Raw genomic sequence first — 116070 nt, 5'->3', positions numbered from 1 at the left:
TTTTCGATTTAAAATTTTTTATTATTTTTTTTTAAATTTGTATGCAATATCATTGGCCAAAAATATCACGTGACCTAATTAAACCCAAAATAAAAGTTACCTCAAACTTTTGTTTTACTAAAAATTTTTGCGAAATGTTTTATCTTGAATGTTAGTTAGGCCAATGTGCGTCTAATAAAAACAAAATTTTAGGTTTTGAGATTTCATAAATTTTTAATAAAAGTATCATAACTTTTATGAATATTAATATTTTTGAAAAATATTATGTAAACACGGTAATTGGACCTGTGCGGTTCTAACACAACAATTATTTTTCGATTTAAAATTTTTAATTTTTTTTCAAAAAATTTGTATGCAATATCATTGGCCAAAAATATCACGTGACCTAATTAAACGCAAAATAAAAATTATCTCAAACTTTTGTTCTACTCAAAATTTTTCCAAAATGTTTTATCTTGAATGTTAGTTAGGCCAATGCGCATCTAATAAAATATAAAATTTCAGATTTTGAGATTTCATAAATTTTTAATAAAAGTTTCATAACTTTTATGAATATTAATATTTTCGAAAAATATTTTGTAAACACGGTAATTGAACCTGTGCGGTTCTAACACAACAATTATTTTTCGATTTAAAATTATTTATTATTTTTTTTTAAATTTGTATGCAATATCATTGGCCAAAAATATCACGTGACCTAATTAAACCCAAAATAAAAATTATCTCAAACTTTTGTTTTACTAAAAATTTACGCAAAATATCTTGAATGTTAGTTAGGCCAATGCGCGTCTAATAAAATACAAAATTTTAGGTTTTGAGATTTCATAAATTTTTAATAAAAGTATCATAACTTTTATGAATATTAATATTTTTGAAAAATATTATGTAAACACGGTAATTGGACCTGTGCGGTTCTAACACAACAATTATATTTCGATTTAAAATTTTTAATTTTTTTTCAAAAAATTTGTATGCAATATCATTGGCCAAAAATATCACGTGACCTAATTAAACCCAAAATAAAAATTATCTCAAACTTTTGTTCTACTCAAAATTTTTGCAAAATGTTTTATCCTGAATGTTAGTTAGGCCAATGCGCGCCTAATTAAATATAAAATTTCAGATTTTGAGATTTCATAAATTTTTAATAAAAGTTTCATAACTTTTATGAATATTAATATTTTCGAAAAATATTTTGTAAACACGGTAATTGAACCTGTGCGGTTTTAACACAACAATTATTTTTCGATTTAAAATTTTTTATTATTTTTTTTAAAATTTGTATGCAATATCATTGGCCAAAAATATCACGTGACCTAATTAAACCCAAAATAAAAGTTACCTCAAACTTTTGTTTTACTAAAAATTTTTGCGAAATGTTTTATCTTAAATGTTAGTTAGGCCAATGTGCGTCTAATAAAAACAAAATTTTAGGTTTTAAGATTTCATAAATTTTTAATAAAAGTATCATAACTTTTATGAATATTAATATTTTTGAAAAATATTATGTAAACACGGTAATTGGACCTGTGCGGTTCTAACACAACAATTATATTTCGATTTAAAAGTTTTAATTTTTTTTCAAAAAATTTGTATGCAATATCATTGGCCAAAAATATCACGTGACCTAATTAAACCCAAAATAAAAATTACCTCAAACTTTTGTTTTACTGAAAATTTTCGCGAAATGTTTTATCTTGAATGTTAGTTAGGCCAATGCGCATCTAATAAAATACAAAATTTTAGGTTTTGAGATTTCATAAATTTTTAATAAAAGTGTCATAACTTTTATGAATATTAATATTTTCGAAAAATATTATGTAAACACGGTAATTGGACCTGTGCGGTTCTAACACAACAATTATTTTTCGATTTAAAATTTTTTATTATTTTTTTAAAATTTGTATGCAATATCATTGGCCAAAAATATCACGTGACCTAATTAAACCCAAAATAAAAATTATCTCAAACTTTTGTTCTACTCAAAATTTTTGCAAAATGTTTTATCTTGAATGTTAGTTAGGCCAATGCGCGCCTAATTAAATATAAAATTTCAGATTTTGAGATTTCATAAATTTTTAATAAAAGTTTCATAACTTTTATGAATATTAATATTTTCGAAAAATATTTTGTAAACACGGTAATTGAACCTGTGCGGTTCTAACACAACAATTATTTTTCGATTTAAAATTATTTATTATTTTTTTTAAAATTTGTATGCAATATCATTGGCCAAAAATATCACGTGACCTAATTAAACCCAAAATAAAAATTATCTCAAACTTTTGTTCTACTCAAAATTTTTCCAAAATGTTTTATCTTGAATGTTAGTTAGGCCAATGCGCGCATAATAAAATATAAAATTTCAGATTTTGAGATTTCATAAATTTTTAATAAAAGTTTCATAACTTTTATGAATATTAATATTTTCGAAAAATATTTTGTAAACACGGTAATTGAACCTGTGCGGTTCTAACACAACAATTATTTTTCGATTTAAAATTATTTATTATTTTTTTTTAAATTTGTATGCAATATCATTGGCCAAAAATATTACGTGACCTAATTAAACCCAAAATAAAAATTATCTCAAACTTTTGTTTTACTAAAAATTTACGCAAAATGTTTTATCTTGAATGTTAGTTAGGCCAATGCGCGTCTAATAAAATACAAAATTTTAGGTTTTGAGATTTCATAAATTTTTAATAAAAGTATCATAACTTTTATGAATATTAATATTTTCGAAAAATATTATGTAAACACGGTAATTGGACCTGTGCGGTTCTAACACAACAATTATATTTCGATTTAAAATTTTTAATTTTTTTTCAAAAAATTTGTATGCAATATCATTGGCCAAAAATATCACGTGACCTAATTAAACCCAAAATAAAAATTATCTCAAACTTTTGTTCTACTCAAAATTTTTGCAAAATGTTTTATCCTGAATGTTAGTTAGGCCAATGCGCGCCTAATTAAATATAAAATTTCAGATTTTGAGATTTCATAAATTTTTAATAAAACTTTCATAACTTTTATGAATATTAATATTTTCGAAAAATATTTTGTAAACACGGTAATTGAACCTGTGCGGTTCTAACACAACAATTATTTTTCGATTTAAAATTTTTTATTATTTTTTTTTAAATTTGTATGCAATATCATTGGCCAAAAATATCACGTGACCTAATTAAACCCAAAATAAAAGTTACTTCAAACTTTTGTTTTACTAAAAATTTTTGCGAAATGTTTTATCTTGAATGTTAGTTAGGCCAATGTGCGTCTAATAAAAACAAAATTTTAGGTTTTGAGATTTCATAAATTTTTAATAAAAGTATCATAACTTTTATGAATATTAATATTTTTGAAAAATATTATGTAAACACGGTAATTGGACCTGTGCGGTTCTAACACAACAATTATATTTCGATTTAAAAGTTTTAATTTTTTTTCAAAAAATTTGTATGCAATATCATTGGCCAAAAATATCACGTGACCTAATTAAACCCAAAATAAAAATTACCTCAAACTTTTGTTTTACTGAAAATTTTCGCGAAATGTTTTATCTTGAATGTTAGTTAGGCCAATGCGCATCTAATAAAATACAAAATTTTAGGTTTTGAGATTTCATAAATTTTTAATAAAAGTGTCATAACTTTTATGAATATTAATATTTTCGAAAAATATTATGTAAACACGGTAATTGGACCTGTGCGGTTCTAACACAACAATTATTTTTCGATTTAAAATTTTTTATTATTTTTTTTAAATTTGTATGCAATATCATTGGCCAAAAATATCACGTGACCTAATTAAACCCAAAATAAAAATTATCTCAAACTTTTGTTCTACTCAAAATTTTTGCAAAATGTTTTATCTTGAATGTTAGTTAGGCCAATGCGCGCCTAATTAAATATAAAATTTCAGATTTTGAGATTTCATAAATTTTTAATAAAAGTTTCATAACTTTTATGAATATTAATATTTTCGAAAAATATTTTGTAAACACGGTAATTGAACCTGTGCGGTTCTAACACAACAATTATTTTTCGATTTAAAATTTTTAATTTTTTTTCAAAAAATTTGTATGCAATAATATTGGCCAAAAATATCACGTGACCTAATTAAACCCAAAATAAAAATTATCTCAAACTTTTGTTCTACTCAAAATTTTTGCAAAATGTTTTATCTTGAATGTTAGTTAGGCCAATGCGCGTCTAATAAAATACAAAATTTTAGGTTTTGAGATTTCATAAATTTTTAATAAAAGTATCATAACTTTTATGAATATTAATATTTTTGAAAAATATTATGTAAACACGGTAATTGGACCTGTGCGGTTCTAACACAACAATTATATTTCGATTTAAAATTTTTAATTTTTTTTCAAAAAATTTGTATGCAATATCATTGGCCAAAAATATCACGTGACCTAATTAAACCCAAAATAAAAATTATCTCAAACTTTTGTTCTACTCAAAATTTTTGCAAAATGTTTTATCCTGAATGTTAGTTAGGCCAATGCGCGCCTAATTAAATATAAAATTTCAGATTTTGAGATTTCATAAATTTTTAATAAAACTTTCATAACTTTTATGAATATTAATATTTTCAAAAAATATTTTGTAAACACGGTAATTGAACCTGTGCGGTTCTAACACAACAATTATTTTTCGATTTAAAATTTTTTATTATTTTTTTTTAAATTTGTATGCAATATCATTGGCCAAAAATATCACGTGACCTAATTAAACCCAAAATAAAAGTTACTTCAAACTTTTGTTTTACTAAAAATTTTTGCGAAATGTTTTATCTTGAATGTTAGTTAGGCCAATGTGCGTCTAATAAAAACAAAATTTTAGGTTTTGAGATTTCATAAATTTTTAATAAAAGTATCATAACTTTTATGAATATTAATATTTTTGAAAAATATTATGTAAACACGGTAATTGGACCTGTGCGGTTCTAACACAACAATTATATTTCGATTTAAAAGATTTAATTTTTTTTCAAAAAATTTGTATGCAATATCATTGGCCAAAAATATCACGTGACCTAATTAAACCCAAAATAAAAATTACCTCAAACTTTTGTTTTACTGAAAATTTTCGCGAAATGTTTTATCTTGAATGTTAGTTAGGCCAATGCGCATCTAATAAAATACAAAATTTTAGGTTTTGAGATTTCATAAATTTTTAATAAAAGTGTCATAACTTTTATGAATATTAATATTTTCGAAAAATATTATGTAAACACGGTAATTGGACCTGTGCGGTTCTAACACAACAATTATTTTTCGATTTAAAATTTTTTATTATTTTTTTTAAATTTGTATGCAATATCATTGGCCAAAAATATCACGTGACCTAATTAAACCCAAAATAAAAATTATCTCAAACTTTTGTTCTACTCAAAATTTTTGCAAAATGTTTTATCTTGAATGTTAGTTAGGCCAATGCGCGCCTAATTAAATATAAAATTTCAGATTTTGAGATTTCATAAATTTTTAATAAAAGTTTCATAACTTTTATGAATATTAATATTTTCGAAAAATATTTTGTAAACACGGTAATTGAACCTGTGCGGTTCTAACACAACAATTATTTTTCGATTTAAAATTTTTAATTTTTTTTCAAAAAATTTGTATGCAATAATATTGGCCAAAAATATCACGTGACCTAATTAAACCCAAAATAAAAATTATCTTAAACTTTTGTTCTACTCAAAATTTTTGCAAAATGTTTTATCTTGAATGTTAGTTAGGCCAATGCGCGCCTAATTAAATATAAAATTTCAGATTTTGAGATTTCATAAATTTTTAATAAAACTTTCATAACTTTTATGAATATTAATATTTTCGAAAAATATTTTGTAAACACGGTAATTGAACCTGTGCGGTTCTAACACAACAATTATTTTTCGATTTAAAATTTTTTATTATTTTTTTTAAAATTTGTATGCAATATCATTGGCCAAAAATATCACGTGACCTAATTAAACCCAAAATAAAAGTTACCTCAAACTTTTGTTTTACTAAAAATTTTTGCGAAATGTTTTATCTTGAATGTTAGTTAGGCCAATGTGCGTCTAATAAAAACAAAATTTTAGGTTTTGAGATTTCATAAATTTTTAATAAAAGTATCATAACTTTTATGAATATTAATATTTTTGAAAAATATTATGTAAACACGGTAATTGGACCTGTGCGGTTCTAACACAACAATTATATTTCGATTTAAAAGTTTTAATTTTTTTTCAAAAAATTTGTATGCAATATCATTGGCCAAAAATATCACGTGACCTAATTAAACCCAAAATAAAAATTACCTCAAACTTTTGTTTTACTGAAAATTTTCGCGAAATGTTTTATCTTGAATGTTAGTTAGGCCAATGCGCATCTAATAAAATACAAAATTTTAGGTTTTGAGATTTCATAAATTTTTAATAAAAGTGTCATAACTTTTATGAATATTAATATTTTCGAAAAATATTATGTAAACACGGTAATTGGACCTGTGCGGTTCTAACACAACAATTATTTTTCGATTTAAAATTTTTTATTATTTTTTTAAAATTTGTATGCAATATCATTGGCCAAAAATATCACGTGACCTAATTAAACCCAAAATAAAAATTATCTCAAACTTTTGTTCTACTCAAAATTTTTGCAAAATGTTTTATCTTGAATGTTAGTTAGGCCAATGCGCGCCTAATTAAATATAAAATTTCAGATTTTGAGATTTCATAAATTTTTAATAAAAGTTTCATAACTTTTATGAATATTAATATTTTCGAAAAATATTTTGTAAACACGGTAATTGAACCTGTGCGGTTCTAACACAACAATTATTTTTCGATTTAAAATTTTTAATTTTTTTTCAAAAAATTTGTATGCAATAATATTGGCCAAAAATATCACGTGACCTAATTAAACCCAAAATAAAAATTATCTCAAACTTTTGTTCTACTCAAAATTTTTGCAAAATGTTTTATCTTGAATGTTAGTTAGGCCAATGCGCGCCTAATTAAATATAAAATTTCAGATTTTGAGATTTCATAAATTTTTAATAAAAGTTTCATAACTTTTATGAATATTAATATTTTCGAAAAATATTTTGTAAACACGGTAATTGAACCTGTGCGGTTCTAACACAACAATTATTTTTCGATTTAAAATTATTTCTTATTTTTTTTTAAATTTGTATGCAATATCATTGGCCAAAAATATCACGTGACCTAATTAAACCAAAAATAAAAATTATCTCAAACTTTTGTTTTACTAAAAATTTACGCAAAATGTTTATCTTGAATGTTAGTTAGGCCAATGCGCGTCTAATAAAATACAAAATTTTAGGTTTTGAGATTTCATAAATTTTTAATAAAAGTATCATAACTTTTATGAATATTAATATTTTTGAAAAATATTATGTAAACACGGTAATTGGACCTGTGCGGTTCTAACACAACAATTATATTTCGATTTAAAAGTTTTAATTTTTTTTCAAAAAATTTGTATGCAATATCATTGGCCAAAAATATCACGTGACCTAATTAAACCCAAAATAAAAATTACCTCAAACTTTTGTTTTACTGAAAATTTTCGCGAAATGTTTTATCTTGAATGTTAGTTAGGCCAATGCGCATCTAATAAAATACAAAATTTTATGTTTTGAGATTTTATAAATTTTTAATAAAAGTGTCATAACTTTTATGAATATTAATATTTTTGAAAAATATTATGTAAACACGGTAATTGGACCTGTGCGGTTCTAACACAACAATTATTTTTCGATTTAAAATTTTTTATTATTTTTTTTAAATTTGTATGCAATATCATTGGCCAAAAATATCACGTGACCTAATTAAACCCAAAATAAAAATTATCTCAAACTTTTGTTCTACTCAAAATTTTTGCAAAATGTTTTATCTTGAATGTTAGTTAGGCCAATGCGCGCCTAATTAAATATAAAATTTCAGATTTTGAGATTTCATAAATTTTTAATAAAAGTTTCATAACTTTTATGAATATGAATATTTTCGAAAAATATTTTGTAAACACGGTAATTGAACCTGTGCGGTTCTAACACAACAATTATTTTTCGATTTAAAATTTTTAATTTTTTTTCAAAAAATTTGTATGCAATAATATTGGCCAAAAATATCACGTGACCTAATTAAACCCAAAATAAAAATTATCTCAAACTTTTGTTCTACTCAAAATTTTTGCAAAATGTTTTATCTTGAATGTTAGTTAGGCCAATGCGCGCCTAATTAAATATAAAATTTCAGATTTTGAGATTTCATAAATTTTTAATAAAAGTTTCATAACTTTTATAAATATTAATATTTTTGAAAAATATATTGTAAACACGGTAATTGGATCTGTGCGGTTCTAACACAACAAATATTTTTCGATTTAAAATTTTTAATTTTTTTAAAAAAAATTTGTATGCAATATCATTGGCCAAAAATATCACGTGACCCAATTAAACCCCAAAAAAAATTACCTCAAACTTTTGTTTTACTGAAAATTTTCGCAAAATGTTTTATCTTGAATGTTAGTTAGGCCAATGTGCGTATAATAAAATACAAAATTTTAGGTTTTGAGATTTCATAAATTTTTAATAAAAGTTTTATAACTTCTATGAATATTAATATTTTTAAAAAATATTTTGTAAACACGGTAATTGGACCTGTACGGTTCCTAACACAACAATTATTTTTCGATTTAAAATTTTTAATTTTTTTTTTTAAATTTGTATGCAATATCATTGGCCAAAAATATCACGTGACCTAATGAAAACCAAAATAAAAATTACCTCAAACTTTTGTTTTAAAAAATAATTTTTGGTTGTTTATTTTATTTAAATGCTTGTTTATTTATTAAAAATCAAAAATCAATTTTAGGAATTTTAAATTTAGTATAATGTATATCCTGATATTAACAGCATAAAACTGGGTTGAAAAATTAATTTTATTTGTATAATATATTTAAATGCTTGTTTGTTTATTAAAAGTATAATATATTTAAATGCTTGTTTGTTTATTTAGTTAAGGTTTATGCATATTTTTTTTATTTATAAAAATTTATGCTAAACATAATCAAATAATTTCGAACCATATTTTATTTATCAAATAAATCTAGTTTTTATTTTTATTCTTACTAATCCGAATTCTGAAATCGAATAACTTTTGATTTTGTGTATATAAATTTTTAAAATTTTATTATGTTGCTTATTATCATATTGTGTTTCAATCCTCCTATTTTGATAATTTTAATATTATTAATTAGTAATTAATAGGTGTTTGTTTATTAAAATTTAGAGATCGTTATTAAATTTTCAAATTTTGGTCAGTTATATATCATAATATTAATAACTCGAAAATGGATTAAAAATTTAATTTTTGTTTGTTTATTATATTTAAATTCTTGTTTGTTTATTAAAAATTAAATTTGATAACCATTTAAAATTTAATATAATGTATTTTATGATATTAGTAATTAAAATACATGTTTAAAAAATAATTTTTGGTTGTTTATTTTATTTAAATGCTTGTTTATTTATTAAAAATCAAAAATCAATTTTGGGAATTTAAAATTTAGTAAAATGTATATCTTGATATTAACAACATAAAACTGGGTTAAAAAATTAATTTTATTTGTATAATATATATAAATGCTTGTTTGTTTATTAAAAATCAAAGATATGTAATATTCTTAGTTAAAGTGTAATTATTTTTTTTTTATAAAATAACGAATCAGTGTGAGTTTAACGCTTGAATAATTTAATAGCGTTTTGGTCGCCGTCAAAAATCGTCCTTTTCGCTGTCTATTGTAAAATATATTGGTTGAAAATTTAAGTAAAATGTTAAAGTATAAGTAAAAAATGTGTAAATTTTTTTTTTAATTGTTTTGTTATTATTATATTTTAATACTCGTTTGATTACCAAAAATTAAGATCGGTATTTTGCTTTTAAATTTAGTTTACTTTTATATTACAATATCAATGAATGCGTGTTCGTTTGTTAAAATTAGGTTTAAATTAAAAAAAGTTAATATTTAAATTTATAATTTATTCAATAAACCTACTAAATAAATTATATTTATAAAAAAAAAATCAAACGATTTCGACCCATATTTTATTTATCAAATAAATCTAATTTGAAGTTGTTTTTGAGTTTTCGACTAAGTTTAAATTATTATTGGGTTTTGAACTAAGTTTTAAATAATTTTCGGGTTTTTGACAAAGTTTAAATCAATTTTTCGGTTTTTGACAAAGTTTAAATTAAGTTTTGGACAAAGATTAAATTAATTTTCGGGTTTTGAACAAAGTTTAAATTTATTTTCGGGTTTTGGACAAAGATTAAATTCATTTTCAGGTTTCGAATTAAGTTTTAAATTATTTTCGGAGTTTTGGAAAAAGATTAAATCAATTTTCGGGTTTTGGGCAAAGATTAAATTCATTTTCGGGTTTTGGGCAAAAATTAAATTAATTTTCGGGTTTTGGATAAAGATTAAATTAAATTGCAGATTTTGGACAAAGGTTAAATTCATTTTCAGGTTTTGGGCAAAGATTAAATTAATTTTTGGATTTTGGGCAAAGGTTAAATTCATTTTCAGGTTTTGGGCAAAGTTTAAATTCATTTTTGGATTTTGGACAAAGTTTAAATTCATTTTCGGGTTTTGGACAAAGTTAAAATTAATTTTCGGGTTTTGGACTAAGATTTAATAAGTTACGACTTTAAGTTTGGCAGGTCAAAGTTAAAAGCTATTAAATAATAAAACTGTTTTTTTCATGTTTATTCATTATTGCAAGCACAAATAATTACAATACAGTGTAAGTAAAGGAAGGTATAATAATTAACTGGATGTATTTTATGGTTTATAAAAGAGTTTAATTAATTTATGTAATTAAGAAGAATAAATATTTGTGATAAAAGAAACAAATTTACATTTAAGTAAACATATAAAGTCACACTGTAGAATAAATTGTAATAATTTAAAAAAATACACATAACATTAGAAACTACTATAAATTGGCATTACAGTTACTGAAAGTTTAATAAATTGCATTTAGTTTGGTCATCAACTCGATCATACAAAAAGCTGCTCGGCCAGATACTAAAAATAAAAAAACCAGAGTTAGTATTTGTTCAAGGTAATCTACCTTGCAAGAAAAATGAATAAAATGTTAGATTAAAGTCTTCTTGTAACAGGAACTCTAAAAATAAAGAACAAATTAAAATTGGCCAAAAACAAATCGACGAGCTCTCCAAAATATTCAACCAGAATCTAAAAATAAAAAACAGAATGTTTAAATTTGTTTTTGGTAATCTAACCTGAAAAAAAAGTCTGTAAAAAAGTGTTAGTTTGGTTAATAAGGCCCCTGTTTAGATAAAATTGGGTTAATAAGGCCCCTGTTTAGAGAAAAATTGGGTTAATAAGGCCCCTGTTTAGAGAAAAATTAGGTTAATAAGGCCCCTGTTTAGAAAAAAAATTGAGTTAATAAGGCCCCTGTTTAGAAAAAAAAATTGGGTTAATAAAGCCCCTGTTTACAGAAAAATATGGGTTAATAAGGCCCCTGTTTAGAAAAAAAAATGGCTTAATAAGGCCCCTGTTTAGAAAAAAAATTGGTTTAATAAGGCCCATGTTTAGAGAAAAATTGGGTTAATAAGGCCCCTGTTTAGTGAAAAATAGAAATTAATAAGGCCCCTGTTTAAAGAAAAATTGGGTTAATAAGGCCCCTGTTTAGAAAAAAAATTGGGTTAATAAGGCCCCTGTTTAGAGAAAAAATTGGGTTAATAAGGCCCCTGTTTAGAGAAAAAATTGGGTTAATAAGGCCCGTTTAGAGAAAAAATTGGATTAATAAGGCCCCCTGTGGAAAAAAATATAAAACGCCTGTAATAAATAAAAGAATTTGCATATTTTGGAATGCAGAAAAAATAAGTAACGCCTGTAAAAAAATAAAGGAATTCAGAAATTGGAAAATAAGAAACGCCTGTAATAAAAAAAAGATTTTAGAATGCAGAGAAAAATCAAGTAATGTCTGTATTAAAATCATTGTTAGAAAATTGTTTGTATGTTTTCATAGGGTAAGTTTTTGTATGCCTAATCTAAATGTCTGTTGCTAATTCTAGTTTGGGAATCTCCCACGAAAACATTTAAATATTTATTTTGGGGTCCAACCCACAAACATGTTAAGTAGAATTTACGTTAGGCTCCGCCCACAAAATTTAATAATATATAGCATAAATATAATATACAGTTTAAAATACAGTAATTGGCATAAATAAAAACATATAAAACACTAAGACCTAGTTTTTAAATAATCTTCCATTCTACTGCACATTACACTTAAACTTAGTTTTATACACTTTAAAAACCACTATAGTGCTTGTTTATGAATTTTTAACTAGTCACAAATAAAAAGAGAATAGGCAGGTTCTACTATACTATATATACGCATATAACACACACTTAAGCCTAGTTTCACACTTAAAATACCAGCACAGCGCTTAATTATGAGTTTTTAACCAGTAACAAAATCAAAAAGAATAAACACGTTCTACCAACTCACATCTGCTCTTTAACTAAATTTATATACAGCATACGTTTAACATAGGGCGAATAAATATACAGTAAATTGCATAAAAACACACACAATAATTATATATATACCACACATCGGCCCAGTTTTAAAAAAGCCTATTCTAAGTAAATTCTACAGTGCCAAAAACTTTTATAGACCACACATTTAAAAAACTATTAAACAGCCCCGTTTAATATAATTATGAACACACAGAAACCTAAACACATTGGGACTGTGTCAACTATACAACATTTTATGCGCAAAATTATGAGTTTTTTAACCAGTCACACATAAAAAGAAAATGCAGACACGTGAAACTTTTAACCCGTAAGAATTTTTAAGCACTTTATTATGAATTATATACATATAAAAAATCAGGCACGAAAAAACCTACAGACCCTACAGACCTCATCTTAATATTAAATATAATAAAGGTCCTGAGATTTTTTTTGAGTTGATTGAGTTAAAATGAGGTCCGGAGACTTTTCTTTGAGTTCGACTAGTTAAAGTGAGGTCCTGAGACTAATTTTTAAGTTTGTAAGAAGGTCCAATCCATTCCAAAGTTGTCTTCGAGTCCTGAGTTTTTTCGAAACTTAACTTCTTCCTTGCTAGTTGCAAGGAAGACTTATAATGATTCCTTCCATTTTCCATTCCTCCAATTCCTGCCATTATCTTTATCCTCCAATTACATAATCCAAATATAATCCATTTTTGCTGCATAGAAATATTGTTTAGAATAAATAATGGAAACTAAACCCTAACTTAACAAAGATACGCCAATTTTCTGCCATAGTGTTTTAAGATATGCCAATTTGTACTTTTATATGCCAATTTTTAATTTTTTATGCCAAATAATTTAAGATATGCCAATTTTTATATGCCAAATAATTTAAGATATGCCAATGTTTTAATTTTCATATGCAAAATAAACTAAGATATGCCAATGTTTGAATTGTCATATGCCAAATAATTTTATGATATATATGTTATTTATATATTCAATTGCTTATCATAGATATGCCAAAGTTTTTTAACTAAGTTTATTGATTAAATACCTCGTTTTACTATTTCATGGAAGTACCTGTGCATCAACACAGGTTTAATAATGTTCATAAATATTTAAATACTTAAATAATATTATATTATATAATAAAATTATAATTTTCATAGTAAAAACTTAAATTGACTTAATTTTTTATGTGGGATGTTTAATTATGCCTTCTAATTTGAAAAAAATGAAATAAGGCCATATGCAATTAATTTTTTTTTTTTTAGAATTAAATATTTAAAAAAATCCAAGGTCAAAAAAATCTAAAGTCACCTGGAAAGTTTGTAGAATTTTACGACCACAAGATGTTGCTCAAGTTTTTTCCTTACTTTGCTCACTTTTTACCCTAAAAAATAATTATTGTTAACTAAAAGTCTACTACACAAACATATTGTATTAAAAATTGTTATCCATAACTTACAGAAATATTTTTGCCATAGTTAATTATTTTTAAGTTAAAATAAAATTTAACAAAAACTTTTGTAAATAAAAATTAAAATATTAATAAAAAATATTAATGTGTTAAATATCCCCCTTATATAATGTAAAGACTATAACAATCAATAATAACTCTAAAAAAACGATTTACACAGCACTAACAAAAACACGTGTACTCACCTTGAAAGTCCATCTGGAAAGAACGAGAAGCAGGATTTCTAAATCAAAATTCTACGTCACTGGCCACTGCGCCTGTGCAGTAATCTGCCTGTGTGTGTGTATGCACGGCGCCTTGAATTAAAAAAGCGCCGTCCTAGCTGTCAATCAAATTTTATTTCTTTGATTAATCTATATAATTTAGGCTAAAAACGACCACGTGTTTCAACAGAGCGCTTTATGATGCAACAATCGGGTTGCTAAAGAAATGTCTCGTAGAAGCGCACTAATTAAGACGCGACATTCCTCGCGCCTCGCTTAAAGAAAAAGAAAAATTTCAAGTTTTAAACGCTTTGTAGCAGATGGTACTGTTGAAATATGTATTCATTGTTTAAAATTCGCCATTTTTTTCCTTAGTTAAGAGGTTTAAACTATTCTATTTTTATTAAAAACGTCTTGATTCTTATCTTACGTTGCACATAAAATATTGCATGTATAGCTTATATTTGTTACACATTTTTACATATTTTTTTTAGTAATTTAGCTTCACATGTTGTAATAAAAAGGCCATTGTTATTTGTGATCGCAAGTCACGTGATTAGGTCCTGCCCTTAGTAGTTTTCGGTTTACTTTATTTTTAAGCGTCTTAACTTCAATGTTAATTAAAGCATTTTACGGTAATATTAGCATGTTTAATTAATACTTTACTAATATACTAAGGATTTTGTATAAAAAAGATTGTGGTTAAAATTAAATTAAACCAGAAATTGCATGCCTCACTTAAATTACCTTTAAAACAACATTACCTACTTTAAAAACTTACAATAAAGCATAACAATTATACTGGCTTATATTTAAAAAACAAAAATTTGATTAAGGTAATTCATCAAATTATATCTAATGATTTTTTGGAGTGTTTAAGCTATTCGTTAATACTAGGCATAAAAAAAAAATAGAGTAACATTGGTGCGGGTCGAACCTGAAACCTTTCGGCTCGTAGTCCGCTGCAAAGACCGGTATACCACACTACCAGACTATTTTAAAAGTATCGCTTTTCGTAAAAATCCCGTTAATTTACAAACGCTAAATGATGCTTATAAGTAAGTTTTAGTAAATTGGTAATTAAGCAGTGTATTGTTTTTACTGATAATATGTGTATTAAGAAGAATAGCCATATTTTCAACATGCTAATATCCGGAAAATTTTAGATATATTATTAAGTTGTTTTTTAGGAATAAAATTTCACGCTATGTTAAGAAATATGAAGTTGCGAAGCATAATACCACATTCTGTTTATTCATCCCTAAGAGAAATAGCAATTTATATCTTATTATGATTTGCTCATATTCGAAAAAGTTAAACCCAAATTTAACTTTATGTCTCTAATGATTTATGTCTCTACAAACTGCGACCCGCTACCCACCCTGAATTTAACATTCAATATTTTGGTAGCCAATAATTGTATTTTAGTTATCTTGGTTGTCCCAAATATGTATTTTTATAATAAAATCAAAAATTGAAAGTTTAATTTGTAATAAAAAAATTTAATTCGTGTTTTTGTAATAAAAGCATCTACTTAAAATTTAACTAGTAAAAAGGGCTAATTATTATAACAATCCATGTATTTAATAACCAAATGCATTTAAAATGTTGTACAAATGAGTTAAAAGCTCTCTAAAGCTTTAGCGAAATATGGTGACGTCACAAATTCTTCGATTTGCTTTCGAAATCGCATGAGCTAGGGCTTGAGCTCGATAAAGGTTAGAGAAACCAGGGTTAGCGATTCCAACAAAATTAAATCAAACCCACAAAATATTGGTATTGTTATGTAATAACATAAATAGTGCATTTTTTATTTTATTTCCTCCAACAAACTCTGAAAAAGTGGAATATAATATAGATTATATAGAGATAAGTACAGCGTGTGATAGCTTTAAACTTGTAACGCAGATAAATTATATATTTAAAATATTAAAAAAATTAAAATAAAACCATTACATGGAACAGCCCTATATAAGTAAAAAGTAACGGAAAGGCTACATACTCTGTATAATCTATTTTATACTTTTGTTTTTTATAGTTCGTCGAACAAAGTAAACTCAAAAATTTATTATTAATACATTAATATGTCAATATTTTAATAAAAACTAGATTTATTTGATAAATAAAATATGGTTTGAAATCATTTGATCATTTTTTAAAATTAATTTTTATTAATAAATAAAATTATGCATAAACATTACTTAATTATGAATATTAACTAAATAAATAAATCTAATATTACGTAATTAATTATTAAACTAAAAACGTATTAAATTATTGGATTAAAAAAATTTCAGAACAAAATTATTTTAAAAGTTTTAAAATATCAATATTTAACTATTTAATCAATAAAAGTAATTAAATATACTTAACAAACAAAAATTAATTTTTTAACCCAGTTTTAAGTTGTTAATATCAGAATATACATTAGATAATTTTCAAATGCCTAAAATTGATTTTTCATTTTTATTAAATAAACAAGCATTTAAATATGATAAATAAACGATATAATTTTTTAAATATGTTTTTTAACTACTTATCCTTAAAAATACATCATACCAAATTTTTAATGCTTACTATCGGAATTTAATTTTTAATAAACAAACAAGCATTTAAATATAATAAAAAAACTAAAATTAATTTTTAATTTATTTTTTAGTTATTGGGAATTATAAGATATAAAGAACCAAAATTTAAAAACCTAATAACAATTTTTAAATTTTAATAAACAAACACCTACCTATTAATTGGTAATTAGTGATAAAAATTATAATTTTAATTTATTTTTGAGTTACTATTATCATGATATACAATTTTCCAAATTTTGAGAAATTGAGAACAACCTTTAAATTTTAATAAACAAACATTTATTAATTAGTAGTTAATGATAAAAATTAAAATTTGTTTTCGAGTTACTTATATCATGGTATACAATTAGCCAAGATTTAAAAAAATTAGAACAACCTTTAAATTATAATAAACAAACAATTAATTAGTAATTAGTGATAATTAAATATTGTAAATAAGAGGCTTGAAGCGCATTACGATATTATACAACATACTAAAATTTCAGACCTTTAAACTTTTAGGAACAAAAGTTATCTTCTTTTAAAATTGGGACTAGTAATAATAATAATAATAACTAGATTTATTTGATAAATAAAATATGGTTCGAAATTATTTGATTATTTTTAACATAAATTTTTATAAATAAAAAAAGATATGCATAAACATTAACTAAGAATATTACATATCTTCGAATAAACAAACAAGCATTTATATATACTATACACACAAAAACTAATATTTAACGCAGTTTTAAGTTGTTTATATCAGGATATAGATTATACCAAATTTTAAATTCCTAAAATTGATTTTTGATTTAAATTAAATAAACAAGCATTTAAATATGATAAACAATTGAAACTTATTTTTCAAATATGTTTTTTAACTACTAATATTTTAAAATACATCATACCAAATTTTTAATGCCTAATATCGGACTTTAACTTTAAATCAACAAACAAGCATTTAAATATAATAAACAAACAAGAATTAATTTTTGTTTCATTTTCAAGTTATAAATATTATAACATATAACTGACCAAAATTTAAAAACCTTATAACAATCATTAAATTTAAATAAACAAACACCTATTTATTAGTAATTAATGTCAAAAATTAAAATTTTAATTTATTTTTGAGTTACTAATATCATAATATACAATTAAGAAAAATTTAAAAAATTAACAACAACCTTTAAATTTAAATAAACAAACACTTATTAATTAGTATTTAGTGATTAAAAATTAAAATTTTAATTCAGTTTTGAGTTACTAATATCATGATATACAATTGATCAAGATTTAAAAAATTAATAACAACCTTTAAATTTTAATAAAGAAACGCCCTTTAAATAGTAATTAGTGATAAAAATTAAAATTTTAATTCATTTTTGAGTTACTAATATCATGATATACAATTGACCAAAATTTAAAAAATAAATAACAAACTTTAAATTTTAATAAATAAACGCTTATTAATTAGTAATTAGTGATAATTAAATGTTGTAAATAGGAGAATGAAAACATAATCTGATAATAAACAACATACTAAAATTTCAGATTTTTAAATTCTAAGGAACCAAAGATATCTTCTTTCAAAATTGGGACTAGAAAGAATAAAAATAATAATAATAAAAACTAGATTTATTTGATAAATAAAATATGGTTTGAAAATATTTGATTATTTTTAACATAAATTTTTATAAATAAAAAAAGATATGCATAAACATTAACTAAGAATATTACAAACCTTTGATTTTTAATAAACAAACAAGCATTTATATATATAATACAAACAAAAACTAATATTTAACCCAGTTTTAAGTTGGTAATATTAGGATATAAATTATAGTAAATTTTAAATTCTTAAAATTGATTTTTATTAAATAAACAAGCATTTAAATATAATAAATAAACGAAAATTATTTTTCTAATATGTTTTTTAATTACTTATATTATAAAATACATCATACCAAATTTTTAATGCTTAATGTCGAACTTTAATTTTTAATGAACAAACCAGCATTTAAATATAAAAAACAAACAAGAATTATTTTTTAATTTATTTTCGAATTATAAATATTATAAGATAAAACCGACCAAAATTTATAAACCTAATAACAATCTTTAAATTTAAATAAACAAACACCTATTAATTAGTAATTAGTGACAAAAATTAAATTCGTTTTTGAGTTACTAATATCATGATATACAATTGACAAAAATTTAAAAAATTAATAACAACCTTTAAATTTTAATAAACAAACACCTATTATTAAGTAATTAGTGATAAAAATTAAAATTTTAATTTATTTTTGTGTTAGTAATATCATAATATACAATTGACCAAGATTTAAAAAATTAATAACAACCTTTAAATTTTAATAAACAAATACCTATTAATTAGTAATTAGTGATAATTAAATGTCGTAAATATAGGAGGTTTGCGATTCGTTGGGATAATAACAAACATACTAAAAATTTAGAACTTTTAGTTTTAAAGAACAAAAGTTATCGTCTTTCAAAATTCTGACTAGAAAGAATAAAAACAATAATAATAATAATAATAATAAATACACTGACAATAACAATATGTTTCGAAATCTAAGATTTCGAACCATAATAAATACACTGACAATAACAATATGTTTTGAAATCTAAGATTTCGAACCATAATTAAATGATATTTAGCTGGAGTTAAATCTTTATTTTAAAAAGCAACATACAGAATAATAATACCAACAACATATTTAAATTTCAATAAATACACTGACAATAACAATATGTTTTTTAATAACTAATTTCATAATATACATTAGACTGAATTTTCAATAAACAAACAAGGATTTAATAAATAAACAAAAACACATTTTTTTGATATAATCATGAGTTAGTATTATTATGTTGTTTATTGACAAAAATTTAAAAACCAAAAGAGAAACTTTGAATTTTAACAAACAAACATCTATTAGTAAGTAAATAATGTTAATTAAAAAAAAAGGATTAAATAGTAACCTGATGATAAACAACATATTAAAATTTAGTTAATTTTAAAAACAGAATTAAAAGTTATTTTAACTCAAAATAAGTTAGAATAAAAATAACTAGATTTTTTTGTTAAATAAAATATGATTAAAAATCATCTTGTTAATTTTATCATAAATCTTTATAGATAATTAAAGATAAGTTTAACACAATTCAAAAAGAATGTCAAATAAATTAGTAAATGAAATATTAAGTTTTTTACTATTATACTAAACAAGAAAAATTTGGCTTAATTGTAATTAAACTACAAAGAAAAAAAACTTTTTTATCATTTGCTGTTGTGATTAAGCAATTTTTTTCATTAGATTTTTAAATGTTTAAAATTGCTCTTTTAGATATACAAACAAGAATTTAATTATATTAAACAAGCAAAAATTATAGTTTTCATGTGCTTTCAATTAACAATTAAGCATCTATTTCCTTTTATTAACAATTTAAGAGCCAAGATTATAAAAATAATTAAAGCAAGTGCTGTTAAAGGATCCATATAAACTTTTGAAAGACTCTAAAATCGAAAAGCAAATTGCAAAGAAAAATGGCTTGCCAAAGCCCAATAATTGCATAAAAAATAAGAAAAACTTGTAATCCGCAACTGATAAACTTAATAATGAAAACTGCAACACCTCCCCCCCAAAAAAATTGTTTTTTCCTACAGAGAGCTAAAAGTAAATATTTTGATTAAAGTTTAAAAAAAAAATTTTTACATAAATGTGTTACTTTGCTTGGTGTTGAAGGGGTGTAACAGGCTTTGTCTTTAATATTACAGTTTCATTTATATGTACAAAAACCATATTTAAAAAAAATGCAACTTAAATAAAATTGAAACATATACATAAGTATATACAATCAAAAGTTTTCTACTACAGTTTATTAAGTACATATTAGGCACAAAGAAACTACAATAAATGTTAATCTTAAGACAAAAAAAATTGCATGTTAATAAAAGCACAGAATGTAAACAGCAAAAATATATAGATTACCAATTGAAGAATAACAAATCACAATAAAAGTGCTCGTCAAATATAAAAACGTTGAAAAAATAATGCAAATATAAACAATTATTTTTTAATTACTACAGATTTTTTAAAAAATTAATTACAATATGTAAAAAGTTTAGATTAAACAAAAAGAATATATATCCATGTGATTTATAATTTAACAACCAAGCATTAAGGCTGTTGTATACCTAGAATTTAAAATCTTTAAAAAAAAGTTGTAAAAAAAATGCTTAAAAAATTGGCATATCAAATTGCTTAAAAAATATATATATATATAAACTACAAAAACCGGCATATAAAACTACAAAAACCAATTATAATAGGGATTCAAATATAAAAAATTAAATATTTATTTTTATTGAAGCTTTATAAAGTTAAAACACTTCCAAAAAAGCGTTTTCACAATTTGTATGAAATAATGATCTACCATTACCAAGTTAAGTTTAGCTGCTGAAAAATATAAATTTAATCTAATTAGTTAGAAAAAAGGCAGTTTAATAAATCAATATTCAGTTTACTTACCAATTATATCTTTAAGATGATGTTATTTGCTTAATGATGTGATCATGCTTCCACAACAACAACAGTAACACCTGTATAAAAAAAGGCATACCAAAAATTAATATTTAAAAAAATGACAAAAAAATATTATTTTATTATTTATTAAAATTGTAGGGGTCATTTTTTAGGACCTGCATAAATTTTAGTAAGTTATTTTCCTCGATGTGGGAAATTCGAATGCACGACTTAAACATAGAGTAACATCAGTTACTCCGACCCAGTCTCGAGTTGCCTGTGGCAGTTTGGGATATTATAGATTATAATTGCCCAATAATTATACTGCTGATTAAGTGCTGACTCAGCAGGAGTTCATACCATTTATAGCGCCTTACTCAAGGGCGCTACAGCACGAGATCAGTGGGAAATTAACCCACGACCTCAAGTGTGGTGTAGCAAGTGTTCTTAACACTACACCTTGCTGCCGGTTTTTAAAAATAAATAACTGTGATCCAAGTCAAGGCTCTCGAAGTAAGGTGCTATAAACGATAAAAACTTTACCAAGTCTTCAAAAATATTAATTCTATGGCAAAATCTATATATAATAAAACTTAGTAAAAAATACATATATATTTATGTTTAATATAAAGGCCTTGCAAAATTAATAAAAGTGGTGCCCAGAGAAATTATCGCAGGCAATTATTGGTTAAAATTTGCAACCATATTACAAATAAAAGTGCTCAATAATGCCAAAAGACAACTCAGCAGATGAGGTAACAGAATATTACTTTATGTTTAAGCCTATGAGGTCAGCTTTTTTACATTTAAATTAAGGATAAAGCTATTAAAAAAAACTGTTATGTTTTTAAAAATTTCTAACCTCAATGAAACAATTGACATAAACGCTCTTGTTTCATTTAATTTTAGAAGTTCTTTTGTATCATAGTCGACTATATCCAGAGTTAAATTTGCTTTCTCCTTTTCGTGGTAACACAAAAAATTTTGCCTTTTTTCCGGATTTCTAAGATATTGACTCATTTCAGATAACCAAAATGCAATTACTTGAAACCTTTAACATAAAACATATCAAAAATAAATAATATATTTTTAATCTTGTTGTAGGAAGGTCAATTGCATGAACTTAACATGAGGTAAGAATTGTTAACCAAACCCTGTTAGATTAACATATTATTAATTATTGCCAAATAAACAGTTTGTTACAGAAGACTGTACTCTTTATAGTAACTTAAAAAAAACGCTTTACTTAGCGCATTTTTGTATATATCTTTATCTTCGATGTGGGAAGGTCGAATGCGTGACATAAACATAGAGTAACATTTGTTACTCTGACCCAGTTTTGAGTTGTCTTAAGCAGTTTGAAATATTATAAATCATAATTGCTCGATAATAATGCTGCTGATTAAGTGTTGGCTCAGCAGGAGTTCATACTGTTTATAGCGCCTTACTCAAAGGCGCTAGAGCATGAGAGCAATGGGGATTGAACCCTCGATCTCATAGTGGTGTAGCAAGTGTTCTTACCATTACACCACGCTGCCAGATTTTAAATAAAGGAAGTGGGGATCAAAGCCAGGATCTCATGTTGCAAAGTCATTACTACACCATGCTGCCAGCTTATAACCAAGCTAGTGCAACTTGACACATTAAGCAAAAAAAGACTTTTTTTCTAACAAAAAGATATAGAAGCAACTAGACCCCAAGGGCTAAGTAACAAGCTTAACTCTATGTTGAGACCATAATCTTGGCCCTTCTACATCAATAATAAACACATATGAAAAAAAAGTATGTTAAATATTTACCAAGATAAATGATCAACTGGGAAATTAATTGACCAAGAATCTCCCAAAACAACGTCAGCAAGATTTTCCCAAACTTTTTTATCTTGGCTAACTTGAGGCTGTAACAAAAAAGTTATTCAAATACTAAAAAAATTAAGCTCAATATATAAGTTCTTACAGTGACAACACATGTTCCAATTTCTGAAATAAAAGAAGTGGAAAGAGATATTTGTATTGGAACCTTAAACTTAAGTCCATGCGGCAAGCATTCAAAAATTTTTTTTTTAGTCTTTTAACTTTCTACTAAACTTTTTGTGATATTTTGACACAAATTTACTATTTTAAAAATTTTAGATATTTATTTGATTATTTTAAAAATTTGAGATATTTGTTTGAATTAAAAAAAATAAATATAAAAAAATTGAAGTGTTAAACTTACAAGTTGATCAGGTAAAAGTATGGGAATTTATTTTTTGTTCTTTATTATTTCAGTTATTTTAACTTCATGCATAGTGCTACATCTGATTTAAGTAAAACATAACAGTTTTACTTTAAAATTATCCAAACTTTTTTTTAAAACTTGAACAACAATTATTTATTCAAGGCTAGAGTAGCCTAAGTTGTTTTCAAGGAGTGGAGAATTTATATAAGGTCCAGGGTTAATAAATACGAAACCAGGAGTTTATATGAGTCCCGTGGTGTTTAATATAAGTCCTAAGGTATATATATATAAGACGCAAATAAATTATATAAGGCCTAACAAAATCATATAAGGTCCTTGGTATATGCATGAGAACCCAGGTGCTTTATATAAGAACCAGGGTATACATATAAGACCTGGAGTGTTTTCTATAAGATCTTATATCTACAATAAAGCTCAATTTTTTTTATAAAATGCTTGTTTCTAATTCAACTTTATAACGATAACAATATGCTTCTTTTTAATGATGATATAAAATCTTTGATTTCAAACCAAAATTTTGTAGATATGAGGATTGAAACACAATCTCATGATAAACAAAATTTAAGATTTTGAACCAAAATATTTAATTCGTTCATAGTTTAACAAATTGCATTTGTTATTTTAACATGTTTAAAGTTTTATTGAACAGGTTATAATGTTATTTTTAAAATTACTAATTTTACTATTGAACACTGTCATGCTTTCCTAAAATCCATTTATTGTTAACTTACGCATTTATTAATAACTATGAGAGATAAAATCCCTTAAAAACACCAAGTAAAAAATTAAGTAGATTTAAGCTAATATAATTGTATTAACATCTTCCAAAATTAATAACAAAAGCAAAAAAGCAAAAACTAGATTCATTAGATAAATATAACATGGTTCAAAATTATTTGAATATTTTAACATAAATGTTTACAGATAGGCACAAAAATTGCTTGATCAAAAATATCAAATATTCTATTAAATAAAATTTTGTATTTTTAATTACTAGACCATACAGAGGGGCTTTACCCTTTTTTAGCATTTGCCTAATTGTAATCAAACAAAAACGTTACAGCAAAATAAAATTAAATACGGTTATAACATCATTTCTTAAATTTTAATTAACAATTAACTGCAATTAACAAAAAAGGTAAAAACTTTATTCATTTTTTCCTTATTAGTATAACACAACAATAAACCAAGTTAAAACAAATTAAATTAATTTTTAATAAACGAACAAGCTTTCAAATATAATAAAAAAACAAAAATAACTTTTTAAGCCAGTTTTAGGTTGTTAATATTTGCATATACTTTACTGAGTTTTGAACGCCTTTTAATAAATAAACAAGCATTTAAATATGTTTTAACAAAATGTAATTTTTTAATTCGTTTTTGAGTTAACAATATTATATGTAAATTGTCAAAATTTAAAAACCAAATAACAACCTTTAAATTTCAATAAACAAACTTGTTAAATTATCTCTGATTAGTAATAATTTAATATCATAAATAGATCGTTTGCAACACAATATAATAACAAAAAACCTACTAAAATTTTAAAACTTGAAATTTTTAAAGAACAAAAGTTACTGTCCTTTGAAATTTGAAGGTGTAAGAAAAATTGTTATTTTACATCACCTTATTGTAATTAAATACCAATTCTACGACAAAATCAATTTAAAAACATTATAATAATAATTTTTAAATTTTAATAAACCATCAGAAATTTAATTGTAATAAACATAGAAAAAAATTGTTTTATTATTAGAATACACAGGAGACCAAATTTTAAATGCTCTAAATTGATATTTATTTTTTATTAAGCAAACAAAAATTAATTTTTGAATCAATTTTTGAGCTAATAATATTCCAAAATACACTAAACTAAATTTAAAAGGCTTTATATCAACCTTTGATTTTTAATTAACAAACAAAAATTTAAGTATAATAAACAACCAAAAATTTATTTTTAAACATGTTTTCAACTTCTTAAAATTATAATATACAATTGATCAAAATTTAAAAATCTAAAAACGACTTTTAAATTTTTATCAACTAACATCATTTAATTAGTAAAAGTAATATTTAGATGCTAGTGATAGGACAAAAGTGTGAATTTAGTCAAATAAATCTAGAAATTTTAAGAAAAAAATTTGCACCTTAAACAAACAATTTATTTAAAATACATTGCAGGAATATAAAGCATAGATTAAAATTTAAAAAATTAAAAAGTTTATTTATTAAATATAAAAAAATTTAAAAAATTAGCTTTTTATAAAATTAATATGAATTTGCTTGTAACATAAAGTGAAATAAACAAATTTTGACAAAAATTTACAATTAATTATAAAAGGTTAAAAATTGCATAGGTTTAAAAAAGTACAAAAGTTTAAAAATTGCATAACGAAAATTGCAAAATTATTTAACAAAAATTAAAAATTGAATTTATTTATACAAAGAGCTTTAAAAATTAACAACACTTTTTAGGTAGTATAGCTTTAACTTAATTTTATTACTTGCATAAAATAATAATCTGTTATAACCAAGTTTGATTTTAAACACTAAAAATAATTATGCTGATTGAGAAAATAAGTTTAAAATAATTAGCCAGAAAAAAAGCTATTTAATGAATTAAAATTAAATTTATCTAGAATTAATTTTTAATATGATGTTATCTTCATGATGTAACCATAGTTCCGTCAACAACAACATTTACAACTGAATAAAAAAGGGTAAACAAGGCATAATTTAATATTAAAAAAAAACTGTAAAAATGTATATATTTTTATTTTATTTATTAAAAATACAGAACATATTTTTGGGCAAGTTAAGTATATATAAATAAACATATATATTATTTGACATGTTTTATTTATATCAAAGTAGCAGTGGTGTGACCAACAACAAAATCATACACTTTATCTGTACCTTATTACACTAATGATAATTAATATACCATATAAAACAGCCATAAATACTAACCATTTTTTTTTTTTTTTTTTTGTATATATCTTTATCCTCGATGTGGGAAAGTCGAATGCGCGACTTAAACATAGAGTAACATCAGTTACTCCGACCCAGTCTCGAGTTGCCTGTGGCAGTTTGGGATATTATAGATTATAATTGCCCAATAATTATACTGCTGATTAAGTGCTGACTCAGCAGGAGTTCATACCATTTATAGCGCCTTACTCAAGGGCGCTACAGCACGAGATCAGTGGGAAATTAACCCACGACCTCAAGTGTGGTGTAGCAAGTGTTCTTAACACTACACCTTGCTGCCGGTTTTTAAAAATAAATAACTGTGATCCAAGTCAAGGCTCTCGAAGTAAGGTGCTATAAACGATAAAAACTTTACCAAGTCTTCAAAAATATTAATTCTATGGCAAAATCTATATATAATAAAACTTAGTAAAAAATACATATATATTTATGTTTAATATAAAGGCCTTGCAAAATTAATAAAAGTGGTGCCCAGAGAAATTATCGCAGGCAATTATTGGTTAAAATTTGCAACCATATTACAAATAAAAGTGCTCAATAATGCCAAAAGACAACTCAGCAGATGAGGTAACAGAATATTACTTTATGTTTAAGCCTATGAGGTCAGCTTTTTTACATTTAAATTAAGGATAAAGCTATTAAAAAAAACTGTTATGTTTTTAAAAATTTCTAACCTCAATGAAACAATTGACATAAACGCTCTTGTTTCATTTAATTTTAGAAGTTCTTTTGTATCATAGTCGACTATATCCAGAGTTAAATTTGCTTTCTCCTTTTCGTGGTAACACAAAAAATTTTGCCTTTTTTCCGGATTTCTAAGATATTGACTCATTTCAGATAACCAAAATGCAATTACTTGAAACCTTTAACATAAAACATATCAAAAATAAATAATATATTTTTAATCTTGTTGTAGGAAGGTCAATTGCATGAACTTAACATGAGGTAAGAATTGTTAACCAAACCCTGTTAGATTAACATATTATTAATTATTGCCAAATAAACAGTTTGTTACAGAAGACTGTGCTCTTTATAGTAACTTAAAAAAAACGCTTTACTTAGCGCATTTTTGTATATATCTTTATCTTCGATGTGGGAAGGTCGAATGCGTGACATAAACATAGAGTAACATTTGTTACTCTGACCCAGTTTTGAGTTGTCTTAAGCAGTTTGAAATATTATAAATCATAATTGCTCGATAATAATGCTGCTGATTAAGTGTTGGCTCAGCAGGAGTTCATACTGTTTATAGCGCCTTACTCAAAGGCGCTAGAGCATGAGAGCAATGGGGATTGAACCCTCGATCTCATAGTGGTGTAGCAAGTGTTCTTACCATTACACCACGCTGCCAGATTTTAAATAAAGGAAGTGGGGATCAAAGCCAGGATCTCATGTTGCAAAGTCATTACTACACCATGCTGCCAGCTTATAACCAAGCTAGTGCAACTTGACACATTAAGCAAAAAAAGACTTTTTTTCTAACAAAAAGATATAGAAGCAACTAGACCCCAAGGGCTAAGTAACAAGCTTAACTCTATGTTGAGACCATAATCTTGGCCCTTCTACATCAATAATAAACACATATGAAAAAAAAGTATGTTAAATATTTACCAAGATAAATGATCAACTGGGAAATTAATTGACCAAGAATCTCCCAAAACAACGTCAGCAAGATTTTCCCAAACTTTTTTATCTTGGCTAACTTGAGGCTGTAACAAAAAAGTTATTCAAATACTAAAAAAATTAAGCTCAATATATAAGTTCTTACAGTGACAACACATGTTCCAATTTCTGAAATAAAAGAAGTGGAAAGAGATATTTGTATTGGAACCTTAAACTTAAGTCCATGCGGCAAGCATTCAAAAATTTTTTTTTTAGTCTTTTAACTTTCTACTAAACTTTTTGTGATATTTTGACACAAATTTACTATTTTAAAAATTTTAGATATTTATTTGATTATTTTAAAAATTTGAGATATTTGTTTGAATTAAAAAAAATAAATATAAAAAAATTGAAGTGTTAAACTTACAAGTTGATCAGGTAAAAGTATGGGAATTTATTTTTTGTTCTTTATTATTTCAGTTATTTTAACTTCATGCATAGTGCTACATCTGATTTAAGTAAAACATAACAGTTTTACTTTAAAATTATCCAAACTTTTTTTTAAAACTTGAACAACAATTATTTATTCAAGGCTAGAGTAGCCTAAGTTGTTTTCAAGGAGTGGAGAATTTATATAAGGTCCAGGGTTAATAAATACGAAACCAGGAGTTTATATGAGTCCCGTGGTGTTTAATATAAGTCCTAAGGTATATATATATAAGACGCAAATAAATTATATAAGGCCTAACAAAATCATATAAGGTCCTTGGTATATGCATGAGAACCCAGGTGCTTTATATAAGAACCAGGGTATACATATAAGACCTGGAGTGTTTTCTATAAGATCTTATATCTACAATAAAGCTCAATTTTTTTTATAAAATGCTTGTTTCTAATTCAACTTTATAACGATAACAATATGCTTCTTTTTAATGATGATATAAAATCTTTGATTTCAAACCAAAATTTTGTAGATATGAGGATTGAAACACAATCTCATGATAAACAAAATTTAAGATTTTGAACCAAAATATTTAATTCGTTCATAGTTTAACAAATTGCATTTGTTATTTTAACATGTTTAAAGTTTTATTGAACAGGTTATAATGTTATTTTTAAAATTACTAATTTTACTATTGAACACTGTCATGCTTTCCTAAAATCCATTTATTGTTAACTTACGCATTTATTAATAACTATGAGAGATAAAATCCCTTAAAAACACCAAGTAAAAAATTAAGTAGATTTAAGCTAATATAATTGTATTAACATCTTCCAAAATTAATAACAAAAGCAAAAAAGCAAAAACTAGATTCATTAGATAAATATAACATGGTTCAAAATTATTTGAATATTTTAACATAAATGTTTACAGATAGGCACAAAAATTGCTTGATCAAAAATATCAAATATTCTATTAAATAAAATTTTGTATTTTTAATTACTAGACCATACAGAGGGGCTTTACCCTTTTTTAGCATTTGCCTAATTGTAATCAAACAAAAACGTTACAGCAAAATAAAATTAAATACGGTTATAACATCATTTCTTAAATTTTAATTAACAATTAACTGCAATTAACAAAAAAGGTAAAAACTTTATTCATTTTTTCCTTATTAGTATAACACAACAATAAACCAAGTTAAAACAAATTAAATTAATTTTTAATAAACGAACAAGCTTTCAAATATAATAAAAAAACAAAAATAACTTTTTAAGCCAGTTTTAGGTTGTTAATATTTGCATATACTTTACTGAGTTTTGAACGCCTTTTAATAAATAAACAAGCATTTAAATATGTTTTAACAAAATGTAATTTTTTAATTCGTTTTTGAGTTAACAATATTATATGTAAATTGTCAAAATTTAAAAACCAAATAACAACCTTTAAATTTCAATAAACAAACTTGTTAAATTATCTCTGATTAGTAATAATTTAATATCATAAATAGATCGTTTGCAACACAATATAATAACAAAAAACCTACTAAAATTTTAAAACTTGAAATTTTTAAAGAACAAAAGTTACTGTCCTTTGAAATTTGAAGGTGTAAGAAAAATTGTTATTTTACATCACCTTATTGTAATTAAATACCAATTCTACGACAAAATCAATTTAAAAACATTATAATAATAATTTTTAAATTTTAATAAACCATCAGAAATTTAATTGTAATAAACATAGAAAAAAATTGTTTTATTATTAGAATACACAGGAGACCAAATTTTAAATGCTCTAAATTGATATTTATTTTTTATTAAGCAAACAAAAATTAATTTTTGAATCAATTTTTGAGCTAATAATATTCCAAAATACACTAAACTAAATTTAAAAGGCTTTATATCAACCTTTGATTTTTAATTAACAAACAAAAATTTAAGTATAATAAACAACCAAAAATTTATTTTTAAACATGTTTTCAACTTCTTAAAATTATAATATACAATTGATCAAAATTTAAAAATCTAAAAACGACTTTTAAATTTTTATCAACTAACATCATTTAATTAGTAAAAGTAATATTTAGATGCTAGTGATAGGACAAAAGTGTGAATTTAGTCAAATAAATCTAGAAATTTTAAGAAAAAAATTTGCACCTTAAACAAACAATTTATTTAAAATACATTGCAGGAATATAAAGCATAGATTAAAATTTAAAAAATTAAAAAGTTTATTTATTAAATATAAAAAAATTTAAAAAATTAGCTTTTTATAAAATTAATATGAATTTGCTTGTAACATAAAGTGAAATAAACAAATTTTGACAAAAATTTACAATTAATTATAAAAGGTTAAAAATTGCATAGGTTTAAAAAAGTACAAAAGTTTAAAAATTGCATAACGAAAATTGCAAAATTATTTAACAAAAATTAAAAATTGAATTTATTTATACAAAGAGCTTTAAAAATTAACAACACTTTTTAGGTAGTATAGCTTTAACTTAATTTTATTACTTGCATAAAATAATAATCTGTTATAACCAAGTTTGATTTTAAACACTAAAAATAATTATGCTGATTGAGAAAATAAGTTTAAAATAATTAGCCAGAAAAAAAGCTATTTAATGAATTAAAATTAAATTTATCTAGAATTAATTTTTAATATGATGTTATCTTCATGATGTAACCATAGTTCCGTCAACAACAACATTTACAACTGAATAAAAAAGGGTAAACAAGGCATAATTTAATATTAAAAAAAAACTGTAAAAATGTATATATTTTTATTTTATTTATTAAAAATACAGAACATATTTTTGGGCAAGTTAAGTATATATAAATAAACATATATATTATTTGACATGTTTTATTTATATCAAAGTAGCAGTGGTGTGACCAACAACAAAATCATACACTTTATCTGTACCTTATTACACTAATGATAATTAATATACCATATAAAACAGCCATAAATACTAACCATTTTTTTTTTTTTTTTTTTGTATATATCTTTATCCTCGATGTGGGAAAGTCGAATGCGCGACTTAAACATAGAGTAACATCAGTTACTCCGACCCAGTCTCGAGTTGCCTGTGGCAGTTTGGGATATTATAGATTATAATTGCCCAATAATTATACTGCTGATTAAGTGCTGACTCAGCAGGAGTTCATACCATTTATAGCGCCTTACTCAAGGGCGCTACAGCACGAGATCAGTGGGAAATTAACCCACGACCTCAAGTGTGGTGTAGCAAGTGTTCTTAACACTACACCTTGCTGCCGGTTTTTAAAAATAAATAACTGTGATCCAAGTCAAGGCTCTCGAAGTAAGGTGCTATAAACGATAAAAACTTTACCAAGTCTTCAAAAATATTAATTCTATGGCAAAATCTATATATAATAAAACTTAGTAAAAAATACATATATATTTATGTTTAATATAAAGGCCTTGCAAAATTAATAAAAGTGGTGCCCAGAGAAATTATCGCAGGCAATTATTGGTTAAAATTTGCAACCATATTACAAATAAAAGTGCTCAATAATGCCAAAAGACAACTCAGCAGATGAGGTAACAGAATATTACTTTATGTTTAAGCCTATGAGGTCAGCTTTTTTACATTTAAATTAAGGATAAAGCTATTAAAAAAAACTGTTATGTTTTTAAAAATTTCTAACCTCAATGAAACAATTGACATAAACGCTCTTGTTTCATTTAATTTTAGAAGTTCTTTTGTATCATAGTCGACTATATCCAGAGTTAAATTTGCTTTCTCCTTTTCGTGGTAACACAAAAAATTTTGCCTTTTTTCCGGATTTCTAAGATATTGACTCATTTCAGATAACCAAAATGCAATTACTTGAAACCTTTAACATAAAACATATCAAAAATAAATAATATATTTTTAATCTTGTTGTAGGAAGGTCAATTGCATGAACTTAACATGAGGTAAGAATTGTTAACCAAACCCTGTTAGATTAACATATTATTAATTATTGCCAAATAAACAGTTTGTTACAGAAGACTGTACTCTTTATAGTAACTTAAAAAAAACGCTTTACTTAGCGCATTTTTGTATATATCTTTATCTTCGATGTGGGAAGGTCGAATGCGTGACATAAACATAGAGTAACATTTGTTACTCTGACCCAGTTTTGAGTTGTCTTAAGCAGTTTGAAATATTATAAATCATAATTGCTCGATAATAATGCTGCTGATTAAGTGTTGGCTCAGCAGGAGTTCATACTGTTTATAGCGCCTTACTCAAAGGCGCTAGAGCATGAGAGCAATGGGGATTGAACCCTCGATCTCATAGTGGTGTAGCAAGTGTTCTTACCATTACACCACGCTGCCAGATTTTAAATAAAGGAAGTGGGGATCAAAGCCAGGATCTCATGTTGCAAAGTCATTACTACACCATGCTGCCAGCTTATAACCAAGCTAGTGCAACTTGACACATTAAGCAAAAAAAGACTTTTTTTCTAACAAAAAGATATAGAAGCAACTAGACCCCAAGGGCTAAGTAACAAGCTTAACTCTATGTTGAGACCATAATCTTGGCCCTTCTACATCAATAATAAACACATATGAAAAAAAAGTATGTTAAATATTTACCAAGATAAATGATCAACTGGGAAATTAATTGACCAAGAATCTCCCAAAACAACGTCAGCAAGATTTTCCCAAACTTTTTTATCTTGGCTAACTTGAGGCTGTAACAAAAAAGTTATTCAAATACTAAAAAAATTAAGCTCAATATATAAGTTCTTACAGTGACAACACATGTTCCAATTTCTGAAATAAAAGAAGTGGAAAGAGATATTTGTATTGGAACCTTAAACTTAAGTCCATGCGGCAAGCATTCAAAAATTTTTTTTTTAGTCTTTTAACTTTCTACTAAACTTTTTGTGATATTTTGACACAAATTTACTATTTTAAAAATTTTAGATATTTATTTGATTATTTTAAAAATTTGAGATATTTGTTTGAATTAAAAAAAATAAATATAAAAAAATTGAAGTGTTAAACTTACAAGTTGATCAGGTAAAAGTATGGGAATTTATTTTTTGTTCTTTATTATTTCAGTTATTTTAACTTCATGCATAGTGCTACATCTGATTTAAGTAAAACATAACAGTTTTACTTTAAAATTATCCAAACTTTTTTTTAAAACTTGAACAACAATTATTTATTCAAGGCTAGAGTAGCCTAAGTTGTTTTCAAGGAGTGGAGAATTTATATAAGGTCCAGGGTTAATAAATACGAAACCAGGAGTTTATATGAGTCCCGTGGTGTTTAATATAAGTCCTAAGGTATATATATATAAGACGCAAATAAATTATATAAGGCCTAACAAAATCATATAAGGTCCTTGGTATATGCATGAGAACCCAGGTGCTTTATATAAGAACCAGGGTATACATATAAGACCTGGAGTGTTTTCTATAAGATCTTATATCTACAATAAAGCTCAATTTTTTTTATAAAATGCTTGTTTCTAATTCAACTTTATAACGATAACAATATGCTTCTTTTTAATGATGATATAAAATCTTTGATTTCAAACCAAAATTTTGTAGATATGAGGATTGAAACACAATCTCATGATAAACAAAATTTAAGATTTTGAACCAAAATATTTAATTCGTTCATAGTTTAACAAATTGCATTTGTTATTTTAACATGTTTAAAGTTTTATTGAACAGGTTATAATGTTATTTTTAAAATTACTAATTTTACTATTGAACACTGTCATGCTTTCCTAAAATCCATTTATTGTTAACTTACGCATTTATTAATAACTATGAGAGATAAAATCCCTTAAAAACACCAAGTAAAAAATTAAGTAGATTTAAGCTAATATAATTGTATTAACATCTTCCAAAATTAATAACAAAAGCAAAAAAGCAAAAACTAGATTCATTAGATAAATATAACATGGTTCAAAATTATTTGAATATTTTAACATAAATGTTTACAGATAGGCACAAAAATTGCTTGATCAAAAATATCAAATATTCTATTAAATAAAATTTTGTATTTTTAATTACTAGACCATACAGAGGGGCTTTACCCTTTTTTAGCATTTGCCTAATTGTAATCAAACAAAAACGTTACAGCAAAATAAAATTAAATACGGTTATAACATCATTTCTTAAATTTTAATTAACAATTAACTGCAATTAACAAAAAAGGTAAAAACTTTATTCATTTTTTCCTTATTAGTATAACACAACAATAAACCAAGTTAAAACAAATTAAATTAATTTTTAATAAACGAACAAGCTTTCAAATATAATAAAAAAACAAAAATAACTTTTTAAGCCAGTTTTAGGTTGTTAATATTTGCATATACTTTACTGAGTTTTGAACGCCTTTTAATAAATAAACAAGCATTTAAATATGTTTTAACAAAATGTAATTTTTTAATTCGTTTTTGAGTTAACAATATTATATGTAAATTGTCAAAATTTAAAAACCAAATAACAACCTTTAAATTTCAATAAACAAACTTGTTAAATTATCTCTGATTAGTAATAATTTAATATCATAAATAGATCGTTTGCAACACAATATAATAACAAAAAACCTACTAAAATTTTAAAACTTGAAATTTTTAAAGAACAAAAGTTACTGTCCTTTGAAATTTGAAGGTGTAAGAAAAATTGTTATTTTACATCACCTTATTGTAATTAAATACCAATTCTACGACAAAATCAATTTAAAAACATTATAATAATAATTTTTAAATTTTAATAAACCATCAGAAATTTAATTGTAATAAACATAGAAAAAAATTGTTTTATTATTAGAATACACAGGAGACCAAATTTTAAATGCTCTAAATTGATATTTATTTTTTATTAAGCAAACAAAAATTAATTTTTGAATCAATTTTTGAGCTAATAATATTCCAAAATACACTAAACTAAATTTAAAAGGCTTTATATCAACCTTTGATTTTTAATTAACAAACAAAAATTTAAGTATAATAAACAACCAAAAATTTATTTTTAAACATGTTTTCAACTTCTTAAAATTATAATATACAATTGATCAAAATTTAAAAATCTAAAAACGACTTTTAAATTTTTATCAACTAACATCATTTAATTAGTAAAAGTAATATTTAGATGCTAGTGATAGGACAAAAGTGTGAATTTAGTCAAATAAATCTAGAAATTTTAAGAAAAAAATTTGCACCTTAAACAAACAATTTATTTAAAATACATTGCAGGAATATAAAGCATAGATTAAAATTTAAAAAATTAAAAAGTTTATTTATTAAATATAAAAAAATTTAAAAAATTAGCTTTTTATAAAATTAATATGAATTTGCTTGTAACATAAAGTGAAATAAACAAATTTTGACAAAAATTTACAATTAATTATAAAAGGTTAAAAATTGCATAGGTTTAAAAAAGTACAAAAGTTTAAAAATTGCATAACGAAAATTGCAAAATTATTTAACAAAAATTAAAAATTGAATTTATTTATACAAAGAGCTTTAAAAATTAACAACACTTTTTAGGTAGTATAGCTTTAACTTAATTTTATTACTTGCATAAAATAATAATCTGTTATAACCAAGTTTGATTTTAAACACTAAAAATAATTATGCTGATTGAGAAAATAAGTTTAAAATAATTAGCCAGAAAAAAAGCTATTTAATGAATTAAAATTAAATTTATCTAGAATTAATTTTTAATATGATGTTATCTTCATGATGTAACCATAGTTCCGTCAACAACAACATTTACAACTGAATAAAAAAGGGTAAACAAGGCATAATTTAATATTAAAAAAAAACTGTAAAAATGTATATATTTTTATTTTATTTATTAAAAATACAGAACATATTTTTGGGCAAGTTAAGTATATATAAATAAACATATATATTATTTGACATGTTTTATTTATATCAAAGTAGCAGTGGTGTGACCAACAACAAAATCATACACTTTATCTGTACCTTATTACACTAATGATAATTAATATACCATATAAAACAGCCATAAATACTAACCATTTTTTTTTTTTTTTTTTTGTATATATCTTTATCCTCGATGTGGGAAAGTCGAATGCGCGACTTAAACATAGAGTAACATCAGTTACTCCAACCCAGTCTCGAGTTGCCTGTAGCAGTTTGGGATATTATAGAGACTATAATTGCCCGGTAATTATGCTGCTGATTAAGTGCTGGCTCAGCAGGAGTTCATACCGTTTATAGCGCCTTACTCAAGTGCGCTACAGCATGAGATCAGTGGGGATTGAACCCACGACCCCATGTGTGGTGTAGCAAGTGTTCTTACCCCTACACCACGCTGCCGGTAAATATAACTAACAAAACAATCAAATACTTAATATCCATATAACATTTCTTACACGTACCTGAATCTGTGTATCTTGGATACTCAAATCTTCCTTCTGTGATTTCACCAGTTGTTAGATTAGTCACTAAATAAGAAAATATCTCATTTGAGGGACTTTTATCTTCAAATCCTGGTTTTGGTTTTATTGTGATGATATCAGATTTACATTTTTCGTTGCTGTATGTTCTGGAAATTGTTTCAAATTCTTCGTGGACAATCTTAACCTCTACTCTGTCATTTACTCTGAACATAATTAATATATATCTTTATCCTCGATGTGGAATAGTCGAATAGCGACTTAAACATAGAGTTACATCAGTTACTCCGACCCAGTCTCGAGTTGCCTGTGGCAGTTTGGGATATTATAGATTATAATTGCCCAATAATTATACTGCTGATTAATTGCTGGCTCAGCAGGAGTTCATACCATTTATAGCACCTAACTCAAGGGCGCTACAGCATGAGATCAGTGGGAATTTAACCCACGACCTCAAGTGTGGTGTAGCAAGTGTTCTTAACACTACACCTTGCTGCAGGTTTTTAAAAATAAATAACTGTGATTCAAGTCAAGGCTCTCGAAGTAAGGTGCTATAAACGATAAAAACTTTACCAAGTCTTCAAAAATATTAATTCTATGGCAAAATCTATATATAATAAAACTTAGTAAAAAATACATATATATGTATGTTTAATATAAAGGCCTTGCAAAATTATTAAAAGTGATGCCCAGATAAATTATCGCAGGCAATTATTGGTTAAAATTTGCAACCATATTACAAATAAAAGTGCTCAATAATGCCAAAAGGCAACTCAGCGGATGAGGTAACAAAATATTACTTTATGTTCAAGCCTATGAGGTCAGCTTTTTTACATTTACAATGAGGATGAAGTTATTAAAAAAAATGTTACGTTTTTAAAAATTTCTAACCTCAATGAAACAATTGACATAAACGCTCTTGTTTCATTTAATTTTAGAAGTCCTTTTGCATCATAGTCGACTATATCCAGAGTTAAATTTGCTTTCTCCTTTTCGTGGTAACACAAAAAAATTTGCCTTTTTTCCGGATTTCTAAGATATTGACTCATTTCAGATAACCAAAATGCAATTACTTGAAACCTTTAACATAAAACATATCAAAAATAAGTTTTATATTCTTATTCTTGCTGTAGGAAGGTCAATTGCATGAACTAAACATGAGAGCAGTGAAGATTGAACTCACGATCTCATAGTGATGTAGCAAGTGTTCTTACCACTACATCACCTTGCCAGATTTTACATAAAAAGGTATGTTAAATATTTACCAAGATAAATGATCAACTGGAAACTGAATTGACCAAGAATCTCCCAAAACAACATCAGCAAGATTTTTCCAAACTTTTTTATCTTGGCTAACTTGAGGCTGTAACAAAAAAGTTATTCAAATACTAAAAAAAAATTAACCTTAATATATAAGTTCTTACAGTGACAACACATGTTCCAATTTCTGAAATAAAAGAAGTGGAAAGAGATATTTGTACTGGAACCTTAAACTTAAGTCCATGCGGCAAGCATTCAAATTGTGGAGTTACCAAATATGTTGGGTTATCCTATAAAAAATATGTCTATTAAATTAAATAAATAAAAAAAACAGTTTTAGTTTTTTGTAATGAATACAAAGCCATAATAAAGTAACATAGTGTTCACAATAGAAGATCTTTGGTTCGTTTTTAAAGCTTTCAATATTGATGAAGGCAACTCAAAAATGAGTTAAAGTAACTAATGTTATTCTTAGTTTAGATTGTAAAAAAGGTCTTTTCACAAACAAGGGCTAATAATATAATAAAAGTTTATACTATTTGTTAATAATTCATTTGTAGAAGCAAATACCTTAGTTGGACAAATAAAATTCATGCAACGATGAACATTAACAGTAATTTCTACATCCTCGCCAAGTGCATCTTCAGGAATTTCAATGTAACAACCCAAAATTTCAACTTTGCCACCTTTCATACCAATCACTTTGCTACTAGTAGCTATATAACAAAATTTTTATTCAAAAAAATATATTTAAGATCATTTAATACTGGAGTTAAGGAAAATCAAATAACATTTAAATCATGTAAAAAAAAAGCAATAGAGCTAACCAGATAGATTTTCAGATCTATTTTCCATTTCTGATAAAGCTACACCTGTCTCCTATTAAAGTACAAAAATTTTATAGTTTTTGATTTCTAACTTTTTAGGAGCAACGTGCGTCAGAAAACTGTGTCCAGAAAAAAATTTAAAAGTTGCAGATAACCAAAAATTATAGTGTAAGGAAGGACAATTTAAATAGCTACATGTTTTGAAGGATCCAAAAATACCAAGTTTACAAAACATAATCAGTGCAACGCATGGCAGGGGTGGAAAAAAAATTTTTTAGTCTTTTAATTTTCTATTTACAAAAACTTTATGTGATATTTTGACACAAATTTTACTATTTTAAAAATTTATCATTAACATAATTAATGATTTTTAATTATAGTATAAGCTATTTAAAATGTCAGAAAATTTTATAAAAGCCTTATAAAAGCTTTATTTAAGTATTCTACAAAAAGCAAATTCTTCTAAATCATATACTTGATGCTATATTTTGTGTGGTTTAGTTTAAATGTAATATAGATCATTTTTATTGGATTAGCCTTCCAACAATTAGAAAGATAAATATAAAAAAGTTAAAGCGTTAAACTTACAAGTTGTTCAGTTAAAAGTTCAACACATTCAACTTCCTTGTTTTGTAATTCAGTTGTTTTAACTTCATCCATTTTTGCTTCATCTGATTTAAATAAAACACCAGAGTTTAAATTTAATTATTTATCCAAAGCTAGAACAGCTTAGGTTGTTTTTAAGTACTGAAGTATTTATTTAAAGGATATACACATAAAACGTGAGATGTAATATAAGTCCTTTGATATATATGAAAACCGGGGTATATAGGGGAGAGCCCCGGTTGTTGATCCAAGAGGTGCAGAAGGTGCATGCACCTCCGAATATAATTCTAATAAGTGCCGAACATATATTAGACATGTAGTGTGTTTGCCAAATGTTGCATTTTTTGAGTAAATAATAAATATTGATAATTATACATGCAATCTAAAAAATTTCACCATAATAAATGCTTGAAATGTCGTTAAGTTTCAATAACTATAAAATAAAACGCATTTTAAATTCAATTTACCTTCTTTAGCTTTAAATCTTCTGCCAGAATATCCAAACAGGTAATCATGGTCACCGCTAAAAAATAAATAATGAAAAAATTAAATGTTCAGATAGCACAAATTTTTAACAGACTAATTTTTGTATTTAAATGCATGGTTTTCTTATTTTTAATATATTCATAGGTTAGATATAGTCCTTTTGTTTTGACCTAAGTTGTGAGTAAACCCTTTCATTTATGCTTACTTTTAAGCTTGTGCATGAGTATGTTATGTTTATTTAGTGTTCTCATTTTTATTCTATTCCCATCAATTAAGAGTTTTTTAGTTTTATGATTTAGGTAAGAACAATAGCCATTAAACTTAATGACAAACCTATAAATTTTAATAAGCGAACAACATTTAGTGGTATGGACTTACTTATAATTTTAAATTAAATAAATTTAACATTACAACTATAGAAAAGTGTACTGTGATACTTATCTAAAAGGAATCAGAATTTTTTATTAATGAAAACCTGTAAATGCAGTTACCATTAAACTGTACCTACGAGCTCTACACAATTACCAGGTAATATGACTATATAAATAAAACTTTATTAGTTACACTTAACATAGAAATTTAACTATTTGAACAATGTCTGTTTTAAAGTAAAAATAAAAAACCATGATGCTAAAAATTTAGGCAATTGTTTCTACAGAGATAGTTTCATATTTTTGTTAACTAATATAAAGTTAAACAAAAGCTTACCGTAATAACCTAGAACTAACCGGAATACCTTCTAGCCGTTTTGTTTTGTATTCTTTAACTGAAGAAATGAGTTATCAATATTTAATAAATTTCTTAACATACAGTTTTGCATCATATTTAAATTGTAACAAACATAATTTAAATAATTTTTATTAGCACATTAGACTGATACATATTTATGACTATTGAAATAACAAGTTTTAAAACTTTAATCTTACCGCGCCTAATATATAATTTTCGGATTTCATAATTAAAACATTTAAACCAAGCTTCTTTTTCTTCCTTAGAACCTTAAAAATTACAAAATACAAAAAAGTATTTCTACAGATTAAATATTCTGTGACAAATTAAAAAATTATAAGACTTAAATTAAGATTAAATAAAGATAAATTACAGTTTGGAATATGACATTTAAATAAAACATATTTTACTGGTGGTAGTAGACTGTAATAAAGACTGGTACTAAAGATATGTAAGTTTACTATTTACCAAAATCTAAAACAAAAATTTACTAACCCAGTGCAAAAAAGTAAGTCCTATGGGTTACTCCTACGTTGTGAACTTTAAACAGATATGGAAAATCTGTTGTTTTCTCTTCATTATCTGGATGTTCTCTAAAAAAATTAAAAACTATTATTATTGCATCACTCCTTAAGCCTAAACCAGTTGCCACTAGAACTATATATAATGAATAGTTAAGTGTGTAATTATGTTTCAAGTTCCTTAAAAATTGATGGTTCTATTTTCAAAAAAATGTCTCAGTTAAAACAAACAAAATTTATTTTTGTTAAGCCAAACACAAAGTTTATATAATGTACAAAATAGCACAATTGCAGTAAGAAATAATAAATTACTTAGTAATAAAAAAATGTTAACTATAATACATACTGTAAAGTAGATTCTTTTAATGAAAAACATTTTGGTGCTTCACTTGATTTCTCATTCTTGTAATAATAAACCCAGCCATCCAGAAGGACAAAAAATCTTTTTTTAACTAAACAATAAAATAAAAACATGTATTTGTTAAGTCCAAAAATAAAAAAACTAATTAGCTAGTGGCATTTTTTTTAACTTTAAAATTAACCTTATGCATTACATTAAATACAAAAACATGTAAACCATACTAATAAAATATATGCAAAATTACTTACAGTTTGGAAGGGAGTTTTCGATTTCTTTTGATTTTTTATACATCCATCCCAATTTGCTAATACCTTTTTTTAACAATAACTGCTCCACTGGTATTTTGTCATCATGTATAGGGTAACTACTACTACCTTCAGACATAATTTAAAACAGTTTATTAAATTCAAAAACAACAAAATTAAAATGCATAATTCTAACGAAAATATTAAATAATATTTAAATATAAAAATATTTATTTTTGGTATATTTCATAGTTAAGATAATCATATTTTTGGCTTGGCGGATATGGGTTGCTTTCACCTGGTAAAAGAGCAGGATAGTTATATAAGGCCTGTGGTTTGTATAAAAAGCCAAGAACTATAAAATAAAACGCATTTTAAATTCAATTTACCTTCTTTAGCTTTAAATCTTCTGCCAGAATATCCAAACAGGTAATCATGGTCACCGCTAAAAAATAAATAATGAAAAAATTAAATGTTCAGATAGCACAAATTTTTAACAGACTAATTTTTGTATTTAAATGCATGGTTTTCTTATTTTTAATATATTCATAGGTTAGATATAGTCTTTTGTTTTGACCTAAGTTGTGAGTAAACCCTTTCATTTATGCTTACTTTTAAGCTTGTGCATGAGTATGTTATGTTTATTTAGTGTTCTCATTTTTATTCTATTCCCATCAATTAAGAGTTTTTTAGTTTTATGATTTAGGTAAGAACAATAGCCATTAAACTTAATGACAAACCTATAAATTTTAATAAGCGAACAACATTTAGTGGTATGGACTTACTTATAATTTTAAATTAAATAAATTTGACATTACAACTATAGAAAAGTGTACTGTGATACTTATCTAAAAGGAATCAGAATTTTTTATTAATGAAAACCTGTAAATGCAGTTACCATTAAACTGTGCCTACGAGCTCTACACAATTACCAGGTAATATGACTATATAAATAAAACTTTATTAGTTACACTTAACATAGAAATTTAACTATTTTGAACAATGTCTGTTTTAAAGTAAAAATAAAAAACCATGATACTAAAAATTTTGGCAATTGTTCCTACAGAGATAGTTTCATATTTCTGTTAACTAATATAAAGTTAAACAAAAGCTTACCGTAATATCCTAGAATTAACCGGATTACCTTTTAGCCGTTTTGTTTGGGATTCTTTAACTGAAGAAATGACTTATCAATATTTAATAAATTTCTTAACATACAGTTTTGCATCATATTTAAATTGTAACAAACATAATTTAAATAATTTTTATTAGCACATTAGACTGATACATATTTATGACTATTAAAATAACAAGTTTTAAAACTTTAATCTTACCGCGCCTAATAATAAATTTTCGAATTGCAATATTAAAACATTTAAACCAAGCTTCTTTTTCTTCCTTAGAATCTTAAAAATTACAAAAAAATATTTTTACAGATTAAATATTCTGTGACAAATTTAAAAATGGTAAAACTTAAAGTAATTAAGATTAAATAAAGATAAATAACAGTTTGGAATATGACATTTAAATAAAACATATTTTACTGGTGGTAGTAGACTATAATAAAGGCTGGTACCAGAGATATATAAGTTTATTATGTATCCACTGATCCCGGTGCAAGGCCCTAATACAAAATCCATAACCAATTTTTACTAACCCAGTGCAAAAAAGTAAGTCCTATGGGTTACTCCTACGTTGTGAACTTTAAACAGATATGAAAAATCAATTGTTTTTCCTTCATTATCTGGATATTCCCTAAAAAAATTAAAAACTATTATTATTGCATCACTCCTTAAGCCTAAACCAATTGCCACTAGAACTATATAATACGAATAGTTAAATGTGTAATTATGTTTAAAGTTCCTTAAAAATTGATGGTTCTATTTTCAAAAAAATGTCTCAGTTAAAACATAAACAAAATTTATTTTTGTTAAGCCAAACACAAAGTTAATATAATGTACAAAATAGCACAATTGCAGTAAGGAATAATAAATTACTTAGTAATAAAAAAATGTTAACTATAATACATACTGTAAAGTAGATCCTTTTAATGAAAAACATTTTGGTGCTTCACTTGATTTCTCATTCTTGTAATAATAAACCCAGCCATCCAGAAGGACAAAAAATCTTTTTTTAACTAAACAATAAAATAAAAACATGTATTTGTTAAATCCAAAAATAAAAAAACTAATTAGCTAGTGGCATTTTTTTTAACTTTAAAATTAACCTTATGCATTACATTAAATACAAAAACATGTAAACCATACTAATAAAATATATGCAAAATTACTTACAGATTGGAAGGGAGTTTTCAATTTCTTTTGATTTTTTATACATCCATCCCGATTTGCTAATACCTTCTTTTAACAATAACTGCTCCACTGGTATTTTGTCATTAGGAATAGGGTAATTACTACTACCCTCAGACATATTTTAATATAGTTTTTTTGTGACAAAAATTACAAAACAATAAAATTGAAATGCATAATTCTAAAGAAAATATTAAAAAATATTTAATTATAAAATATATAAATATATTTTTTATATGTATAATATAACAAATCATCTGTTTATACTAAAGTTTTAAAAAATTCTTGGTCTGTTCTATTTTTTTATTATTACTTTAAATTTTAATATAATTAATACACCAACGTTATTACTTTCAAAAAAAAAATTATACAATAAACAATCTTATTAACCTTAACTAAGTTTTAAAAGTAGGCTGTTACAAAATTACAATAAAAATTACAAAATGATAATAAAAATTAGAATCAGTTTTAATTTAAGTCCTTTTAATTTAAACTGTTATATTTAACGGTTTTTAAAAATTATTATAACAAAATTTCAACTTAACAAAACAAGTATTCAAACGCCTTGTGTACCCGCTTATATCAAATGATATTTTTATGTTACAGAAATACATTTACTTTAGCCAACTCTAAGTACCACGAAAAATATCCCAAAAACTTAACTTAACGTGAAACTAACAATAATATGTATCACAGAATTTGAAGCAACACGTAAATGCGCTTAACGACTCTCGTGATATATCTTCCGATCCAAAAAACAATATCACAAAAAACTTATAATTAAGAAAAAAAATAATTGAAAAATCTAAATAAGAAAGAACGACTGCCTACTTTTTAGAGGAACCAATACTTGTTTACATCTCCTTTAAAAGCTTTTTTTTAGAGGAACCGATTCTTTTTTTACCCGATATGGTAAAATCATGACTCTCTTACGCCCACTGACGGTACCTAGTTTTAATTTTTTTTTCAAACATTCACAATGGATTAATAATGATACTTTTTTTTATAGAAGAAATTACAGTAATTAAATGCTACAAAAAGACATTATACTAATAAAATACAATAATATTATTCAATACAAAGCAATTACAACAAATATTAACCTGTAGTTAAAAATACTACTATAATCATATGGTTTATGCCACACCAAAAATAGGTATTATTTCTTATACATCGCAATGCATATTTCAATATCAACAAATAACTAATAAATTAATCATAATTGAATATAGAGTTATTTAAAAAAAATTTTTTTTGAATATAGTTTGTTAATATGCAAGATTGGGTTTATTAAAACTGGTTATGTTTGGTATATCGGACTTTAGATATCAAACGTTATATAAAGGCACAGTTCTGCTTACAACTGACCTACAAATAGGGCACTCAACAGGCTGTGGAAAGGTGGCCAAACAGTCGACACACAAACAAATGTGCCCGCAGTCTAACAGAACACACTCTCTTGGGTTTACTAAACACACGACACATGGCAAATCCCCGTTTTGGTTATTCTCACGGTTCATTCTTGCAATTCTAGCTGTTCTCTGATTTCGAATTTCATCGACATCTAACCTTTGGGAGTTTTCGATTTTTATTTCCTGATATCTTTTAATCAGTCTTCTCACTATGAAATAGCCCGCAGTTACAGTGGCAGCACCCATAAGCAAAGCAAAGATTTTCCAGGTAGTTGACGAGCCTTTAACACTTTTAACAATATCTTGATGGGATAGGTTGCTTATAATGTAATCTCCTGTTGCTGGTGGTTTGATAAGAAGAGAGTTGTTCTCAACAGCAAGTTCTCCTATCGCACACAACTGAGTCCCAACTTTTAGCATTTTTTCAGTCTCAGTGAAGCCTTTAGTTCGTTCTCCACTTACATAATTAACAATGCTTTCCATTGTTGTTGATGATGCCGGCGTAAAGCACTCACTTACAACCTCATTGTTAGAGTAAAACCACGGAGACTTCTTTGGCTCGATGACGCTCACTTGTGGGAAGCCTTGAAACCCCGACAGCTGGAATGGGATCGATTGTTGGATTTTAGTGATGTCCCTCTCCTGGTCCATCCAGACATGAGTATATTTTCCCCAAACCTCCAAGTGCTCCTTGGTAACTCTCTCCAGAAAAACACCCTGTAGTTTCGAATCATAATGGCTGTACAATGGTTGTTCATTAGTGGTTACCAGACCTCTTATTGCCACATAAGGTAGAGAGGAAAATGGTGCTTCTTTTACCATACCTTTCAATTCATGATTTAGTTCGAATATGGGAATATCTTCCAGTGTTTTTGATTTTGATTTAAAATTACGATGAACAGCGTAACATACAGCAGTAACGGAAGATCCAACAGCCAAAGCTGATAGTTCTAGTATTCCCCTTTCGTCGCATAGCTGATAAAGTGTGCTCAAAATATGATTCATTATGTAAAATTTATCTTTTAATATGGTTATCCTAAATTAAAAGTAATAAATTTAATAAATATAGTTTAAATATCACTAAATATCTCCTTACATCATTTTGGGGAACTTATGTAGTGGTTAGAATACTTTTTGCAAGTTCTTATTATAGCCTATATAACATAGTTTATTAAAAGTGGTTAATATTTCTTTAAAATTATAATACATTAAAGTCACAACAAAAAAGGGACAAATCAATTTGATGACTTTTTTTTTGTATATATCTTTTTCCTCGATGTGGAAAAGTCAAATGCGTGACTTAAACATAGAGTAACATCATTTACTCCGACCCAGTCTCGAGTTGCCTGTGGCAGTTTGAGATATTATAGATTATAATTGCCCAATAATTGTACTGCTGATTAAGTGCTGGCTCAGCAGAAGGTTATTCCGTTTATAGCGCCTTACTCAAGGGCGCTACAGCATGAGGTCAGTGGGAATTGAACCCCTGACCCCACTTACAATATGCCATTAGTTTTAAGGATTATTACAAATATTTTATAATATAAAATGACATTGTTACCAAACCCAATGAAAATAAGTTAACTATAAAGTTTAATAACATTTGTAAAACATTTTTAAAACATGCATGCAAAATTTAATAACAGAATTGGAAAAAAAATAAAACATAAGTACATAGCCTATATATTGCAAAAAATTGAATTAGCAATATATGTTATTTATGATATAACAGAAACTGTACCATTAACCTGTCTATAAACTAACGACTTGATATATTTTAGAAACCTGCAGTACGCTTATAAACGTAAACAAATAAAAATAAAAATAGTTCATAAAAAAACAAAATCGATTTTACCAGGGAGTTCCCCATTCGGGACTGTTTAATATGATTTCTATTAAAAATTTTATTTTATCCTCGCATTTTTACATATGGGTTAGTAATTTTGTTAAAAAACTAATACAGTTTAAAATGCATTAGTTGACATTTGCTTAATTTTTTTTTACTTATTAATATTCATGTAGTGTAAATATAACGAAGGAAATAACATAAAGTACATTAAGCAAAAACTCATTATCTCACATGTGACTTTAGTGTTATCATTCATCATCTTGGTATGTTAACATTTTAACATATCTGTGTTTACTATATGTTGTTTTGACAAAATCTAGCGAAGGAGAAAAATAACAAGTGTCTCAAAATTGGTTATTATACTTTTTTTTGTATATATCTTTATTCTCAATGTTAAAAGGTCGAAAGTGCGATCTAAACATAAAGTAACAACAGTTATAGCACCTTACTGAAGGGCGCTACAGCATGATATCACGGGGGATCGAACCCAAAAGCAGGACCTCATATAGTGTAGAAATTGTTTTGACCACTACACCATGCTGCTGGATACTTTAAAACTTAACTGTTTTAATTACTTATTAAATTTTTTTTTTTAATATTTTGCATCATAAACATGGTTTATCTATAAAACTTTAAACTAGTTTTAAATTACGTTAGACAACAATTAAAAAAAAATATTAAAACATATTGCCTGACTCTTGGTCGGTCCATTGAGTTTTAGCTCAGCCAAAATTAATATTGTTTACAGGCAGACAGGCCTCCTACTTAAGAACACTACTAGATGTAATCTGTGGGGTTTGAACCTAAGACCTTTTGTAGTAATGCCTAGTGTTCCATATATGACACTGAATTGGCATAATGTTTATGTATTTGACTGAACATGTGTTTGTTGAATTTGAGCTAGATTGGTTATACTATTTTGGTACTTAACATTATAAACTAGACGTTTTGACATAACCTTTTTTTTTAGTACCATGTTAAATACACTTAAAAACAACTTAAGCTTGAAAATTTTAAGCTGATGACAATTAAACCCTAAATCATCCAATTTTTATTAAAATAATCTTTCAGAATTAAGTTGTCCAGACTGCTAGAGTAGATTTTTATAAGCTTCACCGGCAGTGTGGTGTAGGGGTAAGAACTCTTGCTACACCACACATGAGGTCGTGGGTTCAATTCCCACTGATCTCATGCTGTAGCGCCCTTGAGTAAGGCGCTATAAACGGTATGAACTCCTGCTGAGCCAGCACTTAATCAGCAGCATAATTACCAGGCAATTATAGTCTCTATAATATCCCAAACTGCCACAGGCAACTCGAGACTGGGTCGGAGTAACTGATGTTACTCTATGTTTAAGTCGCGCAGTCGACTTTCCCACATCGAGGATAAAGATATATACAAAAAAAAAAAAAAGCTAAATTAAGCAGACATTACAAATTATGTTATCTTGTCGTAACACTGACAGCTGTACCAATAATTGGGAATAAAGTTGGACAAGCAACATAGATAAGTCCTTCTATATAACATAAAAGCAATGCCTGTTACATTTTATCAAAGAATAAAAAGAACTGTATATTAAAAAAAACAAAAACATTTTCACTTTTTTTAGATTATTTTAAAATATATTTTTAAAGGAAAATATATGAGCGATGCCTCGAGTACCTTCTTTGTATGCTCGGCAAATGGGAAGATTAAGTGCAAGAATTTTTAACACCCATATTCCCGAGACTAAAAAGGAAGCCGAAAAAATAGACCACTGGCTTGCAACTGAAGCATATTACAAGAAATATAGGTTTACAAACTACTACCCACCTTTACATGACACTAACAACTTAATGACCAAAATAAGAAATTATGGATTATTTGTGGATGAACATAAGGACTTTAATGAAGAAATGGAAAAAGGGAGACAACTTCGTGGAAAAGGAAAAAAACAGAGTACCAAGTAGTTTATTTTTTGTGTTTCGAACTTTTTAATAAAATTATTATCACAACTCTACCTATTCAATGCTTTTACAAGGTATATATAATTTTAAACAGCCATTATTGTCAAATAAAATAGCCATTGAATAAATGTCCTTTAAAAATACTATTATCTTAATACACACACTTATTTAATAACATGTAAAAGGACAATTAGTAAGTTTGTTTTTAAATAAAAAGTTATATATTAAAAATGGTAAATAATTAGAGAAAAATTTTAGGGAGTCTATTATCAATATATATAGAAGCTCAATGGTAAAAATACATTAATGTGAATTTATAGGTTTAAAAATTGAATAAAACTGCTGTTTGTGGTAAATTTTTTCTAGGCAAAAAATTAGTGGCGTTCGTAATACAAAAATAAAGTGCAGACTTTAGGGCATCCCTTCGATTTTTTTTTAATTCTTAATTTTTTTTATTTTGAATGTTAAGCAATAGAACACCAGTAAAATGTAACTTCGGTTTACTTTTGTCAATTAAACGTATGTTAGCAAACTTTGCCTATAAATAATCAAATAGCAAAAAACTATTTACAAATAGATAAAGCAATATATGGCATTCACTATAAAGCACTTGGGCAGAATAACAAAATTTGTTTTTTTACAAAACAGTGAAATTGAAAAAATATATTTTGTACTTATTTGGATCACATGTAGTTTACGGTCCTTCAGAAATTAATAACCAAAAAAGTTACAAAAACAAAAGGGTTAAATTATTGCTATTATAAAACAATAATAGCCTATTGTCAGATACATGTATATTTAGGAAATATAGAGTAAGGGTTAAAGTATACAGTCATATATTTCAAGAACTGTAAAAAGAAATATATAAGAGGACCACAAACTACAAGTGATCCAAAATATTGATATACACAAATGGCTTAACAAATATTGCCATTGAAAAAAAAACAACTTTAAAAACTTGAATAATAGTTTTAAATACAACGAGAGTGAAAGAAAGAAGTTTATATTCATCCTACTTTTGTCGGGTAAAAATGTGGTAATGTTAGATTATGAGAATAGGTTATCCATATATTTAAATGCATTTTAGAATACTGTATATATATTTGAAATTATGAAGAGAAATTAGAAAGAAATTAACCTAACTAAATTATTGTTGTTGTTGTTGTTGAAAAGTTTGCATTAAGTTTGCTAACTGTTGAGTTTCTTTGACAGTAACTGCGTTGTATAAAGAAGCTCTTATACCACCAACAGATCTAAAAAAGGTAATCATAAAAAATTGTATGTTCCACTGTGGGTTATATAAAAAAGCAATTTAAAAAAAATTATTTAAAAAAGAAAAAGGATTATCAGTTAATTAGGTTCAAAAAATAATAATAAAAAAAAACTCAAGACTGGGTCGGGATAATAAATGTTAAAATTTCTGATAAAAAATTAATATAAAAAAAGTTTGCAAATTGTACCTGTGTCCCTTCAAACCAATCATATTTTCTTTCTTGGCAGCTTCAAGAAATTTTGTTTCAAGGTTGCTATCACCTTTTATTCCTCCGATTCTAAACACGATGTTCATTCTACTTCTGTAATCCTTTTCAACTGGGCAACTAACAATAAATGGATCAAAAATAAGATCTTTGATATTATTTGGAAAAAATTGGAAAATTTTTATTGTTAAGCCCTTATAAAATCAAATAGCTTTCGTTGAAGTGGTGTAAGGTTTAATTAACTACCAATTCTTGGAGTGGTGTAAGGCCCAATTAATTATCAATTTTCCAAATATTGGTTTAGGCAAAAAAAAAAACAGTAGTACTTAACTCAGGGACTCTTTAAAGAGGTAGGCTTTGGGTATCAAACCCAGAGCCCCATGTGTAAAAATTTTTTAATTGTGAATAGTTTTACCTATAAAATCCGTTAGATTTGTCGATGACGGAATAAATCAGCTCGGACTTTAATGCATTTTGTTTTGACATTGTTTCAACACCTCCACAATTTTTAACCCAATCCAAAACCATTCCCATCATATAAATACTGAAAAAAAAATAATAATTTTATTTTAATGCTATAGTAAATTGTGGTAAAAAAAAAGTAAAATTTAAAAAATTAAATGTAATAAAAAAAACAATATGCATTAATTATTGCGATGTAGAATATTAATAACCTAACCATAGATAATTTTGCAATATAAAGTTAAAGTATATATACACATATGAATATATATTTTAAATAATTCTAATGTAAGAAGAAATTTAAATCCTAGAAATTTAACATGGTTTATTACAAATAGCATGCATTACCTGTAACAGGGTGGTGTATTGTACATTGAGTTGTTGGTATTCTGGATTTTATAGTCTAATATAGAAGGGCATTCTTTCAATGCATGCCCCACTAAATCTTCTCGTATAATAACCATTGTTACACCAGCACAGCCCATATTTTTTTGGGCACCCGCTAGAATTACTCCAAACTAAAAAAAAAATTTTAATTATTTTTTTGTCTTTTTTTAGTGTCAAATTTATAGCATATAAATTAACAATAAATTTTAAAACAATTCCTTTTAATTAACATGATTTTTGATTTTTAATATTGAACTGTTACTTGTAGTTTTGTAATTTAGTAAATAATATTCTAACCTTTTGTTGTATGGCAAAAAAATAAGGTTTTGCATAGGCCTATACATATAAATATTAAATTGTTGATTTTTAATCTGATAATAGAGTATATTACCTTAGAAACGTCGAATGGTCTTGACATAATATTAGAACTCATGTCAACAACAATAGGTACTTTCCCTGTGTCAGGTATGTTGTCGAATTCAACTCCAAGTGTGGTTTCATTGTCACAGTAATAAACATATGAAGCATTCGGGTTAAAATTACATTCATTTGCACCAGGTACTCCTGCAACAAAAGTTACAACTATTTTGTAAAAATTTTTTTTAGGAATTATAAGTGTATTATTTATAATGAGAACAAAATGTATTATTTATTTTTGTGATTAAAGAGTTAAAGTATATAGCAAGAACAATAATCTGCAAGTGATACGACATTTTTATGGGTTTCGTGACCATGTCATAACATACTTAAAATATTTGTGTTAATATTAATATTTGTGGTTTTTAAATCATTAAATTGATTATGTCATTTTTCCCGTTGCATCAATGTAATATTTATATACTATATTTTATTATTTACAGTCATTGATGCGTGAAAAACCAAAATAAAAAAAATAAAAAATTAGTTCTAAGAGTTGGAAAATTTTAAGTTTTTTTTTTGAAAGTAAGTATTTAAATACTTACTTGAGTAGGACTCTAATTTTGGATGGACAATGTTGATCTTACCAAACTTCTCGGCCTAAAAAATAACAAAAAATATTTAATAAATATTTAAACTATGCTAGTATTTTGAGAAAAGTTAGTGCCAGAGGGCAAAATAAATAATATTTGTGTTTTATTTTTATAAAAATTTCAACTATTTTTAGAAGGTATAATTATGTTTAAATAGTTTAAAAACATAATTTCAGAAACAAATTTTTCATAAAATTTTTTAAGATTTAAAAAAAAAATAAAAACCTAAAAAATTTAATATTTAAATAATGAAAACATTACTTCTTTGGCTGCTTTTGCAGACCAGCCACCAGTTACATAATAATCTGCGGTTTGATCAGGTAATCTGGCAATCAAGTTAAGAGGAATCGCACTGAATTGTCCACATGCACCTCCTTGTAAAAACAATATCTTGTAGTTGTCGGGGACATTTCTGAAAAATAAAAAAGAAAATTATTTTTTGCATAAAAAAAATGTATTAAAAAATTAAAGAAAAAAATGTAAGAAAGACAGAAATTATATAAATAAATGTGTAAGAAAATGTAAAAAAAAAGTTTGTTATTATTGGAAACTAATTGGTAATGGTAAAAAAAATTTACTGAAACCATAATTAATTGCAGGAAATGACTAAATAAAAACAAAATTTTTGTAGGTAATTTTTCAAGACAAATGGTAAACATCAAAAAGTAATTTTGCAAAAATACTAAAACAAAAAAATAAAAAAAATTTATAGATAATAAATCAACTTACAAAAGCTCAGTAATTGCATTTTTTGCGCCATTCAAAATTTCCAAAAATTGCGGCGAGCGATGGCTTAGTTCTGAACAAAGAAACAATATTTGCTTAAATGACAATTTGTTTTTTAATAAAGTATGTCAATAGCGAAATATATAGGCCAAAATTACATCACAGTATTTACCCATTACACTAAGTCCTTGGCCATTGTAGTTTAACAATTCCTGCTGAGCTTGCTTTAATACCTTAAAAAATTAAAAAAAATTGATTAATAAATGTTTTAAGTAAATTTTAAACAATATATGCATTAGTTTTTAGATCAGTTTTAAATTTTTTTTTATTTTGGTTTTTCGCACATTGTTAAAAGTAAATAATAAATACGATATACAATTAATATTACAACAATGTGATGGGAAAAAATGACAAAATCAATTCAATGCTTTAAAACATGCCAAAAGTAATATGTTTACATAAAGATTTTAAGTATATTATGGCATAGTCACCAAACCCAAAATATTTGAATATGTATATTTACATAATATTTTAAATATTTAAATTAAAAATATTATTTTCAATACTTGTACAAATGTGTTGTAATTAAAATTTAAAATAAATTAATATGCAATTCTCATTACTTTAACATACAGGCATGTACAGGTATTAAGAACTTGAGTAAAAAACGCGCAGTCACAAATGTGGGTCAAAGTCCTACCGGCGAATCGTTTAAGCAAACAAAATTTCTACGTGTGCCATTCTCGTATTACATAACTTACTACGTCACAAAGCAAACATAGTACACGTTTCTTTTAATAAACTTACCGAAGCGGCGATTTTTGAGGGTCCAGGGTTAAAATTGATGATCAAGTTTTCGGCTGTTTCTTTGGTGTGATATCCGTTGGTAATTTTGCCGTTCAAATTAGCTTTTAAATGAGCAATACCATTCCCATTTAGGTGATTTGCGGTTTTTAAACCATTGCCGTTAATATGTACTCCGTTTCCGTTGGTATGAACCCCATTGCCGTTAGTATGAACTCCATTGCCATTTGTATGACCGTTTGAATGTCCGTTTTTTGATGCCATTTTGATACTTTTGCTAAATGCTGATAGCCTAGATGTATTCCTTACTAGCATATATGGGAATGAAACTTCGGACAACGTAAAGCTCTCTTTTATATTCCTATAAAACAACGATTACGAAATCGCAGCAAATCTTGATGGAAAACTATGTAGCCTCTATTTCTTCAAAATAACAATACATGTGCTAGCTGATCATGCGTTCTGCGCATGCTACCAGGCGTGTTCGAGCCGTGGGTGACTCACAAAATTTTCCACGCACCTCTATATTCTTATGGAAAATTACATTAAATGTAGAAGCAATGCAAAAAATTTTACAGGAGCAATTACCGGCTATGAAGCACTCTATATAGAAATGTTTTTACAGGTAGCTTATTACCGGTATGGCCTAAATTTCAATAAAATGCAACCATTTTAAAACGAAACTCTGTTAAATTACCACGAATTAAAAAGCTCAAAATTTTATTCTTTTTTGATAAACTTTTAAGCGGAAATTGTTGCTACATTCCTAAGCAAAAATTTATATTAAAACTAGCAGATTTAATTTTAATGTAAACATTTACTTCTGGTTTTATAAAATATACAAAATCACGATAATTCTGACGTCAAAACAGATGAGTTACATAACTCAAGCAAAAATCGGTTTTAATATTTCAAAAAAAAAAATTGTTGATTAAAGATATTGTTATCTTGCTTTTTGAACGTGTTTTTAATTTTATTTACCTATTAAGGCTTTTTTTAAATTAAGCATTGATAGCTGACGCAATTTTCATTAATAGCATTTCATTGTTAATGGTTTTATTATATAAACTATTTGTAGTTTTATTTTATTACATAGTTTTTATTTTGTAAATGTTGTTGTGTTGTTTTTGTTTTGACTCACCAAAGTCTATTTGTTTGATTAGTCATCAGATTTTTAGTTGCAATCAATTAAGAAGTTACGTGGTAGAAAAAAAACTATGATGCAACACTTACTAATTCTAGTATACTTAAAATGATGCAATTCTTACTAATTATAAACATTCACCAAAATTTTTTCTCAATTTGTTAGCAATATTTATTTTAATTTAATGAAATATTTTACTTACAGATATCTCTATGGCAACAATAAAAAATATTTATAAGTTTAAATATTTATAAGCATAAGTTTAAGATCCCGGCGTGCATGTTAAAGTTAAAATGGTTATGGGCCGTTGAAAAGTTGTTGTTTACATTTTTGTAGCACGTGCAAATAGGTTTTTATAACTTGCATACTAAATGCTTAAGCGGAATGGCACTAAATTGTTCACACTTACATTGTAAAAAGAAAACTATCTTGTTTAATAGAAACCATACAATTTTTGCATAACTTTAATGTTTTTTATTTAAACTGTTGAAATGAAAATAATTTTTTTTTTTTATAGATATGGGGTCGTATTGGTGTTGTTTTTTAGATTAAAATAAAAAATGTCTGAACAAAATGAGAATTTATCACCAACCAAATATTTGGGTAAGTCGCTTTATGTAATCTAATAATTAGGAATAATTGTGTTTTTAAAAGCCACTTTTTTGATTTTTTTATGTTTTTTGGATAAATTGATCCCCAATGTGGAAAAGTTTACTTTGCATCCTAAACATAGTGTAGCAATAGTTTGTTGGGTACCCTGACACAGTCATAATATGACTTTGACTGTTTGGGATATTATTGATTCCAATTGCTGATACTTTATTTGTCAATTGTTTGATAGCCTAGTAGAAGAATGTAACTCTATTGTATATAAATGCTAATCAAAACTGCAGAATGCAGGATGGGATGTAATTTTTGTATTTTGAAGCGCGAAGCAGTAAATGCGGTATTTTTCTAAAATACTGAGACAAGGGATAAATCAAGATTATTTACAAAGCACAAAAATTCCACCCCTTCCTGCATTTCACAAATTTTTGTTAACATTTATTTGTGGTCTTGCTATTTTACACACCCCATAAATTTAGTATTATCTTACTGAATAGCTATACTAAAGCATAACTGAAACCTAATTTAAATACTCGTAATAAATTTTTTTTTAGAAAAGCACAATGTTTTGTTGTACTACGAAGATGCTGTTAGTGAATTATTAAAGTACAAAGATGAAAATAATAAAGTCGTTCATGCCAAGTTTTTAGCAGATTAGTAAGTATATGAAAAAGGGAATCATGTTACTTTTGCAGTTCTTGAATTCATTAATTCTTTTATAATGTGTATGAGGCCATTGGTTAAATTTTCACTGCTTCTTAGTTGTAGTGCCCTTGTCTAAGGTGTTATAAATGGTATAATTTTTGTCAACCCATACTCAATCAACAGATTAATTATCGGGAGGTATTAATTTAAATTCCAATCTCAAATTCCCAAAAGGCTGGGTTTAAGTTTCCCTCTGTTTAGACTGTTAAGTTTGTATTTTTTTGGGAAGGTCGACTTTACGACTTAAACACAGTGTTACATTTGTTACCATGACACAAAATCTAGTTTGGTTTCGGATATTATAAACTGTAATTGCCAGATAAGAAAGTTGCTGATTAAGGATTGATTCAGCGGTACAGTGTGAACTGTTTAAAGTATGTTATTAGAGAGTGCTACAGCATAGGAGCAATTGAAATTAAACGCAGGACCTTAAGTAATCAAACTAAGTGTTTTGTTTACTACACCTTCCTGCCAGCATCTTTCCACAATAAGGGTATAACATATAAAAATAGTCAAAAAGTACCAAAAAAATTTTAAAAGGGAAATACAAAAATATTTAATTTTACTACTTTTTGTTTATTTGATTAGCTTTAGAAGTGTCCACAAGGGTATCCATGTTTTGTTTAGAGAATATGAGTTTATTAGTGCAACCCCTCATAATAGATCTTGTTTTATTAAATGCGTTTGGATGTCTTTTAGGCATATTGCTAACCATGGCGGGGGTAAATATGTTTAAACTTTGAATAATAGTTAATGTTTTTTAAAAATTTAAATATGTCAGTGTCCTATAATATTTAATTTTGTATTTTCGTGGTTAACGTAAGGTTATTTACATCAAAAATATACTAATGTAAATTTTATTTTATTTTTTAAAGCTGAGCTACTAAGTGTTAAAGAATATCACTCTTTGCTTGGCTTATTATGTTTTGATTTCCCGCTTGATATGGTACAACGAACAGCTAGGATTGTGTTAATGGACGATGCCCTCGACTGTTTGATGTCATTTGCTGATTTCTTGTACGCTTTCCAAATTCAATTCTATTACGAAGGTTCAATCTTAAAAGATTCATTTTTTGTATTCGTTTATCCTTGATGTGGAAAGATTAACATTACAGCCTAAACACAAAAAAATATTAATTACTCTGACTTAATTTCATATTGACTTCGTCAGTTTTAAATATTATTGATTCTAAATTACCCATAACTAATCTGTCGTTAGGTACTTGGCTTAGCAGGAGTTTGTACTATTTATGGCACCTTATTTAACAGCATGAATTTTATGAGGATTGAACACAGAACCTCATGTGGTAAAGCCAAGTGTTCTAACCACTACACTACGCTTCCATCTATATAGTATTTGTTTTCTTTCTTAAACTATGGTCCAGTAAAAATACCTGTTTAATTATTTTTTTTTAGGTTATTTAAATGCATGCAAAGAGGTATATGATCATCAGAAAGAAGGAACAGCCACTGTTTTTGTTCCTTCACAGGAAAACTGGCAAGACAAAAAGTCAACCGAAACCACTGAAAATGAAAATGAGTATGAAGGTAAATAAATGTGTTATTTAATTCTTACTTTTTAAATTTTTTTGTAATTGTTTATTTTTGTTTTTGGAAGGCTGACTTTATGGCCTAAACATAAAGTAACATTTTACTCAGACCTATTTACAAATTGTGTTAAGCAGTTTAAAATATTATTGATTGCTATTTCGTCCTTAAGTAAGGCGCTATAAATGGTATGAACTCCTGTTGAGCCACCAATTAATCAGCAGCTTATTTATTGTGCAATTATAGATCTATAATGCCAAAGGCAACTCAAGGCTGGGTGGGGTAACTGATGTCACTCTATGTTTAGGTTGTGGATTCAACCTTCCCACATCTAGGTTAAATATAAATAAAAAAAGCCAAGTGTTTTAAACCAGCAGCTTGGTGTAGAGGTAAGAACACTTGCTACATCACACATGAGGTCGTGGTTTAATACCAACTGCTCTCATGATGTAGCGCCCTTAAATAAGGCGCTATAAACGGTATGAACTCCTGCTGAGCCAGCACTTAATCAGCAGCATAATTATCGAGCAATTATAATCCATAATATCCTAAACTGCCACAGGCAACTCACCTTTAACGTGGGAATTCGACTTTCCCATGTCGAGGATAAAAATACAAAAAAAACACTACACCATGTTGCTTGAAATAGTGTACTATATGCCACAATTTTCAAGGATTTCTTGAAATTCCGAAATTTTATAAAACATTACTTTAATAAACTGGCTTCTATATTTAGGTGTACATAGTCAAACCTTTTATGATGTAATGGAAAAAAGTGTGAGCAAATTAAGTCCAAATATACCAAGACCTTCATTCGAACATGTTCATAGTGAATTATCAAAATCTTCCCACGTAACTTATTATGGTTTACTTATTGCACTAAGCAAAAACGAAGATATAAATTGGGAGATAGGTAAGTTTTATTAACTTAAAATTAAAGTTGGTATCACATTTATATTAAAGTTATGATTATTTGCCATTTTACCAACAATAACATATCCTATATTAATCCCTTTTTAATCCTTTTCTGGAAAATGCCCTTTAATTTACAAAAAACTTTACAAAGTTTCTGTAAAATGTTGTATTTAAAATTTTGGTTTTTGAGAATATGTTTATGATGTAGTTGTTGGCATTCTTGAATCTAGCACTAACTTTTTTTTTACATTTGCTAAACCTTGATTTGGGAAGGTCGACTTCACTACCTAGACATAGAGTAACATCAGTTACCCCGACCTAGTCTTAAGTTGTCATTGGCAGTTTGGGATATTATTGATTATTATTGCCCAGTAATTATATGATGCTGATTAAGTGTTCAGTGGGAATTGAACACAGGGCCTTATGTAGTAAAGTTCACTACACCATGATCTAGTAAAAAAAAATTTTAAAGTTTTCTTTTTTAGGTGTTTTACCTAATCGAGCTAATTTATTAGATGGTACAGATGCTGAAATTATATTGGGTACAAATCGCTAAAAATTAGACCCTTAAAAATATCATTTTGAGGTGTTTTACAACACTTTTATTACCACTTCTTATGCTTTTTGTTAATTTTAGTTTATTCTTTGTACAAATAGCTTACTGTAATTTAAAAAAATATATTTTTGTGCCGTTTATTACATTTTCACTAGTATTTTTTAGTCTTTAGATAAAGGTATAGGTTTAAATAATAAAATAACTAAAATTACAAGAATAAATAATTATTTTATAATCATATCACGGTTAAAACTTTGTAAATCCAAGTTAGTTAGTTCAGAGCTAGTATTAAAGTTTGTATATCCAAGCTTTCTCATCGAGTTCGCGCATAATTTTTGAACTTTTTCAACGTCACTGAAATCAAATTGATTTCTCCATTGCGTTAATACAACTTCAGTGTTTCTATTCGTTCCAAAGGGGTCGACTTGTTTTGAGTTTGTTGCCTCTTCTAGCCAAGTTTTCACTGTTTGGTCCAAGGTATAGCCTATAAATTCGTAAATTTTGTCGGCCCATTTTGTATGGTTAAGGCACACGTCTTCATGCCTTACAACCATGTAGTTAGTTTGGTTTAAAAGCCCTGGTTTTTTATGCCGATAATCGAGTAAGGTTTCGAAATGATGGCATCGTTCTTCGTATGATTTACTGCAAAAAATAATAATTTAATAAAAGTTTCTTAGCCAAATGCGACGTGGTGTAGTAAGCAGAACACTTGGCTTCATTCCATAAGACACTAGTAGATTACACCGCATTTATGCTGTAGCTCATTTAATCACGGCGATATTTAATCGCTAGAAACGTTATGTAACGTCAACATTTAAAGCCTTGTTCAGAAATTAAAATTGCAGCTTACAATAGTTCGATGTTCTAACTTTAAAATGCCACTATATAGCGCCATAAAGACAGCATTATTTGTTTTTATACCTCGCATAAAAGTCTTTTTCCCATGCTTTGTTCATCGAATTAATACTTGCTCGTGGGTCTCTTACTAGGTGGACGATTTTGACATTGTACTTCGGGTTCCGCATGAGAACTTCTAAATCTCTGACGTCACAAACTCGAGTGACCTGTGGAAGAAGGTATGATGACGTTATTGATAAACAACTTTAACACTTTGTTTTGCAACAGCATGTAGGCCTACAATATTTTAATAAAGCAAATTTTTCGTTTTTACTTTGATAGCAAAAAACTTTTGTTTTTTCATTTTTTCGGTCAGTTCGGTTAAGTTAATATTTTTGATGTTTATGCCAAGATCGCGTGACAGAAAGGCGTCGGTCTTAGGAAAACCGGTAAAACAGAGCGCTCGTTCAGCACAACTGCAAAAGTAAATAAAGCGAAATTAAGCAAATCTTAAACACAAATACCCACGAACAGAAAGTAATGTCAAAAAACAACTAGTTTAATCATTGTTACGTTTCTATAGTTATAGAAATCGACAAAACCTTACAGTAGTTTAAACAAATCACTCAATAACATATGATTTTATCACTCAATAAAATATGATTTTATATTCAATAAAATATGATTTTATCACTCAATAAAATATGATTTTATACTCAATAAAATATGATTTTATCACTCAATAAAATATGATTTTATTGAGTCTTGAAAAAACAAACTAAATATTTTTAGTCGTAAGTAAGACTGTAAACAAATGTAAGTAGCATGCCTATTCTTAAAGGCCTAAAAGCCTATTTTTACCACAGTTGACATATTAAAAGCCTTTAGTTACAAAATATTTCAATAGCTTTAACATTAGAAAAATAAACTTCACATTTACCCATTTATTTGTGGCATTTTTGACATAGTAAAAGCCCTTTGATAAAGCTCTCTTATTCCTTTAAAATCATAATTCAAAAGTTTCAAGAAATACTCAGAAATTTCGGGAGTTGGCTCAGTGGGATAACAAACAGTCTTAACTGGGTAGAAGGGTTCATAAATATAAGCAACCCCTGGGTTCCTGTTAAATATTTCCCCCAAGAAACTTGACCCAGACCTTGTTTGGGTCAATAGAATAACTGCATCTGTTTTTCTTGGCTTTAATTCTATTTTAACGCTTTTTTCTGAATGAAAATCTTGTTTTTGGACTTCATACTGTTGTAGTTGATGGTTAAAACTAAAATAATCTTTTTTATAAATAATGATATTTAAAAATAATTATAATTGATTGCCATTTATTGTAGCAAAATATTCTTTATTAATGAATAAATTCCTTTTTTTAATTTAACTATTTGTTTTTTCATTATTATCAATAGTATTATTAAAACTCTTGTTTCTTTCATTATCATATAACTTTAACTTAGGATAATAAAAGAGAACATATATTTACTTATTTTCAATTTGTTCATGATATATTTTGACAGTTTGGTCCAAAGACCCAGTAGTATATAACACAATTATTACAATTGTACATATGCACAAGTCTCTTAGAAACTTCTTCATTTTAAATATTTAATTTTAAAAACTAACAAAAAACATTGATTAAAATATTGTTCTCAAAAACACTGTATGTCTAACTTGGTATCATTATACACTACTTGAGAACTTTACCGCTAATTAATATTTCAAATACCATTGGTTATTTAGCGGTTATGGTGTTGTTTTGTTATTAAAAGAGATGAACTGAAATAAGTTTTTTAATCAAACACTATATTTGTATATTTATATTACAGCTTAACTTTTTTATTTTGCTTTTTTTAAGTAACCGTATATAGCCTACCATCAATACATTATTTTCCTATAAAATTAATGCAAAACACTTTGTTACTTTTAAAACTGACATACTATTCTAAGGCCTATTTAATAGCCCTGTTGATGCTAGGTAAACATACATACTTCGTCGATTATTAACATTTTTACTAGAACTGATGTCACAGCAGCGATAAAAAAGGTTGTACAAATTATTAAAAAAACATTACATCTTTAGCCTATTCACAGAGCGAAAAAAAAAACAATTTTTGACGATTTTAAAGTTAAAAAAAATTATTCTGCTGATTTTTACGCTGCGTTTAATTATAAAATAATTTGGTCACTAACACTTAATTGTTTAGCTATACCGAAAATTGGATTTTGATGATTAATATCGTATAGGAAAAATACTTTTACGATAATTACAAATAGGAATTTTTTTTGTTATGACAAATTATTTTTTTATAGCATGTGTAACAAAAAAAAAAAAAATTTCCTTCGATCTAACAATACCGTAAAATAAACAACTTCAGAATTAAATGACTAAAACAAGCTATAACTTACTAATGTTTAACACGCACTTTAAATTAAATAACTGTGCGCTTACTACAATCTATAAAAAATAAAGTTCATACATCTAAGTTTCTAGAGTTCATACATCCTAGTTAAACTTTCCCACACATTTCAATTTTATTTTTACAGGACATAAAACTGTCGTAAATGTTACTAAGTTGGTAGAATATTATGGGAAAAAGCGCCTACAGTTTATCGTTTTTTTTATATCTGTTAAGGCAGTTAGCTAAAACCCACACTATAATATATCTTTGCTTGGTAAATATAATATTAGGCCCTAACCCTATTTTATTATTTACTTATAGGGTCTTTTGTGCCAACATTTTCATTATGTCGAAAATAAAAGCTGTCGTTATAATATATTACCACGTTTGTTTAAGGTGGTTTAAGCCTAAATAAAGCTGTGACACATTATTAATGTCTGTGAAAATAAAAAATTAATTTTAAACAAAAAGTTAACTTATTTAATAAATTAGATGTTATAATGCTTTGTATAAAAAGTCGAAATAAAAACCAATATACCTTGTTAAAAAGATCTTATGAATTATTAATGGCTAAAATAATAATAATGTAAAATAATTCCCTAATAGGTATACATTTTTGACTATTACCTTTTGACTAGTAATAAATACAAAATTCTATAATCTAAGTAAAATTGTTTTAATATTTCAGAACCACTTTTGTTCACGTATTAAAAATAATAAAGCCGACCTAAATTTTAAATACAGAATTCTATATCTTTTTTTAAATAATTTTTTTTTGCTTAACTATGCTTTACAAAAACTACACAGATAAATTAAATTCATTTAAAAGAAAATTAACTATAATAATATATACAAAAAAGAATGTACTTATATTCTGCTTGCGTGTTTTGAACACCCGTAAAGTACGGGTTAATATGTTATCGTTGTACAATTGATATGTTTTATATCACCAGTTAAGTTTAGGGATGGGTTTTCTTTAGTTCTAATGGGTTATAAAACGACCTCTTAAATATTATGAAATACCAAAGTAACGATGATTACATCTAAAACAAACAGAACACTTTGCGAATGTACTAAAATTAACATAATCTTTTTATTCAAATTAACACTAATATTCTTTAATAACGAAATAACAAAAATGTGACTTTTGCGTACTGGATATATAGCCTAAAAGACCATAACCTTGACTTAGTTCTTGATTTAAGTGGGATTACAACAAGTTTACTTAGGCATGTCATATAACGGTTTGTTGTAGGCTGTTACAATATTCAAATATAACGGTATCAGGAGACGACATATATTAACTGGCAGGCCACCTTTTAGATAATTCAACCCTGTAAAAATTTAATACTCAAATTGTATTTGTTAGCTGTAAGGTTTGTCATTAAATATATTTAATTTTATGTATTAAACGTGATAGCTTTTATGTTATGGATTTTTACTGTTTTATGCACCTTTAAAGTTACTATCATTTTGTATTTGATGTCTTAATATAAAAAGAAGTTGTTGTTTATTTTGAATTAAGTTGTAGATGAAATAGTAAATAATTATTTTTATAGCTGCTATTAGACCCTTGGCTGGTATAACATATGTTTTTACTTATAATAATATAACTTTCTTTACACATTACCATTAAAAGTAGGCACTTCAACTCGAATGAAACTTTTATTTAAAAAGAGAAAAAATCGAAAAAACTCCTGCGAAATAAAGAAAGAAGCAGAAACAGTGGGAACAAAGGTATGACGTCACAAAGCTACAAGTATGACGTCATCATACTTTTGCCCCGCGATAATAAATAAATACAACCGAAAAATAAGCGCATCGAACTTTAAATAAAATTCTTAAAAACAAGCACAATCGTCATCTTCACGGGTATTGTGATGTCATAGCTATCATTATTGCCTTTTTGAACCATGTTACGTTATTATATATAACAAACCATTACACGTCATAAGGAATAAAATTCCTAAATTTGACGCTTTGATAAGCTAGGTTAGAGCGCCACCGCTGTCAAAATCTTCATTCCACGATTCGTCCCTAGGTGGCGCAGACGGGTCGTTGGGATGTAAGGATGCGCCTTGCCGATCGGGGTCCCACGACCTTAACGATGACGTCACCGACGACCGAGTGACGTCATTTGAGCGTTTACGTCGCCTGACGTCACCGGAGCCTCTTGAAATGCTATCGCATGATGGCGCGCCGGAGCGCAATATTTGATCTAATTCAGTGCTTGGGCTTCCTCTGTTTAAATCAGTCTGAAATGATATATTTTGTAGGCAGGTTATCATCTGTGTTTGTACGACGTTAGCTAATATGTCGGGCAGGTCGTTCATTTTATTTTCCAGGTGATCAAGTCGCCTGGAAATCTCGTGCACGCGGTCTTCCATCGTTTCGTTTTTAGTGGTGATGTCGGATAACATGTCGGACACTCTTATTTGCATCTGGAAAATTTTTTTTATTTTAAATTTAAATTTTAACGAAATATTTTTTTATTTATTTTTTCATATCACCTTAATGTGATAGGTTTTGTATTTTTTTTGGGTAGGAGTGTGATATTGTGACGTGTTTAAGCTATCCGTAAACGCCGGACTCAATGGCGAATAATGTGCCAATGGTGCGCCTCGAACCCGAAACCTTTCGGCTCGTAGTCCGCTACCATGACCGCTTAACCACACTATCTTTTTGTCTGAACTTTTGAATAAGTTCTTTAGAAACTTATGTAATTTATTGGCTTTTGGGCAACTTAAAGTTTGGTATTGGGTTAAAAATAAAATAAAAATGCCGTCAGTGGTGCTCGAGTAATTTACCACAGAAATAAATTAGTTACAAGTTACGATCACAAGGAATATAGTTATAAGCTGCTTTTCAGCTTAACATTTACTCTTAGTGTTTTAGTTTTTCAAATTCCGATAAAATAATTTAAACTTTAGTTACCTTAGCAAAGTCAATAAGAGTGTTTGCTTGATCGTTCAATTTTCTTTGCTCCATCTTAAAGTTTCGTAACCTAATAAAATATAATTTTATAATAAAAAGAAAAAATGGTATGCAAGTTATGAAATCGGCCTACGGATCAAAAGGTCTTAGGTTCAAGCCGCACCAATGCAAGTCCCATTTCCAATTATACACTTAAATTTATTTTTCTTGAATAGCTTGGTTTTTAGTTGCCTAAATTGTAAAAAAAAACAAACAAGCAGGCAGCGGGTGTCAAACCCATGGTCCCAACATTACTTACTGGTAAATTGCGTGTAGAAATTTTCTTTGGTGTTTTCGAACTTTTCTTGAATCGATCCTCGCGCAAAGTTTCGTGTTTTTGTAAATGAGCCAGGTCTCTCGTAATACGTTTGCAGCCGCGTTTTTGACCTTCATGAAAAATTAATCTCAATTAAAATTTAAAATTAAAAAGGTTACGCACGGCGTACCTTATTTTTTACGCTTTTAATTTAATTAGATTTTAAAAGTTTTACATGACATTTTAAAATATTAAGCGTAAAAAAAAACAAGAATATAAATATATATATATAACCATGTGATTTATTAAATAATATTAACCCATCATAGTACATATAGTGATTATTGAGTTAGAGTTAGGATATATACATTTAGAATACTTAGGGCAAGAGTATATATGTTCATTTTAAAAATTGTAAAATAGAGAAAATCGGTTAAAGAAATGTGGTATTTGTTTTAAAAACCGTAAAAATATTTAAAAAAAAGAAATTAAGAACCATAAAATACATGTAATACAATATACCAAAATTTGAAATTAGTATCTAAAAAAAACTAATACATATAGGCCTCTAATTGGTCTTAAACGACAAATTCGTTTTTTTTTAATATTAAATATTTTACCCGTTTTGATAACTGCGTATCCATCATAAAATTATGAACATGTTTCTCGGCTTTTGTTAGTTCCAGTTTTCGCGCCACTACAGCTACCACTAGGGCGGTGCAGCCTGCCCCCTACCGGAAAAAAAAATAAAATTAAACAAATTCTGTGATAGGTATAATATTTAATATATTTTTAGTTCATAATCCATTTAAAATGTTATAGTGCCAAAATTATACGAAATGTACTTTTTTTTCGATTTTTTTTAAGTGTCAATTAATATAACTCCTTTTTTACATATATAAATATCGGGAATTTGTTTGGTTTATAATGCCTTACTTAAGGGCGCTAGAGCATTAATAAAGTGGTATACAACCAAAGAGCCTCTTGAAACCGAGTGTTCATACCACTACCCCATGATATTAATTAACACTTTACCAAACTGTATAAAAGGCAAGGAAACAATACACAAAAAAAAATTAAAAATGATCTACTATTAGATCATCGTATTATTGAACAAGCAATTAAGTTAAAACATAAAAAAATTACCATTATTCCTGTAATAAGGCAAACGCTTCGACCACAGTAAGTATTAGGTACCATGTCACCATACCCGATCGATAAAAACGTAATTGATATCAACCACATCGCACTTAGAAAGTTGCTATTAACGTTAGAAGAGTCGTGATATCTAAGTAAAAATAAAAAGTTTAATTATCTAAAATTCTAATCTAACGTCAAATAATAAGTCAAAAAAATAAAGAAAATTTTAAATATGCGTTCAAAGTCCCAATCTTATTTTAGGATTCTATATTAAATAGTTTTGAAAATGTTATTTTTAGCAATGGTGCTTTTTGCCTAATTCGCCATGTAGGGAATTAAACCTACAAACAAAAACTCCATTATAAGTTAAATATCTTCTGGCTTATCTAAATCCCATAATAGCATAGTTAACGAATTTTCATAAAAAATACGCGCCATGTATAATATAAACAAAAATTTTTTAGGCATTTCATCTTTAAGGTGTTTTATTTAAAAGCAGTTAACGCCAAATTTGAAAAAAATAGACCATTGTTATTTATAGTCATTGAAAAACCCTATTAAATAAACGGTCCTTAACAAATTCTTATTACTTTTACGGATTTTAAAATATATATATTCATATATACTTCAACATTACAGATCTCAATATAACTCTGAATTCACTCTATAGTTCATTTCAACCGCAATAAATAACGTATATTATTCTTGTTTTTTTCAAGGGGTTCACATTTTTTTTGGTTCTTAATTTTTTAAATGACTGTAAACTACAAGTGAAATTTTTTTATTTTGATTTGCAATTTAAAACAAAAAATTATAGGTAATAGCTGACATAGCGTAAGTATGTATATTAATTTTTGCCAAATAAGTTAAACAGCATATTATCTAGGAACATTTGTATTTGCACGTAAAGTTAAAACAACAAATGCATTTAAACTGGAAGTTCCAATATTTTGTCTATAAGCCATACATTGACATTGTTTTTTGGTAACGGGTGATTAAAGAAAGACGGGCTGTCTTTGAAAGGTTATTTGTGGATATACAGGCTATGTATCTTATTTAAAGTAAATGGCAGAAGTTCTTTTAGTTATTTTGCCTGGTTAAACAAATTTCAAAGCAATAAAAAAAACCTTGTTTATTTACAAAATTTTGTCAACTTTGTAACGTGTTTTTTTTCTTTCTGTGTAATGTTACTTTACTTGTATATTCAAAATTAAGAGTTTTTAATTAAACTTTAATTAACGTTATACGTAAAAACTTGTACAAGGTATTATAAATAGCTGCAATAAAGTAATTAATCTTCAAATACGTGACGCAAGCTGTGTAAACGATGGCTCAAAGGTGCAAAAGGTTTTATGTTTATTGATTATCAACTTTTATTTTCGTTCTAGAAAATCAATGAAAACTAAATCAGTCAACATTTTCAGGACATGAAATATTAATAGAAAATGCGGAAGAACAACGTTAAAACATGACTATAGCGCAAGACCTGAAATTTTAAACATTTTAGAGCCATTTTTAATTTTTATTTGGCAACCCGTGGAATAAATCCCGCCTAAAATTTGTATTTATTAATTGGAAACCCTGCGTTTTGTGATGAAAACATAGAAAAGGTATAAATTAAATAATATAGATTTACTATTGATTGTGACTAATCAATAGCACGCTAAGATAGAAAATAGAGTGCAAAAAAAACGAAATTGCGCCTATTTACGCCTATATTGATTTTCTACGCATACGCTTTAGTGTAATCGCTATCTACAGCTTATCGATTATTTTCCGATTTACTGTCAGAAAAAGAAAATTAGCTATATTAAATTTAATATTTCTAAAAATGTGAACGCAATATAAGGAAATAAAATAAAGAACATATTTTATTTAAATGTGAATTTTGTATTTGATATTTGAATATCTACTTTATGTTGCTACACCACACATGAGGTCATGGGTTCAATCCCCACTGCCCTCATGATGTAGCGCCCTTGAGTAAGGCGCTATAAACGGTATAAACTCCTGCTGAGAAAGTACTTAATCAGCAGCATAATTACCGTGCAATTACAGTCTCTATAATATCCCAAACTGCCACAGGCAACTCGAGACTGGGTCGGAGTAACTGATGTTACTCCATGTTTAAGTCGCGCATTCGACTTTCCCACATTGAAGATAAAGATATATACAAAAAAAAATGTAATCGTTTTCCATATTTCTTACTCAAATTGTCAAAGAACTTCTATATATAAAGAGTGGACACGTTTACTTACATCATATAAACATGTAAACTTACGTTTAAAATTCGCTTAAAAAAGTCTGAATTATTTATATGATTAAGTTTGGTGTTTGACAGAACCCATTTAGCCCTAAACGAATTACTTTTAATTTAAAATGGAAATTAGCTTGGGAACAAACGTAACGAATTGCCTTGCTTGTTCAATAATGTTTTATTAAATTGCCGGGCGCTGGTCGATACATCGTTTATTTAAATTTGAATACAACTTTTAAAGTTATATATAAGTTTTAGCCCTAAATTAAATGGGCCTAGTTAACCTTCGCAGATAAGGTAAGGGTAATGAAAGAGTAGATAATTGTAGTACCAAATAAATGTCGAAAACAAAAATCAATTCGATTTTTACGTCTTGTAAACGCTTTTTAGGACACTATAGTTATCATACAATTGTACATAAACATATTATATGTTAAAACTTACCGTTCACAAGACCGTATTGTCCATGCTGCTATTATCCACAAAGAAATTGTGAAAACCATTAAAACTGTGCCGGGACAAATCGTCATCAACGTTTTCATTACAAATCTAAAATCAAAATTAAAATTCATTAGTTGATATGTTTTAAAAACAGACAATACCAATAACATCATTAAAAATTAGGTTTTAATAAAATAAAGAAAAAGGTTATGCTTGTTGCTTAACTATAAATAAATCTACTTATTTTAAAAGTAAAAATAAATTAAGTATCGAGTATTACTATGCATAGGGGTAAACAAAGGAACTTTATGGTTAACTTAAAGTTAATAGGGTTAAAAGAAAACATAGAAAGTGCGCTAAACCATTAACATTGTGTTTATATGTAAACAAAGAAACTTGATATATAAGCCACTTGTTGCCGGAGTTATGGGTGAACAGTAGGGATTTTATCATGGTAGGTAAATATATCGTAATTTTCTGGTATGACTAATAGCAACGTTACGCAGTGGTTAGGCAATAAAAATCACCCAAAGAGATATCCCAAATTCAACTCCCACTGCTTATTTGTGAAAACTTCATACCTAGCGTTAGGTATTTGTTGGTTTTATATTAGATTAAAAAAAGTATGCTGTTTTAACGGGTTTGATCCATCTGTAAACACCAGGCGTGATGGTAAATAATATGGCATTGGTGTGGCTCGAACACGGGACCTTTCGGCTCTTAATCCAATGCTATTACCGGTAAACCAAACTAGCTATTTTTTTTCCATATCACCTTAAGGTGATAGGTTTTACATTTTTTATTGGGAAAGGGTGTGTTGTTATGACGTGTTTTGAGCTATCCGTAAACGCCGGGCTCAAAGGTGAATAGTGTGACGTTGGTGCGTCTCGAACCCGAAACCTATCGGCTCGTAGTCCGACGCCATGACCGGTTCGCCACACTACATGACTAGCTAATTTTTTTAATACTTGGGAAAATTTAATAATAAAAATATCGCCACCTTGTGTTGAAGTTGATTTTATTGAGAGCACCTATGCTCCGACTTGAAGCGTCTGTAAATAATCTGCTGTGTAGAAGCATCACTCTTGCTATTAAATACAAACGAACAAACATGGGAATTGAAAGTAGAATATCCACATCTGCCGTGGCGGATAAAATACTGCCAGAATATGCCTGAAAAACATTCACAGAGCTATAAAAGGCGTTATAGTAACCAAAGTTAAATTGAAAACATTGTAAATATTTGTTTATGTTTATTATACCTCTATATAATATAAACAAGATAAGGTTTATAAAAAAGGTATTCTATTAGACCCAACAAAGTAACAGTTGGTTATAAAAACAACAAATTAAAATTTTTTTTATGTAATTTAAAATGTAAATCTTTAAATGAATATATTTTGGTAGGTTTGCAATATTATAAACTCGCTTGCCTTGTCATTTCATTATATGTTATATAAAAATATTACTGGCATTGTGGTTAAGCAAAATAAATTGATTAAAAGCTTACAGTCTATTGTGGTTTACGCTATGCTCAGCCATTGATTCTATATGCGGTAGTATTGTCTAATAATATGGCTTTATATGAAAATAATTTTTTCAATAAATACATTTATTAAATGGTATAAAATACATACAAATTTAATTTTGATAAACAAGCAAAATATATGGTGAACTGCATCACTAATTTTTTAAATGAACTATTGGCACAATGTAATAGCAAGTTTTGCTGGTCAAATATAAAAATTGTAAATAAACTTTAAAATATAACTTACATCTCTAGCGAACCATTCAAAGGTATAAAACCCAGGAATAGGATGAATACTGCAGATAGCCAGTTCAAGGCTAATTAACATTAAACGTTCACAATCCATTGCTATTCGCCAGTCTTCAGCCCCATTATCAATCATAAATAACTAAAAAAACACAACATAGTCATTACTCATTTTATTAATTCTTGAATTTGTATCAAACTTTTAAAAATATAAACAACATAAAAATTTCTATAGATTAACAGTGATTAAATTAATTAATAATGACGTCATATAGGATTGTATTGTAACTGTTTTAGTATAGGTGGATAGTTAAAAACCTAGCGTACATTGTATTAGCTCAGTTTTAGTAAAAAGTTTTATGTTTTAAAGCTTATTCTTTTAAGTTATGTTAGTGTGAGCGAAGTAATAACAAAATGAGAAGCTTAAACTCAAGATAAGAAACCGTTTCAACATTTACCCAAAGGTCAATCTGTCTTATTCAAAATACAAGTACGACAAACTGAGAAAAAAGAGTAAGTACACTGTTTTTCATTGTAAGTGTGTTAATTACTTTAAAGGCTTATCGCCAAGCAATTTCCTCCCCTAAAGAAGGGTTAAAAGTTCAGAAAATAAGCCACGTTAATAGTTCAATCGTCAAGTTAGGTTAACTTATGGATTAAACACAAGATTAAAGTATATAAACAACTAAATGTGTTAACTATTTAGCTTCAACAAATAAGTCATGCTTCTAAAACTATGCCTTTATTACATTTTATTAACGCATTTGTACGATCAAAATGTGTAAAAATACATAACTGTGTAGTAGCCTATATAGTGTATAGCATTTAAACATGTAAAGTCTATATAATTGTGAACACGTTTGCCCTTTTCCAAAGTTAATTTAGTGCTTAGCATGCTAATTAACGTTTGTACAAGTAAAATGTATGAGGCCTTGCCTTGCACTTTCCCTTGGGAAGAGTTTAAGTTTTAATGAGTTAAGAAGTTAAACTCAGCGAGCTAAATGTTGTACATTACATTATTGCAAAAAATAGAATAACATTTCAAAATTAAATGTGCAAGTTGTACAACCAGACAAAGTGCAAAATTATATTTTTGCAGTGCTTGACTAAAGCAATGGTGTCCAAAAAATTTTTGGATTGATTTTTCCCGATGAAAAAAATCAAAATTTATTCTATATTTTAAATTGTTTATTTTGCCTTCTAAAATAGCTTAGTTTGGTACATTTCAAATGGTAACCTTTATAAAAACATCTATGTTAAATGACAACACGGCTTTATATTAAATGGTTAGTGTTGACATTAAATATAAAAGTTATCTCTTTGTTGGTATAAGGTGATATTAAACACCATTACTTTAAAACAAGTTTTTGTAGAGAAAAAACATCTGCCCTTTTCAGATTAAAAATTTTGACCTAATTAAATTGCTTTTAAGTAGAAAAAATTAACAAAATTTATTAAAAGGCATTAAAAGAACCAAAAGTCAAGAATATATTGTTGTACAAAAAAATTTTAAATGTCAGATACACTTTGCCAAAGAAAGTAACATCAATATTGCATATGTGGTTTATGGCATGGTTTAGAACTCGATTTTATTAAAGTTGTCGACAACTTTTCAACTGTAAGTAATTGCGATTTCTTTACACGTGACCTTGCTATCGTTCACTTTTGCAAAGACAACGATTTATAAAAATTTAGTTTTGAAATATTTCTTTGTTTTAAGAGATATAAGTATTTTACTAAAAATTATATACGTTATGTAGTCCCGTAATTGTCGCTTTTTAAACGTACAACGTTACGTTTTGACCTTTTTACATCAAGATAACAGCTAAACAAAAATATATATTTAATGGCCTTAATAACAAATACCAAAGGTATTAAATATTTGGTTGCGTAAAGGTTACGCACGTTTCGTGACTAATTTATAATTGTTATGCTTTCATATCACGTGATTTACGTTACGGCGTGCGCATTTTTGTTGTTGCGTCGTCTGTTCGTGTTAACTGTATCGTGAATTTTTTTGTGCGCAGTCATGGTTACGATTTTGCGTAACAAGCCAAATTTCATGCTATTTGGCAAAAAAGAATGCCTGGGATATGTAATCATAATAGTAACACATTTATTTAAATTATGGGTAAATTTATACGTAAATAAGGCTTTACATTTCAACTGAATTCTAATAACTATTCATACATGGCTATTTAAAAAAATTCTATACCAATCTCGATAATTCTGTTGAGGACAAGTATTGATATTTTGATGTCGTAAAAAATTTCAATCATAATAATACTATCCCAGCAGACTAATAACATTGCTAAATCACATTTGTTTTCCCAATTAACCCATTTATGTCAAATATTAAAAATGATTTTTTTAGAGGGTGCATTGGAAGATATTACAGTCTAAAATTGCGTTTTTTACTTTTGCCAATGCTACTTTTTACAACTATGTTACGTAAGAGTCTACAGTAAAATGGTGTTATACACGGTATAATTTTACATAGTGGTTTACCTGGATTTCCCTGGCGTGATAAGCGACTATCAAACCCAGCAGAACCAATGTTGACAACGATATCAGACATTTTAAAGCCAGTGAAAAATAAGTCTCCTGTAAAAAAATGAATTTTTTTTTTTTTTGTATATATCTTGATTCTCGATGTTGGAAAGTCGAATGCGCGACATAAACATAGAGTAACATCAGTTACTCCGGTCTCGAGTTGCCTGTGGCAGTCTCGAGTTGCCTGTGGCAGTCTCGAGTTGCCTGTGGCAGTTTGGGATATTATAGATTATACTTGCCCGATAATTATGCTGCTGATTAAGTGCTGGCTCATGTGTGGTGTAGCAAGTGTTCTTACCACTACACCAATTTCCCGGTAAATTTGTTTAAAATACATACAAAGAATACGTTATTTATCATTATAGTGTACTTAAATAAGGTGAAACATTATGTTAACCATGCATAAAATTCTCAGTATACTTTAAAATGCCTTTAAAAAACAAAAGAAAGCCAATATTTCAACTGAACCCTAAACCGATTTTACTTCGTACTATGACGTAATAAGTGTCATTGTAACGTCATAACTCACCTTCCAGGCGCACTCTTTGAGCAACGTACCACTCCAAGCTTTGTTTATTTGATCGGTAGAGTTACAAGATAAGATGTTTCCTTTCTATAAAAAAATTATTTGTATTTAAAAAAATAGAAAAAAATGTTTAACTTTAATTTATAAAAGGTATAAACTATTTTAAATTTACAGATAAATTTAATATTTTTATTGTTTATTTATTAGTTAAATGTAACAAAAAGGCTTTTTTGTAGTAGTATTTAAATGTAAACTTTGAATAGGAATTTAGTGGTTTTAAATTCTATTTTTAGGTTGTATTTTTCTAATTTATCCCCATTTTCGATATTGTCTTCGACAGTAAAAATACCGATCGCAGAAAATTAGCAAAGTTTTATTTTTTGTTGGAAATTCCAAAATTTTATTCTCAAATTTTTTCTTAGCTTTTCTACTTTTCATCTAAATTGTCGAGAATGTTTATCAAAAAGTGTCTCAATTTAAAAAAAACAAACATAAAAAAGGTGTCGTACAAAAAAAACAATATTAATCTAAACAATTGTATCGATTAAATAAAACTAAGGCCTTGGAATATTAAAATTTGCGACAGAGTTCTTTTGTTTGTCATGTATTATTTATTGCTCATCTTTTTGTTTAACTTTTGTTCTGTATTTAATTGCGTTTTCCTTTGCCCTTTGTGTAATGCTGGTGACATCAAATATTTATCTGAACAATTGTACAGAGCTGCAAAAGTCGATATATCGAAATATCAATTAAATTGCAAAGGCCGTGGTATAGATTAATTTTGGCTTACTGCTATTTACATCTATTTGTGTTAGTATACAATGGTACATTTACCAAGGGAATTATTGTCAATTTTATTTCTAATCTTAACGAAACAATTGGGTTTTTAAACAAATCAATATCGTGATGACATTATTAACTTACTATTGTAAGTCAACTATTTAAATATTTTTAATTTTGTAATTGTTTTTACAAAGTCTGCCATTTTAAAATGAATTTGAAAAATAACTGTATATAACAAACATGTTACAACCAAATATGTATATAAAAAATTATTATTTAGTTTTAAAATTTAGATACGATTTTGATTTTTTAAAGCTGCTTTAAAATTTGAAAAATCATTTTTAAAAAACTAAAAAAGTGTTTGCTATCAAGTTACTTAGTTTACTATTTAAGCGAGTTGTTATGTTATATTGGGTTTTATGTTACAATGAATTATATTTAATTAGAATAGTTATAACGTTATATTGAAATAGCATAACTAAATTAATATTTAATGCATTTATATTACTCGACAGTTAAACACCAAAATTAGTTTGATTATTTTAATTTGTCCTCGCGTCAAATTGTAATTGGTTATCAGTGTTTAATTATTTAACACTTTAACAATTTAAACCTGCAATAGCAGTCATATGAATGTTGTAACATTCGTTAACTTATATATTTTGCACATTTATATACATAATATAGCTAAGTAGACGATATATATTTAGGAATCTTCAATAGGCTTCAATGTGAAAAAATTTGTTTGTTGTGCGCATGTTGTTATTACCAGCCAATAATAATAATATATTACGACAATTATAATGCAGTCTGTTGGTCGAACGGGCAATTGACTATAGTATGTTATAATAATAATAATTTGATGTCCAGTGTTAGATATTTTGAAAATCAATATGTTTTTTTGTATGCGCAAAAATATTTTAATTAACAATAATTAAGTTCTACAGATTCATTTTTAAATGGACACAGACTAAAAGCATTATTTAAATAAAAAAAATTATTTAAAAAGTCAAAAATTTGCAAGAGTAATATTATAAAAGCTTTAGTGAAAACGTAATACTGTCTTAAACAAATTGATTTTATAGAATGTCTCTACATAACAAAATCAATAAAGTTATATATGTTCAACGTAATGTGGTCTGGCGCTCAAATATATTAGCAAAAAATTCTATCTTGGAAAGTCCTATAATGTTTTTGACACTTACGATTAATACATTTTTTTAAATTAATTTTAATTCGTTTTATTCGAAACAAATTTTCTTTTTTTTAATACCTATTATAAATCCTGTGTTTTTTTATATTCTATTTTAACCCATCTAAATGCTACTTGGGTTATATAACAATGCCCTTATTAGATAAATAGATAAAAAAAACGTTAAAGGTGTAAAAGTTAAGGCAAATCGTTACGTTAAAATATCATTGTCAAAGGTCGTGGTAATTTTACATTTGGTTTTTAAATCGTTGACCTATAAAAAAATTGATATCTCACCACTTATAAAGCCATACTGACCTTTACAAAATCTGCCAATTTTATTTCAATTATATTCGGGTCACTTCGAATTATTTTTGGATATTTATAAATCATGTGAACCTATTTTTAAGCTAGGTAAACAAAGACGGGCCAGTTATTTTGAGCCGATTCTTTTTATAAATTTTCTAAATATTTGTGGGTTTATTTCGACAAAGAAACCAATCCGCTATTTACATTTGGAATTTAATTTGGTGTTATTAAATACCAAGCTTTAGCAATAACATTTTTTACAAGAATAACTTCCAAATACTTAAGCGGTCTATAGATATTCTAATTCGTAACTGCCCTTCTGTTTATATAAATTTATAAGATTTTTACATTAAAAAATTATAAACCAAAAACCCCCCTGAAAATTGACAATTTGTTTAAATTTTATGGCAATAAAATGTAACTTACGCTATCCTTTATGTTTCCCGACGACAATTCAGTCTCAATTACCATGACTATGATTCCAAACATTCCGAATATAAGAGCATAATCACTAAGTCGTTTTCTTCTTTCGAACAGAGTCCGTCTATATCCCAGCCTATAGCCAATATTCATACTTTTATGATTTTTGTTTTCACTTTTTTTTATCGAAACAATATCTTCCGAGTTGTTTGTCGAATTAAGGACCTTTGATCGCGAGGATTTAAAATGTTTTCGAGCGATTTGTAAACGTTTATTCTCGCCTTCCATTATGATGTCATTTCGGTTGCTGACGTCAGACACGGCGGACACGGGACGCTGTTTCTTGTGTCCGAGTATGGATACGTCAGGTGGGGTTAAAAAGGGTTGAGACAACCTTGGTTCAAGATGATCGTTTTGGGCGTCTAGTGTTGTTGTGCTAACCATAGGGATATATTCTGACTTGTCATCTTCGCTTTGATGTTTATGGGAGTGACCCAAGTTGGGAAAAGCTGACACCACCCCGTTGTGCTGTGCACTTTTCAAGGCAATGTCCGCAAACGGGTTCGGGGATCGGCTCCAAGATGACTCGCCCCCGTGGGGTGAGGGAACGTCATTGTGCGAGTGGGACAATCGCTCCTCGGGGTCTGATTCGGTTGATCGATTATGCACTTTACCCCGTTCAAAGTCGAGGGAGTCCCCTCTTCTTTCTTTATTGGGTTCATTATGAGTTGTCGAGGCACTTTGTTCTGGAAAAAACGTAAAAACTGGAGAAATTACAGAGGCGGCCGAGGAATGCTTTCTAACTGGCTGTACCGCGTCGTCACAGTACTCAAACCTGTTTGGAGACCTCCTAAGAGGCTGTGAGTTTTCTCTTCTATAGTGAGACCCGTGATTTAAACCCTTATTTCCTGTTGGGGTTAGTTCGTTTAAGGGTCGACTAGCCGACGAATCTTCGAACAGGCGTTCCTGGCTTGAAGCTGACATATGCCTTGTGTTTAACTGTACGTTGGGTAGGCAGGAATAAGGGTGGTTATTTCTTATTAAATCTAAATTGTCGCTGTTTAATTGAGCATTACTAATTATACGATTACTTGGGTTGCAGAGACTAAGCGATTTAATAGAAAGCCTTGGCTTGTCTGCTGGTTGATATCTTCTACCAGCTGAGCGCAATGAACTGTATTTCAAACCGTCCAAGCGTTCAGAAACAGTAAACACGTTGCTGTTGTAACTACCATGCCTATTAAATCCTACTCTTCGACCAGATCGCCTTGTTAACCCTAAATCAGATGCTCTGGTTTGAAAAGAGACTTTATTCGAATACGCTGGTCTTAAATCCTGCACACTAAGTTTTTGTCTGCAAGTTTCTGCTGGATTATTGCAACTAGAGAGCTCTTTCTCTCCTAAAATATAACGTCTCCTATATCGAGCTGTCACGTTGTTGGCGTCGTTGTCGTTTCGAACAGCTGTTTCTAAATGCGTATCTTCGTTGTCTTGTTTTGTGCAGGCCTCATCTAGCCAGTTCAATTTCTTCGCTCTGTCGTTCAGCGAGAGATTTTGCGTGACGGAAACGTCGTCTGCGTGAATGTTTTTTTTGTTCACGTCTCTCGCTTCTCGCGCTTGGTAGTTTTTCATTATATTCTCTTCTACACCATAATTTTCAACAATACTGTTTTGTTTTTCACTTTTTGCGTGTACCTACCTTGCTATGGCTTAACGTGGCTAAAAATAAATGTTCAATAAAGTGTAAACAGCATAGGAAGACCCCTTTCACAAGCAAAAAAACAAATGTTAGTGTTTTATTTCCAAAATGTTTTAATAACATAAATATTAATGAATTAGAAATTTCTATTTTTTAAATCAGAAAGTTCATATTTACTGCAATGTAAATTTAATTAAATTTTATTTGGAATTTTTATGTGGTTATTAAATAATGCTTGAAATGTTTAAAGCAGTTAAAGTGCAAACAAAAATTCCGGTCAAATCTTAAAAATAATTTTCACACTACATTTTTAAACTGTTGCTAATAAACTTATTTCTAATCTAAATTTATTACCAACCATAAAATGTTATTTAGGCTACAACATCTTATCCTAAATACCTAATTTTACACAATAATTATATCAATTTAGTAAAATAGTTTGGCTAAACTAAAATTTATTATAAATTGCTTTTAAATTATTGACATTTCCGTTTTTGTTGTTGTTATTTTCAGTGGGCCTTACAAATTTTAAAACAGGGTACTTTGTGATTTGGTTAAATTTTTTAATTCCATTAACATTTACAAATCATCGATTTAACAAAATGACAATATATTTAACAATTTTAAAAAAAAATTTAATTTAACCGTAGAATTGATTTATAAATCCATAAATTTTCAATGTAAAAAGGTCATTTCTATTTGCGTTTTTTTAATTTCTTTTTGCCTATTACAACGAAATAAAATTGTTTTTAACCTTTACAATAAAAAAACTATTTAGAGTTTTATGTTCCAGAAAAAGTAAATTATTTTGTAAACGTTTTAATTTGGAAAAATAATTTAAAAACAGCGCATAATTTTAAATTTGTATATATATATTTTTTTATTTTAAAATAATTTTGAATAATCCACGTTGGTACTTAAATGAACTTATGTTTTATTTTTTTAAATTTGTCACTAATGCACCTTGAACGAATTGAAGGTTTAAAGTTTTGTGCCAAATTGCTCACGTTTTCATCTAGCGGTAGAAAGTTTAATTGCATTCGTTTACAAGCATAATATCAACTTGAATAATTTTGATGACTTTATTTAAAACAAAACATTAATCCGACACTTAGAAACTACTATTATTATTAAAATTAAGGAATCAATAAATTTTTTGTTTTTTGAATATAACTGTTTAACTAATGGTATATTCATTTAATTTACAATAGTTCACTGATAATGTGACAAAAAGTTGTTTAATCTGAACTCTGTATTAAGGTTAAATATAATACTGTGAAGTTATTAGCTCGTTCCTATCTAGGAGCCTGCGTACTTTGATAGCTGTCTAGATAGTTTAATAAAGTGTTTTGCAGTAAAAATCAATATCCAGCCTTAATTGCCTTTCGCAAGATTAATTTAATTAATTTTGTACAAAATTACTTGCCTTTTTTTTGCTCAATTAACACTCGTTCTTTAAAACAGGGCAAATGATTGACTTTTTAGGTTTGCTGTTTTTATATATATATATGTATAACGTCTTTTTAATTTTACTTGTAAAAAAAAGTATTTTAAATTCCGTGTTTATATTTCTAGTTTAGTTTTTATTTAGTCTTAATATAACTCTTAATAGCTTTACATTAAGTAAACTCTCTTTTTATGTTTATATTATTCCTTAAATACAAATAAATGAACTGTAGAGTGAGGGGCTATTTCTAATTTAAAGCAAGATTTCCGATCGGCTATTGCATAATTAATGTCCCAGTTTCTTCGTCTTCAGATATTCATTGTTATTTTGAAGTCAAAACGCATCTAACTTTCTCTTAAGGCCTACGTTTGCGTCGTTTCACTGTCATAGATAAGCGGTTGAAAGCGTCATAATTTTTAAGCAATAGGCCATTGCAAAATAATGTAAGCAATTTATGTGTTATCTATATTACCTAAACAACAATTTTAAATTTTTATTGATTTATTTAAACGTTTTTTGTGAAATATTTATTAATGCTACTTTTTCGTAAATGGATTTTTTATTATCCCGCTAAAATCAAAATAAACAAACAATTTTGTCTTCAATTTTCTAAATTTTCAGCGATATTACTTGAGCAACTAAATGTTAAAATGGTAATTTAATTTAAAGATGTCTTTTGAAATACTGTCAAATATATGTAATTTACAGTTTATTAATTTATAGGTATATTTTTAAAATAAATATTTATTTGTAAATTAATTAAAAATTTGTGAATTATAATGTTTAAATACATTATCAGTTAAGATATTGGTTTTAAAGTTAAATTAAAATTCTGTGTTTTTTAAATGTTAAATTTTAGTTGCATAAATAAATTAGTTTGGTTTCTATTAAAACATTTTACATGAACGTTTTAATTAAATATTAATAATAAATTGGAATTATTTGTGATAACCTACATATGTGGTTTTAAGTACAAAACTACAACATATGTTTAATTAAACAATTTTGTTTATTAAGTTTTTTTTTAACTTTTAGAAAATATTACAAAAAAGCAATATAATATTAAATTAGGCGATTAAAAATATAAAAAAAATTAATGTTACAATTGTAGAATTTAAATATTTTTTACTAAAAGAATTGTTATTAGTTTTTGGTATAAATTGTTTTTTTTACATTTACATGTTTAAATTTATAAATTTTTCTAATAATAAATATTTAATTACGTTATAACTTAAGAGTATATTAATATTTATAACTTAATATCCAAATTTTTATAATTTAAAAAGCATTCGTCAACAGCATTTTTATCTTTAAATAGGCGTTAATTAAAAAATTTTTCTAAAGAAGTTTTTTGATTTGTTATTAAAAACAAACAACTAAAAAATGCCATTTCTATCATTACAACTAAATTCGCAATCAAATTACTTTTATACATTATTTATTTCGTTTAATTTTTACATAGACTAAGCGTGTTATAGATTTCGTTGTACGTATTTTTTGCAGAATAAAATACTCCAAAACAAAACAAGTTCTTAGGATCAATCGGCTTTGACAAAATGTGCAAAAACATCAAACCACAAAACACTTTGCCGACTTGTGTGGTGGGATAAGAGCAATCTAACAACTTGTTAAAATACATGACCTCTGACATGCAAACCTGCCATTGTGCAAGGATGTCTACGTTATTGGCATCAAAATGTACTGTAGGGGAAAAGAAAATCTTTTTGTGAGCAACATTATGTCCCACAGAATTTTTGTTAAATACCATTGCAACTACAGTCGCTATGGCCTTAATCGTTTGGTCACTAGGTTTCGTTTTCTCTACCCAATACATAGAAGCAAGGACCAATAGTTTAAGCTCATCCCGAATTGAATTAACGCTGTGGGTAAAAGTATCAAAATTAACGCTGCTCAGTATTTTATCTGCTAGGTGTCGCATTTGATCGTCTTGGGAAGCCCTCAAAATATTTTGATCTGACAAAAACAGTTGTAATTTTAAAAAATAAAATTATATAAAACCTATGACCGATAAATTTTTGCATAAAGAAAAATGCTAAGGATGACAATCTTTTGAATTTAACGGTGCGGCATGTATCGATGGTTTATGGGGCTTTGGCTCAATCGCGACTAAGCCAGGGTAACTAAATAATATAAGGCTATTAATCAGGCTTTTTTTTACTGAGAAAAATTATATACAGCAGTGAACATTACGCCCAATTAGCATGAAATTAAAACAATGTTTGCTTACTTGACGGCTGAATTGTCATCATTTCAGTTTCTTTGTACTCTGCGTCAACAGTATCGTATTCTACAATGCGCAGGTTACTTTTTAATGCCACTAACTCGTACATTTTTTCTCGTATTGGTTTTGTAACATTATTTGGAGAAATAAACTTTGTTGGGTCTGTTATATGGATTGGTAAATATGTTGTCACTGGAACATCATTTTTATTTTCCAGCTCATTTAAAACACGCTGTATTAGAGATGGTAAGTTTTTCGCTTTTAAAAATAGCGCAAGTTCTGTCTCTTCTCTAGGTGGTGGCTCATCGTTAATGAAAGCATTACCTTCGTTGGCTGTCAACAAATCTAGTAAATCTGGATCTTGATTCACATTATTTTTTAAACTTTGAAGGACATTAATGTGGATTTTCGGGTTTCTATATTTTTCTAAATCGCTTTTAATGCTCTCTGCCAATTCGTTTGTTTCGTATTCTGTTAACAAACATAAAATAAAAATCCTAGGTAAAACCTTACTTATTGTGACGTAGTTTTTTGCTATTCAACGCCAATTTATTAAAGCGTAACCAAAAGAAATTTATTTGGCCCGAACCTATGAAAACATACTTTAACTGTGAATAAATTACTATTGACATGCTAGAGTAAAATTATTGAAAAACATTACCTGACATGTAACCGCTTGTTAAAGCTTTGACATTCTTTAAAATTTTTCCATCTTGATAATACTTTGAAGCCCATTTAAAATATGCCTCAATTTTTTTGGTTTGGTGCTTTACCTGGGTTAAAACATCGATTTTTCAGGTTAAATTAAAAAAATACTTTGAATATTTATATCAAGTGGTTTTGTAACAAGTTTTAATAAATGTAAAATTAGGTAAATAAAATTTAAAATATTTCAAAATATAAAATTTATTTTTTTAAGTTACAAATAAAAAGCAAGACTTGTACCGAGAAATAGTCTTGCATAATTTTGTGTCCATGATTACTTAAATTTGTGAATATGACTGCCATAAACCACATCGCTTCTTGTGATATTCTAAAACTTTGCAGAAATTTTTCGTGGTTAAATATTGTTGCTTCTATATATTGATGTCCATTTTCATCAAGAACCTGCAAAGGTTGTAAACAAACTTACTTAAAACATATTTTTATTCGCTTTCAAGCGAAACTCGTATTAACTCTATTCTAACTACATTGGTGGGCTACAACCAGCACTTTCGTTTGTTATTCTTTAACATTAAGTCTTACCAACATGTTTCCATATTGAATAAATCTTACGTTTTTCCATTTAAAATCGCTTAAGTCAACAAATCCATTAACGTTACAAGCAAAAAAATTGGAACTTAATCCAAAAACAGAACATTTTAAAATGTTTGCTAATTTTACTGTCCCGCTATCAAAATCCGCTTTACCCTTCGCCCATGGTATTTGTAGCTCTTTCAGCACTTGTCGAAATACCAACGCTAAAAAAAACTCTTAATATTCAGTAGTTTATATTTATTAGGACCTATCAGCAGTTTGTTAATTTAAAGTTACTTAATATTTTTGTAGTTACCGCTTAGAGTGGATGATGGTTTCGTTTCTTGACTTATTTCGTTATTCTGGAAGAAACTTGATATATTTTGTATTGTTTTGTTTCTTCTTTCGATATACAAAACTTGATCCCCTTGGTACTTAAACCTAAAGTGTTGTTGAATTAAAATAAAACAATTAAGATAGCTAATTGAAAAAAAAATCTTATGAAGTTTTATAATTAAAAATTATGTATACAATGTTTAAATTTAAATACTGGCAGTGTGGTGTAGTGGTAAGAACACTTGTAACACAACATGGGGTCATGGGTTTAGTTCCTAATGCTTTCATGCTGTAGCGCCCTTGAGTAAGCGCTACAAACCGTATAAACTCAGCAGCATAATTATCGGGCAATTATAGTCTATATAATATCCCAAACTAATAAAGGCAACTCGAGACTGGGTCGGGGTAATAAATGTTGTTCTAAGTTTAGGTCGCGCATTCGACCTTTTCACATCAAGAATAAAGTTATATACAAAAAATTTTTAACGGTAATGGGTAGCACAAAAACATACTTATCAAATAAAATAATAGGTTGGATTCCACATTTTTTTAAATTTTGAAAAAAATCGCAAATTTTTTCTCGGTATAGTTGATGAGGTCCACTAAAATAAAGATAAGTATTAGAGTTGTTTTAAAAGATAAAAATACAAAACTTGGAGATAAAAATACAAAAAAACTCACTATAATCCATTCTCTAATTCGTTATAAAGCATTATTGAAGTTTCAGATCCATCCATAACAATATATTGGTTTGATATTTTAACCTGTTGTAAAACTCCATCCCTTTCCAAACGTGGTCTATTTCTATTTATAAACCCTTTAAAACCCCATATACCCATCTTAATTAAGCCTAAAAAACCTTTAAATTACCAAGAAATTACCAAGAGAATCATTTTATCTTTTACACATTTATTTGAAACACAAAGTAGCAATTGGCATTATTTAAAGTACAGCGTTATATATTTTAACGATCACTTTTCTTTTTCTATTTCATTTTACTTTCTTAACTTTTCTTTTACTAATTGATTAGCCTTTTTGATGCTTTTTGAGTGTTAAAGCACGATTAGCTTGGTTACAAATTGTTTGTTGTATTAACGCTATGCAACTCAAAGAAAATGATTAATGAAATAATTTGAGCTTAATTGGGTACAAGGCTAAACGCGGTAAATAAAAATAACAAAAAAACAATGACTTCCCAGTCAATTTTAAAAGAATCAGTATACACAAGCAAAAAGAATAAAAATTTAAAAATAATCGCTTAAATCAAAAATTAAATGTATAGAAGTTTTGTTTTGGTATAAAAATTATGTACAATGTTAATATTGAATATATTTTTCATAGTTATAAAAAATCACTTTTACAAAGAAAAAAAAATTATATTAAAATTCCACAATTAATAATTTAACACAACAGTTTGAAATTTTGTATAACCTTTTTTTTACTGTGACATTTTACACCAATTCAGTACGCTATGAATTCCAATGTACGTAGTTTTTGCAAAAGGAAATACACTACGACTGAATAAGACCTCCGGCTCAATCGGTACTGACAAAATGCGCAAAAACATTAAACCGCAAAACACTTTTCCGACTTGGGTTGTGGTAAATGGACAATCTAACAATTGGTTAAAATTGATAACCTCTGACAAACAAACCTGCCATTGTGTCGAGATGTTAACACTGCTAGCATCAAAATGCACATCACGAAAGAGGAAAACTTTTTCCTGTGCAGTTTTAAACCCATCAGAACTCTTGTTGAATACCATAGCAACCACAGTCGCAAGGGCCTTGACTTCGTTGTCACTTGGTTTTGCGTTTTCAACCCAATATATGGAAGCAAGGACCAATAACTTGAGATCCTCCCGAATTGAGTTAACCCGCTGGTTAAAAATAGCAAAATTATTAATGCTCAATATTTCGGCCGCCAGGTATCGTATTTGGTCTTTCTTGGATGCTTTTAGAATTTGTTGATCTGTCAAAACAAACAAGAATATTATTGAATTACATTTGCAAAAAAATAATAATTTAATTTTTATGAAGTGTTACACCAAATAAAGTATATAGAATTTTGTAACGGTCTTTGACATTTACTAATTAATTAATGTTTTATGAACTAAACGTCACTACGTAAGGTTTTGGGTTTGATCACCAAGGTTCTTGTTAAAGTAAATAAATCAAAATGTAAATGAAATTTCAAAACACAAAATTGATCTTACTTGACGGCTGAATTGTCATCATTTCAGTTTCCTTGTACTCTGCGTCAACAGTATCGTATTCTACAATGCGCAGGTTACTTTCTAACGCTACTAACTCGTACATTTTCTTCCTTATTGGTCTTGTAACAACATGAGGCGATTCGAACTTGGATGGATCTGTAAGAATAACTTTTAAATACATGTTTACGGGGCTTTTGACGCCGTTTTCTTGATCATGGAGAACATCTGATACCCGCATTGGTAATTTTTTTTTTCTTAGCAGCAACCCGAACTCCGACTTTTCCTTTTGGGGTGGTTCTATGTCTGGTAAAGCCCCGCCTTCGTTGGAAGTTAATAAATCCAACAACTCGAAATCTGCATTCATCTTTAGATTATTTAGAACGTTGATATGAATTTGTGGATTTCTGTATTTCTCTAAAAGTGCCTGAACATTTTCTGCCAATTCTGTGTTTTCTGTTTTTGATATACATTTATTTATTTATTCTATATTATATTTAGCTAAAAATGCAATTGTCCAAAAGTTTCTACTTAATCGTACCATAGTAACTTATTTACAGACAAAATTTCGGTACACTTAGGTGTAAAACCTTTAAGTAACAATTTATTATAATTGTGGGTTGTTAAAAACATAAAAATTGCATTATCTCTAATTTGATCAAAACAAAATATTTATTAGATTTTACCTGACATTTGACCACTAGTTAAAGCTTGAACATTATTTAATATTTCTCCGTCTTGGTAACTATGTGAGGCCCATTCGAAATAGGATGCAATTTTTTGGCTATGATATTGGCCCTGTGTTTAAACATTACCTTATTTACAACATAAACTTTTGTAACAATTGTTTTTAAATCAATTACATTTTTAACTCAAACGAAAAAAAGTTTACTAAGCTTTATTATTTCATGCTTAGTCCTCGGTTTGGTAAGGCAAACAAAGCTCCTACCTCAAAGAAATCTTGCAAAATTTTTTGTTCCTGATTACTTGAATTTGTGAACACGATTGCCATAAACCACATTGCTTCTTGTGATATTTTAAAACTTTGTAGAAACTTCTCGTTGTTAAATATTGTTGCTGCAACGTATCTTTGTCCATTATTTACCTGCGAACATATATATATTTACCTATGTTTTATTTAAATTTACCAGCGTTTTAATGCACTAGCCATTATTAGGATTTAATACTTAATGTTGCAGTATTTTTGAGCCATTCGAATTAAAAAAAATGATCACTGCGAGCTATTCTTACATTTTTCCATTCAAAATCATCAAAATCAATAAATCCTTTAAGGTTGCGAGCAAAAAAATTGGAGCTAGTTCCAAGAACGCAACATTCCAAAATGTTTGCTAATCTTTCTGTTTCGCTATCGACATCTCCTTTGCCCAATGCCCATGGTATGTGTAGCTCGTCTAATACTTGCTTAAATACAAGCTCTGTCAAAATAAAAAATTTAATCAAGAAAGATTTTCAGAAGTACGTTGAGACTGGGTTAAGTAAATAGAATTTGGTAAGTGCACATAAGTCCAATTTAAAACTCATTTTTAGTTATAGTTAATAACACTGTGTGTTTGTTTAAAGTATTTACCGTTTAGAATGGGTCTTGTGCTTATTTTTTTATCTTGGTTATTTTCAAAAAATCTTAATAGTTCCCCTATTCTTTCATTTCTTCTTTTGATGTAATAAGCTAGGTCGGTTTCGTACTTAAACCTATGTAACGTTTTAAAATTCTTAAATTAAACAGTCACAATACTTAGTTATGGTTAAGGCCTAGTCCTACTTTTATTTTTTTGTTTTGTATGTTTTTATTGAAACATTGTATAGCTGTCTAATTTTTTTAAAGTTAAATATTACTAAAAAATATAAAAAGTACAAATATTGTTTTATTTACCCATCAAACAAAACTATCGGCTTGATTCCACACTTCTTTAAATCATTAAAAAAGTTTCGAATTTTTTGGCGATAGAGTTCATATGTTCCACTAAAATTGCAAAAAAAACTTTAATTGTGCATAGCGTAAGGTAAAAGTACTTAACCGAAAGCTAAGGGTTTAAGTCGCATCAATGTCATACTATTTTCTCTTTATCATAATGTTTTTAATACGTTTAAAAACGGCCTTTTCATAAAAAATTAATTATTTTGTGGTACTATATAAAAAGGCACTTAATCGTTACATGCGAAAGCCCAAATAGAATGCTTAGCGATCTAGCATGACCTTAAAATCAATAACATTAAAGCATACATGGATAAGGTTGAAGGCATAGTTTAAGTTAAGCACAAGGATTAAATCAAAATAAATAATTTAACAACAACTTACTAGCATCCGTTTCTTAGTTCCCGATAAAGCATTATTGAAGTTTCAGACCCATCCATAACAATATATTGGTTTGATATTTTAACCTGTTGTAAAACTCCATCCCTTTTTAAACGTTGTTTATTTCTATTTATAAACCCCTTAAAACCCCAAATACCCATTTTAAGTAACACGTAAAGTTCTTAAAATAACAAAATAGATATTTGGTTAATACAAATTTTAACACATATTTAAAAAAATTAAATTCTTTAGTTGAAAAACTAATGATATATTATTGTGCGTTGCGCCTTTTTATAAAGCTGCATTATTTATATAGAGAAATGCAAAGGCGTCGGGCAAAGGCAATTTTGATGGGCAATTTATATAATTTTTTTGATTAATTTCATATTGGTGAACAAAAATATTAAGTAATTATACAATTTAGTTTTACAGAAATAATGCTCACAGATAAATTTAGTAATTTTTTATGGTAAAATTAGCAGTTTGATGTATAATTAATATGATTTTGTTATTTTATTACACAACTACATTTACACAACTACAGAATTTATATTTCATAGGCTTCTAACTGATTTTTATATAGTATAAGAACTGACCAAAAACAATTAATCTCTTTTGCCCACAAGCGCGACGCCTCTGAGTATTGTACGTATTATTTTGTTTGCTTCCGTTTTTTACACAGCCTTACATTACCCAGTTACACCTTGCTTATAATGCAGCCTTGCTATTGTAATAATAAACCTACATAATAAACAAAAGCAATAAATGTCAATATAACAAATATGCAACAAAGGTCGTGCAAATAGTTAACAGTATTTAACCAACTTTTCAATACTCTACTTTAGTCTTATATTTGTTTAAAACTGCGCAATATTTGTTTGTATAAATCTACTTTGTTTACCCCTTTTTCTGCTGCAAAACAACGTAATCTTTTTATATATCCGTACTTTATTTGTATAGGCTTAGGTATAAATACGTGTATATTTTCAGACAACGCTTGCTGAAGGTACTATTTCTGTAGGGGAATTACCATTAAAAGGATGATAGTATCGCACAACAATTAAGTTTAACATATCGTTTAAGAGAATTATTTCTTTATTTTGCATAGTCGATTTAAAACCAGACGTAAATCAACAATATTTTTTATATTAAGCAACGTTAAATACACAATAGAACTGAAAATAACACTATTTACAGCTATTAAGAATAAATTAGTTGTCATTAAAGGTCTATTTTTACTAAGTTGAACAAGCGTGATAACTAAAAATGAAATACATTCAACTGTTAGTACAAAGAAAATCAGTTAATTACTAAGCTACAAAAAAATAAAATAAAATTCAAATAGAATTAGGTTCACAAGATTTCTTGAACCTTACGTTAATCCAATGACAATATAAAATCGTAAATTAATGAATATTATACTACAATACAGAAACTACATTACTATTACGAAAATTAAAAAATATTTTAACCCAGAAGCATATCATAGATACAATTTTTTTTTTCTATCAAGGTTTTAAAATTTAAACGACTAACCTTTTCAAAATCAGTACGCTTTCTAGTTCAAAAAGTGCTGTTAATTATTTTTAAAATTATTTTAATACAACAGTAACACACTTTAATACAACTTTAAATTGTCTGTAAGTATTTTAATACAATGTGTAAATTATTCACTTACACACAGACTCAGTATGCCATAAACTTTATCGTACGTGCTTTCTGCTTGAGAAAATACCTTATGACCAAACAAGGTCTTGGGATCAATCGGGTTTGATAAAATCCGCAAAAACATTAAACCACAAAACACTTTGCTGATTTGTGTGGTGGGATAAGGGCAATCTAACAACTTGTTGAAATTGATAACCTCTGACACACAAACCTGCCACTGTGTCGAGATGTTTATATCGCTATCATCAAAACTTTCATTCGGTGTAAAGTAAACTTTGTTTTGAGCATTTCGGAACTCCGGGTTGTAGTCGTCTTTGTTGGATACCATGGCAACAACTACCGCCAGAGCTTTGATCATGTTGTCACTCGGTTTTGAATTTTCTACCCAATATATTGAGGCAAGAACCAATAACTTTAACTCATCTCGAATCGAACTAACGCTTTGGTCAAAAACAGCAAAATTAGCGGTGCTTAATATTTCAGTCGCTAGATATCGCATCTGTTCTTTTTGGGGTGCTTTTAAGATTTGTTGATCTGTTAAAAAAATGTTTATTTATATAAGTCGATTTTTCAGCATTGTATTATCGCAGCTAAACATTTGATTTTTTTAAATTGCTTATTTGACGGCTGAATTGTCATCATTTCAGTTTCTTTGTACTCAGCGTCAACAGTATCGTATTCTACAATTTCCAGGTTACTTTTTAATGCTACTAACTCGTACATTTTCTTCCTTATTAATTTTGTGACAACATGTGGGGATTCAAACTTTGTTGGATTTGTAATAAGAAGTGACAATCGAACATTTAGCGGAGTTTCATTTTTCTGATCATTTAGAATATCCAATACCCAAAACGGTAATTTTCTTTTTCTCAACAGCAACCCAAATTCTGCGTTTTGGGATGGTTCTATATCTGGTAAAGCTTTGTCTTTGTTAGAAGTTATTAAATGTAACAACTCTGGGTCTTGATCGGCATTTAGCTTTAAACTATTAAGCACGTTGATAGGAATATTTGGATTTCTGTATTTGTCCAAAAGCCCCTCAATATTTGCAGCCAATTCAATTGTTTCAGCTTCTGTTTACAACGGAAAAAGTAGAATGTTTAAAGCCTGCTAAATTATAGTTTATAAAGAATAAAAAATGTAATGGGTTTAAAAATTTTTTAAATTATATGTAAACTATTTTTTAAATTATATGTAAACTTGGCCGTTGATTAACACTGACCTGACATTTCATTGCCTATTAATGCTATGACATTTTCAAAAACTTGCCCGTCGTGATAATTCTTTGAGGCCCATATGAAATATTTCTTAATTTTTTCATTTGTGTAATTTCCCTATGTTTAAACGAAGCGCTAGTATTAAAGGTTGTGTCAACTCATAATGTTAAACAAACAAAATTAATGTTTTAAAAATAATCTAAAGTATTACAATGAATCTGGTATAAGTTAAAATAGCTTTTTTAACATCATTGCAAACAAAGCACTTACCTCAAAGAAATCTTGCATTATTTTGTGTTCTCGATCACTCGAATTTGTAAACACAACTGCCATTAACCACATTGCTTCTTGTGATATTCTAAAATTTTGCATAACATTTTCGTTGTTAAATGCAGTTGCTTTGATGTAATTTTGACCGTTAGCTTTAAGCACCTGTAGAAATTCATTTATTTTTTAAATTACAGAGGTTGTGATCAAGTAATAATTAAGACGTACCGATTTTATTTCATCAATCTTACATAGTAAACCATTGGATAATTATCAGGCACACATGTGTGCCTAAATTAAATAAAGAGTTTTGGCTCCAGCCTACCAACCGATTACAAATCGTTTTGGTCAACAGATAGGCTTTCTTTTTAAAAAAATACTTAATTTTTAAAAAAAATACTTAACTTTAAAAAATACTTAATAAATCATACGTTTTTCCATTCAAAGGCAGCATAATCAATAAATTTCTTAAGATTACGAGCAAAAAAATTAGAGCTTGTTCCAAGAACAAATGCGTTCAACATTTTTGCCAATGCTTCCGTTTCGCTATCAACATATCCGTTACCTATTGCTCATGGTATTTTTAGCTCGTCTAACACTTGCTTGAAGACTATCTCTGTTAAAACAATGAATAAATGTTAATATTATATGCTTGTCAGCATTTTGGGGCAATAGTAGTTAGTAATGTTGAGTTTAAACCAATCGTCAAGTTGATAGTTATTCGGCAATAAAGTTACATCTATGGCTGAATTAGGGTAAATTTAGTGGTTTAGTTAATATTTGCTTAAATAAAACACTAGGAGTTCGTATAGTTAAAACCACGGCGTCTATGTTTAGTTTATTTACCGCATAGAATGGGCTTCGTATAAATTTTTTTATTTGTTTGTGAATTCTGAAAAAAATTTAATAAATTTTGTATTCTTTTATTTCTTCTTTCAATATAAAAATCCAGATCATCTTTGTGGTTAAACCTAAACAGTGTTAAGATTAAACATGTATAATAAAGTTCCTAATGGAATTTAAAACAAAAATATGCTATTTTTTTATACATTACCAAAACAGCAAAATATTTTTACCCATTTAATAAAAGAATCGGCCTAATTTGACATTTGTTTAATTTATCGAAAAATTCTACAACAGTTTGTCGATACTTTTCAAAGGTTCTGCTAAAAATAAAAAAATTAATAAATATTGTTTTTTTTTTCATATAAAAACTTGATTTTTATAAAATTATTTACATTCATAAACATCTATAAACTTTAAAAACAGTTATTTAAATTAACGGGGATCATTTAAAATTATCTAAAAAAACTAGCAACCATTTGGTCTTTAAGTTTCTGATGCTTAATTACAAAAATAGACAAAGGCTATGAAAAAGTAGGTTGCTTCAACAAAAATTATTATTAGACGATTTTTAAATCAAGCTTAATAATTTGACATTAAAACAATAACTTACTAGCATCCATTTCTTAGTTCCTCATACAACAATATTGCAGTTTCAGCCCCATCCATAACAATATATTGGTTTGATAATTTAACCTGTTGAAAAACTTTATTTTTTTCCAAACGTGGCCTATTTCTTTTTATAAACACTTTAAAACCATATATACCCATTTTATGTTAAACCTGAGAAACCTTTAAAATAAAAGTATAGTTGTGTTATCAATAATAATTAAGACCCATAAGATATGTTGAAGAAATAACATTGTTTTTTTTAAAACAAACAGTATAATAAGTAACTTGTTTAATGCATCATTGGGCCACATGCAAGAGGCATCGTGCAAAAAAATGTTTGAGCAGAGGCACCGTGCAAAAAAATGGAAAGGCAAATAATAAAATATTTGTATGTACCATAAATATATTAAAACAAAAATCATTTAAATTTCATGATATTCGATTTTCGATGGGTCTAAACTCTGTTGAAACTAGCATTTACTTTATGGTAAGATTGGTGGTTTAATGTGTGAATGATTTTATTTTGTAACTATTATTTATTCTGTAACTTTATTAAACATAGAAAACAGAAAAATATCTTTAAAAGGCCTATAATTTGCGTTAACCTTGTTCAAATGGGTAAAAACAAAATTTATATATATATTGCTAGTTAAATTGTTTTTTTTATATACTTGTATTGTTATGCATAAACAATATAGCTATTTAATTTTATGTTGGGTAGGTGGGAAACCTTCTTCTATATGTCACATGTGCAAAACGCCACTGAGTAATTGTGTTATATTTTTTATATGACGTTTGTTTTGTAATGCATCCTATTTGAGCAACTAACAGAATAAACATTTTAATAATACTTCTACATATACTTACACCACATAATAAATTTAAAGTATTAAATGTCAATATAACAAATAAGCAACAAAACGGTTCTGTAAATATTTAATGTTATTTAACAACGTTTAAATGCACGTACCTACTTAATCTAATATTTGTTCGATACTGAGTAAATACTAATTGCATAAAACCTACTTGGTTTACTTTTTTGTTGCATATTTAGCCTTGACACACAACTATTTAGGTTGGTAAATAACCAACGCAAGGATAACAGTACCACATACCTGTTATTTTTTTCGTTTAGACTTGGTTTGATTTACTACAAATATTGTATGTTTTTTATTTTGTCTTGTCGACCTAAATACAAATTTTGCAAGCCAACACTATTTTTTTTATATTATACAATATTGTTTTATACAACATTTATCAAAAATAACATAATGTACAGCCACAAGAAATAAAATGGCGTCGTCAAGGTAAATATTTACTAAAAGCAAATAAGGCTATAGCGAAACAAATTTTTTTTAGGTACTGTTTTGTTTAGAATAAATCAATTTTATCACAAGGCTAGAAAAACAACTTAAAATTGTAATAAGATTGGGTTTACAAAAATATTAAAACTAAAATTTAATCTAATTTACATATAATAATATAATTTTAGTGACTGTTACTACTTCACAAAAACGAAATCACTATTGTTAGGTTACGGACGTTACATTTTAATATAGAAAATTTAAAATTTATTGGTGAAAATATTTTACTGTGTGCTAAAGAAAGCAATTTTTGTTATGTTAAAATGTTTGCACTTTTTTTTATATCAGTGGTTTAAAATTTCATATTTTTAGCTAGTCGCTTACTTCACATTAAAATCTACAAATACTAATTTATTACAACAATTTGTCTGTAAGTAATTTGATGCTTAGTTCAAGTTATTTACTTACACACCGACTTAGTACGGTATATACTTCGTCGTAGGTGATTTTTGCAGACGATTCCAAGTCAATCAGGAGGTTTCGATAAAATTTCTCAGGAGGTTTCGATAAAATACGCAAAAACATCAAACCACAGAACACTTTGCCGACTTGTGTGGTAGGATAAGGGCAATCTAACAACTTGTTAAAATACATGACCTCTGACATGCAAACATGCCACTGTGCAAGGATGTCTACGTTATTGGCATCAAAACATACTGTAGGGGAAGAGAAAATCGTTTTGTGTGCAACATTATGTCCCACAGAATTTTCGTTAAATACCATCGCAACTACAGTCGCTATGGCCTTTATCGTTTGGTCACTAGGTTTTGTTTTTTCTACCCAATACATAGAAGCAAGGACCAATAGTTTAAGCTCATCCCGAATTGAATTAACGCTGTGGGTAAAAGTATCAAAATTAACGCTGCTCAGTATTTTATCTGCTAGGTGTCGCATTTGATCGTCTTGGGAAGCCCTCAAAATATTTTGATCTGACAAAAACAGTTGTGATTTAAAAAAATAAAATTATATAAAACCTATGACCGATAAATTTCTGCATAAAGAAAAATGCTAAGGATGACAATCTTTTGAATTTAACGGCGCGGCATGTATCGATGGTTTATGGGGCTTTGGCTTAATCGCGACTAACCTAGGGTAACTAAATAATATAAGGCTATTAATCAGGCTTTTTTTTACTGAGAATAAATATATACAGCAGTGAACATTACGCCCAATTAGCATGAAATGAAAACAATGTTTGCTTACTTGACGGCTGAATTGTCATCATTTCAGTTTCTTTGTATTCTGCGTCAACAGTATCGTATTCTACAATGCGCAGGTTACTTTTTAATGCCACTAACTCGTACATTTTTTCTCGTATTGGTTTTGTAACATTATTTGGAGAAATAAACTTTGTTGGGTCTGTTATATGGATTGGTAAATATGTTGTCACTGGAACATCATTTTTATTTTCCTGCTCATTTAAAACACGCTGTATTAGAGATGGTAAGTTTTTCGCTTTTAAAAATAGCGCAAGTTCTGTCTCTTCTCTAGGTGGTGGCTCATCGTTAATGAAAGCATTACTTTCGTTGGCTGTCAACAAATCTAGTAAATCTGGATCTTGATTCACATTATTTTTTAAACTTTGAAGGACATTAATGTGGATTTTCGGGTTTCTATATTTTTCTAAATCGCTTTTAATGCTATCTGCCAATTCGTTTGTTTCGTATTCTGTTAACAAACATAAAATAAAAATCCTAGGTAAAACCTTACTTATTGTGACGTAGTTTTTTGCTATTCAACGCCAATTTATTAAAGCTTTAACAAAAGAAATTTATTTGGCCCGAACCTATGAAAACATACTTTAACTGTGAATAAATTACTATTGACACGCTAAAGGAAAATTATTGAAAAACATTACCTGACATGTAACCGCTTGTTAAAGCTTTGGCATTCTTTAAAATTTTTCCATCTTGATAATATTTTGAAGCCCATTTAAAATATGCCTTAATTCTTTCCGTTGGGTGCTTTACCTGGGTTAAAAAATCGATTTTTCAGGTTAAATTAAAAAAATACTTTAAATATTTATATCAAGTGGTTTTGTAACAAGTTTTAATAAATGTAAAATTAGGTAAATAAAATTTAAAATATTTCAAAATATAAAATTTATTTTTTTAAGTTACAAATAAAAAGCAAGACTTGTACCGAAAAATAGTCTCGCATAATTTTGTGTCCATGATTACTTGAATTTGTGAATATGACTGCCATAAACCACATCGCTTCTTGTGATATTCTAAAACTTTGCAGAAATTTTTCGTGGTTAAATATTGTTGCTTCTATATATTGATGTCCATTTTCATCAAGAACCTGCAAAGGTTGTAAACAAACTTACTTAAAACATATTTTTATTCGCTTTCAAGCGAAACTCGTATTAACTCTATTCTAACTAGATTGGTGGGCTACAACCAGCACTTTCGTTTGTTATTCTTTAACATTAAGTCTTACCAACATGTTTCCATATTGAATAAATCTTACGTTTTTCCATTTAAAATCGCTTAAGTCAACAAATCCATTAACGTTACAAGCAAAAAAATTGGAACTTAATCCAAAAACAGAACATTTTAAAATGTTTGCTAATTTTACTGTCCCGCTATCAAAATCCGCTTTACCCTTCGCCCATGGTATTTGTAGCTCTTTCAGCACTTGTCGAAATACCAACGCTAAAAAAAACTCTTAATATTCAGTAGTTTATATTTATTAGGACCTATCAGCAGTTTGTTAATTTAAAGTTACTTAATATTTTTGTAGTTACCGCTTAGAGTGGATGATGGTTTCGTTTCTTGACTTATTTCGTTATTCTGGAAGAAACTTGATATATTTTGTATTGTTTTGTTTCTTCTTTCGATATACAAAACTTGATCCCCTTGGTACTTAAACCTAAAGTGTTGTTGAATTAATATAAAACAAATAACATAGCTAATTAAAAAAAAATCTTAAGTTTTATAATTTAAAATTATGTGTGCAATGTTTAAATTTAAATACCAGCAGCGTGGTGTAGCGGTAGGAACACTTGCTTCACTACATGGGGTCATGGGTTTAATTCCTAATGCTCTTATGATGAAGCGCCCTTGAGTAAGGCGCTACAAACTGTGTAAACTCCTGCTGAACCAGCACTTAATCAGCAGCATAATTATCGGGCAATTATAGTCTATACAATATCCCAAACTGATAAAGGCAACTCGAGTCTGGGTCGGGGTAATAAATGTTGTTCTATGTTTAGGTCGCGCATTCGACCTTTTCACATCAAGAATAAAGTTATATACAAAAATTTTTAACGGTAATGGGTAGCACAAAAACATACTTATCAAACAAAATAATAGGTTGGATTCCACATTTTTTTAAATTTTGAAAAAAATCGCAAATTTTTTCTCGGTATAGTTGATGAGGTCCACTAAAATAAAGATAAGTATTAGAGTTGTTTTAAAAGATAAAAATACAAAACTTGGAGATAAAAATACAAAAAAACTCACTATAATCCATTCTCTAATTCGTTATAAAGCATTATTGAAGTTTCAGATCCATCCATAACAATATATTGGTTTGATATTTTAACCTGTTGTAAAACTCCATCCCTTTCCAAACGTGGTCTATTTCTATTTATAAACCCTTTAAAACCCCATATACCCATCTTAATTAAGCCTAAAAAACCTTTAAATTACCAAGAAATTACCAAGAGAATCATTTTATCTTTTACACATTTATTTGAAACACAAAGTAGCAATTGGCATTATTTAAAGTACAGCGTTATATATGCCTTTTTGATGCTTTTTGAGTGTTAAAGCACGATTAGCTTGGTTACAAATTGTTTGTTGTATTAACGCTATGCAACTCAAAGAAAATGATTAATGAAATAATTTGTGCTTAATTGGGTACAAGGCTAAACGCGGTAAATAAAAATAACAAAAAAAATGACTCCCCAGTCAATTTTAAAAGAATCAGTATACACAAGCAAAAAGAATAAAAATTTAAAAATAATCGCTTAAATCAAAAATTAAATGTATACAAGTTTTGTTTTGGTATAAAAATTTGGTACAATAATAATGTTGAATATATTTTACTCTTTACTATAGAAATAAAAAATCACTTTTACAAAGAAAAAAAAATTATATTAAAATTTTACAATTAATAATTTAACACAACAGTTTAAAATTTTGTAAAACCTTTTTTTACTGTGCCATTTTACACCGATTCAGTACGCTATGAATTCCAATGTACGTGGTTTTTGCAAAAGGAAATACACTGCGACTGAATAAGACCTCCGGCTCAATCGGTACTGACAAAATGCGCAAAAACATTAAACCGCAAAACACTTTTCCGACTTGGGTTGTGGTAAATGGACAATCTAACAATTGGTTAAAATTGATAACCTCTGACAAACAAACCTGCCATTGTGTCGAGATGTTAACACTGCTAGCATCAAAATGCACATCACGAAAGAGGAAAACTTTTTTCTGTGCAGTTTTAAACCCATCAGAACTCTTGTTAAATACCATAGCAACCACAGTCGCAAGGGCCTTGACTTCGTTGTCACTTGGTTTTGCGTTTTCAACCCAATATATGGAAGCAAGGACCAATAACTTGAGATCCTCCCGAATTGAGTTAACCCGCTGGTTAAAAATAGCAAAATTATTAATGCTCAATATTTCGGCCGCCAGGTATCGTATTTGGTCTTTCTTGGGTGCTTTTAGAATTTGTTGATCTGTCAAAACAAACAGAAATATTATTGAATTACATTTGTAAAAAATTAATAATTTAATTTTCATAAAGTGTTACACCAAATAAAGTATATAGAATTTTGTAACGGTCTTTGATATTTACTAATTAATTAATGTTTAATGAACTAAACGTCACTACGTAAGGTTTTGGGTTTGATCAACAAGGTTCTTGTTAAAGTAAATAAATCAAAATGTAAATGAAATTTCAAAACACAAAGTTGATCTTGCTTGACGGTTGAATTGTCATCATTTCAGTTTCCTTGTACTCTGCGTCAACAGTATCGTATTCTACAATGCGCAGGTTACTTTCTAACGCTTTTAACTCGTACATTTTCATGAGGCGATTTGAACTTGGATGGATCTGTAAGAATAACTTTTAAATGCATGTTTACGGGGCTTTTGACGCCGTTTTCTTGATCATGGAGAACATCTGATACCCGCAATGGTAATTTTTTTTTTCTTAGTAGCAACCCGAACTCCGACTTTTCCTTTTGGGGTGGTTGTATGTCTGGTAAAGCCCCGCCTTCGTTGGAAGTTAATAAATCCAACAACTCGAAATCTGCATTCATCTTTAGATTATTTAGAACGTTGATATGAATTTGTGGATTTCTGTATTTCTCTAAAAGGGCCTGGACATTTTCTGCCAATTCTGTGTTTTCTGTTTTTGATATACATATATTTATTTATTCTGCATTATATTTAGCTAAAAATGCAAATGTCCAAAAGTTTCTACTTAATCGTACCATAGTAACTTATTTACAGACAAAATTTCGGTACACTTAGGTGTAAAACCTTTAAGTAACAATTTATTATAATTGTGGGCTGTTAAAAACATTAAAATTGTGTTATCTCTAATTTGATCAAAACAAATATTTATTAGATCTTACCTGACATTTGACTACTAGTTAGAGCTTGAACATTCTTTAATATTTCTCCGTCTTGATAATTATGTGAGGCCCATTCGAAATATGAGTCAATTTTTTGGCCATGATTTTGACCCTGCATTTAAACAAAATCCTATTTTTAGGTTGAATTCTTAAAATTTTTTAATTAAATCACTTAAATTTTTAATTTGAAAGGAAACATCGTATACTATTCCTTAAAATCAACTGCTTAGTAAGAAAAAACAAAACTTATACCGAAAAGTATTTTTGCAATCTTTTGTGTCCTTGATCAGTCGAATTTGTAAACACGACTGCCATAAACCACATTGCTTCTTGTGATACAACAAAACTTTGTAGAAACTTCTCGTTGTTAAATATTGTTGCTGCAACGTATCTTTTTCCATTATTCACCTGCAGATAAACAAATATTTACGTATGTTTCATTTAAATTTACAAGCGTTTTAATGCACTAGCCATTATCAGGTTCTAAATACTATTAAATGTTGCAGTATTTTTGAGCGATTTAAATTTAACAAAAAACGATAACTTCAAGCTATTCTTACATTTTTCCATCCAAAGTTATCAAAATCAATAAATCCTTTAAGGTTGCGAGCGAAAAAATTGGAGCTAGTTCCAAGAACGCAACATCCCAAAATGTTTGCCAATCTTTGTGTTTCGCTATTGACATCTCCCTTGCCCAATGCCCATGGTATGTGTAGCTCGTCTAATACTTGCTTAAATACAAGCCCTGTCAAAATAAAAAATTTAATCGAGAAAGACTTTTAGAAGTACGTTGAGACCGGGTTAAGTAAATAGAATTTGGTAAGTGCATATCGAATTTTAAACTCATTTTTAGTTATAGTTAATGACACTGTGTATTTGTTTAAAGTATTTACCGATTAGGATGGGTCTTGTGCTTATTTTTTTATCTTGGTTATTTTCAAAAAATCTTAATAGTTCCCCTATTCTTTCATTTCTTCTTTTGATGTAATAAACTAGGTCGGTTTTGTACTTAAACCTATGTAACGTTTTAAAATTCTTAAATTAAACAGTCACAATACTTAGTCATGGTTAAGGCCTAGTCCTACTTTTATTTTTTTGTTTTGTATGTTTTTATTGAAACATTGTATAGCTGTCTAATTTTTTTAAAGGTAAATATTACTAAAAAATATAAAAAGTACAAATATTGTTTTATTTACCCATCAAACAAAACTATCGGCTTGATTCCACACTTCTTTAAATCATTAAAAAAGTTTCGAATTTTTTGGCGATAGAGTTCATATGTTCCACTAAAATTGCAAAAAAAACTTTAATTGTGCATAGCGTAAGGTAAAAGTACTTAACCGAAAGCTAAGGGTTTAAGTCGCATCAATGTCATACTAGTTTCTCTTTATTATAATGCTTTTAATACGTTTAAAAACGGCCTTTCCATTAAAAAATTAATTATTTTGTGGTATTATATAAAAAGGCACTTAATCGTTACATGCTAAAGCCTAAATAGAATGCTTTACAATCTAGCATGACCTAAAAATCAATAACATTAAAGCATACATGGCTAAGGTTGAAGGCATAGTTTAAGTTAAATACAAGGATTAAATTAAAATAAATAATTTAACAACAACTTACTAGCATCCGTTTCTTAGTTCCCGATAAAGCATTATTGAAGTTTCAGACCCATCCATAACAATATATTGGTTTGATATTTTAACCTGTTGTAAAACCCCATCCCTTTTTAAGCGTTGTGTATTTCTATTTATAAATCCCTTAAAACCCCAAATTCCCATTTTAAATAACACCTAAAGTTCTTAAAATAACAAAATAGATATTAGGTTAATACAAATTTTAACACATATTTAAAAAAATGAAATTCTTTTGTTGAAAAACTAATGATATATTATTGTGTATTGCGCCTTTTTTATAAAGCTGCATTATTTATATAGGGAAATGCAAAGGCGTCGGGCAAAGGCAATTCTGATGGGCAATTTATAGAATTTTTTCGAATAATATCATATTGGTGAACAAAAATATTGAGTAATTAAACAACTTGGTTTTACAGAAATAAATTTAGTAATTTTTTTAAAGTAAAATTAGCAGTTTGATGTATAATTAATATGATTTCGTTAATTTATTACACAACTACATTAAAAAAATAAGAAACAATGTTTCGCAGGCTTTTAATTGATTTTTACCTAGTACCTAAAAACAATTAATCTCTTTTGCCCAAATGCGCGACGCCTTTGAGTAATTATTGTACGTATTATTTTGTTTGCCTTTGTTTTTACACAGCCTTACATTACCCAGTTACACTTTGCTTACAATGCAGCCTTGCTGTTGCATAATAAACCCACATATTAAACAAAAGCATTAAATGTCAATATAACAAATATGCAACAAAGGTCGTGCAAATAGTTGAACAATATTTAACCAACCATTCAATACTTTACTTTAGTCTTATATTTGTTTGAAACTGCGCAATATTTGTTTGTATAAATCTACTGTGTTACCCCTTTTTCTGTTGCAAAACAACATAATCTTTTTATATACCCGTACTTTTTATTTGTATAGGCCTAGGTATAAATACGTGTATACTTTTAGACAAGGCTTGCTGAAGGAACTATTTCTGTAGGGGAATTACCATTAAGAGGATGATAGTATCGCACACCAATTACGTTGAACATACTGTTCAAGAGAATTATTCCTTTATTTTGAGTAGTCGATTTAAAGCAAGACGTTACGTAAATCAACAATATATTTTATATTAGGCAACGTTAAATATACAAGAGGATTGAAAATAACACTATTTACAGCTATTAAGAATAAATTAGTTGTCATTAAAGGTCTATTTTTACTAAGTTGAACAAGCGTGATAACTAAAAATGAAATACTTTCAACTGTTAGTACAAAGAAAAGCAAATTTAATCACTAAGCTACAAAAAATAAATAAAAATTTAATAGAATTGGGTTCACAAGATTTCTTAAACCTTACGTTATTCCAATGACAATATAAAATCGTAAATTAATGAATATTATATTACAATACAGAAACTACATTACTATTACGAAAATTTAAAAAAATATTTTAACCCAGACTAAAGCATGTTATAAATACATTTTTTTGTTAAGGTTTTAAAATTTAAAGTAATAACCTTTTCAAAACCAATACGCTTTTACAAAAAATAAAACGGCTGCAGCCACAATAAAAAAATGCCTGCGTCAAGGTAAATATTCATTATAAGCAAATAGCCTATAGCGAAACATTTTTTTGGGACAATTTTGTTTAGAATAAAGTAATTTTATCACAAGGCTAGAACAATCTTAAAATTGTAATAAGATTTGGTTTACAAAAATATTAAAACTAAAATTTAATCTAATTAACATATAATATTATAATTTAGTGACTGTTACTACTTCACAAAAACGAAATCACTATTGTTAGGTTACGGACATTCCATTTTAATACAGCAAATGTGAAAATATTTTACTGTATGCTAAAGAAAACAATTTTTGTTATGTTAAAATGTTTGCAATTTTTTTTTTGTATCTATGGTTTAAAAGTTTATATTTTTAGGTAGTCGCTTACTTCACATTAAAATCTACAAATACTAATTTATGACAACAATTGTCTATAAGTAATTTGATGCAATGTTCAAGTTATTTACTTACACACCGACTTAGTACGGTATATATTTCGTCGTAGGTGCTTTTTGCAGACGATTCCAAATCAATCAGATTTTCAGGCGGTTTTGACAAAATGCGCAAAAGCATCAAATCACAGAACACTTCGCCGACTTGTGTAGTGGGATAAGGGCAATCTAACAACTTGTTGAAATGGATGACCTCTGACATACAAACCTGCCATTGTGTGGAGAAATTAACGTCACTTTCATTAAAACAAACATCTAGATTTTCTGTTTTTCTAAACTCTGGAATGATGTTGTTGGACACTATAGCAACTGCCATGGCTAGGGCCTTGATCATGTCTTCACTTGGCTTTGAATTTTCTACCCAATATATTGAAGCGAGAACCAATAACTTTAACTCATCTCGAATCGAACTAACGCTTTGGTCAAAAATAGCAAAATTAGCGGTGCTTAATATTTCAGTCGCTAGATATCGCATTTGATTTTTCTTTGATCCCTTTAAGACTTCTTTATCTGTTAAAATAATGTTAATTTTAATAAGTCAGATTTCTAAAGTTGTATTTGAGTTTTAATATTTAAACAACTTAATAAATTTGTGTCGTGGGATTGGAGAATTACTAACTAAAATTCTCGGCAGGGAACCACGATTTTTACTTTTTAAGCCAATATAAAACCCTTAAAAAATTTATTAAAATAATCAAAAAAAAAAGTTCGGCCTACTTGACGGCAGAATTGTTATTATTTCAGTTCCTTTGTACTTAACGCCAACAATATCACATTCTACAATTTTCAGGTTACTTTTTAATGCCACTAATTCGTATATTTTCTTTCTTATTAATTTGGTGACAACATGTGGGGATTCAAACTTTGTTGGATTTGTAACAAGAAGTGGCAAACGAACATTTAGCGGAGTTTTATTTTTCTGATCATTTAGAATATCCAATACCCAAAACGGTAAATTTCTTTTTCTCAACAGCATCCCAAATTCTGCTTTTTCGTTTTGGGATGGTTTTATATCTGGTAAAGCTTTGTCTTCGTTAGAAGTTATTAAATGTAACAACTCTGGGTCTTGTTCGGCACATTTCTTTAAAGTATCAAGCACGTTGATATGAATATTTGGATTTCTGTATTTCTCCAAAAGCCCCCTAATATTTGCAGCCAATTCAATTGTTTTAGCTTCTGTTTACATAGGAAAAGGTATAATGTTTAAAGCCTGCTAAATTATAGTTTATAAAAAATAAAAAATGTAATGGGTTTAAAAATTTTTTAAATTATGTAAACTTGGCCGTTGATTAACACTGACCTGACATTTCATTGCCTATTAATGCTTTGACATTTTCAAAAACTTGCCCGTCGTGATAATTGTTTGAGGCCCATTTGAAATATTCTTCAATTTTTTCATTTGTGTAATTTCCCTATGTTTAAACGAAGCACTACTATTAAAGGTTAATTCAACTCATGATGTTAAACAAACAAAATTAATGTTTTAAAAATAATCTGAAGTATTACAATGAATCTGTTCTAAATTAAAACAGCTCTCACCTTAAAGAAATCTTGCAATCTTTTGTGTCTTTGATCAGTCGAATTTGTAAACACAACCGCCATAAACCACATTGCTTCTTGTGATATTTTAAAATTTTCCAGAAAATTTTCGTTGTTAAATGCAGTTGCTTTGATGTAATTTTGACCGTTAGCTTTAAGCACCTGTAGAAATTCATTTATTTAAAAAAAAAATTTCAGAGGTTGTGATCAAGTAATAATTAAGACGTACCGATTTTATTTCTGCACATTTACGTGGTAAATCATTGGATAATTATCAGGCACACATGTGTGCCTATATTAAATAAAGAGTTTTGGGTCTAGCCTACCAACCGAATACAGATCGTTTTGGTCAACAGATAGGCTTTCTTACGTTAAAAAATATTTAATAAATCATACGTTTTTCCATTTAAAGTCAGTATAATCAACAAATTTTTTAAGATTAAGAGCAAAAAAATTAGAGCTTGTTCCAAGAACAAATGCGTTCAACATTTTTGCTAATGCTTTCGTTTTGCTGTCAGCATATCCGTTACCCATAGCCCATGGTATTTTTAGCTCGTCTAACACTTGCTCAAAAACTATCTCTGTTAAAACAATGAATAAATGTAAATATTATGCAGCTGAATTAGAGCTTGGAATAATGAGTTTGACCTTGACACATATCTGAACAAGATAATATGAGTAATTATGATCTAACACCAATTTTTAAATTAATAGTTAATATACATTAAAAGGTACCGTTTAGAACACCGTTTAGGATCTCATGCTGAACCGCCCTTGAGTAACTATACGGTATAAACTACTGCTGACCAGCACTTAAACAGCAGCTTAGTTATCAGGCAATTATAGTCTTTATAATATCCCAAACTGACACAACAACTTAAGACTGGATCGGGGTAACTGTTGTCACGCTATGTTTAGGTTGCTCAATCGGCCTTTCCACATCGAGGATAACATTTAAGTTACATCTAAAGCTAAATTAATTACGATAAAAATTTGAGGTTAGTTATTATTTGCATAAATACACTGGAATTTCGTATAGTTAAAGCCACAGCATTTATGATTAGATGATTTACTGCAAAGAATGGGCATCGTTTTAATTTTTTTGTTTTTTTGTGAATTCTCAAAAAAATTTAATAATTTCTGTATTCTCTTCTCTTTCCTGTCTATAGAAATCTTCAGGTCCTCTTTGTAGTTAAACCTAAAAATATAAATTAAACGTTTATAAAAGAGTTTTATGCAAAAAGCACTGCTTTTAGTACAATATCAAAACTTCTAAAAAGTTAAATAAAACAAAATAATAAGATACTAAAAAGGATTTTTACCCTTCAAATAAAACAATCGGCTTAATTTGACACTCTTTTAATTTATTGAAAAATTCTTGAATTTTTTGTCGATACATTTCATAGGTTCCGCTAAAAATAAAGAAAAATTATAAAAAAAATGTTTTTGTTATATAAAGAGGTGATATGTTTTAAAATTTTTAAAGTTATGTTTTCACCTTTTACAAATTTTTCACAATTTTAACGTAACATAAAAACGGATTTTACAATTTCACTTTGCTAGTTCTAAAATATATTTTTCAAAAGTAAATTTTTGTTAAACAACGACCAGTTGGTTTTTGTACCTTTAAAATATATATTTCAGAATACGTATTATTATTATTACCATGGCACTGTTATTCAATTTAGGCAAATATTATAAAACGGGTTGCTCGTTCGAATTAGATAAACTAATTTAATATGAAAAAGAAAACAACTTACTAGCATCCAGTTGTAAGTTCCTCATACAACAATATTGAAGTTTCAGATCCACTCATAACAATATATTGGTTTGATAATTTAACCTGTTGGAAACATTTATCTCTTTCCAAACGTTCTCTATTTCTCTTTATAAACCCCTTAAAACCCCATATACCCATATTAATTAAGCTTAAAAATTTCTTATAAGAAAAAAATATATATATTGAATAATTTATATAATCATATTTGTATAATAGCTAAAAAAAATTTATTTAATGGAGATTTAAGAGTTTAATGTATTTGTTCAATTTTGCATATTAATTAAACTGAACTCTTAAATGCCAAATATTCCCTTATTTAGAATTAGCAATCTCTTTACATTCTTCGCAATATAATAAAATTTCTAGATCATTATAAGGCCAAACAAGGTCTTATTTTAACCTGTTGTAAAACCCCATCCCTTTTTAAGCGTTGTGTATTTCTATTTATAAACCCCTTAAAACCCCAAATACCCATTTTAAATAACACCTAAAGTTCTTAAAATAACAAAATAGATATTAGGTTAATACAAATTTTAACACATATTTAAAAAAATTAAATTCTTTAGTTGAAAAACTAATGATATATTATTGTGTATTGCGCCTTTTTTATAAAGCTGCATTATTTATATAGGGAAATGCAAAGGCAATTTTGATGGGCAATTTATAGAATTTTTTCGAATAATATCATATTGGTGAACAAAAATATTGAGTAATTAAACAACTTGGTTTTACAGAAATAAATTTAGTAATTTTTTAAATTAGCAGTTTGATGTATAATTACTATGATTTTGTTAATTTTTCACACAACTACATTAAAAAAATAAGAAACAATGTTTCGCAGGCTTTTAATTGATTTTTACCTAGTATAAGAACAGACCAAAAAACAATTAATCTCTTTTGCCTACAAGCGCGACGCCTCTGAGTAATTATTGTACGTATTATTTTGTTTGCCTTTGTTTTTTACACAGCCTTACATTACCCAGTTACACTTTGCTTAAAATGCAGCCTTGCTGTTGCAATAATAAACCCACATAATAAACAAAAGCATTAAATGTCAATATAACAAATATGCAACAAAGGTCGTGCAAATAGTTGAACAATATTTAACCAACCTTTCAATACTTTACTTTAGTCTTATATTTGTTTGAAACTGCGCAATATTTGTTTGTATAAATCTACTCTGTTACCCCTTTTTCTGCTGCAAAACAACATAATCTTTTTATATAGCCGTACTTTTTATTTGTATAGGCCTAGGTATAAATACGTGTATACTTTTAGACAAGGCTTGCTGAAGGTACTATTTCTGTAGGGGAATTACCATTAAGAGGATGATAGTATCGCACACCAATTACGTTGAACATACTGTTCAAGAGAATTATTCCTTTATTTTGGGTAGTCGATTTAAAGCAAGACGTTACGTAAATCAACAATATATTTTATATTAGGCAACGTTAAATACACAAGAGGATTGAAAATAACACTATTTACAGCTATTAAGAATAAATTAGTTGTCATTAAAGGTCTATTTTTACTAAGTTGAACAAGCGTGATAACTAAAAATGAAATACATTCAACTGTTAGTACAAAGAAAAGCAAATTTAATCACTAAGCTACAAAAAAAAAATAAAAATTTAATAGAATTGGGTTCACAAGATTTCTTAAACCTTACGTTATTCCAATAACAATATAAAATCGTAAGTTAATGAATATTATATTACAATACAGAAACTACATTACTATTACGAAAATTTAAAAAAATATTTTAACCCAGACTAAAGCATGTTATAAATACATTTTTTTGTTAAAGTTTTAAAATTTAAAGTAATAACCTTTTCAAAACCAATACGCTTTTACAAAAAATAAAACGGCTGCAGCCACAATAAAAAAATGGCTGCGTCAAGGTAAATATTCATTATAAGCAAATAGCCTATAGCGAAACATTTTTTTTGGGACAATTTTGTTTAGAATAAAGTAATTTTATCACAAGGCTAGAACAATCTTAAAATTGTAATAAGATTTGGTTTACAAAAATATTAAAACTAAAATTTAATCTAATTAACATATAATATTATAATTTAGTGACTGTTACTACTTCACAAAAACGAAATCACTATTGTTAGGTTACGGACATTCCATTTTAATACAGCAAATGTGAAAATATTTTACTGTATGCTAAAGAAAACAATTTTTGTTATGTTAAAATGTTTGCAATTTTTTTTTTGTATCTATGGTTTAAAAGTTTATATTTTTAGGTAGTCGCTTACTTCACATTAAAATCTACAAATACTAATTTATGACAACAATTGTCTATAAGTAATTTGATGCAATGTTCAAGTTATTTACTCACACACCGACTTAGTACGGTATATATTTCGTCGTAGGTGCTTTTTGCAGAAGATTCTAAGTCAATCAGGTTGTCAGGCGGTTTCGATAAAATACGCAAAAACATCAAACCACAGAACACTTTGCCGACTTGTGTGGTGGGATAAGGGCAATCTAACAACTTGTTGAAATTAATGACCTCTGACATACAAACCTGCCATTGTGTCGAGAAATTAACGTCACCTTCATTAAAACAAACATCTAGATTTTCTGTTTTTCTAAACTCTGGAATGATGTTGTTGAACACCATAGCAACTACCATGGCTAGGGCCTTGATCATATCTTCACTTGGCTTTGAATTTTCTTCCCAATATATTGAAGCGAGAACCAATAACTTTAACTCATCTCGAATCGAACTAACGCTTTGGTCAAAAATAGCAAAATTAACGGTGCTTAATATTTCAGTCGCTAGATATCGCATTTGATCTTTCTTTGATCCCTTTAAGACTTCTTTATCTGTTAAAATAATGTGGATTTAAATAAGTCAGATTTCTAAAGTTGTATTTGTGTTTTAATATTTAAACAACTTAATAAATTTGTGTCGTGGAATTGGAGAATTACTAACTAAAATTTTTGGCAGGGAACCACGATTTTTACTTTTTAAGCCAATATAAAATCCTTAAAACATTTATTAAAATAATCAAAAAAAAACAAGTTAAGCTTACTTGACGGCTGAATTGTCATCATTTCCGTTTCTTTATACTCTGCGTCAACAATATTGTATTCTACAATCTGCAGGTTGTTTTTTAATGCTACCAACTCGTACATTTTCTTTCTTATTGACTTGGTGACAACATGTGGGGATTCAAACTTTGTTGGATTTGTAACAAGAAGTGGCAAACGAACAATTACCGAAGTTTCATTTTTCTGATCATTTAGAATATCCAATACCCAAAATGGTAAATTTCTTTTTTCTCAACAGCAACCCAAATTCTGTCTTTTCGTTTTGGGATGGTTCTATATCTGGTAAAGCTTTGTCTTCGTTAGAAGTTATTAAATGTAACAACTCTGGGTCTTGTTCGGCACATTTCTTTAAACTATTGAGCACGTTGATATGAATATTTGGATTTCTGTATTTCTCCAAAAGCCCCCTAATGTTTGCAGCCAATTCAATTGTTTTAGCTTCTGTTTACAACGGAAAAAATATAAAGTTTAAAGCATGCTAAATTATAGTTTTTAAAGAATAAAAAATGTAATGGGTTTAAAAATTTTTTAAATTATGTAAACTTGATCGTTGATTAACACTGACCTGACATTTCATTGCCTGTTAATGCTACGACATTTTCAAAAACTTGCCCGTCGCGATAATTGTTTGAGGCCCATTTAAAATATTTCTCAATTTTTTCATTTGTGTAATTTCCCTATGTTTAAACGAAGCACTACTATTAAAAGTTAATTCAACTCATGATGTTAAACAAACAAAGTTAATGTTTTAAAAATAATCTAAAGTATTACAATGAATCTGGTATAAGTTAAAATAGCTTTTTTAACATCATTGCAAACAAAGCTCTTACCTTAAAGAAATTTTGCATTATTTTGTGTCCTCGATCGCTCGAATTTGTAAATACAACTGCCATTAACCACATTGCTTCTTGTGATATTTTAAAACTTCGCAGAAAATTTTCGTTGTTAAATGCAGTTGCTTTGATGTAATTTTGACCGTTAGCTTTAAGCACCTGTAGAAATTCATTTATTTTTTTTTTAATTTCAGAGGTTGTGATTAAGTAATAATTAAGACGTACCGATTTTATTTCAGCACATTTACGTGGTAAACCATTGGATAATTATCAGGCACACATGTGTGCCTAAATTAAATAAAGAGTTTTGGGTCTAGCCTTCCAACCGAATACAGATCGTTTTGGTCGTCAGAAAGGCTTTCTTACATTAAAAATATTTGATAAATCTTACGTTTTTCCATTCAAAGTCAGCATAATCAACAAATTTTTTAAGATTACGAGCAAAATAATTAGAGCTTGTTCCAAGAACAAATGCGTTCAACATTTTTGCTAATGCTTTCGTTTTGCTGTCAGCATATCCGTTACCCATAGCCCATGGTATTTTTAGCTCGTCTAACACTTGCTTAAAAACTACATCTGTTAATACAATAAATAGATGTTAATATTATATGCTTGTCAACATTTTGGGGCAATAGTAGTTAGTAATGTTGAGTTTAAAAAATAGTTATTTGGCAATAAATTTACGTCTATGGCTGAATTAGGGTAAATTTAGTGGATTAGTTATTATTTGCTTAAATAAAACACTAGGTGTTCGTATAGTTAAAACCACGGCGTCTATGTTTAGTTTATTTACCGCATAGAATGGGCTTCGTATAAGTTTTTTTATTTGTTTGTGAATTCTTAAAGAAATTTAATAATTCTTGTATTCTTTCATTTTTTCTTTTTATATAAAAATCTAGATCGTTTTTGTAGTTAAACCTAAACAGTTTTAAAATTAAACATGTATAATGAAGTTCCTAATGGAATTTAAAACAAAAATAAGTTATTTTTTTATACATTACCAAAACAGCAAAATACTTTTACCCATTAAATAAAAGAATCGGCCTAATTTGACATTTGTTTAATTTATCGAAAAATTCTACAACAGTTTGTCGATACTTTTCATAGGTCCCGCTAAAAATAAAAAAATGACTAAATTTTGTTTTTTCTTATATAAAAACTTGATCTGTATAAAATTATTTACATTTATAAACATCTATAAACTTTAAAAACAGTTATTTAAATGAACGCGAATCTTCTAAAACTAACTAAAAAAACTAGCAACCAGTTGGTTTTTAAGTTCCTGATGCTTAATTACAAAAATAGACAAAGGCTATGAAAAGTGGGTTGCTTCAACAAAAATTATTATTAGACGATTTTTAAATCAAGCTTAATAATTTGACATTAAAACAACAACTTACTAGCATCCATTTCTTAGTTCCCCATTCAACAATATTGCAGTTTCAGCCCCATCCATAACTATATATTGGTTTGATAATTTAACCTGTTGAAAAACTTTATTTTTTTTCAAACGTGGCCTATTTCTTTTTATAAACCCTTTAAAACCATATATACCCATTTTAAGTAATAGCTAAGAAACCTTTAAAACAATAGTAGTTGTGTTATCAATAATATTTTAAACTCATGATATATATTATAGAAATAAAACATTGTTTTATTAGAATCAAACAGTATAATAAGTAACTTATTCAATATAAAAAGTAACTTTTAAATGCCAGTTTGTGCAAAGGCGCCGTGTAACAAAATGGAAAGGCTAATAATAAAATATTTGTTTGTACCATAAATCTATTGAAGCAAAAAATATTTAATTTTTATAATATTCGATTTTGCAATGGGTATGGACTTCGGTGAAACTAGTATTTACTTGGCGGTTTAATGGTTTAACGTGATTGGCGGTTTAATGTGTAAATGATTTTATTTTGTAACTTTAGTAAACATAGAAAACCGGAAAATATCTTTAATAGGCCCATAATTTGCTTTAACCTTGTTCAAAAGCAAAAAAACAAAACTTATATATATATCGCTGGTTTAGTTGTTTTTTTTTATATACATGTATTGTTATGCATGAAAAATATAGCTATTTAATTTTATGTTGGGTAGGTGGGAAACCCTCTTCTATATGTCACATGTCAAAACGCCACTGAGTGATTGTGTTATATTTTTTATATGACGTTTGTTTTGTGTTGCATCGTATTTGAACAAGCTAACAAGTTTCACCTAATGAAAATGCAGGATTAACATTTCAATAATACTTCCACATATACTTACACCACATAATAAATTCAAAGTATTAAAAGTCAATATAACAAATAAGCAACAAAGGTTGTGTAAATATTTAATGTTATTTAACAACATTTAAATGCACGTACCTACTTAATCTAATATTTGTTCGAAACTGAGTAAATACAAATTGCATAAAACCTACTTGGTTTTACTTTTTTGTTGCATATAGCTTTGCCACAATTTTTTTTTTGTACAATGCTTACTTTTAGCCAACACCTGCTGAAAGAAACTATTCAGGTTGGTAAATAACCAACTCAAGGATAACAGTATCACATACCTGTCATTTTTTTTCGTTTAGACTTGATTTGATTTCCTAGAAATATTGTATGTTTTTTATTTTGCGTAGCTGACTTAAATACAAATTTTGCGCAAACCAACACTATTTTTTTATTTTGTATATTATTGTTTAATACAACATTTATCGAAAATTACACTATGTACAGCCACAATAAATAAAAACAATTTTATCACAAGGCTAGAAAAACTATCTTAAAATTCTAATAAGATTTGGTTTACAAAAATATTAAAACTAAAAGTTAATCTAATGTACATATAATATTATAATTTAGTGCCTGACTACTTCACAAAAACGAAATCACTATTAATAGTTACGGACGTCACATGTTATTACAGCAAATTTAAAATTTGTTTGTGAAAATATTTTACTATTTGCTAAAGAAAGAAATTTTTGTTATGTTAAAATGTTTGCAATTTTTTTTATTGTATCAGTGGTTTAAAATTTCATATTTTTAGGTAGTTGCTCACTTCACATTAAAATCTACAAATACTAATTTATCTGTAAGTAATTTGATGCTAAGTTTAAGTTATTTACTTACACACCGACTTAGTACCGTATATACTTCGTCGTAGGTGCTTTTTTAAGTCGATCAGGTTCTCAGGAGAAGATTCTAAGTCAATCAGGTTCTCAGGAGGTTTTGACAAAATGCGCAAAAACATCAAACCACAGAACACTTTGCCGACTTGTGTGGTAGGATAAGGGCAATCTAACAACTTGTTAAAATACATGACCTCTGACATGCAAACATGCCACTGTGCAAGGATGTCTACGTTAATGGCATCAAAAGGTATTGTAGGGGAAGAAAAAATCTTTTTGTGTGCAACATTATGTCCCACAGAATTTTTGTTAAATACCATCGCAACTACAGTCGCTATGGCCTTTATCGTTTGGTCACTAGGTTTCGTTTTTTCTACCCAATACATAGAAGCAAGGACCAATAGTTTAAGCTCATCCCAAATTGAATTAACGCTGTGGGTAAAAGTATCAAAATTAACGCTGCTCAGTATTTTATCTGCTAGGTGTCGCATTTGATAGTCTTGGGAAGCCCTCAAAATATTTTGATCTGACAAAAACAGTTGTAATTTTAAAAAATAAAATTATATAAAACCTATGACCGATAAATTTTTGCATACAGAAAAATGCTAAGGATGACAATCTTTTGAATTTAACGGTGCAGCATGTATCGATGGTTTATGGGGCTTTGGCTCAATCGTGACTAAGCGAGGGTAACTAAATAATATAAGGCTATTAATCAGGCTTTTTTTTACTGAGAATAAATATATACAGCAGTGAACATTACGCCCAATTAGCATGAAATTAAAACAATATTTGCTTACTTGACGGCTGAATTGTCATCATTTTTGTTTCTTTGTACTCTGCGTCAACAGTATCGTATTCTACAATGCGCAGGTTGCTTTTTAATGCCACTAACTCGTACATTTTCTCTCGTATTGGTTTTGTAACATTATTTGGAGAAATAAACTTTGTTGGGTCTGTTATATGGATTGGTAAATATACTGTCACTGGAACATTATTTTTATTTTCCTGCTCATTTAAAACACGCTGAATTCGAAATGGTAATTTTTTCGTTTTTAAAAATAGCGTAAGTTCTGTCTCTTTAATAGGTGGTGGCTCATCGTCAGTAAAAGCATCACCTTCATGAGCTGTCAACAAATTAACCAATATTGGATCTTGATTCACATTATTTTTTTAACTTTGAAGGACATTAATGTGGAT

At 27.5% G+C, this 116070-nt stretch overlaps 15 protein-coding genes across 21 annotated transcripts in view; 2 read left to right on the top strand and 13 right to left on the bottom strand.

Annotated features, from left to right (window-relative positions):
- Positions 1–21412: 21412 nt before the first annotated feature.
- On the bottom strand, positions 21413–23686 carry LOC145753496 (uncharacterized). The gene is made up of 4 exons (XM_082569899.1): positions 23678–23686; positions 23197–23294; positions 22260–22448; positions 21413–21474 (listed from the first exon to the last, which is right to left on the bottom strand). Exons 1-4 carry the CDS (start codon positions 23684–23686, stop codon positions 21426–21428), a joined length of 345 nt encoding a protein of 114 aa, XP_082426025.1. The 3' UTR covers positions 21413–21425.
- Positions 23687–26906: 3220 nt separating this feature from the next.
- Positions 26907–32505, bottom strand: LOC145753495 (uncharacterized). Its single transcript, XM_082569898.1, has 4 exons — positions 32359–32505; positions 28241–28338; positions 27304–27492; positions 26907–26962 (listed from the first exon to the last, which is right to left on the bottom strand). Exons 1-4 carry the CDS (start codon positions 32503–32505, stop codon positions 26941–26943), a joined length of 456 nt encoding a protein of 151 aa, XP_082426024.1. The 3' UTR covers positions 26907–26940.
- Positions 32225–44599, bottom strand: LOC145752492 (uncharacterized). 3 transcript variants are annotated; one of them, XR_014283783.1, is made up of 21 exons: positions 44409–44599; positions 44146–44251; positions 43772–43869; positions 43449–43520; positions 43231–43300; positions 42504–42559; positions 42118–42243; positions 41855–41960; positions 41483–41580; positions 41185–41256; positions 40967–41024; positions 40240–40295; positions 39755–39837; positions 39167–39218; positions 38910–39055; positions 38504–38629; positions 38345–38442; positions 37971–38159; positions 37062–37285; positions 33285–33382; positions 32225–32536 (listed from the first exon to the last, which is right to left on the bottom strand). XR_014283783.1 is itself a non-coding variant. In XM_082568791.1 (20 exons), exons 1-20 carry the CDS (start codon positions 44542–44544, stop codon positions 36392–36394), a joined length of 2013 nt encoding a protein of 670 aa, XP_082424917.1. In that variant the 5' UTR covers positions 44545–44599; the 3' UTR covers positions 36098–36391. The 3 variants fall into 3 exon arrangements, 2 of the variants coding, with proteins under 2 accessions (XP_082424917.1, XP_082424918.1); XM_082568791.1 differs by lacking the exons at positions 32225–32536; positions 33285–33382 and adding an exon at positions 36098–36432; XM_082568792.1 differs by lacking the exons at positions 32225–32536; positions 33285–33382 and adding an exon at positions 36098–36432 and having other exon boundaries at positions 43231–43288.
- A 439-nt stretch (positions 44600–45038) lies between these two features.
- On the bottom strand, positions 45039–46867 carry LOC145752733 (mitochondrial ubiquitin ligase activator of NFKB 1-like). The gene has a single exon (XM_082569060.1). The coding sequence runs from the start codon at positions 46838–46840 to the stop codon at positions 45752–45754; it is 1089 nt and encodes a 362-aa protein (XP_082425186.1). The 5' UTR covers positions 46841–46867; the 3' UTR covers positions 45039–45751.
- A 2430-nt stretch (positions 46868–49297) lies between these two features.
- On the top strand, positions 49298–49849 carry LOC145753664 (small ribosomal subunit protein mS33-like). The gene has a single exon (XM_082570081.1). It carries the CDS (start codon positions 49334–49336, stop codon positions 49631–49633), a length of 300 nt encoding a protein of 99 aa, XP_082426207.1. The 5' UTR covers positions 49298–49333; the 3' UTR covers positions 49634–49849.
- A 264-nt stretch (positions 49850–50113) lies between these two features.
- Positions 50114–54885, bottom strand: LOC145753662 (phosphoserine aminotransferase-like). The gene is made up of 10 exons (XM_082570076.1): positions 54501–54885; positions 53866–53926; positions 53697–53766; positions 53229–53379; positions 52920–52974; positions 52349–52521; positions 51919–52088; positions 51524–51652; positions 51091–51228; positions 50114–50883 (listed from the first exon to the last, which is right to left on the bottom strand). Exons 1-10 carry the CDS (start codon positions 54810–54812, stop codon positions 50778–50780), a joined length of 1365 nt encoding a protein of 454 aa, XP_082426202.1. The 5' UTR covers positions 54813–54885; the 3' UTR covers positions 50114–50777.
- A 219-nt stretch (positions 54886–55104) lies between these two features.
- LOC145753663 (centriolar satellite-associated tubulin polyglutamylase complex regulator 1-like) lies at positions 55105–60116 on the top strand. 3 transcript variants are annotated; one of them, XM_082570079.1, is made up of 8 exons: positions 55105–55122; positions 56159–56244; positions 56802–56904; positions 57541–57674; positions 57828–58001; positions 58369–58500; positions 59237–59413; positions 59901–60116. In XM_082570079.1, the coding sequence occupies exons 2-8, from the start codon at positions 56202–56204 to the stop codon at positions 59969–59971; spliced, it is 834 nt and encodes a 277-aa protein (XP_082426205.1). In that variant the 5' UTR covers positions 55105–55122; positions 56159–56201; the 3' UTR covers positions 59972–60116. The 3 variants fall into 3 exon arrangements, with proteins under 3 accessions (XP_082426205.1, XP_082426206.1, XP_082426204.1); XM_082570080.1 differs by lacking the exon at positions 55105–55122 and having other exon boundaries at positions 55786–56244; positions 57541–57668; XM_082570078.1 differs by lacking the exon at positions 55105–55122 and having other exon boundaries at positions 55790–56244.
- Positions 60054–62410, bottom strand: LOC145753494 (carbohydrate sulfotransferase 1-like). Its single transcript, XM_082569897.1, has 5 exons — positions 62298–62410; positions 61749–62084; positions 61143–61284; positions 60893–61035; positions 60054–60613 (listed from the first exon to the last, which is right to left on the bottom strand). The coding sequence occupies exons 1-5, from the start codon at positions 62408–62410 to the stop codon at positions 60196–60198; spliced, it is 1152 nt and encodes a 383-aa protein (XP_082426023.1). The 3' UTR covers positions 60054–60195.
- Positions 62411–64871: 2461 nt separating this feature from the next.
- On the bottom strand, positions 64872–79356 carry LOC145753118 (small conductance calcium-activated potassium channel protein 2-like). The gene is made up of 11 exons (XM_082569516.1): positions 77844–79356; positions 75137–75220; positions 74563–74658; positions 72056–72196; positions 71281–71453; positions 70284–70388; positions 67589–67730; positions 67063–67173; positions 66446–66573; positions 66148–66217; positions 64872–65654 (listed from the first exon to the last, which is right to left on the bottom strand). The coding sequence occupies exons 1-11, from the start codon at positions 78819–78821 to the stop codon at positions 65202–65204; spliced, it is 2481 nt and encodes an 826-aa protein (XP_082425642.1). The 5' UTR covers positions 78822–79356; the 3' UTR covers positions 64872–65201.
- Positions 79357–82309: 2953 nt separating this feature from the next.
- LOC145753079 (single-strand DNA endonuclease ASTE1-like) lies at positions 82310–85696 on the bottom strand. The gene is made up of 8 exons (XM_082569468.1): positions 85479–85696; positions 85310–85399; positions 84778–84902; positions 84501–84685; positions 84171–84332; positions 83887–83998; positions 83232–83696; positions 82310–82957 (listed from the first exon to the last, which is right to left on the bottom strand). The coding sequence occupies exons 1-8, from the start codon at positions 85634–85636 to the stop codon at positions 82431–82433; spliced, it is 1824 nt and encodes a 607-aa protein (XP_082425594.1). The 5' UTR covers positions 85637–85696; the 3' UTR covers positions 82310–82430.
- Positions 85697–85875: 179 nt separating this feature from the next.
- LOC145752988 (single-strand DNA endonuclease ASTE1-like) lies at positions 85876–89495 on the bottom strand. Its single transcript, XM_082569366.1, has 8 exons — positions 89327–89495; positions 88901–88990; positions 88598–88719; positions 88261–88445; positions 87959–88114; positions 87696–87807; positions 87013–87465; positions 85876–86768 (listed from the first exon to the last, which is right to left on the bottom strand). Exons 1-8 carry the CDS (start codon positions 89482–89484, stop codon positions 86236–86238), a joined length of 1809 nt encoding a protein of 602 aa, XP_082425492.1. The 5' UTR covers positions 89485–89495; the 3' UTR covers positions 85876–86235.
- Positions 89496–95214: 5719 nt separating this feature from the next.
- Positions 95215–98984, bottom strand: LOC145752836 (single-strand DNA endonuclease ASTE1-like). 3 transcript variants are annotated; one of them, XM_082569186.1, is made up of 8 exons: positions 98762–98984; positions 98593–98682; positions 98044–98168; positions 97737–97963; positions 97437–97598; positions 97153–97264; positions 96498–96962; positions 95215–96223 (listed from the first exon to the last, which is right to left on the bottom strand). In XM_082569186.1, the coding sequence occupies exons 1-8, from the start codon at positions 98917–98919 to the stop codon at positions 95691–95693; spliced, it is 1872 nt and encodes a 623-aa protein (XP_082425312.1). In that variant the 5' UTR covers positions 98920–98984; the 3' UTR covers positions 95215–95690. The 3 variants fall into 3 exon arrangements, with proteins under 3 accessions (XP_082425312.1, XP_082425314.1, XP_082425313.1); XM_082569188.1 differs by having other exon boundaries at positions 97767–97963; XM_082569187.1 differs by having other exon boundaries at positions 97737–97951.
- A 313-nt stretch (positions 98985–99297) lies between these two features.
- On the bottom strand, positions 99298–102640 carry LOC145753069 (single-strand DNA endonuclease ASTE1-like). The gene is made up of 8 exons (XM_082569458.1): positions 102517–102640; positions 102090–102179; positions 101787–101908; positions 101454–101638; positions 101146–101301; positions 100894–101005; positions 100444–100664; positions 99298–100367 (listed from the first exon to the last, which is right to left on the bottom strand). Exons 1-8 carry the CDS (start codon positions 102570–102572, stop codon positions 100212–100214), a joined length of 1098 nt encoding a protein of 365 aa, XP_082425584.1. The 5' UTR covers positions 102573–102640; the 3' UTR covers positions 99298–100211.
- Positions 102641–103921: 1281 nt separating this feature from the next.
- Positions 103922–108007, bottom strand: LOC145752845 (single-strand DNA endonuclease ASTE1-like). Its single transcript, XM_082569199.1, has 8 exons — positions 107834–108007; positions 107396–107485; positions 107147–107271; positions 106470–106654; positions 106074–106235; positions 105835–105946; positions 105252–105710; positions 103922–105044 (listed from the first exon to the last, which is right to left on the bottom strand). The coding sequence occupies exons 1-8, from the start codon at positions 107989–107991 to the stop codon at positions 104542–104544; spliced, it is 1794 nt and encodes a 597-aa protein (XP_082425325.1). The 5' UTR covers positions 107992–108007; the 3' UTR covers positions 103922–104541.
- A 6859-nt stretch (positions 108008–114866) lies between these two features.
- The window catches only part of LOC145753128 (single-strand DNA endonuclease ASTE1-like), a 3244-nt gene continuing 2040 nt past the window's right edge, over positions 114867–116070 (bottom strand). Inside the window, exons 7-8 of the mRNA XM_082569524.1 lie at positions 115671–116070; positions 114867–115396 (exon numbers count right to left, since the gene is read on the bottom strand). The exon at positions 115671–116070 is cut by the window's right edge and continues 65 nt beyond it. Coding sequence (XP_082425650.1) covers positions 116044–116070 — 27 coding nt within the window. The 3' untranslated portion in view covers positions 114867–115396; positions 115671–116043. The remainder of the gene's footprint in view (positions 115397–115670) is intronic.

The sequence above is a fragment of the Corella eumyota genome, chromosome 5 (genome assembly GCF_963082875.1).
Source record: "Corella eumyota chromosome 5, kaCorEumy4.1, whole genome shotgun sequence".
Classification (NCBI taxonomy): Eukaryota; Metazoa; Chordata; class Ascidiacea; order Phlebobranchia; family Corellidae; genus Corella; species Corella eumyota.
The sequence above is the reverse complement of the archived record's forward strand: the minus strand, read 5'-3'. Positions and strand labels throughout refer to the sequence as shown.

Bases quoted from the DNA above. Each gene is read 5' to 3' on its own strand.
- LOC145752845 (XM_082569199.1), bottom strand. From the start codon at position 107,991: ATGGGTATATGGGGTTTTAAGGGGTTTATAAAGAGAAATAGAGAACGT. The intron at 105,947-106,073 runs GTGAGAGCTGTT...GTTTAAACATAG, and splicing joins GATTGCAAGATTTCTTTAAG to GGAAATTACACAAATGAAAA. The intron at 105,711-105,834 runs GTCAGTGTTAAT...CTATGTAAACAG, and splicing joins AATAGGCAATGAAATGTCAG to AAGCTAAAACAATTGAATTG.
- LOC145753494 (XM_082569897.1), bottom strand. From the start codon at position 62,410: ATGAAGAAGTTTCTAAGAGACTTGTGCATATGTACAATTGTAATAATT. The intron at 62,085-62,297 runs GTAAATATATGT...AGATTATTTTAG, and splicing joins CATGAACAAATTGAAAATAA to TTTTAACCATCAACTACAAC. The intron at 61,285-61,748 runs GTAAATGTGAAG...TTACTTTTGCAG, and splicing joins AAAATGCCACAAATAAATGG to TTGTGCTGAACGAGCGCTCT.
- LOC145753079 (XM_082569468.1), bottom strand. From the start codon at position 85,636: ATGGGTATATGGGGTTTTAAAGGGTTTATAAATAGAAATAGACCACGT. The intron at 83,999-84,170 runs GTACAAGTCTTG...GTTTTAACCCAG, and splicing joins TTATGCAAGACTATTTCTCG to GTAAAGCACCAAACCAAAAA. The intron at 83,697-83,886 runs GTAATGTTTTTC...GTTTGTTAACAG, and splicing joins AACAAGCGGTTACATGTCAG to AATACGAAACAAACGAATTG.
- LOC145752492 (XM_082568791.1), bottom strand. From the start codon at position 44,544: ATGTCTGAGGGTAGTAGTAATTACCCTATTCCTAATGACAAAATACCA. The intron at 41,025-41,184 runs GTAAGATTAAAG...TCATTTCTTCAG, and splicing joins AAAATTATATATTAGGCGCG to TTAAAGAATACAAAACAAAA. The intron at 39,219-39,754 runs GTAAGTTTAACG...GTACTTTAATAG, and splicing joins AACTTTTAACTGAACAACTT to GAGACAGGTGTAGCTTTATC.
- LOC145753069 (XM_082569458.1), bottom strand. From the start codon at position 102,572: ATGGATGGGTCTGAAACTTCAATAATGCTTTATCGGGAACTAAGAAAC. The intron at 101,302-101,453 runs GTAAGAATAGCT...GTTTATCTGCAG, and splicing joins ATAACTTTGGATGGAAAAAT to GTGAATAATGGAAAAAGATA. The intron at 101,006-101,145 runs GTATAAGTTTTG...GTTTAAATGCAG, and splicing joins GATTGCAAAAATACTTTTCG to GGTCAAAATCATGGCCAAAA.
- LOC145753662 (XM_082570076.1), bottom strand. From the start codon at position 54,812: ATGCTAGTAAGGAATACATCTAGGCTATCAGCATTTAGCAAAAGTATC. The intron at 52,522-52,919 runs GTAAGTATTTAA...CTTTTGTTGCAG, and splicing joins AAAATTAGAGTCCTACTCAA to GAGTACCTGGTGCAAATGAA. The intron at 51,229-51,523 runs GTAAAACTATTC...ATTTATTGTTAG, and splicing joins AAATCTAACGGATTTTATAG to TTGCCCAGTTGAAAAGGATT.
- LOC145753664 (XM_082570081.1), top strand. From the start codon at position 49,334: ATGCCTCGAGTACCTTCTTTGTATGCTCGGCAAATGGGAAGATTAAGT.
- LOC145753496 (XM_082569899.1), bottom strand. The intron at 22,449-23,196 runs GTAAATATTTAA...TTTATGTTAAAG, and splicing joins CCAGTTGATCATTTATCTTG to GTTTCAAGTAATTGCATTTT. The intron at 21,475-22,259 runs GTTAGAAATTTT...TTTTTTATACAG, and splicing joins ATGTCAATTGTTTCATTGAG to GTGTTACTGTTGTTGTTGTG.
- LOC145752733 (XM_082569060.1), bottom strand. From the start codon at position 46,840: ATGAATCATATTTTGAGCACACTTTATCAGCTATGCGACGAAAGGGGA.
- LOC145752836 (XM_082569186.1), bottom strand. From the start codon at position 98,919: ATGGGTATATGGGGTTTTAAAGGGTTTATAAATAGAAATAGACCACGT. The intron at 97,599-97,736 runs GTAAGACTTAAT...CAACCTTTGCAG, and splicing joins TTCAATATGGAAACATGTTG to GTTCTTGATGAAAATGGACA. The intron at 96,963-97,152 runs GTAATGTTTTTC...GTTTGTTAACAG, and splicing joins AACAAGCGGTTACATGTCAG to AATACGAAACAAACGAATTG.
- LOC145753495 (XM_082569898.1), bottom strand. From the start codon at position 32,505: ATGAGTCAATATCTTAGAAATCCGGAAAAAAGGCAAAATTTTTTGTGT. The intron at 28,339-32,358 runs GTTTCATTGAGG...TTTTTGTTACAG, and splicing joins CAAGAGCGTTTATGTCAATT to CCTCAAGTTAGCCAAGATAA. The intron at 27,493-28,240 runs GTAAATATTTAA...TTTATGTTAAAG, and splicing joins CCAGTTGATCATTTATCTTG to GTTTCAAGTAATTGCATTTT.
- LOC145752988 (XM_082569366.1), bottom strand. From the start codon at position 89,484: ATGGGTATTTGGGGTTTTAAGGGGTTTATAAATAGAAATAAACAACGT. The intron at 88,720-88,900 runs GTAAATAAAACA...AACGTTACATAG, and splicing joins CCGATAGTTTTGTTTGATGG to GTTTAAGTACGAAACCGACC. The intron at 88,446-88,597 runs GTAAATACTTTA...TTATTTTGACAG, and splicing joins CACAAGACCCATTCTAAACG to AGCTTGTATTTAAGCAAGTA.
- LOC145753663 (XM_082570079.1), top strand. From the start codon at position 56,202: ATGTCTGAACAAAATGAGAATTTATCACCAACCAAATATTTGG. The intron at 56,245-56,801 runs GTAAGTCGCTTT...ATTTTTTTTTAG, and splicing joins ATCACCAACCAAATATTTGG to AAAAGCACAATGTTTTGTTG. The intron at 58,501-59,236 runs GTAAATAAATGT...TTCTATATTTAG, and splicing joins AAATGAAAATGAGTATGAAG to GTGTACATAGTCAAACCTTT.
- LOC145753118 (XM_082569516.1), bottom strand. From the start codon at position 78,821: ATGTCAGCTTCAAGCCAGGAACGCCTGTTCGAAGATTCGTCGGCTAGT. The intron at 72,197-74,562 runs GTAAACCACTAT...GTGTTTTTTTAG, and splicing joins ATCACGCCAGGGAAATCCAG to TTATTTATGATTGATAATGG. The intron at 70,389-71,280 runs GTGGCGATATTT...TTTTGATTTTAG, and splicing joins AAAATCAACTTCAACACAAG to ATTTGTAATGAAAACGTTGA.